This window comes from Manis pentadactyla, chromosome 2 (genome assembly GCF_030020395.1).
Source record: "Manis pentadactyla isolate mManPen7 chromosome 2, mManPen7.hap1, whole genome shotgun sequence".
Taxonomy (NCBI): domain Eukaryota; kingdom Metazoa; phylum Chordata; class Mammalia; order Pholidota; family Manidae; genus Manis; species Manis pentadactyla.
In genome coordinates, this window is record NC_080020.1 from 72,390,727 (window position 1) to 72,534,905 (window position 144,179).

The 144,179-nt window shown below is 37.5% G+C and overlaps 1 long non-coding RNA gene across 1 annotated transcript; it reads right to left on the reverse strand.

The window, feature by feature from the left end:
- Window positions 1-59,958: 59,958 nt before the first annotated feature.
- On the reverse strand, window positions 59,959-101,945 carry LOC118932347 (uncharacterized). Its single transcript, XR_005032726.2, has 3 exons — window positions 101,820-101,945; window positions 81,019-81,095; window positions 59,959-60,741 (listed from the first exon to the last, which is right to left on the reverse strand). It is a non-coding gene; the product is annotated as an uncharacterized LOC118932347 (long non-coding RNA).
- Window positions 101,946-144,179: the final 42,234 nt, after the last annotated feature.

Below are 144,179 nucleotides of genomic sequence, written 5' to 3' on the forward strand. Positions count from 1 at the left end.
GGCAGTGAAGGGACACTGAGGGGTTTTAGCAAAAGAGTTACCAACTAAAAGTGAGGTCCTTTTAGAGTGGTCCAAGTGTAGAGTGTAGAGTGTAGAGGGAGATTGACTTGCCAGTGAAGTCCAGAGCTGGATGGAGTGGAGAGAGACAGAAAAACTTCTTAGAATATCAACATCAATATCAAAAAATCCATCAGTAGTTTGGGTATAACTTGAGTGTGATGACAGTGAAAGGTTAAGAAGTGAGTTAGTATAAAAAATTAAAACTGATTGTACCTGCCAGCTGATCCAGCTGGAATACAAGGAAGTCAGAAAAGGAAGGAGGTTTGGATTTTCTTTTTTGGCGGGGGTTGCTGGTGAGAGGAGTGGGGGCAATGTGGATGCTATGGTACACTTAGTATAGAAAGATTACGTTTAATCTGCGAGGGCAACCAGATAGACTAGTCTTGTAGCCGACTAGGGCTGGAGTCTTGAAAGAAGAGTAGTTCTGTGAGAAAGTATGGGCTTGAATAACCCGGGTCTCATATACGGAGCTCAGGGAAACAGACTCGGCATGCCAGGTATTTTACATTGATACTGCAGTCCCATTGTACTGAAGGCTTTTCTCTAAGAGGCCCTTCTGTTCAAATTATCTGGTAAACTTCCTAGTTATAAGTCTTTTCAACCTTCACACTGTCAACCAACACACGTATATTCTTTTAAGTTGAACACCAAGAAAAGTTGTCGGTTTTCACATTTACTGTAATGGAATGTTCTTTGCAAAGCTTTAGCTATGGCCCCTTAAATGTCAACATTGTTAACAATACTGTCTCTAAATTAGATACGTACAGGAAAGCTCTTTCAGTTGGAAGACCTTGTATGTTCTAATGCCTTCTATATTTGAATGTTTTATTAACAAGAGGTAGCTTCCAAAGTATATGTGCTTCCAGCCCCATAAAGATTTTTCCATTATTCTGATCAGCTGGGTTTAAATTCAGCTTCGTACTTAAAAACCTTGACTTGTTAGAAAAATCACCCAAAAAGGTGAATAGATCTAAAAAAAAAATTTGAAGACCATTTTAGGCATTTAAAATGTCTTGCGTAGGGGTATGTTGGGGGGGACTTGATAATAGGGGGCGTCTAGAAACCATAATGTTCAAGTAATTATACATTAACGATATCAAAATAAAAATAAAATAAAATAAAATAAAATGTCTTTTGCCAATCTTGGAATCGATTTTAATAAAAACGCAAGTTGACACAATTCTTCATATTAAAAACACTCAGCTATTTCCAGCTGCTCTGTCAGTTTAGTAAGGGATCAAGATTTTGCCTTTGCCACCAACAAAATGTACCTCTAGGTTTGCGACTTTTCCCTGCTATGATCCTGCTGTGTCTCTCCCTTGTGGTATCCACTTTAGAAAGTTGTGTGTGAAGATCTTGGGGCCATGTGTCTCTGTGATGGAAGATGATTGAGCATATGAATTTCTTCCTTCTGCTTTACACAAGTCACACGCACAGCCCCGTTAGTCTCCCTTGTCTCTTCGCAGTGCCTCCTCAGGCACATTCTTGCATCACTGAGAGAGGGATCTCCATCATTTGGAGTGTTCCCCTTTCAGATGTCTAAAACCTACCTGAAAGTAGGCAGTTCTTCTATGATTGAATTTCTTCAAAAAACAAACAAATAAAAACCCCCAAACCCCGCTACCTTTCTTTGTCAAGGGAAAGTTGTCTGTGTCCCGTGATTCTTTGAAAGTATGATTCTTTAGAGTTATGGGCCTCCTTCATGGCAGCAAGTTCACACTTACAGTTCCTAGTATTATTGTTATCCCAATACTATATTACAACAAACGTGTGCACATTGAAAACCTAACATTTTTCAATTGTTCAGGCATTCGTTAGAATAGGATTTTTCACCAACACTCATGAAAACATGCACACCATGTAGCAGCTAATCCAAGTTCTAGGAACTTGGTAGGGTTTTATTTTCTAAGTAAAAATAATCAACACTTGCTCATTTTCTTAGTTTTGCATACTTGGACAGACTTTAAAATAGACCTTGAAACAGAATTACTAGTTATTTAAAGTTTACATATAACAAAATTTGTCTGCATCTCTACTATCTCATATCTGTTTCTACATATCTACATATAAATATACACACATCTATATCTGTATGAGTGAGTGTATCCACACAATTATGTTTAGTTTATCAGCACTGAATTTATTCTTCCAGTTTCCCCAATATTCAGGCAGCAACATATTTCAAAGATTGATTAATTATAGTTTTCTTAATATGAAAACTGAAAACTCAACTGAAGTTTAAAATTCAGGTTACAGCTGGAGTCTTCACTGATGTCTCTTTTTTAATTATGGTAAAATGTAAATTGCAAAATAACAAAATATTTCATCTGTCATGTTTCAGATTGCCTCAAGAGTGTGTGTGCCAAGTTGGTATAAGAATGCTGATAAATAAGTGCCAATGATTAGCCAATAGCTTGTGCAATTTGCTCATTGGCAAACCTCTACTTCCCCTAGGTAAAGTCACCCCTGTAGCTCAGGGAGTGGGGATTTCTGTAGTAGCAGCTCCTATCAAGCCCAGGTAGCAGAAGGGCTTTCTTTGCAGGAATTTTTGCTAACCCCCAAACGTTTGCAGTCTTTCAGTGCAATGCTGCAGAAAGTCTCCTCCCCTACCTCTAATAATTACTGTTATTTTCAAACTATTGTAAATTGAGCACAGCATCATTTATTCAGAAAAGCTCTCCTGGCTTGTGTCACTTTAGCCACATTGTTCTCTCTGGCAGGTAGGACTAATCCTATAGCTTTTGAACTTCAAACCTAAAAGAGGAAAAGAGCACAGCCAGGACACAAATGAAAATAGCTCATATAACTCAGAGGGCCATGTTGCCTTTAGTATGATCTGAGTCACGAATGCTACCTCGTGTTCCTAGTCTTCCCTTCTATTTAGAGTAACTTCTGTTTTCACACATTAACACTCTGTGCCCAAATCCAGCCTGTGACTGGCCCCTCTGCCAGAATTGTGGAAAAAGCTGTAATTATCGCTTAGTTAGGTGCTTGCTCCATTAGAAGTATGTGAGTCACATTTGTTCTTTCCTTCTTTTGTCACGAAGCTCCTATCCTTTTAGATTTCTTTTCTCTGTGTAAAAGGCAAAGTCTTCCCAGACCATTCCCACAGTGTCCTCAGTCCAATAGGTTACAAAGGTATTAACACACTACAAAGAAGTGGTACCCTTGGGAAACTCTATTTCTTCGGAGATTGTTCCTGTTCAAATGAATGAAGACTTATTTGAGATTACAAATATGTTTAGCAACATCTCCATACAAGTGATTACAGGTTGTTTCATTTAGACTCCAAGGAGAAAGCCCTCCTCTTCTGGATATGCATGAAGTGATGAATACTCTCTTTTGGAACAAGGAAGCTTTATTTAAAAGACTCTTTGTGTTCTGCTGAGTACCCTAATGAGCTGTCCGGGATGGTGCATCAATGTGGGAGCAATCAGAGAAGGCCCGTACCCTCTCTTCATTAGTCCTGCTCTTCTTTGTTGTTGACTGTGCTTGTTGTTGACTCACGGCACTCATCATTTCCCTGACTGAATAGAAGAAAAAACGTGACTTTCATTTTATGGTCCAAACCACCAAAACCATCAGCTTTCATACATGGCAAACACCAGACATAGGAGCCTGATCTCTTGCCTCTATGCCTGTAAGGCAGTCTCTCCTGGTAAGAATTTTGCTACTTCAAAGATGGATGCAGAAAATACCAATCTGAACACTTCAGGGATGTGCTTGTTTGTTAAACTGGCCATGTTTAATAATGCTCAAACCACTGGTGAATCAATTTGGATACAGTTAGGTTGGATCAGTATAAATAAAATGAATAATTAAGACACGTATCCAGATAACTCAGGCCCCAACACATATTTCCACAGTAACTATTTGGAGCTCACATTATTCAGGTAACACCCCAATCCTCCATTCCCTGTAACATTTGTAGATTTGGCCTTACTGGGAATGTTTTCTTATCCTAATAGTCATGGACATCAGTTCACACTGCAGTTCATTTGTTTGAGGCATAATTTATAACTACACATCCACAAATCATAATATTTTAGTAAGATAGAGCCTGTGGAGAAATAAAGTCCAAAATTAAATCAATTTCTAGATAAATGGGAAATTAGTTTCTTGCTTAAAATATGCAGATATTTAAGGCCAGATGTTTTTTTTCTCCCACATGATTTATGTTGATTGTTGCCTGCAGCCTCCATTTTCCTTTGTATGTGTAATAATAATCTGAAGTGTACACTGGCACCCTACTCAGAAACACTACTGTGTCTATAAAGATCCAAGAAATATATATCTCAGGCCATGAGAAGACAGATAATTTATTTTTGTAGACTGTCATTTGTGCCTAAATATCATGAAACACCTTGTGGTTGACTTGATTACAAGAAAAAGAAAAAAGCATGTCACACTATTTCGTTCAGCTGGAAGCTGCAGACAGATGTAGGGGGTTCAAGGCAGGGAGCATCCTCAGGCCTTGGACGTGATTTTACTCATGGAACTGAGAAGCTCAGTGACTGTACAGCATTTAACCATCCCTTCACTTTTTTTTGCTCGCCCTGCCTATAATACTTTTCCTTTTAAATGGCAGGCTGAAAACTATGGTCAGAGAGCACAACGGAATTAGAAAAGTTGTGTGCAGGTAAACTCCAAACTCCAAACACAATTCTCCTACTCCTTGAAAAAGAAAATGACAATTCTTACCTCAAAATTAGTGAGTCAGTGTAAATTGCAGGATGTTTATAATATATACCTGAAAGTTGTACCTTTTGAGGCAAGAAGATGAAAGCCTTGTTTCCTCTAGCCCATCAGCTGCCTTGTGGCACTGTGGTGCTCCATTCTATTCATTTTTAATTGAAACCTCAGTTATAATGAAACTGTTGTGAATAAGGGTGGAAGCCGCTACCTGAACCCAGATCAGTTTGCTAGAGTTCATGTGCAGGAGCATTAGGAGAGGTAAAAAATGCAGCTGACACATTCTGTATTAGTCCTGAATAACTATGTGTCCACTGTATACAATTTGAGTCAGTGATTTAAACCTATGTACTTAAAAAGGCAGCTCCCAAAGCAAATGAAAATGGAGCTTGAAGATGAAGTGACAGAAGGAATACCAAAACAGGCTACAAAAGTAAACTCCTGGTGTGTATTCCTGTGTTTGTGGCCAAGGTGCTAATTACACTACAGACAAGAATTAACGGGGAGAAAATAGAAGACCCAGGGCTCTAAGTGAGGCCTAATTGTATTTACATAAATGAGGAGAGATTAGATGGGAGAAGAAAAGAAACAATGGATAAAAAGTTCTCCATTTAGTCTTTATAATTAGTTAAGAAACATTTAAATTAATAACACAATCTGAGTAATGCAGCATGTGTGGCATCCCTCACATTTTAAATTAATTCTGGAAATAGTTACTGGTGTCCTACTTTACTTCAATTTTGATAGATTAGCTTACAGTCACTTTTTGATGGGTGTCCCATAAAGTAAAAATTAGTATCTCATCTGCCATTAACTACTCATCTTGTAGCAAAATAATGTTAACATATATAAGAGGGAAGAATTAAAATAGATATTGAAAGTTGATCCTATTAATTTACAGGTTTAACAATGGCACTGGAGGGGAATAAAGAGGGACAAGTTTTATTAGCTTTCTTGTATAGCCCTATAGCAGAAAAGCCACTTGATTGTCCATGTTTGATATAAAATTGGTCACTTGCATTCCTTATTCTTCATGATATGATATACTAGTTGCCATTGGTATTTTAGAGTTTGGAGAAAAGGGCTGAGATTATAGGACTGCCTTTAAATGGCCAGCTTTTGTACTAGAATCATGTAAAAATTTACAATCTGCTGATTATGCTATTAGGGAGCTGCAGCCTCATTTACCTCATGTCATAGTTACCTTTGGAATCAATATCTCAAGGCAGACTTCTACACAATCAAGGATTGTGCTTCTAAAAAGTCTCTAATTTGAGTTTGTCTGGACCTGGGTGTATTCACATATGTGCGTGTGCATGTGTGCATTTAATTGTGAGCATTAGGGGAAAAAAACTTTTGTATGACCCACTTTTAAAAGCTGTGATCTTTCAGCTTAGCAGTGAAGCCAGCTATTGTGTTTATTATTTTTTTATTTTGTGTGATTTCCCATCAAAAGAGGCAACTAAACTAAACATAGGTAACAATCATAGAGGACCAGGTATAAACTAGGTGGGGATCCTATGTAAAGCTCAGACAAATGATCTAGGCACAATAAAGTGAATTTAAAGACTAGCTGGGAGAATGGTCAGCTTTATTTCTAAGTTTTCTAATTTTTGTCCCTAAAGGAAAGTATTACAACTCAAAAGTATATAAACACATTTTTGTTAAATAAATGAAAAACAAATCAGCAGTGTTTCTTTTGACTTACAACTCTGTCATCAACACATGCATGTTCATAAGTACATTCTTTTAAAAACTGAAGGACTTGAAAGACTGGTTAATTATATCTCACTCTACCCTCTCCACCAGCCAACTCCCCACCCCACCATCTTTTTATTAATCTGTCTACCGTAGTGATACCTTTGTGTTTTAATCATATATATTTAACCTACTCAGTCTTTTTAAAGAACATATTTATATCTCAGAAATCCAAAATGATTCCACTTTGTTCTGACAGAAAAACTTACATTTCATTCAAGTGTCTCTTTTTAGATGATATTTTTAGCAATGGATTTTATTTACTCAGTGACATTTCTGTTAACCTGGAAAGGAAGATATCCATTCTTCAAAAACTGTCACTACCGAGCCTTAAAAAGACTTGATTGTACCATGTTAGGGAAACAGTGCCAGGTTTTCCATCAAACTTTTCTCTCACTGTAATAACTGAGCATAAAAATGAACTTTGAGTGATGAAACGACTACAAAGCAAATTAATGCAATCAGGTCTTTAGTAACAACTCTGTCCATATCTGTTAAATATTTTCAAACTATTCTAAAAAAACACACCCAGAAGGCAACTAACAGTGAATAGAAACAAAATGGTCAGCAGCGTGTGTCGCATGTTATTTGAATGGAAAGTAATTTATCGCGTCTGAAATAAAAGCTGTTTATTCTTGTGTTTCACTGTCTGTAACAATCTTTACCATTTATCTGTGAAAAAGTGAGAAACTGTACCATTATTAGCATATGAATACTTGACACATCAAATTGGCTGTACAATAACAGAAGGACATTTGCTATTGGTGTGTGCACACAGACAAAGCAGCCATTTTGAAAAAAAATGAAATGGTGTGGGTGGCTTAACCCTTTATTTATCTTTTTGGTTTTCCACTCCTGATTTTGACTGGAACAGTTTGGCAGTTAGAATCAGGATATTTTGATAACAAAAAAAGTAATCAGGGCCATTATACTGATGATAATTATATTGATACATTCGCTCTACTAGAAAAATAGAAGCAGAATGACAATAAAGGAGTTTGTAGGATGTGTGAGTGTGTGTGTGTGCATGCATGTGCAGGGCGGGGGAAGGGAGTGGAGTCCGGCAGCGTGTAGAGGATACAGGAACGAAACAATGCCTACGTACAGTTTTATTTTTTTATTTCATGGCCACAACATAGTGGTCCTTGGGTCAGATGTGTGAAACTATTTCTCAAAGAAGCTGCATACATAATTGAGGCCCTCCAAAGGGTTCCCAGTTGAAGTTGCCAGGCTGCACTCATTTCAAAAGCAGAGCCATTTGTTATCACATTTAAATTAACTCTCTGCACACTGAACTTGAATTTTAGAGCCCTGCTTCCAATTCTTAAAAATAGTTGAGAAAGGAGAAAACATGCCTGTGGAAAGTGGAAATAAGAGCACCCCCAGGGACTGCAGAGGTTCTCACGGAGGCCTGCGGTGTGACAGTCTTTTACAGATTCAGCTGAGAAAGATCTGTTAGGAATGACTAGAAAAAAAAATCTATATTTTCCAATGTGATTTTTGTAGGTCCAGATTTATTGCAAATCTTTCCGTTTGTCCATCTGTATTTCAGCTAGGTTTGCACCTTCTTCAGCATATACTACCTCCCTTCCCTCCCACACCTCCCAGATTAATTACTCTTTGCTGTGAAACATAAAGTAAGATAATTTATAAAGTTGTACGATATTCACACTATTTTAATCTAATGTGTCAATTTCAATTCTCCACTGTGGTGGAATACAGGTTTTTTTTTTCCCGCACCTGCATGGCATATGCATTATTTTAAACAAAATTTATGCAATTCACTAGATAAATGTTTCGGTAACTTTGCCAGTTGTTGCTACATTCATTCAAATAAACAAATGAACCTAGTGGAATGTGTAAAATATCTTGCATTGGGACCTTAATACAACTATAGAGGAGAAACTTTTCCAAGAAAGAATGGTGTGCATTATTATTCCCCACAGGATGCACAAACATAATTGCACATTATTCTGTGTCTGCTAAAAGTGTTTAAAGTTTAAGCTATCTTGATTATCAGAATTTTTCCCCCCACATATGAGTCAGAGCAGACTTTTATTCCTGCTAAGTTTAATGCATAGAACTAAGTAGGCTACTCTGAGTAATACATGTATTTTTCCTCCTTGTTGAAATACAAGTTTGAAGGTTTTAGTTGCTATTACTTTATCCTTATAGTTGATGCTGATTCACTATAACCAAGCAAAGCTGTTTTCGTTGTTGAAATGAAATTTTTACTTTTTAGTCTGAAATGCATAGTAAACTTTGAAGGAAATAACAAACACAATGCAAAACAAAACAAAGCAAAAAACCTTCACAAAAATGAAATACCATTAAAGGCTGTGATATAAATACAATGTTCCAAGTAGCTACTGAAAGACTCCCATATAACATAAAGAACATTTCTTGTTCTCTTCATACATAGTTAGTACTTCTGAAGTATCACTATAGCTATATAAAACAGGAACTGATAATTTTAATGGCAATTTCTGTTAATGATGTGAGGACAAATTGACATGCAATAAAAGTAGAAAAAAAAGTGAGTTATACCACTTTAAATTCCTCAAAAACTATTGAATGAACACATACAAAAAATGGCTATTAATCTTTTTTCTGCTGCTAATATGTGTTATTCTAAAACCACAAACCATTTGCTTGCATAAAGCTCTCTGCAGCCAATGCCCCAATACCACAAGGTTAGTATGCCCTACCAAGTGCTGTTTGAGAATCTTGTTTACCTACTGGTGGAAGTGATGTCCTGTATAGTACTTGTGTATCTATGACGACACGCAATATAGCAGAGCAGTACTCTATCTTTTTTCTTCCTTTCTTTTTTTTTTTTTGCAACTGCAACATGAGATTAAAAGTAAGAAGCTAAATCTTATTAAATAGCAAAAGCTTTCCAAAAGATAAAACATAAACTTTATGGGAACATAGAAGAGTTGCTCATAGTGACACAGTTACGCTATTTCAAAGCTTTACTCCACTCTACCCATTGACTGTAAATACTTCTCAGTGGGGGAAAAATTAGAATAAATAAAACTTTACAAATTCTCTTTGTTTTTTTTCCAGACTACTAGTAATGTGATTTGGCTGTGTCAAGATTGAATAATTAATAATATCAATTTTATATCCAACACTCATTAGACTTTTGTCCTTTTTGAATGTCTCAAAGTATTTTTCTTATGTAAAACTATTTTAAATAAAACTGTTATCTACTCCAGGGGATCATCAAGACATCTAGAAGCTGTTTACTACCAACAGTTTACCCCACCAATTTATTTTTATTGGAATATTTTAATGTGCATGACAGAAACTTTTAAAAAATGAAGTATAAATTTTCATTTTTCAAAGCCTTGTTTTTGTTTTTGCTTGCTAAAAGGCTAAGTTTTTATTATTCTGGAGAATTTTTTAAAAATTTGTAATTATTCCCATGAATCTAAGTACTATGTAAGTAACTCCTTTCCCCTTTGATGGCTTAAATCATTCATTGAGTGTAGCAAGATTATATTGCATTTGAGGTTCTATATTAGAACTTCTAAAAATTCTTGAACTTTTTCTAAGTTCAAATAATTAAAATTTAAACTCGAGTGGTTGTTAATGTTGATTTCATTTGATAATGTTTTCGCACATCATAGAAAAAACTTGGAGATGACTAGATAATCAAAATACGTGAGTCTTATGGTATCTACTTATTAGCCTTGTTATTCTGACACTCAGTGTATTTGGGAATTACCTAGGAGTAGAAATTTTCTCATCAATCTTCATTACAAGAGGAATTAAGTTTTAAAAGGACGATGAAAAATATTTCTCTTTCCCTTCCCTTCTCTTCTTTCTTTCTTGCTCTCGCCTCATCTTTTACTTCTTTCTCAATCTGCTTCCTGCTTGTATCTCTTTTTCTGAGTCTCTTAAACTAAGCCAATCAACTTGCCACATGCATCATGCTCCGGAGAAACTGTGGCACACATATGGCAGGGAACTGGTTTGGTAAACATATGTCTTCGCAGGCATTGGATGTCTTGCCAGGAATAAGATATGCCATTTTGGGGAATGAGGGTGGGAAACGCTTAACCACCTACAGATGTTTTGCAGCAAATGCTAAAGAATTGCAGTCAAAGAGCTGCAAAATGTGTAATTTGGAATTTTTCCAGGTTTCTTTTTTTAATAAGAAAAAAGTTAACAGCTTTCCTATTCATCTCTTTTGAGAAAATTTACAGTCGTTTCCCAGTTCTGCCCCATTCTGAAGTAAGGACAAAAGCCTGAAACCGAAGCTGTCCATCTGCTCCATAACAGTAATGTTATAATGGGTGCTGTCCATTTTCATGCTATTGCTCATGTGTGCCCAGGGAACTGGAACTATTTAATCCACTGATTTCACAGCTCTGTTGTGTGTCACAAAAGGTTAAAAAAAATCCAACACACTTTTTAGCACCCTGTTTACAGGCACTCCCTGTAAATCTAACTGAAGTAACAGATTCCCACCCTGCCCCCCATGCTAGCCCCACTATTTTTCCTTCTAATTTGGTGTATTCAGATAACAGGTAATAGGTAGAACTCACACCATTAACTTGTCCTTTACAAAAAAGTGGTATTTCAAATCTGCTGTGAATGTTACTTTCAAATGCTCACAGATTCCAGAAGTAGATTTGAAAAGAAAGATGTTTGCCTTTAAGATATGAGGATTAAATAACTGTTTTCCCAGAAGTCCAAGAATTAATGCTCTAGATTAGCAGAAAATTAATAAAAACCTGCAGAGGAAGATTGACGACTTCCCTTCCTCTCCACTGGGCAGCAGGCTGAGCAGTCCCACGGGCAGCTGCCATGTGCTGGTGTTTTGCCAAGGCTGTAATGAATCCTGTACACTCTGGGGCATTTTCCTGGAGATGCAGAGGTGGCCAGGCAATACCCACTTGGGTCCATGCTGTGGTCTTCTCAGAGCAGTGGTGTGGGCTGTGGAAGCTGGCATTCACATTTGCAAGGGAGAATGTAGATGTGGGGCCAAGGATGTTTCTATCTATTTCCACTGAAAATAGCCTCAGTGAGAATACTTCAGAATATCATCCCTTTCTGCTGCAACCCATTTGTTATGGCATATTCCTCTAGTACTTTGGATAGTTAAAATATTAGCCACAGAAAATGCACTATCTCGGGGCAGTTGTCTCTTTTGTTATATCATTAACCCACCTCACTTCCAACTATGGTGACAATGAAGGTACATATATATATTCCTGGGAAAACTAGTTTGCGACTGAACAAATATAAAAGGCAGTGGGCCACCATCATATGGCATTAAAAAATACTATTGCTGAAAAGCCAAATTTCTTCATTACTTTTTTCAGTAGCAATAGCAAATATTTATTTTGTGTCCACAGGTTACACAAAACTGTTGGATGCTGCAAGCATCTGAAACTTATCAATTAAAAATGCTCTCCGACCTTAGAGAAATTCCATAAAACACTATTTTTGTCTGTTAACACTCCTCAAACTCAGTTTGTTCATTTGTCCATTCACTCATTCACTCCTATATTCACCCACACATTTATTGAGAATGTGCTGCATGCTAAGCACTGATCCTGAGAGGTGTTAATAGGTATCTTACTAGATGTATCCCAGTAGATGGGTTCTTTTGTCAAATACATTTGGGAAACTGCCTACTATATTTTCTTCCTTGAGCTATAATAAATATCTTCATGTACCATCTGATTGGTGCCATACTGGTCTGAGAAATACTTTACTTCATTCATATTTTCCCATAATTATTGGAAACTTTGTTTCCCCTCTTTTGAAAACAAAACAAAACAAAGTAATTAAACCAGGAGTTGTAAAGTACTGAAAGATAACATTTGGTAATCTTCAGTGTAATGTGGACAGAAGAGTGGCAGTTAGGGCAATTCTTGTAGCGTTCATTTCTAACGCTACTTCTAATAGATTTGTTAACCAGAATAACACTAATAGGAAAGTGAGTGTATTATACTTCTTGAAAACGGATTCCATTAAGAATCAAAGTTCTGGATTCCCAAGTTAGAAGCCTAGAATCCTAGAGCTGCTGGGTGCATGAGAGAGACAACAGTGTAGATGACTGAACTGATTTTTACAGTTAAATAAATTTATCAATGATTCAACCAGGTAGACAAAGGTAGAATTTATTTATTGAAAAAATTATGTTTTCTGCTGAGACGTGTTCTTTCAACAACATGTTAAACCCCTCTTAAAAATGCAGAGATGTGTGAATTTTTGGAACTTGAGGTTTGGACAACAAATAAAAATATCCCTAAACTGGTCTAGCCAAGGTGTCAAGATATAGGCTAAGATAATAGTATATTTCCAATCTTTTATTTTTCAACTTGAAAGGTCTGCTTTTACTCTATAAGAGCTAATGTTACAATGAAATATGTCTTCTTTGTGGATAGCTACATTTTCTGGACCACACAAATTGGTGCTCAGGATAAATGACAGTTGGGGCTGTCAATCCAACTTGTGATGCTATGCTGAAAGGAAATTAAAATATGTACTTAATAGAATGTGAGAGTAACAATGCTATCCTAAAGATCTACGTCATTTATGAAGGAAGAAAGACCAAACTGGAGAGTTTATGAATCTCCAAAAAAAAAAGCATCTCATCACAGAACTATTCCTGCTATCTTTCTGATATTCTACTGAAAGTGAAACACATTCACCAATTCTCCAAAGGCAATTTCTCTTCACCTCAAATAAATCTTTCTCATAGGCAATTTAAATAGAAATAAACTAGTTAATAATGTTTCCATTTGTTTTCCTGCAGAATAAACTCATTATAGTTAGTCCATTAGAAAATTATATTAAAGGATTTAATTACCTGTGTATATTAAATATGCCTAAAATTTATGAAAATAAACATTTTGAAATTGAACAAACATTCTGCAATAGTAGAAATGTGAATGTGGATGTAATACAAACTTGTAAAGTGATGGGGATACACAGTCTACTATATATAGTGTGTGGAAATCTAGAAGCATATGGAAATCTAGAGTATAGAATCTAGACCAAACAAGGGCAAAAATCCACTCTGGGTTAGACATGTGGAATTGCTAATAGATTGCAAATGGAAATTTAGTTTATTTAGACAGTGTCTTTAGGTGAAATATCACATTTACGATAATGAGGAAAATTTTACAGCAATAGGCATGGTGTTCTGCTGTTCTGGGCATTCATCCCCGAGAGAACGTGCATTTGAACATGTGTCCTCACACTTTCAGAATAACATGTTTCAAACTTGCCTGACTGACAGTTGTCAATTATCAAAAGTTTCTGTGAAGTGAAGAATTGAGTTAACAATTTAACACTAATTAGGAGCATAAGCAAAACTAATGCTCAAGTAAACTTAATCAAATCTCGAAGTCCTGGAAGTGCTAAGGAACCTATCCTTGCTTTAGTTTCATTTTCTCCATTTCAAGAGCTGCTAGGAGGATCCTTTCAGATTTTAAATTTGATGCCCAGTCAATAATAAGATGGAAAACCTGAAACCATTTTCAAAGTCAGGTAAACACTTTTGTTCAAGCCTTGTGTTCATTCTCACATCTGTGTAAGACTGTCTCATACACCTGAGAGGACGGAACAAAATTGCCAATGGGTCCTTTTCTGAAATGAGTCCAATTCAGAAAAATAAATCCAGTCTTAACTTTGTAAGGTAATTTTTTTTTTTTCCAAAACACGTTTCTTCAGTTTGAGCAGGAAAATGAGTGATTAATTGAATTCCAATGTTCTCTGTGTTCTGTACTGGGGGAAAAAAAGTTGAAGGAAGAAATCTTGAAAAATATATACTTGGGGAAATTTTGGATTACTAAGACAAATAGGTAATTTTTTTTCTAGAAAAACATTAAACCACAGAGACATAAAACTTTGAAGATGGGGCTTTAAAAAAAAGCCATTATATTTTCTCTCTTCTGTAATTCTAAAAAGCCAAACAAAACAAACATCATGAAGTAAGATGGGCCAGTTCCTGTCATTCCTGTCTTCCTTTAACATCTAGTCTAACATATAAGGCAGAGGTTGCTGTTACATAAGAGGTGCTGGGTCTGGTGCTCCTTTGATTTACACGTTGCTGGATTGGTTTTTGTACTTCTTTATCCCATTTTTCCTCCATCCCATTTCCCTAACTAGAAAACCTTTTCTAGTTAAGGCTTCTTAAACAGAACTGCTTCAAAGATGCCCTTGTGCGATCTGCGGTGCTCCTCTTACTGCACTTCTGTAGAGGTGCAGCCACGGGATTTTAGAGGGGGCGTGCTCTTGGAGGATAGGAGGTAGGCCGTGCTCATTTCTGATTTCCCAATAACTCCTATGGCACATGGAACAGAAGAGATGCTCAGGAAGTGTTTTCTGAATAAATTAAACATTTAACAAAGCTTATAGAGTACTTCACTTAAACCTGGGCAAAAGGTTTCCAGGGCCCATGCTTTAGAGCAAGGCTGTCCGTTAGAAATTTCTGTGGTGACGGAAAGGCTCTATATCTCTACAGTGGCTACTACTGTAACCACTAGCCACATGTGGCTATTGAATATTTGAAATGTAACTAGTTTAACTGAGGAAATGAGTTATTAATTTCACTAAATTTTTACTAATTAAAATTTTAATGTAAGTAGCCACAAGTGATGTAGTGGCTAGGTAGCTTTAAAAGGTCCTGCTCTTTAGTCATACCACTGCATATACTAGAGGACATGTCCACTGCAGCGCTTGCTTTCCCTTCAGACTATTCCTCAGACACCCATAACTCCAGACTTCCCTGCCCAGCCGGTCTGTGTTCACTTCCAGGCCGAGGTGGCCTCCCAGCCCATCCTCCCCAAGGCAGACTTCCCTGCTGGCACGCACCCTCTACCAGAGGAGTTTCCACGGGATGGCAATTTGCCACAAGGGCTGGCTGGGCAGAGGCAGCGTGACCATGGCTTAGACATGCAGCGACTGTGCCATCCATATGCAAGAGGTCCACTGCAGGATGGGACAGGGGCTAGGGATGGGGCAGGAAAGGGAGCAGCTCTCCCTAAGACACTGCGTTCCGGTGTGTATACTTTGTAGTTTAACTGATTTTATTACAAAACATAAGCAAGAAATAAGGTAATTCTTTATACATCATAGGCAGTATGATACAATGAGCATTCATTCAGTCAGTCACCAAATAGTCCTTGAGCACCTACTGTGGTCCAGGCACTCTTATTATAGGCACAAGAGAGACAGCAGTAAACAAAACAAAGCTTTCCTTGGCTTTCATGGGGTTTATATTCTTATGAGGAAGACAAAAACAAATAAACAAAGCAAAGTATGTGTGTATAAAAAAACTAAGGCATCATGAAAGGGTAGAGGATGACAGAGGTGTTTTCTTAAATAGGTGGTTCAGAGAACACCTTTCTGAAGAAATTACCCTTGAAGAAAGATCTAAATGAAAGGAAGAAGTAATGAACTATCTGGGAAGAGAGTTTTCTAAGGTACAGCAAGTGCAAAGGCCCTGAGATGGGAACATCCCTGCCTTGCTCATGAAATAGCAAGGAGGGCAGTCAGCTTGGAGCACAGTGCAGTTGATTGAAATGGAAAAGGGGCAGTGGCTAAAGTTCAGGTCATGTAGGGTTGTATGATCTGTACTCAGGACTTAGAATTATTCTAAGTTTGATGTGACCACATTGGAAGGTTGCAATCAAGGTGGTATTTGCATTTTAAAAACTCACTCTGGCTGCTTTTTGGAGAACAGGTGGTAGGCGTGCCAGAGTGGAAGCCAGGAGACAGCTTCAGTGGCTCCCACAGTAATTCAGGTGGGAAATGCAGGGAGTTTGATTTGCGTTGTCAGCTGTGATGTCTCAGTGGCAAGGCACGAGTTTAAAATGACACAATGAACTCCTTTCAGTCTGTCAGTGTGACTCTGCAGCTTCCTGTGTGATCTCATTTGAAAATAATGTCAAAAGTCTAAATTTGAGATCTTTGTGCCTGGAAGTCCAGGGTTGGAAAGACCTTCTGCTTATTTCCCTGAAATCCCTGAAACTGGCCGTATTAGCTTCATGGAAGCAGTTGTACCTCTATCTACATACTGTGAGCATTTGGTACGTGTCAGGAGAGCCTGGACTCACTGCATTTCAACACCCAGTGACTCTATGCACAGCACTGCTATTTCCCATTCAAAGGCCCTGTAGATCTTTCCTGGGTTCATGGTGATATGAATCTCCTTTCATTTAGTGATGGGTGTAAATTGCTCTCAGCAACTTTCTGTGCCCATTGCCTCTTCCTCTGCCCATGCTTTCAGGCCAAGCTGAGCACTGTTGTCACACTTTGTGGGGGAAGGAGAAGATGAAACTTCTCCAGGCCCATGTCTTCCCATTATAAAGCCAGTCTCTTCCAAACAGCCTGCCTGCAGTAGATTAGAATCAGAAAGACTTCCCTCAGTCTTTTCAAAATCTCCTATAACAGACAAGTAAAATCCCCTTTTTAAAAATGGAAAAGGACAGCTTTGTACATACATTTCTTTGCCTTTCTAAAGGCTTTGTGATATTAATTTTTTGTATTTTTTGAGTCACTCACTGTGATGTGGAATTTTTTTCCATTCCCACTTTCCTCCAAGGACATAATATTATTGCAGGCTTTCTACTAAAAGATAAAATTACTGCCACAAGTAGTGTGAAGTCACAGAGAGATCATATTCTAGATTGAATAGTTTCTGAACAAAGAGGATGCTTTTTAAAGATTCTGCTAAATGTGACTTTTCAAGGCCAGTGTAGGCAGTCTAGACACTAAAATTACCTAGTCCATATATGGATGGGAGGGGCCATGGCTGTCCAGGAAGACCTCCAACTATGCAGGGCGGTGAGGAGGTGGAGGGGGTTGAGGGGGCATCTGCTGACAGCTGGACAAAGCTTACTGAGGGTCAAACTTCAGAAACACTATTTTTCTTTCTTGTTCTGTCACCTTGATTCTTGGTGACTTTCATATATGAAATTCTATCTGGAAAATAAAAAAAAGTGTTCTATTTATCTTGTAGTTTCAGTGTTTCAAAGTACTCTCACATTTATTGCAACAAAACAGATATGAAAACATCTTGTCAATTCTAAAGCACTATGCAAATGGAAGTTGTTAGGATTGTTACTGCCTCATTTTTTTTCTCATAAAGTCCTAGGAAAGGGAAGTGTTAGTACAACCCTTATCATATAAAGAATAAATTGGGACAAGATCAGATGTTAGCTTCTTGTCCTTCTAGTGCATGATTTTGGGATTACAGAGAGCCAGCTAAAAATTCTTTGTATCTATACAAACTAACTATAAAACAGGTTTGATGGTAGATTTATATGACCATGAAGGATGTTGCGGAGCCAGGAAGGAAGTGAGATGATCCCGTCTGCCTTCGCACAGACATGGAGAAGGCATCCAGAAGAAAGGAACTGCGGGGAGGCCCCCAGTCGGTGGCGGGGGGTAGGGTGCAGCAGGTCAGGAGAGAAAATGGTGGGCCCAGGTGAGGTTGGCAGACCCTGGGATGCAGAGAAATGGAAATCTTGAAACGACATTTTGAAGAGAGAATTCACAGTGCTTGTGATGGGTAGGGGAAGGGCAATGAGCGGAGAGGTTTCTGGCCGTGATGGGGTCAATGGTAGGGCTGGGATTTAAGAATCAAAACAAGGGAGGAGGAGGCCCTGTTTTACGGAAAAAAGATAAGTATTTTGGGCATGTTGGTCTTTAGGTGTCCCAGGGACATATAAGAGAAGTCCAGTGAGCTGTTGGATATATGAGTCTGGCACATAGGACTAACAGATCTTAGCTAAAAATGTAAATTTGGGAATTAGCATATTGGGGGTAAGAGGAGATGTTTATATTAATAAATTGTGTGGGGCAAAGGAGGGTGTTGTTTTTTTGTGAACAAGCTTAAATCATGTGCAAAACTTAGTTGTATAAGTATCTATGTTCATTTTTCTGGAGAGGAGTGCATAGCTTTTTTCAGATTCTCAAAGGTATCAGTGATTCAAAAAAAAAGAGGTTGAGAACTCCTGATATAATGACAAGATGGCCCGGGACCAAACACTGAAACACACACATTTTAAAGAAACCGTCTTAAAAAGATATTTTGAAGGAGTGGCCAAATAGATGAAAGGAAATCTGGATCATATAGTCAAGGAGGGGACAATGCTTCAAGAGTATGGGTACTGCCAATAATGTCAAATAGAGCCAAAAGCTTAAATAAAAGGGGGATGGAAGGGACCTCTGTGTTTATCTTCAAGGTAGCTATTGTGGCCTTGTCAAGAGAGATTTGAAATGAACTGGTGCAAGTAGAAATCTTTATGTTGAGGGGCAAATTAGAGGTGAGAAAGAGGACCCTCAAACTTTAAAATAGGAAAACACTATAGCTTAGCTAATTCCAAGATTAATAACCAGAATTCATTTCGTATTTTTCAAAATGTCTAAGTATATTGCCAACATTTCTTGTTCTCATTCTCCTTTCATTTTTTTGGAAACACTGCTTATTTCCCCCCTTTTTAGTAACATTTTAAAATGAAATTCTGTTTCTTTTCTAAAAGAAGTGAGAGAAGAAAAATCTGCAAGCAAAACCTCATCCTTAGGCCTACATAGAAACCAGCAGTAGAGTCTACATTGGGTCTTAAAACGCAAAACTTGCAGATGTATATTTTCATAGCTGCAAGTATCAAGTGATACTTGAATTGAATTGAATTATATTGAGGAAATCACCTGGCTGGAAAATGTCAAGAAGCTATAACTTCAGAGAGTTTGGGACTTCCAGCAAGGGGTCTAGACAATGTCTAAATTTTACCAAAACAAGTCATTATAATTATCAAATGATTTGAGGAGAGCATTCTGCTAAACCAAAGAATGGGTTGCTTTAATTTTTATTTCTCAAAAGATTGCTTTGGCATCATAGAGGCAAATTTTATTTAATAAAAGTGTTGAGTATTATGCTGAAAGTATGGTTTGTTTTCCTCAATAACCCAAACCTTTTAAAGTGCACTTTTTCTATCTATGAAGTTTATTACAGCAGAATTGAAAAATCTTCCCCCCCTCCATCCACATATTACCATCATAGTTCATGAAATTCTTTGGTATGCTAACGCTTTTATATGTCCACTTCTCTCTGCTACATCTTAAGCCTCTTGGGAACAGGGACTGTATCATATTCATCTTTATGTCCCCAATCAAGAGCACAGTAATTAGGACTTAGTAAATGCATTGAATGAATAAATGATTTTTTATTATTTACTCAAATACATCTATTTAGTCTCATTTTGAGTTTCCATTTATGCAAGAGGAATTAGAATTTTTCTGTTGTTTTGTAGAGATGACTATTTTCCCCACATTGCATTTGGAACATTATTAATAAGACAATGGAAAAGAAAATGCCACAATTCATTTGAAATGCAAAGAATAAATAAACAACAGTTAAATAACAGACATTAAATGTTGCACATATGTCAAGTAATAACAAGAATGCCTTTCCTAGATTTTGAAACACTGATGAGTGAGATTGTTATGGCATTAGAATTTTTTTAGGCTAAAAAGGAGCCTGATGCAGATTAATAATTATGTGCATTAAAAGAAAGGAGAGGACAGTGAATTGGTAGAATCAGTTCTACTCACAGAAGACTTCATCATTTCAAACCTTGGTATTTGGCATTTTACAGGAGTGATTGGAATGCTTATGGCTGGGAGAAAGAACAAGGACAGTCTTCTCTGGTTGCACTAGTTGTACTTTTCATAGCTCCTTACTACCCTGGGGATCACAAGCAGACCCACTCCGGAAGGACTTACTACTACTACACTAAAACAAGACATAATTCAACAAAGAACAACACACATACCTACTATTGGGTAAACTTACTGAATTGGATGTTTGCTTTTTATCCAACTCTAACTTCAATTATAATGAAAAGGACAATGAGAATTTTCAAAGTGATTCTAATCTAGTTATAATTAACAATGATGCATGGAAAGATGAAACCTCATTTTCACATTCTAAAAATCTTTAATATGGCAAGATGTACTTGGTTAACATTAAGAAAATTGTATAATATGCATACAAAATTTCTTGTGGAATTTTAAAATACAGAATGATTGTCTTCAGCATGATTGTATAGGATCATTAAGCTATACATCTCTGAGACTTTAATATAGTGACAATAAATGACAGTGGTCATTCATTTATTTATCACGTCATTCTACATCTGCTAGGTGCCAGGCCCTGGTATCAGTCCCCTGGTGAAAATAAGCAAAGAGGCAATTTTAAAGATATAAAATATGGTTTTTTTTCTAAAGAATATCATGCAAATATTTGTCTGCTTACTGGATTTTGTTCAAAATTTTCTATCTATAACTTCTTCCAGGACATCTTACAAGAATTTTGCTTGCGGAATATCTGACCCTTGTTCTTGGATGATATACTGATGTCAATAATATTTGTAAACAGCTTTTCCTACAGAGATTCTAAAGTCAGAATCTGAGAGTGAGGAGAAAGTTCTTTTTCCAGTGATCACCTAAGCACATCAAAATGAAATTGCCGTGATGAATTTTCCATCCTTAAAATAAACGTGCTTGGAAAAGAACTACCTCATGGGGATGGCTTTGTGAACACACCTTTACTTGCAGAACAAAATGATTAGACCTCCTTCCCAGCTCTCCCCACCCATAAAATAGATCATATTGAGTGCTATTTTAAAAATTGAAGCTTTGAATATATGTATCTTTTTATCAGATCTCATTTATCCTCCCATATTTATATTTCTAGCCCTGACCACACCTGACTTCTAGACTCAAAGACCAACTGCCTGCTTGCTATCTCCACTGGAGGTTTAATAGGCATCTCAAACTTTACATGTCCTGAACTTGGTGCTCGGCCCTTTTCTCTTCTTGCAGCTTCCCTTCCCACAGCCATCTCCCTTGCAGCAAGCAGCCCAGGCAAAAACTGAGGAATCACCCCTCTCTTCATAATTCCTTTACATGCAATCAGGCCTTCAGAAGTCTTATTAAAGTTACCTCCAAAATGTCCTGAATATGTCACCTTATCACCTCCACAGCTACTACCTCAATCCAAATCACCACCATCTCTCACCTGAGTGATGTCAAAGACCTGCTAAAACTGATCTCCCTGCTTTTACCTTCTTGGCTTTACAGTCCATTCTCCACCCAGCAAATTCTCTGTTAAAAAATGTAAGTTGAAGTGTGCATTCACTAAACAAAACCCTCTAGTAGCTTCACACTGCTGACTCCTTCCGCAGGCTGCAATGCTGTGTGCGATTTGGACCTCACCTCGCAGACCTCAATTCATTCTACCCTTCCCCTCGCTCATTGCATTTGAACCTGAGGGCCCACCTGTGACCACACCAAGCTCACAACTCCTTAAAACAGTCGGGTATCCTCTAAGTCCGATCCAGATCTTCACTTTGGCTGCTTTTGGTGGGAGATAACTTGGGGGTAAACTCCAATGTCACCTCCAGGGGTGTTTTCCATGACCACTTAAATCTTAATCTTAACCTGGACATTTTAAATCTATTACCTTATTGTTTTATTTTTTCTTCATAGCTCTTATCAGAATCTTTTTTTCCCCCTAGTTTATCAAACTCTCCCAACTAAAAATACATCCTCTATGAAATAGGCATTTGATCTGCTATGTTAACCACAGTATCCATAGAAGCTGAAACAATGTTGGCCCATAGTAAACACTCATTAATATTTGTTGAATGAATAAATAAATGAATGTAGCCCCAGTAGTTTTAGCTAAGTATATTTAGAAATTTAACAATTAATAGCAGTTTACCAAAAGTATCATCAGGCTGAGCCTCTGTGGAATGATTATCAATGTTGCAACTACAAAAGACCTAACAAGGCCAGGTCATAGTATTTCAGTTATCAAAATACATTTTACTAGCTCTGGGAAATGGGTTCTTGAAGTGCAATAATATAAAAAGTCAAACCTTTTGAGGTTATTGGTTGAGAAGAACTCTTGAAGAAATCTGGAGCTAGGGTAAAAAAAGGCTGACAAGGAAGCAAATATATAGAGTGAGTGGAGTGAGAGAGACACATTCAAAGTTCTGATGGTGAAGGATAACCAGGGAAGTGGGAAACACCAGGAGAGAGAAGAGCAGCCTGTAAGAGAACCTTTACTTAGGCTGACCTGCATTGAGTCAAGTTGAGATGATAATAAGGACTTAAGGGGGTGGTTAAGAATTATTCTTATGTAACAATGTCTTATACATACAGTAAACCTTAGACAGGTTTAAGGTGTTAAAGCTATTAGGCTACTATTGACCTTAGATAGAGTTCTCTCTTCCAAAGGATTTCTCACTTTCTATCACTGTGGGTGACACTCACTGAAGCAGACAAGGTACTGCTCATAGGGAGTACAGAACACAAAGTCTGCAAAAGCAATATGCACAGTGAAAATTTGCAGAATGAAGGGTGAAATCCTGACAAGGTCCAAAACATGAGTATAGAACAGTGGACGGGAACCTGTACTCTTAAGAGCTGATACCAAATTTAAAGACACATGCAATCAATCCTAATTAACCATGGCAACAAGGCAAATGCTTCTCCTCATCACCCAGCAGTCAGAATTCAATGAGTGAATTTGGAATAGAAACTCATTTCACTCTCACACAACATAATTATGAAGTAAATTTTCTGGAAAAACAATGCATGTAATAGATTCCAGAGTCAAGTGGAAGTGATTTTTAAATTATGTGCTATTTTGGGTCATTCAAAATAACCAAACATTGATTTTATAGCTACATCAGCACATATTTGAAATGAATGAATGAATAAATGAATTTCTATACAATGAAACATTAGATTGGGGTGGTAATTGGCTGCAAATAGAAAGGTGGGGCAGTTTGATAGGTAAGTCTCATTTCTAGTATGACTTTATGTTTTAAAACTTACACACACATATATAAAATCAAATGAATTTCATGCTAGAATGCACCTGATAGATGATCTAGTTCAATCTTTCATCATCATTGGGCTTAAATATTCTGTTTTACCATTAAACAGGTACTCAAACATGTGATCAAAATTACTGTGTGAAGTGTGACTAGGAACTTCTGTTCACAGTCACACTATTGGTTTATGGTGGAGTTAGCATGGCTCTTGACTCCTAGGGTAATAGCCTCCTAAAAAAAAGGTACAGTAGGCCCCCACCGTGTCCATGGGCATGCTATCCAAGACCCCCAGTGGATGCCTGAAAGCATGGATTGTACAGAACCCTACTATAATTCATTTTTTCCTATATACTCATACTTATGACAAAGGTTAATTTATAAATTAGGTACAGTAAGAGATAAACAATAATTAATAATAAAATAGATCAATTATAAGAATATATTGTAATACAAGTTACATGAATGTAATACAAGTTACAAGAGCCTCTTGCTCTCTCTCAAAATACTTTATTGTACTGCACTCACTCTTCTTCTCATTCTGATAAGGTGAGATGCTAAAATGCCTAGGTGATGAGAGGGAGTGAGGTGAATGACGTAGGGATTGTGAAGTAGCATTAAGCAGCTATTGACCTGACCACGCATCGGAAGCAGGTCATCTGCTTTCAGATGGCTGTTGACCATGAGTAACTCAAAGTGCAAATGAAACCTCGAATAAGGAGGGACTATGTACACTGCCATAGATAAATATCATTAGATAATTCAAATCAACTTAGTTAGAACTATTTGAATAGATTATTCCTCTATTGGGTGATTATTTTTATCATTTGAGTTACTTTCATTATCTTCTAAAAGCATTGGTAAGAAAAAAGAAGAAGTTTGGGCCATTTTTTCTAACACTCTACAATAATTTAGAAGAACTCTAATACTTGAAGGGTGTAATCTTAAATCCCAGATCGATCTTTATTCTCTGGCCCACATAACTATGGAAAAATTTGTATACTTAAAAAAAATTACACTATAAATTCAGCATCTTTAAATATGTTTTAAATATGGTATAAAATACATTTTAAGTATTCTATAAGAGTTTGTCACTTTTTCATAGTTTTTCTTAAACTGAAAGTATATGTCTTTATTTCTTTTAGGAACTCTGGCACATAGAAGCGACTGTTGACACCTGATTTCCCTTTGCCAGATGGCCAGATTGAATCAGCATTAACAATGTGCAGAAAATACCAAATGCAGGGGAAATGACAAATGTGCCAGATGATTTAATATTGAGTAAAGATAAAGGTTAACAGAAATGATCTTTTCCTCTTAGCTTGCAAAATAAGTTAAAAATGCTTTGCCTTTGAAAAATACTTTACAAAACATGGCTTTAAAATGAAGATAGTGGTTTTCATATATGTTCTATAAAAGCACTACTCTACATCTGGTAGCCACACAGCAATTTTGATCAGTATATGTTTAACAGGAAAAGGGGATCTTTAAGCCCAACATTTGAAGAAAAACTAAATAATGATAATCAGATAATTAATTTTTTCCATTAGATTGAGCAATCATAAACCTGAGAATGTTTCCTGTACAGGCTTATAACCAGTCCTCTTTGCTCTCACTTGTCATTAAGGGAGCTTAGTGGTAAAGAGGTTCGATAAGCTTGAACCCAGCATCATCCGGCTGGCAAAGTGTATTGACCATTGCTTCTGCACTCATTTAATAAAGCTATCTTAATAACTTTCTCCTACTTTCAAAAATAATAAACAGCCAATGCAGATGACTTCAAAATAAAGAAAAGTACAAATATTTAAAAGATAGACATCATCACCAATATAACTACCCCATATATAATCCCTGTTAAGATCTTGATATTATCATTGTCGTACTATAAATTCTGCTTTTACTTTTCTTATCAGTTATGTTTTAAGCAATTATTCATTTTAATAAATGCTCTTCAATAACGTCCCTTAAAATGCTGCATACTACTCCATTATAGGGATATATTATAACTTATGTAACCAGTCTCTAATAATTAGATAGCTAAATTTTTATTTTTTGCGATTTTTTATAACAGCACATTAATTTTTTTATTAAGGTATCATTGATATACAGTCTTATGAAGGCTTCACATGAGCAACGTTGTGGCTACTACATTCACCCATATTATCAAGTCCCCCCACACAACCTATTGTGCTCACTGTCCATCAGCATAGTAAGGTACAGCACATTAATTTTTACCCTTTGGTATTCTAACTTCCTCAAAAGAAAATAATTAAGAAAGGAGCACCTATTCTATTTTTATGAGTAAATACACTCATTAGAATAAAGGTTTTTTTTTTGTCAACTGGGCATAGTTTGAAGATATGACACTGAATTAATCATTAAATTAGCTCTAGTTTATTAAAAGATACTCATATGTATTTATTAGATTCTAACTTAAGGTTCAACCATGTAGTAATAATATTAGAAAAATCAACACACTTATTATTGCAAAAGTTTTTCTTGTCAGTGATAGCTGTAAAGTGTGTAAAAGAATCTTCTTTGGCAGTCTATTATAGACAGGCACTGAGGTTGGGCTTTGAATTAAAGTGAAACTGGCAAAAAGATATATATCCACATGATCTCCAATAACAAAGGAACTAATTGGAACTGTAGTTTGGTGCCATTCTTGTGTCAAACCGTATATTTTTTAATGTGACATTGCAATGTTTACTAAAAAGGAAGCACTTAGAAAATTTTAACAGGAAAGGGAATAGAGACTGCTCAGCTATAACAGCTGTTAGCAGTTGCTAAATACAATGATAGGGGAGAATTCTATTCAAATGTGGATTCAGGCAATCAGGATAAAACCCAAGTAAATATATTTTCTGAAATATAGTGACAACAGCAGTGAACTGCTTTTGACCATGAAATAGCTGAATTTGTTAGCAAATAAGATTCTAATAAGTTTATAGTATGTAAAACTATGTCCTTGCTTTTTTTAATCCTAAAAAATCAATACTTCTCATTTTGCTACCCAATTTGCAGGGACATTAAACTATATAAACTAAACACACAGTCACAGGATTTCTGTAAATCTTTAAAATCTTTACTACCTTGACAAGTTTCACTGTAGTCAATTATCTTTATAAACTAGAGCATTATGAATAGGGATGTTCCCATAGTAGAGTTATGAAATAGGTTAATAATCTCATATTAGATGCTGTTGCTCTTCCAGGCAAGTATATTTCATAGCCAATAACACAGAATCATGAAACACATCCAAACCAAGAATACATTTTGTTGCTATATTTTAAGAAGGGAAATATTATTTCTTTTCTCTGGAATTAATTTCTTGGCTCACAGTTGCAGTAACTTCCATTTTTCTTTCCCCAAACCTAATACAAATTCCACACATATTATAGATTAGAATATAAGCCTTTTGAAAAAATCTATATAAACCAGGTGTTTACAAGTTTCCTTTTTTGCTTTATTTGTTAGCTCCTAGTGGGTTTTTACATAGACCCGAAATGTAGAGAGAATTCTCCATGGCCATATCCAGCACATTGTGTGGCACGGTATTGTAAGAAATGCACGGCATATTGTTTTCAAGATCAGATTCTTTAAAACAGATGCACATTATGATAATCTGATAATAAATACCCAAGAAAAACTGTACATTATCACATCTTTGAACACTTTTAGCAATATACAATTCATACAAACATATTGGGCATTTTGAGATTAACACGACCAATGGATAATGATGTCAGAAGCACTATAATACTAAAAACGTGAAAAAATATTCCTGTTGCATTTCCTTTCAATTTGGAGATACAATGCTAGCAACAATTTTTAAATGCTATATTCTTTGTTACCAGAATACATCTCTACAAGCAACCACTGTTTAAGATACTGAAACACCAGATCAGTGTACACACACGCACACACATATATATGATAATATATGTATAATATATGTATGTAGGTATATATCATGATAAAATTTAAGCTCGTACTTACTGATTGCAAAAAGGATTTTTAAATTGTAATGACAATTTCTTAAATTTCATATACATACTCATTTTTCCCTCAGCCTGTTTCCAATTTTTTTATTTTTTTATTTTATATTTTATTAGTATTATTATTTTTGTAGATAATTATTTTTTATTGAAGGGTAGTTGACACACAGTATTATATTACATTAGTTTCAGGTGTACAACATAGTGATTCAACATTTATATACATGATAATTCTAGGTACCAGTTATCACCATACCAAGTTGTTACAATATTTTGACTATATTCCTTATGCTGTACATTACATCCCGGTTACTTATTTATTTTACAATTGGAAGTGTGTACTTTTTTTTGTTTGTTTGTTTCTTTGTGAGGGCATCTCTCATATTTATTGATCAAATGGTTGTTAACAACAATAAAATTCTGTATAGGGGAGTCAATGCTCAATGCACAATCATTACTCCACCCCAAGCCTAATTTTCATCAGTCTCCAATCTTCTGATGCATAACAAACAAGTTCTTACATGGAGAACAAATTCTTACATAGTGAATAAGTTACATGGTGAACAGTACAAGGGCAGTCATCACAGAAACTTCCGGTTTTGCTCATGCATTATGAACTATAAGCAGTCAGTTCAAATATGAATACTCATTTGATTTTCATACTTGATTTATATGTGGATACCACATTTCTCTCTTTATTATTATTATTTTTAATAAAATGCTGAAGTGGTAGGTAGATACAAGATAAAGGTAGAAAACATAGTTTAGTGTTGTAAGAGAGCAAATGTAGATGATCAGGTGTGTGTGCCTGTAGACTATGTGTTAATCCAAGCTAGACAAGGGCAATAAAACATCCACGTATGCAGAAGATTTCTCTCAGAACAGGGGGGAGTGAGGTTCTAAGCCTCACCTCTGTTGATCCCCAATTTCTCACCTGATGATACCCTGCGACTGTGCCTGTCTTAGGTTGTTCCTCCCTTGAGGAATCTTACCCGTCTCTGGCTAACCAGTCATCTTCTGGGGCCATACAGGGAAATGTAAAGTTGGTAAGTGAGAGAGAAGCCTTATTGTTTGAAATGGTTAGCTTTTTATTTCTTTGCATATTTATGCCCTGTAGCTTCTATGCCCAGCATTTGTCTTGAGGTATCTTTACCACTTGGAAGAATTATGATACTCGGTAAATTTGATATGAGGCTATTTAAGGGTTGTAATTAAGAAGGAAGAAGAAAAGCTATAGAAGTAGCAGGAGGCAAAAAGCATGGGAAGATTAATTATTTCTTTGACATATCTTCTTGTAGAGTAACTTCAGCATGTATAGGTTTTAAGTTACTACTTAAATTATGCACACACATTAACATAATAGGAGTATAGTTACATAACCAAAGCATACCTGTAATTACCAGCCATCTCCAGTGAAACCAAGAAAACCAGTTAGGCACCTTAGGCATTTGTGAAAACTTATCTATGATATGGTGGATATTGTCCAACTGAACTTGAGCAGTCTGAGAGAAATCAGACAAATTAAAACAACCCATTCCTGGGGAATGTTCACATCCCATATGTTCTTTTAACAGTAAATAGTCTGTAGTTGTAAGACTTTGGAGTGCTACAATTTGCACTTCTCCTAATTCTTGGTTGAGTTCCAACAGTATAGATCCAGTCAAACTTGTTGTTTTACTGTATGCACAGGCCAGCTTAGATATCTCTTTCTTCATTCCCATGGCAAGTCCAGGAGCTGGTGGGATGAGTGCATCTACAGCTGTAGCAGTGCGTGGATCTTTGTTGGGGTTTTTTGATGATCATCTTCTGGCATGAGTCTTCCAGAGAGTGCTGATGTTGGAAGTTCTTTTTCATATCGTATCTTAGTTCATTTTCGGGGTAGCCCAATTAGGCTTTGATCCTCTGTATAAACACAAACAAACCCTTTGCCTACACTTTCATATGCCCTTTATACCCTTGTGTAGAACTCATTGGAGGTCACCACACAGGAACTGCCTTTTTTTTTTGGTATCATTAATCTACACTTACATGACGAATATTATGTTTACTAGGCTCTCCCCTATAACAGGTCCCCCCTATAAACCCCTTCACAGTCACTCACTGTCCATCAGCATAGCAAAATGTTGTAGAATCACTACTTGCTTTCTCTGTGTTGTACAGCCCTCCCTTTTCTCCCACACCCCCATGCATGCTAATCTTAATACCCCCCTACTTCTCCCCCCCCTTATCCCTCCCTACCCACCCATCCTCCCCAGTCCCTTTCCCTTTGGTACCTGTTAGTCCATTCTTGGGTTCTGTGAGTCTGCTGCTGTTTTGTTCCTTCAGTTTTTCCTTTGTTCTTATATTTCACAGATAAGTGAAATCATTTGGTATTTCTCTTTCTCCGCTTGGCTTGTTTCACTGAGCATAATACCCTCCAGCTCCATCCATGTTGCTGCAAATGGTTAGATTTGCCCTTTTCTTATGGCTGAGTAGTATTCCATTGTGTATATGTACCACATCTTCTTTATCCATTCATCTATCGATGGACATTTAGGTTGCTTCCAATTCTTGGCTATTGTAAATAGTGCTGCGATAAACATAGGGGTGCATTGGTCTTTCTCATACTTGGTTGCTGCATTCTTAGGGTAAATTCCTAGGAGTGCAATTCCTGGGTCAAATGGTAAGTCTGTTTTGAGCATTTTGATGTACCTCCATACTGCTTTCCACAATGGTTGAACTAACTTACATTCCCACCAGCAGTGTAGGAGGGTTCCTCTTTCTCCACAGCCTCGCCAACATTTGTTGTTGTTTGTCTTTTGGATGGCAGCCATCCTTACTGGTGTGAGGTGATACCTCATTGTAGTTTTAATTTGCATTTCTCTGATAATTAGCGATGTGGAGCATCTTTTCATATGTCTGTTGGCCATCTCTATTTCTTTTTTGGAGAACTGTCTGTTCAGTTCCTCTGCCCATTTTTTAATTGGGTTATTTGTTTTTTGTTTGTTGAGGCGTGTGAGCTCTTTATATATTCTGGACGTCAAGCCTTTATCGGATCTGTCATTTTCAAATATATTCTCCCATACTGTAGGGATCATTTTTTTTCTATTGATGGTGTCTTTTGCTGTACAGAAGCTTTTCAGCTTCATATAGTCCCACTTATTCATTTTTGCTGTTGTTTTCCTTGCCCAGGGAGATATACTCAAGAAGAGGTCACTCATGTTTATGTCTAAGAGGTTGTTGCCTATGTTTTCTTCCAAGAGTTTAATGGTTTCATGACTTACATTCAGGTCTTTGATCCATTTTGAGTTTACTTTTGTATATGGGGTTAGCAATGGTCCAGTTTCATTCTCCTACATGTAGCTGTCCAGTTTTGCCAGCGCCATCTGTTGAAGAGACTGTCATTTCGCCATTGTATGTCCATGGCTCCTTTATCAAATATTAATTGACCATATATGTCTGGGTTAATGTCTGGATTCTCTAGTCTGTTCCATTGGTCTGTGGCTCTGCTCTTGTGCCAGTACCAAATTGTCTTGATTACTATGGCTTTATAGTAGAGCTTGAAGTTGGGGAGTGAGATCCCCCCTACTTTATTCTTCTTTCTCAGGATTGCTTTGGCTATTCGGGTTCTTTGGTGTTTCCATATGAATTTTTGAATTATTTGTTCCAGTTCATTGAAGAATGTTGCTGGTAGTTTCATAGGGATTGCATCAAATCTGTATATTGCTTTGGGCAGGATGGCCATTTTGACGATATTAATTCTTCCTAGCCACGAGCATGGGATGAGTTTCCATCTGTTAGTGTCCCCTTTAATTTCTCTTAAGAGTGACTTATAGTTTTCAGAGTATAAGTCTTTCACTTCTTTGGTTAGGTTTATTCCTAGGTATTTTATTTTTTTGATGCAATTGTGAATGGAGTTGTTTTTCTGATTTCTATTTCTGTTGGTTCGTTGTTAGTGTATAGGAAAGCCAAAGATTTCTGTGTATTGATTTTGTATCCTGCAACTTTGCTGTATTCTGATATCAGTTCTAGTAGTTTTGGGGTGGAGTCTTTAGGGTTTTTCATGTACAGTATCATGTCATCTGCAAATAGTGACAGTTTAAATTCTTCTTTAGCAATCTGGATTCCTTGTATTTCTTTGTTTTGTCTGATTGCCGTGGCTAGGACCTCCAGTACTATGTTAAATAACAGTGGGGAGAGTGAGCATCCCTGTCTAGTTCCCGATCTCAGAGGAAATGCTTTCAGCTTCTCGCTGTTCAATATAATGTTGGCTGTGGGTTTATCATAGATGGCCTTTATTATGTTGAGGTGCTTGCCCTCTATTCCCATTTTGCTGAGAGTTTTTATCATGAATGGATGTTGAACTTTGTCAAATGCTTTTTCAGCTTCTATGGAGATGATCATGTGGTTTTTGTCTTTCTTTTTGTTGATGTGGTGGATGATGTTGATGGACTTTCGAATGTTGTACCATCCTTGCATCCATGGGATGAATCTCACTTGGTCATGGTGTATGATCCTTTTGATGTATTCTTGAATTCGGTTTGCTAATATTTTATTGAGTATTTTTGCATCTACGTTCATCAGGGATATTGGTCTGTAGTTTTCTTTTTTGGTGGGGTCTTTGCCTGGTTTTGGTATTGGGGTGATGTTAGCTTCATAGAATGAGTTTGGGAGTATCCCATCCTCCTCTATTTTTTGGAAAACTTTAAGGAGAATGGGTATTATGTCTTCCCTGTATGTCTGATAAAATTCCGAGGTAAATCCATCTGGCCCAGGGGTTTTGTTCTTTGGTAGTTTTTTGATTACCGCTTCAATTTCGTTGTTGGTAATTGGTCTGTTTAGATTTTCTGTTTCTTTCTGGGTCAGTCTTGGAAGGTTGTATTTTTCTAGGAAGTTGTCCATTTCTCTTAGGTTTTCCAGCTTGTTAGCATATAGGTTTTCATAGTATTCTCTAATAATTCTTTGTATTTCTGTGGGGTCCGTTGTGATTTTTCCTTTCTCGTTTCTGATACTGTTGATTTGTGTTGACTCTCTTTTCTTCTTAATAAGTCTGGCTAGAGGCTTATCTATTTTGTTTATTTTCTCGAAGAGCCAGCTCTTGGTTTCATTGATTTTTGCTATTGTTTTATTCTTCTCAATTTCATTTATTTCTTCTCTGATCTTTATTATGTCCCTCCTTCTGCTGACCTTAGGCCTCATTTGTTCTTCTTTTTCCAATTTCGATAATTGTGACATTAGACCATTCATTTGGGATTGTTCTTCCTTTTTTAAATATGCTTGGATTGCTATATACTTTCCTCTTAAGACTGCTTTTGCTGTGTCCCACAGAAGTTGGGGCTTAGTGTTGTTGTCATTTGTTTTCATATATTGCTGGATCTCCATTTTGATTTGGTCATTGATCCATTGATTATTTAGGAGCGTGTTGTTAAGCCTCCATGTGTTTGTGAGCCTCTTTGCTTTCTTTGTACAGTTTATTTCTAGTTTTATGCCTTTGTGGTCTGAAAAGTTGGTTGGTAGGATTTCATTGTTTTGGAATTTTCTGAGGCTCTTTTTGTGGCCTAGTATGTGGTCTATTCTGGAGAATGTTCCATGTGCACTAGAGAAGAATGTATATCCTGTTGCTTTTGGATGTAGAGTTCTATAGATGTCTATTAGGTCCATCTGCTCTACTGTGTTGTTCAGTGCTTCCGTGTCCTTACTTATTTTCTGCTCAGTGGATCTATCCTTTGGGGTGAGTAGTGTGTTGAAGTCTCCTAGAATGAATGCATGGCAGTCTATTTCCCCCTTTAGTTCTGTTAGTATTTGTTTCACATATGCTGGTGGTCCTGTGTTGGGTGCATATATATTTATAATGGTTATATCCTCTTGTTGGACTGAGCCCTTTATCATTATGTAGTGTCCTTCTTTATCTCTTGTTACTTTCTTTGTTTTGAAGTCTATTTTGTCTGATATTAGTACTGCAACCCCTGCTTTCTTCTCGCTGTTGTTTGCCTGAAATATGTTTTTCCATCCCTTGACTTTTAGTCTGTATATGTCTTTGGGTTTGAGGTGAGTTTCTTGTAAGCAACATATAGATGGGTCTTGCTTTTTTACCCATTCTATTACTCTGTGTCTTTTGATTGGTGCATTCAGTCCATTAACATTTAGGGTGACTATTGAAATATATGTACTTATTGCCATTGCAGGCTTTAAATTCGTGGTTACCAAAGGTTCAAGGTTAGCCTCTTTAGTATCTTACTGCCTAACTTAGCTCGCTTATTGAGCTGTTATATACACTGTCTGGAGATTCTTTTCTTCTCTCCCTTCTTGTTCCTCCTCCTCGATTCTTCATATGTTGGGTGTTTTGTGCTGTGCTCTTTCTAGGAGTGCTCCCATCTAGAGCAGTCCCTGTAATATGTTCTGTAGAGGTGGTTTGTGGGAAGCAAATTCCCTCAGCTTTTGTTTGTCTGGGAATTGTTTAATCCCACCAACATATTTGAATGATAGTTGTGCTGGATACAGTATCCTTGGTTCAAGGCCCTTCTGTTTCATTGTATTAAATATATCCTGCCATTCTCTTCTGGCCTGTAGGGTTTCTGTCGAGAAGTCTGATGTTAGCCTGATGGGTTTTCCTTTATAGGTGACCTTTTTCTCTCTAGCTGCCTTTAAAACTCTTTCCCTGTCCTTGATTTTTGCCATTTTAATTATTATGTGTCTTGGTGTTGTCCTCCTTGGATCCTTTCTGTCGGGGGTTCTGTGTATTTCCGTGGTCTGTTCGATTATTTCCTCCCCCAGTTTGGGGAAATTTTCAGCAATATTTCTTCTAAGATACTTTCCATCTCTTTTCCTCTCTCTTCTTCTTCTGGAACCCCTATAATATGGATATTGTTGCTTTTGGATTGGTCACACAGTTCTCTTAATATTGTTTCATTCCTGGAGATCCTTTTATCTCTCTCTATGTCAGCTTCTATGCGTTCCTGTTCTCTTGTTTCAATTCCATCAATGGCCTCTTGCATCCTATCCATTCTGCTTATAAACCCTTCCAGAGTTTGTTTCTTTTCTGTAATCTCCTTTCTGGCATCTGTGATCTCCCTCTGGACTTCATCCCATTTCTCTTGCGTATTTCTCTGCATCTCTGTCAGCATGTTTATGATTCTTATTTTGAATTCTTTTTCAGGAAGACTGGTTAGGTCTGTCTCCTTCTCTGGTGTTGTCTCTGTGATCTTTGTCTGCCTGTAGCTTTGCCTTTTCATGGTGATAGGAATAGTTTGCAGAGCTGGGACGAGTGATGGCTGGAAGAACTTCCCTTCTTGTTGGTTTGTGGCCCTCCTCTCCTGGGAGAACAGCGACCTCTAGTGGCTTGTGCTGGGCAGCTGCGCGCAGACAGGGTTTCTGCTTCCTGCCCGTCTGCTATGGAGTTAATCTCCGCTGCTGCTGTGGGCGTGGCCTGGCTCGGGCAGCTACTCCAAAGTGGTGGAGTCGCGTTGGAGCAGGAGCTGCTGGGAGGCTATTTATCTCCATAAGGGGCCTCCCTGCACCCTGCAGCCCAGGGGTTAGGGTGCCCAGAGATCCCGGGATTCCCTACCTCTGGATTAAGTGTCCCGCCCTGCCCCTTTAAGACTTCCAAAAATCACCCGCCAAAACAAAACGACCAAAAAAAAAAAAACTTTTTTAATTAAAAAAAAAAAAAAGGTAGCCGCTCGTTTTTCTTTATTCTCCAGCGCCAGCCTCAGGCATCTGTTCACCGGTCTTGCTGCCCTGTTTCCCTAGTATTGGGGTCCCTATCCCTTTAAGACTTCCAAAAAGCGCTCGCCAAAACAAAACAGCAAAGAAAAAAAAATTGGTCGCTTGCTTTTCTTATGTCCTCCGGCGCCCGGCCTCCAGTACCCGCTCACTGTTCTTGCTGCCCTGTTTCCCTAGTATCCAGGGTCCCCTGTGCACGTACTGTGTCTGCGCTCTGGCCTGGATGGCGGGGGCTGGGTGTTCGGCAGTCCTGGGCTCCATCTCCCTCCCACTCTGCCTATTCTTCTCCTGCCGGGAGTTGGGGGGATGGGCGCTCGGCTCCCGCCGGGCCGGGGCTTGTATCTTACCCACTTCGCGAGGCACTGGGTGCTCTCAGGTGCGGATGTGGTCTGGATATTGTCCTGTGTCCTCTGGTCTTTATTCTAGGAAGAGTTGTCTTTGTTATATTTTCATAGATATATGTGGTTTTGGGAGGAGATTTCCGCTGCTCTACTCACGCCGCCATATTCTGATCTCTCCCTGTTTCCAATTTTTATGTTCTCTAGTCGTATAAGTAGAATTGCATATGATGCACAAAAAAAATTACTGATAAAATCTGAAACAGTTCTTACATCTTGATAATACTATAGTTTAACCCAAAAGCAATGCATTTTTTCCCTGAAAACCACAAAACTCTATAAGCCCTCTCAGCACATCTGCAAAAAGCAAGATTGCTAATTTTGAAGAAGTATTCCAAAATTATAATGATATAATTGGAGGGATTCTGTGAGGAAAATAGTAAGGAACTTAATTTCTACAAAGAAACTCCCTTGGATTCTCATTAAACCAAAGCTTACGTAGATTCTAAAATGAATAAATGAGTAAATGATCATAATAGCCATGTAGGTTATAACTACCAACCTGGATTCGGATAACCTGAATATGAATTTAAGGTGGAGAAGAGGGGCAAAAGGGAATTTATGGATGTTGATTGTCTCTGCTCTCTTTACCTAGGTGTTTGTACATCTCATCTCAGTACATCCTCACGTCTCTATAAGGTAAATATTATGTGTTCCATTTAGCAATTGTGCAAACAGAGGCTGAGTGGTTTTATTCAACTTGCTCCTAAGTGACAGCACTAGGTGGAGTGCCTGAATTCACAGGCAAGATCCATCCTTGGCCATTACAACATACTTTCTCTGGCTGCATTACTTACAACTGAACTTCTTGCATATTAGTTTTAGTTTCTTCATGTGTAGAAAAGGGATGAGAATGCTGAATTACATATCTCCTAGGGTGTTTTAAGTCTCAAATGCAATGTGAAACAAATTTGAAAAGTATATGGAGCTCTACAAACATAAGAATTAGTAGGTTAAACAGCTCAGTTTTATTAGCAATAAAAGCCACAGCCCATATTCCAGCAGAGTTGCTTCTCCTTTCCTATCTTCCATGTGTTGTTCTCATCCCTCTCTAGCAGTTTCAAGTTTTCCAATAGGAGTACTGAGCTTATCCTAGAATATACCCTCTCTCTCTCCTCCTGTTTAGTTTTCAACTCAGCGTACCAGGACTTCACCCCCTCCACTCCCCTGAAACCATCAGTTTCTTTGCAAGCACACTGGTGCCTGTGTCCCAATTAGGAAAAATACATCCCCTCCTTTCGGGGATGATTTCATCAGCAGAATGCAGGTCCGTGTCCTTGTTTAGTCAACAACTTGTATGACTATATTTGGTCAACAAACACTACTTCAGAAAGATCGTCAGTGATCTACGGCAAAAGCCAGTGGATCTGTTCTAAACTTTATCTTTAGTTCTTTGCGACATTCGTCACTGTTGAGAATTCCCTCCAAGAATCAATCTTCCTTCCAAGTGAAGTTGATCCCAAAGTCTCCTGATTCTGATCTGTAAGCTCCAGCAGTTTCTTTTAGTCTCTTTCATAGGCTCTTCTTCCTCTAGCTGCTCCTGGGTTCTGTCTGTCTTGAGCCTCTTTTTATTACTTCATGAAAATAATGAGCAACCTATAAAGTGGCACTGTATGGAGTTTGGGCTGAGTTCTGGGGCAGGCTGCAATCTCCGGATGCGGCAGCTAGCCCTGGGTGGAAGGGTCCGAGTGCTCGAGGAGCAAGGCGTGGGTGGGGCTCCCTCTTACAGGGCTGGCCCCACCTCCTGTCCATGACTCTGCCCACTGCACTCCTAGGAGGTCTTACGGCCATAGTAAGGGGGAGAGCTGGTGGTGACAGGGACATCTCATTCATCTCCCTAATTAATATTTGTCACAAAGCTCGGGACATATTCCTCCAATACATATTGGAGGAATGTGTCATTGAACTTAATGATTGTAGCCATACCACTTTGAGGTGCTGAGTGACTTAGGAAAAGTTGCTTCAAATTCTCTGGACTTCAGACTTCTCAGGTATAAAATGGAGAAAATAATAATAATAACACTTTGCCCCAGACGTGATTTTGAGACTGAACAAACATTTTTGAACTTTGCAATGTTTTACAAAATGTAAATGTTAAAAGACAAGGAAATTGCCTCTGTGCTATTTCTTAACAAATGTGCCTACAGTGTGATAATTTAATGACTAAAAGAAAAGTTTCAATTTTCTCACTATTTTTTATCCATAATATACAGAACCTAAGTAGTAGGGATTCATATTAATTTCTATGAAATTAATTTAAGCTACTTTCATCTTTACTCAAAAAAACCTTATCTTTTACTAATTCTGTTACGTGAATTCATCCTGAAGTTGAAAAATGTGTTCCCTCCTGCTCTGTTGTTTGCTGAGTGGTACATGGCGCTTGCGGCTGCCACTCTCACCACTGTGCTGCTGACTGACACCATCGCGAACTGGCTTTCGTTCCCACACATTGTCTGCATTGTTCTCCTGATGACAAAACTTCCTTTCCACTAAATCCAATAGACACTTTTAGCTCTTATCTTACTTGACCAACTTGGCAGCATTGGACACAGCTGACCATCCTTCTTCGTTGAAATGTTTGCCTAGCTTGGTGTCTGTGACATTGCATGCTCCTGATTTTCCTTTACATTTAAAGAAAATTTCCTTTCGGGTTCTCTTTCTGCATGAATTGTCTCTTGGGTTTATGTCCTTGGCTTTTTTTTTTTCCCACTCTACATGCATTATTCAGGCGATCTCATGCACTCTTAGACTTTTATTTATGATCTATATTGGTTATTCTCAAATGTCTTTTCCATTCAAGTCCAATCTTTAGAGTTTAACATCCAAATAGTTAACTCCTTCTTGACAAAACCATTTGAATATCCACAGAAGGTTAAATTCAACATATTCAAAATTGAACCCAAAGTCTTTCCCCCACTACTTTTTCTGTTTAGGCCCATGTAAAAATTGAAGTTTGATGTAGGAAAAAGACACCAATGTAGGTGTCTTAAGCAGAGGGTGCAATTCAGACCGTCTGCTCGTGTTGCTCCTCCCACCTGAAATCCTTCCCTGCCATGTTTGCTCAGTTAATTCCTGCTAATCCTAAAATTTCTAATTTAGATATAATGTAGTCCTGGAAAACTTCCCTTACCCACAAAGTCTGAGTAAAGTGTTTTTCTTAAGTGTTTTGTCAGAAATCAGTTTTAATTTTCTATCATAGATGCTTGTCATGTTTTGTTTTAATTTATAAGCATGCCTATTTCCCTCACTAGACTTTAAGGTCCACGAAGGCTATATCTGTTGTGCTTGTCTTTGCATTCACAACTTCTAACACAATGCCTGGCACAGGCCATGCATGCTGCTTCAACTACATCCCTTGTCTTCCCAGTGACACCCATTTTCTCAGCCCTCCTGACTCAGCTCTTGTGTTTTATGCACGATCAATTTTGCTTGCCCTCTCAGGTGGAATGTATTCCTTCCTTCTTTAAGATCTCTGCCTTTCTTAGGGATTATTTGTTTCTAAGTAATGGAAACTCATTCAACTATTTTCAGGGAAAAGTGAGGTTTTATTATGAGGGTATAATCAGCTATGCTCAGACACAGACACAGCATTGCCTAAAATCTTGACATATTTCCATAATAGTTGGTAAATAGCCACTGCCTGAGTCCTTACAATGGCCAGCCCAGCCACTGCAGCCAGCCCCGCCTGGACCCTCCATAAAAATGGGGACTAAGAATTCGTGCCTGACATACCAGGGCATCTCCAGGATCCAGGTCTAGCACCATGAGTAGTGGTTAACAGGAACTACAGCATGAAAAGGACTAACCAGACTGCATGGCCTCTGCCATCTCTCCTTGCATATAATTTTTGTTCTTTGCATACTGCCTTTTCAGCATCTGTAAGCACATGTGGGCAAACATGGTTCCTAAATCCATTCAGGCTTCTGTAACAAAGTATCACAGACTAGGAAGCTTATAAACATCAGAAATTTGTATTTCACAGTTCTGGAGGCTAAGAAGTCCAAGATCAAGATGTCACTGGGGTCACATTCTAGTGATGACTCTCCTGCTGGTTCATAGCTGGCACTTCTTGTTGTGTCCTCACATAACAGAAGGGGCAAGGGAGCTCTGTAGAGTTTCTTTTGTAAAGGCACTAATCCCACTCATGAGGACTCCATCCTCATACCTAATCACTCTCCACAGGTCCCTCTTCCTAATACCATCACCTTTGGGTGTTAGGATATCAACATACAAATTTTCCGGGGACACAAACATTCAGACCATTGCATGTGTCTATCTCAACTTTCTGTTCTTTCCCAGCACCAGCAGATACTTGACTAGCATCTGTGATTGCTAATGTAATTCCTGGGAGAAAAAGATCTGGCTCTGGGTTAAAATGAGTGTCTGTCCTAGCCCAATAACCCATGGCCATAGGACAGGGTCACACATTACAGAAATTACTACATTAGCCCAAAGGAGCATGGGCTAAGCACTCACACCAAAGGCTTCTATATGCCCCTAAACCCTATCCAGGCTATTATCACACAGCCTAAAGCACTATTTTGCACTTATTTTTGTATTCATCTTTGCAATGGACTATAAGCAGTTTAAGGACAGAAGCTATGTCTGATTCATATTTTTGTATCTCCAGAACCTAGAACAGCACCTAACACACATGGGTGTTCAGTAAATGTTCATTTAATGCATGAATAAAATGATTTGGGAAAAGGAACTAGAGTAATCATCTAGCCTGTTATTTCCTTATGTGGGTTCCCAGAAGCACTAATCTTATGACATTTTACATTAGAGATTAGCAAGTTTTTTCTGTAAAGAGCCAGATAATAAATATTTTAGGCATTTCAAGCTCCATATGGTCTTTGTTACATATTCTCCTTTGTGTTAGTTTGTACACAACCTTTTAAAAACATCAAAAACGTTTTTAGCTTGTCGATTGCATAAAAAAGGCAATGGGTTGGATCTGGCTCCTGGGCAGGTTTTCTGACTCCTGCTTTACATGATCAAATAAGTTCGGTATGGTGGACAGAACAATGGCCCCCAAAGATGTCCATGTCCTAAGCCCAGGAACCTGTGAAATGTGTTAGCTTTAATGGCAAAAGAGAGTTTGCCGATGTGATTAAGATACAGAGCTTGAGTTGGAGAGATTATCCAGATGGGCCCAGTGTAATCACAAGGGTCCTTACTGTGTAAGAGGGGAGCAGAAGGATTCGAGTCAGAAAGAGAGAGACTCAGAAGTTGCTACACTGCTGGCTTTAAAGATGGAGGAAGAATACACTGGCCAAGGAATGTGGGGAGCTTCTAGAACTGGAAAAAAGCAAGGAAACAGATTCTCCCCCAGAGCCTCCAGAAGGATTGCAGCCATGCCAACCCATTTTGGGCCAAAACTGTAAAACTGGTATTGTTTTAAGGCTAAATATGTGATTTGTTACAACAGCAATAGGAAGCTAATACATTTGGAAAACATGGAAGAGTATATTTCCCTTTTTGGACATTCATTTTGTATGTTACAAGCTCTAAGGAATCCTGGTAAACAAAAGTGTTTTACATTTAACAGGGAGCTTCCCAAACTGGTTTTTAATGCACACTTGTTTGGGCTGTCCAGCATTAATTCTGCTATCGGCCACCCTAGTTATTTAGAGTGGAGGTCAGCCCTCCCCTGTCTCACTGCACTTTTTGAAAGACTGACCCCAGTTGTGGGAATAGGCATGTGATTTTTGTCAGTTAGCAGATTCACCCCCAGACACAGTGACTACTCAAGGTCCACTTCCAGTGAGTGGAAATCAGGCCAAGAACCTTTGCAGTATTTCCTGAGACAGAGATCTTTTCTTTTTAGATTGTGTTGTTAAGACAAGGGGAAGGAGGTTGGAACTGCTGGAACCACCTACCTGGCTTGTGAAAGAAGCTAATAAGGAGGCCCAAGCCACAGGTGGAAAGTACTAAGTTGTATTAATTTTATGCTGCTGCTGTAACAAATTACCAGAAATGTAGTGGCTTAAAACAACATAAGTTTGTCTTCCAGTTCCGGAAGTCAGAGGTGTGATACCGGTTACTGGACTAAAACTGAGTCAGCGGGGCTGTGTTACTTTCTGGAAGCTCTAGGAAAGAATCTATTTTCTGCTCATTTGGATTGTCAGCAGAGTTCAGTTCCTTGTGGTCATAGGATGAAGATCCTCATTTTCTCCCCAGCTGTTTGGCTGTGGGGTGTTCTCGACTTCTAAAGGTCACCCTAGGTTTTGGCTCGTAGCCCCCTTTCTTCATCGTCAAAGCCGGCAGTAAGCCTGTCACCTTTTACCTCTTCCACTTTTAAGGACTTGTGCAATCAAATTGGGCCCAGGGTAATTTTCCCATCTCAAACCTTAATCACCTCTGTGAAGTCTCTTTTGCCATGTAAGGTGACATATTCACAGTTTCCAGGGACTAAGGCCTGGATGTCTTTGGGGACCATTATTCTGCCTGTGACAGAGGTCCCAACAGTTCATGAGAGCCAGGGAAGCCACCACACAAAGGCAGCCCTGCCCCTGCACTTCTCAGCTATTGGGAGAAGTCCCACTTTTCTATGAAGCCAGGTTCAGTCAGTTGTTTTGTCGCTTGCAACTTAAAAAGCTGTAACTAATACATGATTTGAGTATGAACTCCTTCTTTCTTATTGCATGTATGTATATCCCAAAGTGCTGCTGTTCCAAAGCATACTCTTTGGGGAATATTCACTTTTTCCAACTCCTTAATCTGATGAAGAAAACCAAAGAAGAAAAATAATTTTCCCAAGTCACAAGGCTTCATTTTAGAATCAGCAGTGAATCTCCAAATTCCAGATTCATACTACAATGTTTGTTTAGATGAAAACTTTTGCCTTTGTGACCTTTGTGACTGATGTCTAGCTTCCCCCACAATGGCCACCTCAACACCCTCTTCTGGGGAGACATGCCCAATGCCTATCTGTGCCTCAACAGGCCACCATTTGCAACTTTTTTATTTCCATTGCAATTGCTGTTCTATGTAGCTGAACGAAATCAATTAATTGCTTGAATTTTGGATTGACTATTTACTTACTCACTCTTTCTTTCTTTTAACAAATTATCTAGCAGGCACTAATAAGTCAAACTGCCATCACTTATTTGTTAAATAGTCAATAACTTTCCACATGTTACTATGTCTTTTCTTTTTAAAGAAATGTTAGAAATCTTTAATAGCAATATTGTCATCTTCCTGTAGACAAGTGTCTGTTACCATTTTAGTTCCTGACAGCCTGGGCCAAGGTGACCTTGTTCAGATGCTAGTGGGGAAATGTATCCATTTTCCTGGCAAGGATGTAAGAATGTACAATGGAAAAGGATGTCTAATTTCTGGGACTGAGGACAGCTTAGTCTCATACTCACTCACGACTTGTTCAAGAGGTGTCTGTGATATTTGATTCTGTTCCCAGCTATCAGCAATGGGTCATGGAAATGAAGTAATACATTAGCATTAGGTGACTTCAGGAATTTTCAGTTAAATTCTATGTACAGTGTCACACCTACAGATTTCACTGTATATGTTTTGTCACTTATTTTTTTAAAAGACAGGAGCAAATATGTGCCACTTGGTGTTTTTCTCTCTTCCTAACTCCTTTGCCCCCACACTGCCAGCCTCAATGTACCTTGATACCTGGCTCCCTCTCACCTGGCAGACTCAGAGCCTGAGAGCCCCCTTACCATGCTCTGCCTTGATGACTGAGGGCTGCTACAGGGTAAGGCCTCTGGAAACCAGACACTCCCCCGGAAAGAGAGGGGGAAGGGTCACTCCCTTCAGGTCTCTCCAACAAATTGTGATGTCCTCCACGTGCAGGTCAGAACTCCTTGTTAGAGCAGGTTTCTGTCTTTCCTTGACTACCCAGAGTTGCTGCCTCGGTTCCCCAAAGTCAGATTTTTTCCTTGAAATGGAGATGAGATGTACAAGTTATCACTGATCTGTGAAGTTCTGCTTCTCCAACTGCTGCTAAATTTTAAAAAGTAGGTGTGGTTTTACTTCCATCTGTTTTCAATATTAGTAGAGATAAAATTATGTGTGTGTCTCTATCATCTTTCTTCACATGGTAAATAAGAGATGGGATCTAGAGTCAAACTGCTTATGTTTAAATTCTCATCCTTTGTGCATGATTCTAAGTAAGCTATTCAATTTCTATACTCTTCAGTTAGCTTATCTCTAGAAAGGAGATAATAATAATGCCTGTCATCTAGGGACGTTGTGAGGATTATATGAGATAATGCACACAGAATGCTTAGACCGTCATCTTATTTTTAGTAGCACTTGTTAAGAGCTATTTATTATTGTTATTGTTATTATTATCATTTAAGAAGTAAGTTTTGTGTCTTGATTGTGAGCCAGGGAAGGAGATACCCTCTAAGCAGAAACAAAGAGAATAATAGTAGGAATAAAAGTAGATAAATCTAGGTCACTGGAAACAAAACAAAAAAGGAGGTTTAGACAATAATTTTTTTTCTCCAATCAAACTACAAGCAGCCACAGCACACGCTCCCACTAAGCCCCGTCATTGGGTGTTCTCATGTTAGGGCATTAGATTCCGCACTAAATTGAGGAATACTCTCTAGTTAAGAAGTCTTCTGAGAGCTAATCTGGTTACCTCACTACTATGCTTAACATTATTTCTATGGTGAAATACACTCCAGAATCAAACTAGTCAAATTAGAAAGGACTTTTGAAATGAGACCCATCAGTAAACTAGGACAGCCAATAGAATACATCTCTGGTTGAGAAGAAGAAGGAACGTAGGGGCCACTTAGATGGTTATGGTTTTGACACCATCATAGTAGATAAATCTCTGAGTTTTTCAGAAAAAAAGAAATCAACACAAATTTTTAAATGTTATTTAACTTCAAATAAGGGTAGAAGTAATGTCTTACTAAAAATTTATAAATGAAATATTCCATTACGTTTGTCTTTCTCAAAATAATAAAAACTTTAAATTTTCCTTCAAATGAGAATTCTTCAGATATAACAAATTTGGCATTATAATGAAAATCAAGAAATACGTCCAATTTTAAAGACATGAAAAAGGGAAGAAAATCAAGATGATGATTATCAATCATTGTAGAACAATATGAGGAAATAATTATTCTGAAAATGTGCAGTTGCAACTGGTAGCAAGTGCTATACAATGTAGGTTGTTCTTTTTTACTTTTTTTTAGATTTTACTTTTAGAAAAATTATAATTTAACTTTTCTTGGTGTAAGTCCAGGGAGAGGAAATCCCAGGTCAAAATACATCTAAAAACTGAAATCAGTCGAAGGGAGAAAAAAGTTTAAAATCCGTTTATTGCTCACAAACTGCAGTCCAGGACCTTCTCTCTTTCCTGCTCCAGCAGCAGCAAAACCGGCCCTCCCCTCCCCTCTCGGGCAGATAAGCCCTCCTCGCCCAGGTAATTACCCACTGATTGCAGATGAACTAACTTCTCTCCACCCCTGAGGAATGATGCAAATGTACTAAAGCCATACTTCTTTCCACCACTGAATGCCTATTAATATGCAGATGTACTAAAGTCAGGTGAGATATTCTAGAAATGTTAAAATTTTACCCACATTTAGTTAACATATCTACATATCTATATCTATATATAGAAAAATACTATGCTTAACAAAGAAAGACTTGAGATGCCAAAAGTTCAGCCTTTTGTTTTCAGTTTTACACAAGTAATAATAAAAAAAAACCAATATAGAATACTGTGGTAGAATATCTTTTTAAGCCAGTAGTAGCTCATGAGGAGTCTCAATCAATCATTTTTTGTGCTATTGAAATATGTTTACTCATTATGTCCTATTGGATACATGCAGATGAGATGGGATAGATTGTGTTTCTAGAATGGGAACGTGAAATCAACAAACAACAAGGCCATTATAGCAGATTCCATATCTTTTCTCTCTTGGTTTTTGATTCTTTGACTTGCTCTACTTTCTGAATTATTTTCTTAATTTTATCTTTACCTTTCTGTTGAATTTTTAATTGACTATAAATATATTTTTCATATGCAAAATTATATATTCTATTGTTCCTCTTTCATAACATGCTATTCTTATTTTTTGGACACTATTTTCTCTTGTATATCTGAAGATAAATGGACTATAAGAATTTTTGAATTTTTTTCCTCTGTTCTTTGAGTCATTATCTTTTCTCCTGTCTTTAGATTTTCGGTCTCTGCCTTTCATGTTGAAGACTTTCCTTATGTGTCTGTGCAATCACATTTTAAGAGTGTGGTATTATAAAGCTGAGTGAAAGCTCTGCAGGTAAGGTTAGAGATTACAGATGGTTAAATGGGGCTTGACTTGTAAGTCAGCATTTTCAAAGAAGAACCCTAAATTTCAGTTTCTACTGGCCTTTTCTTGGGGGTCATTCCCTTCCTCCAGAGAGTTATTTTGGAGTCTCCTATCTAGGAAGGGATATTCCTGGTTGCCAATATTTTGAGAGCAGAACCAAAGAAGGGTATGGAGGTTTTACAGTTTAGTCTTAAACATGGACTTATTTCAGTCCCGTGGCTTAGCCGCAGCCTCTGCTATGCCCAGGACCCTTGAAACCAGAGCCAGTATCATTCACTTTCTCTGGAAAATAACCTCCTCTCTCCTGCTTTGGAGAGGGTAAAGGAGACTGTATGTTTGTGTGTGTATCTGTGTGTGCATTATGTACTTATTGTGTGCATGTAGGGAGGGAGGTGATCTGGTAGCTCACCTTGTCTATATCCCAACTTACCGCCACTGCTCTTCTTCTCAGCCCAGAGCCTCACTCTCCCGTCTGCACTCAGTCTCTCTGGGCTTTTTGGCATACCGCCTGGCTGTGTCGCTCTGATCTGCTTAGACTTCCCTATCTACTTGCCTTCCAAATAGTTGTTGAAGCTCATGTTCACTATTTTTTTCTATCTCATTTTCTTTTCTTTAGTCAAATACCTTTGTTATTCTTTTGCTATCATTTTGGCAGAGGTTGTAGAAAGAGAAGAGTTAAGTGCATGTAATTAATTCACCATTTTAAACCAAGAACCCTTAGGTTTTTTCTCTGCAAACATCAAGGCAATCAGAGCTTTTCACAAGAGCACTTGATCCTTAAATTTTTTTCCCCCAACATTTTGCAAAGGAGAAAAACAAATTTACTCTTTGACCTAGTAAAGTGGATGAAAAAACCAAATAAATAATTGTCCATTATAAAATGTTTTTCTCTTCAGCTGTTTAATAGTACACCCTACGTATACTCTCCACAGTATTTTGTATTTTGAGATTTTTGAAATAAATATAAAATATTATCAAATAGGTTAAAATGCTATTAGCCTATGAAAAAAATGTCATACCATTTTAAACTAATTTTTAATGGGTCACCAAATGGTAAAAATAGAAAAGAATTTGGTAAGTAACTTATTTTTTCTCACAATTTTTTTCCAGTCTCTTTGGGACCATTTAAAACAATTAGTGTTTTAAGATCTCAAATTTCAGCATTTCTTCAACATATACATTTATGAAAATTTTAAATCTAATAGTTGCTCTAAGGTATCCTCTTAACCTGTCATCTTGCTTTATACCTAAGGTTAAAGCATCACATATATGGAAATACTGATTGCTTTACTACTTGTTTTGTTATAAAAAAGTATTTCAATGAAATGTTTAGAAATATTCCTAATATGTATGTAAATTTAGACTATTTTCTGATCATAACTGCCAGACTGACATCCTTTCAAAGTCAGTTATTTATCTATAATTTCACATTTCCCAATAGAAGTAGTCTTACAGCTTTCAGCAATTTATAGTTATTAATATCATTGCAAAATAGTTTTAGAACATATTCTAGGGTACAAGCAAGTTTTCATTTTGAGGAAATTATAATTTAAAGTATGATAAGACAAATAAACATAAGACAATATAAGGAATTGCCAAGATGAGGAAGGGCTATTCTCAGAAGAAAGAAATAATTGAAAGGTACCTAGTGAGTATGTGAAAAGGGGTTTAACCAAACTGGTTACCACTCCTCTTAGAGATGAGATTGTCATGTGAGAACTAAAGATGAAAAGCTGAATATCTCCCATTTCAATAGTTGATTATTTTTGTCTGACCCAGAAAAGCAAATTAAAGCAGACAGAAAATTAAGAGCGGTGGGTTCTAAAGGTCAGCCTGCTTTACTTGTGCAAGGCACCTAGGTAAACTATCACTCAGTTTTTTCCATCTTTTCTAACCTGAGGTTGGTGAATTGTATGATTTAACACTTTTAGCACATCAGTACCATAGTAATTAATGTTAAATGAGTCAAGTAAAAGAAAAACTCAGCCAAATGAAATTAAGCCATTTTGACATAGAAAATTCTTTCCATTTCCAATAAACCTAAGGCCCAATGACAGAAACAGATACCTTTATCAGCATACAATTAAATCACCTATTATTCTAGAATCTTGAATGAGCAAATCTATAAAGTCCCCAGGCTCTTAGATTCAGTTTGCTTGAGATTAAATAACAAATAAGATTTCCAAATTTCAAGATGCTAAAGAAACTGTGTGTGATAAAATAAATGACTGATTATAAGATTGGGAAAAGAAAAGATTTGTTTTTATTGGTAACTATTTCCATCCTTTGGATTTAATTTTTATCATAAAATGCTGATTTTTTAATAATATTTTACCTAATATTGTGTTTCCAAAGTTGTGATAAAGACCAAAAAGATAGAATCAGATAAGTATGTAAAAGGAAGAAAACTGAAGGTTGACCAAAAATAAAAATACAGTCAATTTGAAAGTCAGTGTCTTGTCTGTATATTAATAGTGCTTGATTGGGGTTGGGGGTGGAGAAAAAGATGGAGGAGTAAGAAGGCAAGGCAGAAACCTCCTAGCAAAAACATATAAAAGAAGAAAATACAGCAAATACAACTAAACCTGCAAATGACTTGAAGACTGCAGAACAGATTACCTACACCTGGCAAAGAAGAGAAGACCACACAGAGAAGGGTAAAGTGGCAGGTCTGCTGCACACCTGGCCCTGGAGATCTGCTCCAAGATTACGAGTCCATATTGCACTAGGTTCTGGTGATTAGGAGGGCTGGCCACCAGGGACAGCTGGAACTCTGGGAGGCTGAGACTGTAGCTGCTTATGAAAGATAGGTACACTGTACTGGTCCTCAGACCCAAAGCACAGGTGATAGTTTGAAAGACTTGCCAGCAGTGGGAGGGATGCCAAAGGGGAGAGGATTGGGCAGTGTTTTCTCAGGAGAAAAGGCAGGTGAAGATCTCTCTCTAGCCCTCCCTCTGTCCAATAGGTCAGGAACACTCAGAAGCCCCAGATGCTCTATTCCCCTTGCTGACAACTCAGCCCTGAGACTGCAGGCACTGTTGGGAGCCAACCCACTCAGCCCAGCAGCAGCATCAGACTTTGCTGCCTGGCAGACACAGGGAGACTCTCTCAGCTTTCTTGGCTCCATTTTGGCCCAACTATGGAGGTAACTGAAGGAGCCAGCCCTGAGAACTTCTTCCTCCCTGCAGGTGTCCAAGTGCAGTGCTGTGTGTCCTGCCATGCCCCAGAGCCGCACACTAGCCCCCCCCACCCCATTAATGCTACAGCCCGCCATTGCTGCAAGGCAGGCAGAAGGTGGCCTTCCCACAGTGATACTAGCAGAGGCTTCATCTCAGATCACAAAGGCAGCTGAGGCAAACTGCTGGCACTGCAGACTCAGACCACTACCAGTAGACAGATGGAAAGGTGGCCCTGCCCAGTGCAACCAGCAATAGCTGGGGCCCTACAAAGTAGAACCAGGCACTGGAGAGTCTGGAGATTTTGGATACCATAGGACACACTTCATAAAATTGTACTCTACAGGCCAGGAAGCTTAGCAGATCCGTCTAATATAATGGAAGAAACACAAACCATGACAAAATGAGGCGACAGAGGAGTATGTTCCAAACAAAACTGCAAGACCAGACAACAGAAAGAGGGCTAAATGAAACAGAGATCACCAATCTTCTTGATAAAGATTTCAAAGTAAAAGTCATAAACATGTTCACTGATTTACAGAAAAATATTCAAGATCTCAGGGAGGACTTCAGTAAAGAGATAGAAGAGCTGAAAAACACCCACTTAGAGTTGAAGAACAGAGTATCTGAGATGAAACTTACAATGGAGGGATTTAAAAGTAGAGTACTCCAAGTAGAGGAGATGGTTAATAAGATGGAAATTAGAGAACAGGAACACAATGAAGATGAGGAACAGAGAGAACTAAGGATCACTAGGAATGAATGATAAGAGAGTTATATGGCCAATCCAAATGAAACAACATTCATGTAATAGGGGTACCAGAAGGAGAAAAGAAAGACAAAGGGATAGAAAATCTCTTGGAGTAAATGATTGTTGGAAACTTCCTCAATCTAGGGAAGGAAATAGACACCCAGGTCCTGGAAGCACAGAGAGCCCCTAACAAAAGGAACCCCAGGAAGACAACACCAAGACATATAATAATTAAAATGGCAAAGATCAAGGATAAAGAGAGAGTATGGAAAGAAGCCAGAGAGAGAAAAAGTATTATAAAGGAAACCCTACCAGGATATCAGCAGACTTCTCAGCAGAAACTTTACAAGCCAGAAGGGAGTGGCATGAAATATTTAATGTACTGAAACAGAAGGACCTTCAACCAAGAATCCTCTACCCGGCAAGATTATCATTTAAATATGAATCGAGGATCAAACAATTTTCAGATAAACGAAAGTTGAAGGAATTCACCACAATTGAAGCAGCCTTACAGGATATGTTAAAGGGACTGCTGTGTACTGAAGTTTACCAGAGGCCGAATAGCTTTCACCAGTGGAAATAAATCCACAGTAGAGGTAGAAGACCAATTAATTATCAAGCAAGTATGAAATTAAAATAAAACAAAAGAAGCAAAATCAACTATATGCAAAATCAGTCAAGGGACACAAAAGTGCAGATTATGACACTTTATACTTAAAGTGGGGAGGAGGAAGCAGAAGAAGGAAAAAAGTACCTTTAGATTGTGTTTGAAACAGCAATTAGTAACTTAATATAGATCGTTATACAGAAAGGAAGCTATCCTTGAACCTCTGACAATCACAAAATTAAAGCCTACAATAGATTCACAAACAAATAAAGAGAAATCTAATGACAACACTAAAGAATATCATCAAACAACAAGAGAAGAGTATAAGAAAGGAAGAAAGGAACACAGAGAAGCTGTAAAAACAACCAGAAACACAATTAATAAAATGGTAATAATTACATGCCTACCAATAATTACCTTAAATGTAAATGGATTGAATGCATCGATCAAAAGACACAGAATGGAAGAATGGATAAAGAAACAAGTCCTTCTATATGCTGCCTATAGGAGACTCATTTCAGACCCAAAGACATACACAGACTAGAAGTGAAGGGATGGAAAAATATATTTCATGCAAATAAAAGGGAGAAAAAAGAAGGAGTAGCAGTACTCATATCAGACAAAATAGATTTCAAAACAAAGAATAACAAAATACAAAGAAGAACATTACATAATGATAGAGGGTATAATCATGCAACCAACATAGGAGCACCTAAATATGTAAAACAAATACTAACAGAATTAAAGGGGAAAATAGATTGCAACACATTCATTTTAGAAGGCTTTAGTACATTACTCACTTCAATACAGATCAACTAGACAGAAACAAATAAGCAAACAGAGTCACTGAACAATACATTAGATCAGATGGACTTAACATATTTACAGAACATTCTGTGCAAAAGCATCAGGATACACATTTTTCTCAAATGTACGGTGGAAAGCAATATGGAGGTTCCTAAAAAAACAAAAAATAGAAATACCATTCAATCCAGTTATTCCACTTCTAGGAATTTACCTGAAGAAAACAATATCCCTGATTTGAAAGAATATATATGCACCTCTATGTTTATCACTGCACTACTTGAAAACAGCCAAGATATGGAAGCAACCAAAGTGTCCATCAATAAATGAATGGCTAAAGAAGATGTGGTACATATACACAGTGGAATATTATTCAGCCATAAAACAAAAAGACATGCTGCCATTTGAAACAACATGGATGGAGCTAGAGGGTATTATACTCAGTGAAATAAGCCAGGTGGAGAAAGCAAATACCATATGATTTCACTTATTTGTGGCATATAAAAACAAAGCAAAACAGAAGGAAAAAACCAGCAGTAGACTCATAGACACTGAAATGTGACTAGTGTTTATGAAGGGGGAGAGGTTGGGGCAGTTGAGGGGTAGGGTGAGGGGGATTAAGGAGCACAATAATTCACAATCACAGTGTAAGTTGGTCACAGGGACAGTAGTACAGCATGGAGAATATAGTCAATGATTCTATAACATCTTTCTACATTAATAGTAACCACACTAGAGGGGGTGAGGATTTAATAATACAGGTAACTTTTGAACCACTGTGTTGTACATTTGAAACCAATATAAGATTGTATATCAATGACACTTCAATTAAAAAATAGTGCTGGGAGTTCAGAACTTTAAGAGAAAGATAACTACATTTTGAGATTCCACTCCAGAATATTTGTTACAATGAAGGATAGAACTGGGATTTGGATGCAGAGGATCTCAATCTTTTTCTCATTTAAGTATTAGGCAACTACCTGATCTAGAATCCCCTCTCCTGCTCCACTCACATGGATACACACAAAGGAGAAATTGAAACAGAGCAGGGCTGCCTGAATCCCATCAGTACAATGGCAGATTTCCCAAGAATTATACTTAGGGTTAGTGGAAACCAAGGATAGAGAATGCCTTAAAAAAGAAAATCCACAAAGAGATATGTAACCCTAAACTCAGTGATGGGAGCTAGAGTGAAGAGAAACAAAGACCTAGTTATACAGAGGACCTTAAAACAAACACATGTACAGCATTGATAAACATTTTGCTTAAAGGGAGAAAAGAACAGGAAGGGCTGAAAGTCTCCATACAGCCCAACCCGTTTGATGAAAACATATTTCCTTTCTTTCTTCTATTCCCCTCTTTAATTATACAAAGTGCTCATTTGTATTTTCTTTGTTTTCATAGCTAGAAGATCAAAGAGTTAAAAACTTCCTTGCTATAGGTCATTACAAAACTAAATCCAGCAATTCAGAGTGGAAAATAGAATGAATGCCAAGGATATGTTTAACGAAGTAACATTCTAGATGTATTCTTTGAAGAACATTTGCAGACTTGTTTGATTGCTTTAGAGCGCACAGGGCACAATGCGACCTGCGTGGAGCTACCTCTGAGTGATGGTTGCCGTTCTGTGGCACCGCCACCAGGCCCCATGGAATCACGAGTATATTTGGTAGACAATTACCAAATATGGTGAATATTCACAAATATTTTACATAGCAAAATGGTATTAAAAACTGCCACCTTTTGCCCCCTTAGGCTTAGTTAAATGTCCAAATAAAAGACATGAGTCTATTCATTTGAAAAATAATTTGAAGCACTATTTTTCCGGATGGCAAGATAAGGGATTAGTTAGATGTTTCCCGTTAGTTATTGAGATCCTGTTTCCTTTTCTTCCTTTTTTTTTTTGTCCTTCTTTAGCACTGACATCCTTAAAATGGGAGCAAATACAGAATATAGAGAAGTAGCCTGGGCAATTGTCAATATTGCTGTATTGATTTATTCAAAACAGGCTGGTACACTGGTCTTGCATTTTAATGTGACATCAGAATTTGACATTCACTGTAGTCCTTGAATCTCAGCAGTGGGACTCAGTAGGTTTCTTCTAGAAAAAAAGTAGAAGAACAGTCTAGATCATCGGAAGTGACCATCCTCCTGGTGGAGCCATGCCTATGTGACAACACGGAGGCCAATGATAGAAATTATTTAGAGTCTCTGACTGAGGTATAAGCAAACAATTTTTTTCGCTATTTGAAAACTTGGGAGATACAGGCTGTTTTCATTTTGCAGAAAAGGGGGTTCTCTCCTGGGATAATTTGGGTGGTGGATTGGAAATCTGGCGAAGCTAGGTGTTCAGATAATGATTCCACTCAGAAAAGGAGTGTAATTAAATAAGTACAGTGCAATGTAAAATATCTGAAATTAAGTTTAAGCAATTAACTTTTAAATTATTTGGGGCAAATAACTGACCAATTTCACTATAAAATGGACCTGTTTTGAAGTACCGTTAAATGCTGTGCTGATGATAGTAGTCTTTTTCTTCTCTTTTTGCATCAGTGGCGCATGTCACCTTCCTACGTGGCAACCAGTTTGCAGATCTGGCCGTGGGGGGGGGGAGGGGAATTACTGGGCAAAAAATGAAAAGGAGGCGTAAGTCAGCCCAGCTCTCTGAACCCTAGGAAAAGCAAAGTCCTTTCCGCTCATGAAAGAGGACGATTGTGCTCAGTACCACTTATCCAGTGCCAACAATCTGGTAAGCCCTCTATTCAGTGCTACACCAAGGCTACAGCAAGGTGACCCGGAGTTGGGGCCGAGGTCAGGGAAGGGTCACTGCCTGAAAAATGAAACGAGTCAAACGGAAAGAATCCTAGGAATGGGTGAGGTTAGTCACCCACAAAAGTAGCCCAATCCAGGAAGTGGCATAGAATTTTACGAAACTAAAGTACTAACTCTTTTAAATAATCTTGCTGGCCCTTGCAAGCTGCTAGGATGCTCTGAAGTATGGTCATAGGAATCAGCACTTTGTCACTAAAATTCCTGTAGACTTTCTCCGCTCCATATCTGCTTTTCAGATTCTTCAATCCCTTCCTCCCTTCTCTTTCCCTTCTTTGCTCCACCACCCTAACTTCAACTAAAGAACAGACGCTAGGTATGAAGATTTCAACACCCTGTCACTTGAAACCCTCTCTGAAAGCGGGTCAGCCCTCCCGTCCCCATCATCACCCTCAGGGTGCCTGCAGGGTGCCTCCCTGTGAAGGCAGAGTGCAGAGTACATGCCTACAGGATGAGTTAGGTGGCCATGGCAATGTCATGAGTACCCAGTTTAAATAAACTATTTTGAGGTGAAAGAAACGTCAATGCTTGGAATATTTATTTGCCCTTTCATAGCTTTCCTTATCTTATGTGATGGATATGTGATTCCCAGGGCCTCTTAGGAAGAGAGGCTACAGGATGAAGGAGTATGGGCTTGGGGTTACTTATTTTCAGACTTCAAAAATATAAAAAACAATGACATTTCTTTCCCTGGATGACAAAATGAAAACTTTTCACAAATAAAACTATATCACTTTAAAGATGTGAAAAGACTAGTGTATCTTGTAAAGGAGTTTTATTTTAAATAGGTAGCCAGAAGGTGATATGTGCAACTAAAATATTTACTATTCATCTGGCTTCTTTTTCTAAAAAACAAAAATCATAAAACTAGAAAGTACTTGATTACTTCTCTTCAATGTATAGGAGGATGGAGAGAGAGATTTCAAGTTTTTTGTTTTATATTTGTTGTCAAGAATTCATATAAGAAAGTCAATTTTACACAAAATAATTTCACAAAAAACACTTTTAAGAGAGTCAATTTCCATAGATCAGTTTCAGTGGGACATATAAGTCTTTTAATATGAGCTCCTTAGTTTTATTAGTGCATTATAAATTATTTATCTTGGAAAAATACATTAAAAACAGAATTACAATGACTTTGGTTTATATAGCTCATAGTATTAAGTTAAATAGTATAAAACATGTTATACAAAGAGAAATGTAAATGTGGCCTAAAAGTACATTTTTGAGTCAGTTTCACATTAAACATTGAATAGAAAAGTTGACTTATCTTAAAATTAAGCAAGTCACTACTTCACTCTGCTACAAGCATTTTGTTTGTAAATAAGGATGAACTGACAGTGCTTGAAAGTGTAGTTCATCAAAATCACAACAAGAAATCAAATACTATGAACGTGTAAAATTCCATGTTTATTTAATATCCATTACCTAGCCTGTTCATCAAAACCAGACTTTGTAACACAAATAACATTCCTAATGAACAACATCATATAGTTAAAATTCTTTCTGTATTTTCACATGAATAAAGATGTCATTAGGCAAGAATTTCAACAATAAGGACCTTGCCGCGAATTGGCATGACAGCTCCCAATGCTTCAAGGCGGCATCAGCCTCCATCAGCTTGAGAGGAGAGGTTAGCAGCTGTGCATCAAGGATCTCAGTGACCAGCATGCCCGCCCTCAGCTGTCATGAAAGCCTCCTCCTATCTCAGCTGGTGTCCCGTGTGGCCTGTGTCACAGTGCCTTCTCAGAAGACACATCCAAAGCTCAGCACCAGTATCCCTGGGGCCACAAAAAATAGGCAACAAAAACTAAAAGCAATATACAGATCATGGAAAAACGTCACTCTAGTCAAGGAGAACTTTGAGTGTTATACTTAACAATATTTTGATTATTTTTATAGTTGCTCATATTTATTTTAAAATTTACTATGTGCCAGGCACTATGTTAAGCACTTAACACCCACTATCTTATAAAATGGTCACATTAATACTTTAAAATAAGCACTATAATTATCTCTATTTTATAAATAGGGAAGCTAAGGCTGACAGAGGTCAAGAAACTGGAATGTGATTTCCTGGTAAGCAGGGTAACAAGAATGCCCTTGTGTCTTGATGCCCAGCCCAGGCAAGATCAGGAGCTTCCTATGCCCGACACTGTGGATGAGCTGATAGCTTCTTCAAAGCCATTCATAGCCCTTCTCTGCCTTGCTTTTCTCTATTATGGAGGCTGGAGAACTAAAATTCTTGACATTTTAAGAAGACCTCTTTCTGTTTCTTAGGTAATATTTTTCTTTTTCTTCCAATTTTTACATTCCAAACCACAGCACAGCTCTCTTCACCCCTAGGAGTGACCAACAGATGTAAGGTAAAGTTGCTAGCTTTGTAGAACATTTTTGAAGAGACAGACTCAGTTGCATAACAGATCTCTAGTTAAGAGGGTAGATCTAATGTTAAGGGTTCTAGCCATAAAGAAAAAAAAAGGAAAAGAAAGGAAAGAAAGACATGGATTCCTGATCTTCTTACCCCTCGACTCTTCTTCTTTACCTGCCCTCAGTTATCCATCCTCAGATTTGTTGTTACAGAAGGGGAAAAATATCCTTTCTGGTAAGCCATGCTAATTCGGTACATGTGACTGACTATACTAATTACACAAAATTGCTTTATAGTTTTGTGACTTATTGTGGTGGGGTACTAGAATCACTCATAATTGTTAAGTAAAATGATAAATGACTGAATTGTACAACGTAATTGTGGTATATTCTGTACCATATTTCTACAACTAAATTAATAATGGATGAGTTGCCTTTCATTTGAATACTAAACACTAGCACATCTGAAACAGCTCTCAGTTCTTCTTGCCATAAGTACTCAGGTTAAAAAATAAGCTCTCTGGGCTGTGTACACAGAAAGCATGTCTATAGCCCTGATCAGAGGGTTCCAAACTCTAGAATTGGACTCACTGTTGGGCCCAACACAGAAGAGAAGGAGAAAATCTAGGAGAGAAAATAAGTTTCTGGAAAAGGTGAGATACTTGGATTTTTTTAAAAAAATCAGTTTAACTGAACAAAACCCACTTTCTAACCCCATTTCACTTGTTAGTGATTGAAATCCCATCTCTGATGTTCATTGGGTGTATGATCTTAGACAAAGTTATTCCACCTCTCTGAGATTACCAATTGTTTTCAAGCATAAAGTCAACATTTTACAACGCACCATATAGGATTGTTTTTAGGATTAACTGAAACAATGAATGTGAATTGTTTACTAATCTGCTTAACACATCAAATACAGTTAACAGATTTTAATCCGTCTCCCTCCCAGTTCCCCATCACAGAAGGACAACTTCAAAAGACTTCTGTCTAATCTCTGAAAGCATTCTTTACTTTCTTACTTCACAGCCCAGTCACCATACACAGGCAACATTTCATTGGGCCCAGATACTAGTGAAAGAAATGCCTCCTACTAGGATGTAAGGTTCCTGATGGCAGTAATGTCTTATCAAACTTTACATTCTTCAAGACCTTGAGTTTCTAAAGAGTTTTCAGGTAGATCTCTGAAGAGAAAAGAGGTTTTGAGCCCACTGTAGTACCATGTAATGATTTATCATTCCAAATGCCTCATCTTTTTCAAGGTACAATCTTGTCAGCATTTACTATCCACTAAGCACAATGCTTGAAGACCTTATTGTGGGGAAGTTGGGGTTCCTATAGTCAGGATCCTCACTGAACATAAACCACCTGATGATGTAACTGGCCTGTTGCTAGGCTACTGCTTCCACACCTTTAGGCAATAAGCTATTATTGTGCTACATAGAGAGCTCAGCCCAGTGCTCTGAGAGGAGGCAGAGACGCTGGTGTTCGAGCTAGTGCTGGGAGAACAAACCGGGTAATAAATCTTTTCACCCCAGAGAACATTTTGCTGTCGATTTCTTTGGTCACATTGAATCTATAGTGAACTTGCCCGGGGCTGAAACCCATTGGCAAGACAATTGGCGAAAAGTTGGCAGGGTTCATTGTTGACCAAGGAATAAGACAGGCTGCCCTTATGGGAGGGGTGCTTCAGCAGGCTGCCCCTGTGAATGGGGAGACAGTGGATCATTCCCCAGTGGGTATGTGGTCTGAGGTGGCTTGCCTCCTAGAGGACTGGGCCCCACCCCAGGACTGGAGGCAAGTGGAGGTGACACCTGAGGCAGTAGGGGTGGCCCTTCATATAGTAAGCAGATCCTTTGAGAAAGAGTGCCTGTGAGGCAGTGGGGACTGTGGGCTGGCTGCTTCTCATGGTATTAAAAAGGTCTACAGAAGAGACCCAAGAAATGGCGGCATGAGAACACGAGCTATAAACTTCTGTGGATTCCCTGAGGAGGGAAGTGGCATTGATGCGAGAGGAGGTGGCACAAAAATGCGAGATGCAAACTTCTGTGGATTCCCTGAAGAAGGAGATGGCATTGATACGAGAGGAGGCAGCACAAGAGCACCGGCAGCAAGGTGCCATTGGAGATGAGACAGCAGTGCTGCCAGGTGTTCTGAAGGAGGAAGAGGCCATCAAGGAAAATGATGAACTCCTGAGGGAAGCACAGGTGGAGGTGGCAGGAGAACATCAGCTGCAAAGCATTGAGCTGAGGATAAGAGAGCTTCTGAAGACTGAGGTTAGCATTGCTGCGAGGCACAGTAGAAAAGGTAAAGGTTGTAGCTGAGGAGGCACTCGGGGGAGGGGAGAGAAAAATGCCATCAGCCTCAGAAATGGAGGAGCTGGAGCAGGATGAAGGGGTGGTGCCAGAGGCACTGGCCTCCTGTATTGAAAGCATGCCCAGTGGTTGTAAAGAAAATAAAGACCCAGCAGCTGAAAGTTCCCCAAGAAGAGGAACAGCCCCCTCCCCAGGTCATGGAGCACTCTATGCTCCGCCCCTATACTCAGGCTGAGCTGGTGGATTTGGGCTCCCGGTTTAAGCAGAAGCCCTCAGAGTCAATATCAGCTTGGCTCCAGCATCTGTGGGACTTAGGGGTGGATGGAATTTTCTATCGGGATCAGAGATGGGAAAGCTGGCTTCCCTGACAGTGCAGTCTGCCTTGAGGCAGCGATTACAAAATGCACATCAGACCCCAGGGAGTCATCCCCTTCTCCATTGGCTTATGGCTGCACTTCATGCTGTGTGGCCCAATCCGGATGATCTACCATCCTCTCCTGTTAGATGGCAGACATATGCTGAACTCCAACAGATGTTATTAGAGCTAGGCATAAGAAATGCCATCTATAGTCCAGAGAATAATGGCACAGATGAAGAGATTTTCACTACTGGGATGAGAAATATTGTGCTTCAAATGGCTCCTACATCCCTCTTTGGGTCTCGAGTGGCCATTCTTTCCCCTTACGTAGGGCATCCCATAAGCGAGGTGACACATACAGTAGCAGACTTAGGAGAGACTGAAGCCAAGGTTTGGCCACCAGAATGACATTTTGCTGCCAGCACCAACTGCACTTAACCCTGGAGACTCCATTGAATGGACGTGGCCTTGGACCTTTTGACACATGGACCAACGATGGCTGGCTCTCCTGGCACCTTGGGGACAAGGCCTGGAAGCTGGCCTCCTGTGTATTCCTGGAATAACAGCAGAGTGGCTGCCAAATGTCACAGTAGTATATCCTGAATGGCCAGAAGGTAAGAGCATCTTACCGGGGAGTTTTGTTTTATCATTATGACCAGTGCATGCCCCTCCAGTAGCACTATATATAGACCCTTCAGGGACCCCCACGGGGAAAGGAGTAAAAGTATGGTAAACTAGACCTGGAAGGGACCCCCTTCCTGCTACAGTCCTATCACAGGACCACTCTCTTTCATGCATCCTACCTGGTGGACAAGATTTACCTATGTTGGTGACATTAAAACATGTGTCTTATCACTCCTAAAGTCTTTGTGGACTGGAACCTTCTCTGGCTTGAGGATTATTATAATTTTTGTTACCTGTATCAAAATCTTGCTATATCTTAATTTTTATTATCTCTAAGTTGTTGTTATCTTCTGTTGCTATTGTGGAACCTGGTTACAGTGCTCCAGCTTTTTCGCACAGGGACCATTGTGGAAGATCAAAAGAGTGTAGATTATAAGGCAAGAATCCCGGAGGGGTGGACTATAGGGAAGTTGGGGTTCCTATGGCCAGGATCCTCACTGAACTTAAAGCACCTGATGATGTAACTGGATGTTCCTGGGCTGCCGCTTCCACACCTTTTAGGCAATAAGCTATTATTGCACTATATAGAGAGCTCAGCCCAGTGCTCTGGGCAGAGGCAGAGACGCTAGTGTTCGACCTACCGCTGGAGAACAAGCGGATAATAAACCCTTTCACCCCAAAGAACGTTTTGCTGTCAACTTCTTTGGTCACATTGAATCCATAGTGAACTTGCTCGGGGCTGAAACCCATTGGTAAGACACTTACACAGCAATTGTGAAGAGAGGCAACCCCTATTGTGGATAGTAATAAGAAAGCATGAAAAAGGGAGAAAAAACAAACAATAAGAAATATCCTATAATGATTGTTTGCTGGGAACTCTTCACTATTTGGGGCACTTTATACATGAGAACTAATCCTCTCCACAACCCTGTGAAATGAATGTCATTAGCTCGGTCCCATGAAAAGGAAAACCAAGGGTCAGAGACTTGGCTGGCATGAACTGGTAAGTGAATTCAGGGTTACATAACCAGAGTTTTGCTTCAGATCACTCATATTCCAATGTTGGAGCTCTCTGAATTCCATGTACCACATCTCAGAAAACACGCAGATTATGAATTTCTGGAAAAGAGAAAAAAAAGTCAAGGAAATCATACATCTAAATTCAATTATTCAGATCTATATCATCAAAATTACTTAATGCTAATAAAAACATAATAATGTCCAATATTACTATCATAACATACAAAGGTCTCATTTAACAACATTTCTGTGAGATGGATATTACTACCTGTTCATATGAATAGATGCTGAAATTCAGAAAGAGAATGGCCTTCTGAAGCGGCAGACCTCGGACCCACAGCCTGACTCTGTGGCCTAGTCCAAGATTCTGACCACCACGTTGCCACATTCTAGTCTTTGTGCTGCTTTGCTTGAATTTCAGTGAAAAAAGAACAAAGGAAGGGGTGAGGACATTGAATAGTCACCCTCTTTGGCCCTCTGCCTTCCATTATTGAAAATGCTTTTTGCTGAATAAGGATTTTTTTAACAGGATGTCTTCTGAGAAGGCATTGTGAAAACATGTGGGTTCAATAAAGCCCTTCTTGCCTGAGCAGGTTGGATGAGTATTAGAGTGATTGCCTGAAAGTCTTTAGATCATTCCTAGTTTTCAATGTGTCCCTTTTCTCCCCCTTAATGTCTGCTTTCAAACAAGCAGTGAGTAATCAGTTTAAAAGCTGGGATAGCTCTGGGTTATTTAACAGGTGCTGGCACTCGTCTAGATCACCAGTTCAGATTCAAAAGTACATGGTTCTCCCCTTCTAACCTATGACTTCAAGACGTAAGACCAGACCAATATCTTTAAACTAGTATATTGCACCATAAAACCTTTCCTTCCTACATGCTTTACAAGTGCTGCTAAGGAATCAACTAGGAATATTAAACTGAGAACTAGCAGAGCAGTAACCATCATTTACTCCAAAGACACCTGGTGTGTTTCTTGTGCTATTAGAAGCAGGGCAGCTGGATATGAGCAACCCAAAGACGCATGAATCAGGAAGACGTAATCATATTTATAGGTAATATTCTGGTTCCTGAAGTGGACCAAAAATGTAAAGGTGTCCTTCACAGCCTAGCACTTGCAAAGTCTTCTTTCTGTTTGGTTGAGGCAAACATTATGTATTTGTCATTATATTCCTTCTTGAACCCCTGTTTAAGACTGTGAAATGTGATATTAGCAAGAGTAAACATTTTTATTTCACTGTTTTTTCTAACAAATATTTACTAATTTAATCACAATAAACCTCTGAGATAGGATCTATTATTATCCCCGTTTTACAGATGAGGAAACTGACACAAAGAGGACCAGCAACTTCCCAAATTCATGCAGATAATTAGTGAAGCTAGGATTCAAACTCACAAGTCTTCTCCAAGACCTTGCTCTTTACTGCTATACAATAATGCCTTGCTTAAATATTTAATGCAGTAAAAATATTTTATAGTTATCTAAGAATAAAACTTTAGTACAAACAAAGCTATAGACATGTTTCTAATTATTTAGTGGGTCCATAACTGACCTGAAAAATAAATTTTTATTTCAGAAACTATAATTAGAATGTAAATTGGGCCAGCCACTGTAGAAAACAATATGGAGGTTCCTCAAAATTCTAAAAATAGAAATACCATACAACTCAGCAATTCCACTTCTAGGAATTGGCCCAAAGAAGAGAAAATCGCTGATTTGAAAGCTAAACACACACCTATGTTCACTGCAGCATTATTTGCAATAGCAAAGATATGGAGGCAACCCAAATGCCCATCAATAGAAGAATTGATAGAGAAGTGGTACATAATCACAATGGAGTATTAATCAGCCATAACAAACAAGGAAATCTTGTCATTTGGGACAACATGGATGGGCCTAAGGGTATTATGCTAAGTGAATAAGCCAGGCAGAGAAAGACAAATACCATATGATTTCACTTACATGTGGAATCTAAAAAACAAAACAAACAAAAAAAAGAAATAGACCCATAACTATGGACAACAGACTGTTGTTTACCATAGGAAGGGGAGTGGGAAAGGAGGGTGAAATAGGTGAAGGGGACAGAGGTATAGACTGCAAATTGTAAATTGTTAGTCATAGGAATGGAACTATAACATATAGAATACAACCAAAAATATTATAATATTGTGGTATGGTAACAGGGGAACTACACTTTCTGTGGCAAGCATCTAGTAATGGATATAATTATCAAGTCACTATGTTTTACATTGGAAACCAGTACAATATTGTATATCAACTCTATTCCAACTTAAAAAGCTATAATTTAATTCCTAATCTATTAGTTGTGCAAGTTGTATTTTTAGAAAAAAGATAATATTGTTTTATCTACAGAATGATAATAATTATTATAGAAAGAGGAAAATTTCATGAAGAACCTAAAAATAAAAAAATGTAATATTTTAAATGGCTTTGTCCAAAAAGCTAAGCTAGAGCTAATAGGGCACCTATTTGAGGTATGTTTAATTTACAAGTAACAAAAGGCTCCTATATTCCTCTCATCATTTCTGGGCACTGTAAACATTGTTTGTATTAATGAAAATGCTAGTTCGGTTGGTGGCATTTCAGACAAGGAAGCGGATGTCGTACTTTGGAGCTGAACATAAACATAATTGGAAAAGGTGATGATGAACTAAACCATATTTACACAAGCATTTGAAATAATGGCTCATGAGGCCTGTAGAATATTTTTCCCCTTTTAAAGCAATCACACACAGTCCCCTATTGGTTCATTCCTTGGTATCTTATTCATGCTATAAGTCTTCCTCCTAGATAGGAAATCTAGTCCATATTTCCACCATTTTTCAAATTAAGCTCCTCTCTCTAGCTGAGTGCTTGGATGAAGTAAAATCTAAGGATTCCTCAATTTGTTTCATTGCTTTTTGAAATCAGAATTTCAACCAGTGGCGATCAGAATGACAAACTCTTAAACTTCATGTCATGGCAGGGAGGATGTGCATGGAAGCAGGTGTGTGTGGTTTATTAATGTGCCCAACCAGACTATTGCCGTGATGACAAAAATTTTGGAGTAGAGACTGGTAAATATGCTCTCTCTGGAAAAAAATGCAAATTTAAAATGAGGTGGACTTTCCCTCTATTGCATATTTATTTACCAAAGTCATAGAAAGCCCAAACTCATTTCAGCCTTCTTGAAAAGTAAACCAAAAAATGATTAAGCATCTTTGATAAAAGTGTGGGTATATGGAATGCTGAATATCACAGAAAAAAAAAAGCAACTTCCTACACATTAAAAAAAAACCCTATTCTGATCATAAATCATTTCCAAGTAATCTACTGAATAAGTATGAATATGTTAACTTGAAGTTTTTCTGAAATTTTCCTGAAAGTTGCACACCTCAAGGTTTCCATTTCTGACCTTACTAGAAACATGGACTTTCCATTTTATACATCCTAGACACATACCATCCAAGAAGACACCAGCATAAACTGCAGTGGAGCAGTTGTACTCAAGCTGTGATCCAAGAGTCCCTGGAGGCCCATGAGAATCCTACATAGCCTATGGACGGTCCTTATATCATATAAGGCTAATCAAATATCAGTGGCAAGGGCCATCCTCTTTGTTCCAGCATGAACTAATAATTTACTTATGATATATAGTAAAATTAGATGTCAGCTCATTATTGCCTCATCAAAAAGAACACTAATTCTGATGAATTACTTTGATAGGTATGGCTGGAGAAGGAGGGGTAGGCAGCAGATTCTTTAGCTTTGTTCAAGGGAGCTGAGGATTGAAGTTTTGTTTTTTTTAGTCATGTTCTTGGACTCCTACTTCTATGGCATGCTGAGATTTCCAGACTATTGAAGATGTGATGATTTACTGATCCTGAATTCTATGAGAAAAAAGTTTATACATTCTAAAAGAGAGAGGTTTCAGATGACATATTGAGTGTAATTTCCAATGAAAGATTTCTCTTAATATTGAGCTTTAACCATTTCTGTTGCTATAGTACCTCTCAAACGTGAACATGGTTCATAAAGTCCTCAGACTGCCTTTTGTCACATTAACACATTCTTCCCAATCTCACAATGGAAAGGCAGTTATTATGGCCTTTTTTCTTTCTTTTCTCATTCCTCCCTCCCTCCCTCCCTCCTTCCCTCCTTCCATCCTTCCTTCCTTCCTTCCTTCCTTAGGAGGAGCACCTAAGAGTCTCCTCCATATAATCAGTTTGAATGAGTGCATAGAGATACCTCAAGTAGATGATATACTGTACAGTGATATTTGATCACCTAAAGGTAAGTTATCATAAGTAAAGTGAAAAACATAATTTTAATGCTTTTTAAAAATGTACAATGACCTCATACCATGCCAAAATGTCTCCTGGCATAAAGAGTCCTTCTGTGAAACCACACTACCCTGCATAATCATTTTCAAAAGAACATTGGCCTCCACTTTCATATCATTGCCTCCCTGCATCACATATATGATTCTTACAAATTTAAAAACCTACTCCCAGCCCCAAGGTTTAGATTCACTAGCCCTAGGTTTCACTAACTGATTCCACGCACTTTTGTATCAACATCTATACTGCAGTGCTCAACCATCTTACAACATGCTCTTTCAGGAGCATCTGTGTTTTGGAGAAAGTGACCAGTCTGTTCCCATTCAGGGCTCATAATGTCAGCTCACTTCTCCATTGGCACCTTTCTGGCTCACCAAAGATTGTGGAGGAAGGATATTGTGAAAAGACTTAGTCTGGTCATCGAAGCAACTAAACACTGAGTTAGATAAAATATCGCTATCTTAACAAATTAGACTTCTTAAAGGACTGGAGGAGAGAAAATCTTTATGAGGAACTTTGACTTCAAATTTGAGTTTTTGAGATATTTACCTTTTGAGCTTAAAATCTCCAACTTTTATACTTCTTCATTTCTGCATAATTGTTCCCTCTATATGGAATGTTCTTGCCTCCTCCAAGACAGGAACTCAGTCTTTGGGGACCATATCCAGTGTGATCTCCTTTATGAAATCTTTCCCAATTTCACTATTAAAACATGTGTTTGCAATAAATTTTTCTTGCATGACACTTCTCCTGGGTCAAACTCTAAGGCCTGTGTCTTATTCATCTACATGTCCACCTAACATTGTGTAGAATATCTGACTAGTACATGTTAGGTATTCAACAAACATTATGTTGAATGTAAATAATTAATAAGTGCAACCACTTTTCAGAGATTTCAACTCCTTCTCCCTAGAATGGAATGTAGAATTAAGCCATGAAGAAGAGGTCACCTTAAAATTTAATATTTTTTATTATTATTAAAGAAACCACTCTTCAAGGAGGTATGAAAGAAAGAAAAATTTCCCCTTTGGCCTTACTTGGGGAGGTCACATCCTTGTCCTTTCAGAGTGGGCAAAAAATCAAACACATTATTATTCAAGCTAATTTAACTTTCATGGTCCTGGACTATTTGATTATAATTAGCTGCTTGTACCACTGATGAAGAAGAGAAAAATGTATACAAAGTAAAGACATTTGTCTTGGCAAAACCAAGTTCAAAACAAGTCTAAGATCTTCACTCTTTTCTTAGGGATTATATATCTGAGGGGTCAACATTAGAACATATTTTAAGCTGCTGGTCATTTCCTCAAGCAAATATAATGAAACCAAAGGATCAAATAATGTTTTCAATTTATAATATCTCCCTACAAATTTTAAATTTTTTACAAGTGAATTATTTAAGTTGCAATTGATAGTGACTTCCTTTGAAGAATTATTCAAAGCTCCCTTTAAGCAGAGGATAATAGAAAATAAGAAAATTCTTCTGTGATTGGTTAAAGGACAAAGGTATATGTGCTCTTGGGGAAGGGATATGGCAAAAATCTGCCAGGTGACTTCAGTTCAGCTGAATAATGTGAGAATCAAATAATAGGCTAGTAAGGAAGATTGACAGGAAAGATGGGAGACCTGTGGGTTAGAAATTCCACAAGCAAAGCTAAGTGATTTTCTTTTTACCAGAAGGAATCAATACTTTACATAGCTAATGAAGCTGGCCACCCCTTCATCAGCTGAGGTGTATCCTTCACTCTCCTCGAGACTCAGTTCCCTCATCTGCAAATGGGATCCTTGTGACACCCTTCCTAAGTGATGAGGGTAAACAGACCTGAGATAACAATCCTTTCTGAACTCACTTGGGAAGGACGAAAGCTAAGCTAGAGAACACTGCTGGGAATTGCACCATAGGAGAAACAGCTGAATGGGAGGCTGAGTACTGGAATCTGTTCCAGTGATGACACAACTGTGGATGGCTTTGTATTGATAAACAAGTAAATAGCGCTTTGTGTTTGATTCCTCACTGATGAAACCCGAGATTTTCAGGACGTGTAAAACACTTGAGCCTCCTAAGCAAGAGCAGTCATAAATATCACTTGTGGGTCACATTAACGAAACTGACCGACACTGGCATGGATTGTGGAAGTATCGTGGAATCTTCACGCACGGAGCTGCTTCTGGCCTACTCCCTTTTTCATGGGAGATTACAGGAGAGAAGTTTATAAAGATTGGGCTCCTGCGATGGATTGCTGAGTGGTGTGGGGTGCATGACACGGTGCTCCTGGATGAATGGCAGTCTCATGAGTGAGTCAAGGAGCTGTAAGGATGAATTCCAGGCCCTTGTAAAAATGGTTCACAAGTGATCTCCAGTTGAAATGGCTGTCATTTGTGCTCTCCTGGGATATTCTGCCCCAGAAACAAGTCTGCTTATGAATTCTTCGAAGAAAATCTAAGAGGGTGCACCATAGTCTCCTTTCTCTGATGAGCCATGCCCAGCAGACCCCCTTCCATGGGGCCCATGGTGCGCATGGAATAAGCATCCCTGGAATCCCCCAGAGATTGAAACTTCTTAATGGCTTTTCAACCAGACTCTCACAATAGGGAATAAAAATGTCAGAGCCAAAGCGTAGGTCTGAAAATGGGAACCCTCAATATGGGAGAGTATTAGTTACTTGGAAATGTATAAATTTCCTCCATTCCTAGCTTACAACCTTGACTCTATTTAGACATTAGGAGAATCTGCCTAATTATTTTCCATTTCAGCCCTTGGGCTTTTACACATCATTAATAGCTGTGGTTATTTCTTTAGAGAACCCAATAGCACAGATGCTATTAGTCCCATTGTTTGAATAAAGGAAACTGAGGCAGAGCAAGGTTAAGGAATTAGTTCTCATCTGGCTGGAATTTTTAAATATATTAAATGCCTTACCCTGTTTCACTTCTTTCTATATACAGCATAAATCTTAATGCCCAGTCATCTGATTAACCAACTTGACTCTTCTGTCCTTTGCTTCTCCTCCTCCACTCCCCCAAAGAGAGCTAGGCTTCAGTTAATAGATAACAAGTGGAAAAGATGATAAGAGGAAAGCTTTTATTTATTTATTTTTTAAAAGCCAATAATCCAGTGACCATTGTGTCATATTTAAATTTGGTTCCTTGTCCTCCAGAATGTCTACTCGTCTGGAGTGGCCAGTACCTTTGGGGAACATGAGTGTCTGTCAGGAGAAGGATGTTCCTCCTACATGCCTCTCAGGCCTTGAAGAAACACTTTTTGTCAAGATCTTTGGAGTTCACGAAAATCTCTAGGCTTCTTTTCTCAGACTGCAAGTTTAATTATACTATTTTTAAGATTTGCAAGACACATAATTCCCCCTTAATTTAAACCTTTTTTCTAGTAGCATTTTAGATTTGTATTTCAGTGAACTCCTGTACATGTTTAAAAAAAAATTATTGGTTAGAAAATTAGTCTTGCTGTGTTTCCAAGTACTTAAGACTTGTAAACTTGAAACAAAATACATTTTGATTTACTTAGGCAAACCAGCCTCAAAAGAGAAAAAAACACCAGTAGTTTAGCTTTGAATTTAAACTTAATTTTTACACTGGAGAATTGTTTTCCACTTTCCTCCTTAACTAACTCATGTCTCACAAATCTGGTTTAATTTTCCTGAAATTCCTGGTTTAATTTTCCTTCAGTTCTGGGAATGAAGGAACAAGTTTTACTGTTTTTTAAGGTTGAACTTAAATGTATATGGTTCAAAAAGTGATGGGAAAAAGACCATTTTGAAGGAGATGATTGGAACTAGTCATTTTTAAAAAAGTGATTCAAATAGAAGATGTCAAGGCTTTGGGTTTCCCATCTGTCCAGTGAGGGCCTTAGTCTCAGGCTCCCTGTGCTGCAGTCATTCTCACAGCAGCTTCATGATTTTTACCGTATCAATAACTACAGCCTTTATGCCATATTTACACTGTGGTATTCATTGCACCAAGTTTTACTTAATTTTTTGTCTTTAAGTTAACTTAAAATTTTTTAAGTGAAATAAACATGTTTGAAAAGTAAGTTTTGGGCTGGGAGCCAAGATGGCAGCGTGAGTAGAGCAGCGGAAATCTCCTCCCAAAACCACATATATCTATGAAAATATAACAAAGACCACTCTTCCTAGAATAAAGACCAGAGAACACAGGAAAACATCCAGACCACATCCACACCTGCGAGAACCCAGTGCCTCATAAAGGGGGTAAGATACAAGCCCCGGCCCGGCGGGACCCGAGCGCCCCTCCCCCCAGCTCCCGGCGGGGGAAGAGTAGGCAGAGCGGGAGGGAGACGGAGCCCAGGACTGCCGAACACCCAGCCCCAGCCATCCGGGCCAGAGTGCAGACACAGTGCGTGTGCAGGGGGCCCTGGATACTAGGAAAACATGGCAGCAAGAACAGTGAGCGAGTACTGGGGGCATGGCACTGGAGTACATAAGAAAAGCGAGTGGCCATTTTTCTTTTTTTTGCTGTTTTGTTTTGGTGAGCGCTTTTTGGAAGTCTTAAAGAGATAGGGACCCCAATACTAGGGAAACAGGGCAGCAAGACTGGTGAGCAGATACCTGAGGCTTGTGCTGGAGAATAAAGAAAAATGAGCGGCCATTATTTATTTATTTATTTATTTATTTAATTTTTAAATTCTTTTTTTTTGTGTGTGAGTGGTCGTTTTGTTTTGGCGGGTGCTTTTTGGAAGTCTTAAAGGGGCAGGGCCGGACACTTAATCCAGAGGTAGGGAATCCCGGGATCTCTGTGCACCCTAATCCCCCAGGCTGCAGGGAGTAGGGAGGCCCCTTACGGAGATTAATAGCCTCCCAGCCCCTCCCCCTCCAACGCGACTCCACCACTTTGGAGCAGCACAGCACCAGCAGAGATAAACTCCATAGCAGCCGGGCAGGAAGCAGAAGCCCTGTCTGCACGCAGCTGCCCAGCACAAGCCACTAGAGGTCGCTGTTCTCCCAGGAGAGGAGGGCCACAAACCAACAAGAAGGGAAGTTCTTCCAGCCGTCACTTGTCCCAGCTCTGCAAACTATTCCTATCACCATGAAAAGGCAAAGCTACAGGCTGACAAAGATCACAGAGACAACACCAGAGAAGGAGACAGACCTAACCAGTCTTCCTGACAAAGAATTCAAAACAAAAATCATAAACATGCTGACAGAGATGCAGAGAAATACGCAAGAGATATGGGATGAAGTCCGGAGGGAGATCACAGATGCCACAAAGGAGATTACAGAAATGAAACTAGAAGGGTTTATAAGCAGAATGGATACGATGCAAGAGGCCATTGATGGAATTGAAACCAGAGAACAGGAACGCATAGAAGCTGACATAGAGAGAGATAAAAGGATCTCCAGGAATGAAACAATATTAAGAGAACTGTGTGACCAATCCAAAAGGAACAATATCTTTATTATAGGGGTACCAGAAGATGAAGAGAGAGGAAAAGGGATGGAAAGTGTCTTGGAAGAAATAATTGCTGTAAACTTCCCCAAACTGGGGGAGGAAATAATCGAACAGACCACTGAAATACACAGAACCCCCAACAGAAAGGATCCAAGGAGGACAACACCAAGACACATAATAATTAAAATGGCAAAGATCAAGGACAAGGAAGAGTTTTAAAGGCAGCTAGAGAGAAAAAGGTCACCTATAAAGGAAAACCCATCAGGCTAACATCAGACTTCTCGACAGAAACCCTACAGGCCAGAAGAGAATGGCAGGATATATTTAATGCAATGAAACAGAAGGGCCTTGAACCAAGGATACTGTATCCAGCACGACTATCATTCAAATATGATGGTGGGATTAAACAATTCCCAGACAAACAAAAGCTGAGGGAATTTGCTTCCCACAAACCACCTCTACAGAACATCTTACAGGGACTGCTGTAGATGGGAGCACTCCTAGAAAGAGCACAGCACAAAACAACCAACATATGAAGAATGGAGGAGGAGGAATAAGAAGGGAGAGAAGAAAAGAATCTCCAGACAGTGTATATAACAGCTCAATAGGCGAGCTAAGTTAGGCAGTAAGATACTAAAGAGGCTAACCTTGAACCTTTGGTAACCACGAATTTAAAGCCTGCAATGGCAATAAGTACATATCTTTCAATACTCACCCTAAATGTTAATAGACTGAATGCACCAATCAAAAGACACACAGTAATAGAATGGATGAAAAAGCAAGACCCATCTATATGCCGGTTACAAGAAACTCACCTCAAACCCAAAGACATGTACAGACTAAAAGTCAAGGGATGGAAAAACATCTTTCAGGCAAACAAGAGCGAGAAGAAAGCAGGGGTTGCAGTACTAATATCAGACAAAATAGACTTCAAAACAAAGAAAGTAACAAGAGATAAAGAAGGACACTACATAATGATAAAGGGCTCAGTCCAACAAGAGGATATAACCATTCTAAATATATATGCACCCAACACAGGACCACCAGCATATGTGAAACAAATACTAACAGAACTAAAGGGGGAAATAGACTGCAATGTATTCATTCTAGGAGACTTCAACACACTACTCACCCCAAAGGATAGATCCACTGGGCAGAAAATAAGTAAGGACACGGAAGCACTGAACAACACAGTAGAGCAGATGGACCTAATAGACATCTATAGAACTCTACATCCAAAAGCAACAGGATATACATTCTTCTCAAGCGCACATGGAACATTCTCCAGAATAGACCACATACTAGGCCACAAAAAGAGCCTCAGAAAATTCCAAAAGATTGAAATCCTACCAACCAACTTTTCAGACCACAAAGGCATAAAACTAGAAATAAACTGTACAAAGAAAGCAAAGAGGCTCACAAACACATGGAGGCTTAACAACACGCTCCTAAATAATCAATGGATCAATGACCAAATTAAAATGGAGATTCAGCAATATATGGAAACAAATGACAACAACACTAAACCCTAACTTCTGTGCGACACAGGAAAAGCACTCTTAAAAGGAAAGTATATAGCAATCCAAGCATATTTAAAAAAGGAAGAACAATCCCAAATGAATGGTCTAATGTCACAATTATCGAAATTGGAAAAAGAAGAACAAATGAGGCCTAAGGTCAGCAGAAGGAGGGACATAATAAAGATCAGAGAAGAAATAAATAAAATTGAGAAGAATAAAACAATAGCAAAAATCAATACAACCAAGAGCTGGTTCTTCGAGAAAATAAACAAAATAGATAAGCCTCTAGCCAGACTTATTAAGAGGAAAAGAGAGTCAACACAAATCAACAGTATCAGAAACGAGAAAGGAAAAATCATGACGGACCCCACAGAAATACAAAGAATTATTAGAGAATACTATGAAAACCTATATGCTAACAAGCTGGGAAACCTAGGAGAAATGGACAACTTCCTAGAAAAATACAACCTTCCAAGACTGACCCAGAAAGAAACAGAATATCTAAGCAGACCAATTACTAGCAATGAAATTGAACCAGTAATCAAAAAACAACCAAAGAACAAAACCCCTGGGCCAGATGGATTTACCTCGGAATTTTATCAGACATACAGGGAAGACATAATACCCATTCTCCTTAAAGTTTTCCAAAAAATAGAGGAGGATGGGATACTCCCAAACTCATTCTATAAAGCTAACATCACCCTAATACCAAAACCAGGCAAAGACCCCACCAAAAAAGAAAACTACAGACCAATATCCCTGATGAATGTAGATGCAAAAATACTCAACAAAATATTAGCAAACCGAATTCAAAAATACATCAAAAGGATCATACACCATGACCAAGTGGGATTCATCCCAGGGATGCAAGGATGGTACAACATTCGAAAGTCCATCAACATCATCCACCACAACAACAAAAAGAAAGACAAAAACCACATGATCATCTCCATAGATGCTGAAAAAGCATTTGACAAAGTTCAACGTCCATTCATGATAAAAACTCTCAGCAAAATGGGAATAGAAGGCAAGTACCTCAACATAATAAAGGCCATCTATGATAAACCCACAGCCAACATTATATTGAACAGCGAGAAGCTGAAAGCATTTCCTCTGAGTTCGGGAACTAGATAGGGATGCCCACTCTCCCCACTGTTATTTAACATAGTACTGGAGGTCCTAGCCACGGCAATCAGACAAAACAAAAAAATACAAGGACTCCAGATTGGTAAAGAAGAAGTTAAACTGTCACTATTTGCAGATGACATGATACTGTACATAAAAAACCCTAAAGACTCCACTCCAAAACTACTAGAACTGATATCGGAATACAGCAAAGTTGCAGGATACAAAATTAACACACAGAAATCTCTGGCTTTCCTATACACTAACAATGAACCAACAGAAAGAGAAATCAGGAGAACAACTCCATTCACAATTGCATCAAAAAAAAAATACCTAGGAATAAACCTAACCAAAGAAGTGAAAGACTTATACTCTGAAAACTACAAGTCACTCGTAAGAGAAATTAAAGGGGACACTAACAGATGGAAACTCATCCCATGCTCGTGGCTAGGAAGAATTAATATCGTCAAAATGGCCATCCTGCCCAAAGCAATATGCAGATTTGATGCTATCCCTATGAAACTACCAGCAACATTCTTCAATGAACTGGAACAAATAATTCAAAAATTCATATGGAAACACCAAAGACCCCGAATAGCCAAAGCAATCCTGAGAAAGAAGAATAAAGTAGGGGGGATCTCACTCCCCAACTTCAAGCTCTACTATAAAGCCATAGTAATCAAGACAATTTGGTACTGGCACAAGAACAGAGCCCCGAACCAATGGAACAGACTAGAGAATCCAGACATTAACCCAGACTTATATGGTCAACTAATATTTGATAAAGGAGCCATAGACATACAATGGCGAAATGACAGTCTCTTCAACAGATGGTGCCTGCAAAACTGGACAGCTACATGTAGGAGAATGAAACTGGACCATTGTCTAACCCCATATACAAAAGTAAACTCAAAATGGATCAAAGACCTGAATGTAAGTCATGACACCATTAAACTCTTGGAAGAATACATAGGCAAAAACCTCTTAGACATAAACATGAGTGACCTCTTCTTGAACATATCTCCCCGGGCAAGGAAAACAACAGCAAAAATGAACAAGTGGGACTATATTTAACTGACAAGCTTCTGTACAGCAAAAGACACCATCAATAGAACAAAAAGGAACCCTACTGTATGGGAGAATATATTTGAAAATGACACATCTGATAAAGGCTTGACGTCCAGAATATATAAAGAGCTAACACGCCTCAACAAACAAAGAACAAATAACCTAATTTAAAAATGGGCAGAGGAACTGAACAGACAGTTCTCCAAAACAGAAATACAGATGGCCAACAGACACATGAAAAGATGCTCCACATCACTAATTATCAGAGAAATGCAAATTAAAACTACAGTGAGATATTACCTCACACCAGTAAGGATGGCTGCCATCCAAAAGACAAACAACAACAAATGTTGGCGAGGCTGTGGAGAAAGGGGAACCCTCCTACACTGCTGGTGGGAATGTAAGTTAGTTCAACCATTGTGGAAAGCAGTATGGAGGTACATCAAAATGCTCAAAACAGACTTACCATTTGACCCAGGAATTGCACTCCTAGGAATTTACCCTAAGAATGCAGCAACCAAGTATGAGAAAGACCAATGCACCCTTATGTTTATCGCAGCACTATTTACAATAGCCAAGAATTGGAAGCAACCTAAATGTCCATCAATAGATGAATGGATAAAGAAGATGTGGTACATATACACAATGGAATACTACTCAGCCATAAGAAGAGGGCAAATCCTACCATTTGCAGCAACATGGATGGAGCTGAAGGGTATTATGCTCAGTGAAACAAGCCAAGTGGAGAAAGAGAAATACCAAATTATTTCACTCATCTCTGGAATATAAGAACAAAGGAAAAACTGAAGGAACAATAGCAGCAGAATCACAGAACTCAAGAATGGACTAACAGGTACCAAAGGGAAAGGGACTGGGGAGGGTGGGTGGGTAGGGAGGGATGTGGGGGTGGAAGAAGTAGGGGGGTATTAAGATTAGCATGCATGGGGGGTGGGAGAAAGGGGAGGGCTGTGCAACACAGAGAAGGCAAGTAGTGATTCTACAACATTTTGCTATGCTGATGGACAGTGACTGTGAAGGGGTTTATAGGGGGGACCTGTTATAGGGGAGAGCCTAGTAAACATAATATTCATCATGTAAGTGTAGATTAATGATACCAAAAAAAAAAAAAAAGGCAGTTCCTGTGTGGTGACCTCCAATGAGTTCTACACAAGGGTATAAAGGGCATATGAAAGTGTAGGCAAAGGGTTTGTTTGTGTTTATACAGAGGATCAAAGCCTAATTGGGCTACCCCGAAAATGAACTAAGATACGATATGAAAAAGAACTTCCAACATCAGCACTCTCTGGAAGACTCATGCCAGAAGATGATCATCAAAAAACCCCAACAAGGATCCACGTACTGCTACAGCTGTAGATGCACTCATCCCACCAGCTCCTGGACTTGCCATGGGAATGAAGAAAGAGATATCTAAGCTGGCCTGTGCATACAGTAAAACAACAAGTTTGACTGGATCTATACTGTTGGAACTCAACCAAGAATTAGGAGAAGTGCAAATTGTAGCACTCCAAAGTCTTACAACTACAGACTATTTACTGTTAAAAGAACATATGGGATGTGAACATTCCCCAGGAATGGGTTGTTTTAATTTGTCTGATTTCTCTCAGACTGTTCAAGTTCAGTTGGACAATATCCACCATATCATAGATAAGTTTTCACAAATGCCTAAGGTGCCTAACTGGTTTTCTTGGTTTCACTGGAGATGGCTGGTAATTACAGGTATGCTTTGGTTATGTAACTATACTCCTATTATGTTAATGTGTGTGCGTAATTTAAGTAGTAACTTAAAACCTATACATGCTGAAGTTACTCTACAAGAAGATATGTCAAAGAAATAATTAATCTTCCCATGCTTTTTGCCTCCTGCTACTTCTATAGCTTTTCTTCTTCCTTCTTAATTACAACCCTTAAATAGCCTCATATCAAATTTACCGAGTATCATAATTCTTCCAAGTGGTAAAGATACCTCAAGACAAATGCTGGGCATAGAAGCTACAGGGCATAAATATGCAAAGAAATAAAAAGCTAACCATTTCAAACAATAAGGCTTCTCTCTCACTTACCAACTTTACATTTCCCTGTATGGCCCCGGAAGATGACTGGTTAGCCAGAGACGGGTAAGATTCCTCAAGGGAGGAACAACCTAAGACAGGCACAGTCGCAGGGGGGTCATCAGGTGAGAAATTGGGGATCAACAGAGGTGAGGCTTAGAACCTCACCCCCCCTGTTCTGAGAGAAATCTTCTGCATATGTGGATGTTTTATTGCCCTTGTCTAGCTTGGATTAACACATAGTCTACAGGCACACACCTGATCATCTACATTTGCTCTCTTACAACACTAAACTCTGTTTTCTACCTTTATCTTGTATCTACCTACCACTTCAGCATTTTATTAAAAATAATAATAATAAAGAGAGAAATGTGGTATCCACATATAAATCAAGTATAAAAATCAAATGAGTATTCATATTTGAACTGACTGTTTATAGTTCATAATGCATGAGCAAAACCGAAAGTTTCTGTGATGACTGCCCTTGTACTGTTCACCATGTAACTTATTCACTATGTAAGAATTTGTTCTCCATGTAAGAACTTGTTTGTTATGCCTCAGAAGATTGGAGACTGATGAAAATTAGGCTTGGGGTGGATTAATGACTGTGCATTGAGCATTGACTCCCCTATACAGAATTTTATTGTTGTTAACAACCATTTGATCAATAAATATGAGAGATGCCCTCACAACAAAAAAGAAAAAAAAAAAAAGGTACACACTTCCAATTGTAAAATAAATAAGTAACCGGGATGTAATGTATAGCATAAGGAATATAGTCAAAATATTGTAACAACTTGGTATGGTGATAGCTGGTACCTAGAATTATCATGTATATAAATGTTGAATCACTGTGTTGTACACCTGAAACTAATGTAATGCAATACTGTGTGTCAACTACCCTTCAATAAAAAAAAAAAGAAAAAAAAAACGAAAAGGGAGTTTGATGTTTCTGCCATAAACAGATCACAATTTGAAAGAAATTAATGAAAACCATACAGTACTATTAAATTCTAGCTCCATATAGTTGTCTGCTGAAGACTTTGAGCCTGAGTCTTGCATTCTAGTTCTCAAAAGTGAAAAGTGTTAGAGGGTTCTTTGTCAGCACCAGTCTGAGACTTTCTTCTTGCTATAATCAGAAGCCTAAAAACCCGAAATGAAGACAATTTTCTCATTGTGTCTTTCAACATTGATATACCTCTTAAATTATCTCAAACACACTAATGGTACACATCCCTCAGCCCAGGAAACACTGGGTTGAATGTTGTCCAAGGTGTCTGCCATCTCTAATAGTTCATTATGCTGCAAATCAGTAATTTCAGTTTACAGACATACATAAGGCACAAGATACATTCCTTTTCTGGTGCTTTGAAAAGCTGAGACACAACCATCTTGTGGGAAGAGCTGACTATTCTCTCTACTCCATTACTCTGGGTAACTTGTTCAGACATGAAAAGGTAATGAGGAAGTGTGAATAAGAGCAGGAATGAGGATTCAACCGGTCAGCTTGATTTGGTTGTTGCAAAAGACCTTTATCTAACAATCAAATTGAAAAATAGCATTAAATCAGTCAACCTATTTTTGGCAGAGCTGAAAGGCTGGAATCAGTCTAACAAAGTAGCTGTATTTTGACAGAGAATTGATGCAGTTTTGGTAATATTGCCAAACTCACACAAGTATCTGTAACCTGTTCTAATTATCCAGTGACTGTTTACATAATGAAAGTGAATGTTTTAAAAACACAAATGAATAGCTATTTCTGTTTGTAATTTTGTTAGTGTTTGCTTTTTGCCATAAGCTTGTACAATTAGACACAGCCATTTCTTGCCTTAGCATTCTATGATTCTACTTCCTACAGTGTTACAGTGATATCTAGCATTAAAAATAATGTTCAGTAACCTGAAACTTTAAAGTAGCAACTCAGTCTGGCAAAAGGTTTTAAAAAGAATAGGCAGCATCTACTTTCATCAAGTAATGCACTTTATTAAGGAATTAATAATAGACCCACAATGAGACAGATATTGTGTTTCTGATTTGCTGGTTAACTCATTGACTCTGCTTATATAATGACCTTCAATGAACTAGAGAATGATAGATACAGACCTAACCATCCTCAAACATACCTGCATTAATATTTTATTGATTGCATTTCATTTTAATTATAGTACAGCTAATATTCCAGTAAGATAAATATCTTCCTTTATGTGAGAACCCCAGAGAACAGCAGCTTTGAAAGATTTATCACAAAAATAAACACTGATTATTATCCAACAATTATGCATAAAAGTATCTGTGAGTGACTAGACTAATACAAGCCTTCATGTAAAACCAATGATTTATATCAAGTTTCACAGGAAGAGCTTGTTTCCACAGATACACAGTATATTCCCAACCTAGAGGGCTAGCTGAGAAAATGCACCCAAACTATTATTCACTTAAAGTCTTTATTTTTCCACAACTCTATCCTAGAGCCTGAAACTGAAAACCAAAGATGACCTTTTCCAAAACATTTTGTCAAAACCAAAGGAATTGTGTTTATTTATTTTAGATTTGAGTGAAAATGTGATAATTTGTGATCACATGATTTTTAACACAAATATTCTCTTTTCCAAGAGCAGTAGTCTGACTTTATGAAAGGTAGAAAAGTAATAGTAATTTCAGTCCACCGACGTCTGTTGAAATTTAGTCATTCTATGTACATAAGTGGGAAACTTCAGGAGCAGTCTGGGTCAGCTTATTAAAGTTACTCCAGAGAAAGAATCTCCAATTTGGTGGAGTTCCCATCCTCTGATCACTATTCTGCAAATTATTGGGGGCCTACTGTGTGCTAAGCACATAGTAATCTTCTCAAGCACACTCCTTATCACACTGTATTTTTCCAATGGAGTAAAGTATAAAACATCCAGTGGCTCAAGCTTGGGGCCACATTTCAGAGGCCAAATATCAACCCAATTCTGCAAAGGAAAGAAAGTCTGGTTATCCATTTTTAATAAACTGGTGCTCTAGTTAAAAAAAGAAAGAAAGAAAGAAAAAAGGAAATCTGAAGCTAGAAACTGTGTGTATTCTATCTCATTGATCCCAAGATCTTGTATAGCTCAGCTCTGAGTCACTTTCCTGAATAATGTACTTTTCCACGCCTGATTTTCTGCAGTCAGAGGAGGCAGCATAGCAAAGAGTAAGAACACTGCCTCCGTGGCCAGACAAATTTGCTTTTGAATCCTCACTTCCTCACTGACTAGATATGGAACTTGGCAAGTTTCTAAAACCTCTTTGAGCCTGTCTCTCCTTTAAGTTGGAAATAATAATATCCTACTCAAGGTTGCTGCAGGGATAAAATGAGATAATGTGAGTAAAGCTCTTAGTACTGCATCTGCAAATGATATGCACTCAGGAAAGTATAGCTTCAATTTAATCTCGTCATTAGCTGAGCATAGAGATGACAAATGGCCTAAGATTTATTAAGTTCCTAGTACTCCTTGGGCAAAAAAGAGGTTCTAGAAATTATCCTCTCCCCATCCCCCCTCCATCCAAATTTCTTCTTTATGAATTTCAGAGCTAATTCTCTAGCTTATGCACCATCTATGAATTTCAGAGCTAATTCTCTAGCTTATGCACCATCTTTCCCTTTATCTCCTCTTTCTAATTCTTCATGATTAGTTGTAGAAATATCATTGCACATCAGCAAAACCATCAGCAGAGAAAAAGTGAAAAAGAAAAACAGTAAACATTCAAATCATTACCTAAAATTATTTAATAGATATTTCCAAGTGGTGGAATTAATGATGATTATTATCCTCTTGACTTAGGCTTTTTTATATCTTTGAAGCCCCTACATGTATTACTTTCATAAAAAGGAAAAAATGTATTTTAAGAAATATGCATGTGTGCTTATAGCTAGGGGCAGTTACTTACTAAGCTTAGTAAAGATGTGGTTGCAGGGGGTTGTCTGAAATAACTGGAACATGCACAAGTACTAAAAGAAAACTATTTTAGCAAAAAGTGCAGAACGTAGAATTAAAAGACATTGGTTTAAATCCGAGCACAATGATTTAGTAGCTGTGTTACCTTGGTTACTTAACCTTTCTAAACCTCATTTCTCTCATCCTTAAAATGGGCTAGTAATATTCTCCAGTAACTCCTTGAAGATTAAGGGAGACTGCATGTGAAAAATGTATGACACATGGCACAGAGTTAGAGCTCAGAAGTGTTAGTTGATTTAAAACCTGAAGAGTATCAAAATGCTTTTTATAAAAGAACTAAGCAGAAAACTGAGAGAAAAACTCCTACACTAATTAAAATTACCTCATGGAATTGGATATTCCATCCATACCTAAAGTGTAACATGGTGAAAGCTGAAATGAATATTTTTCCTTCTAGTCCCCTCTCAAAGTAACTCATTTTCTTATATTTGTTAATACTGTTGATGAAAAGATCCACTTTAAAGTTCCCCAAGCTAATAACAGCAATTCAGTCCAACTTCTGATTTTGCAGTAGTCAATCTATTCCTTATTCCAATTGAGGTCTCCTCCGAAATACTGGTTTGATTCCATTCTTTTTATCTCCTTCAGTGTTTCTCAACCTGGGCACTATTGACATTGGGCACTGGATTATTCTCTGTCTTGGAGGCCTGTTTTGTACATTGTGGGATATTTAGCACCATCTCTGACCCATATTTGGTGGCAACCAAACATTTTAGGTTATTGCCAAATGTCCCCTGGGAGGCCGAAGTATTCCTGATAGAGAACCACTGCTCTACTTCACACCTGCCCTGTATCGATAGCACTCTTGAGTTACCCCAGTGGCCATATGACTCTTAGTGTAATACTGACCTTTGAAAACATTTATGCCAAATTCAGTGTGTGAATCCAAAATTCTTATCATGAATCTCCATGTAACTTCCAGAAAGCTGTAAAAGAGGATGAAGAATAGGTTGCATTCATATCTCAGATATTCTCCCCAAAACAGTGCTTTGTGCTTGCCCTGTTTGAAGGTGTTATGCATTGCTTAATGAAAAGGTCTCCCTCAGGGCTACATGTCATTCTAAAAGCAAGCATTAAAAAAAAAATGACCTCATCTGTTTATTTTATATTATGTTAACTGCATTCAATATGTGTTTTTTTTACATACTATCTTCTTGTTTATTTACATTAGAACACATATCCATTGCAGTATTAGAAGGAAAATGCAATCTGTTTCTGATACTACTATAATCCATACCAACATATCACTGTGTTCATTAAATGTTAAATAATCAAGTATTATGTTTTATATAATGCATAAATCCTTAGTAGATATTATATAGATGTTTAAGAGTGTTTTAATGATCTTAAAGGAATTTATTGGTGTTTTTGCAAGTACGAAGAATGCATTATTATGTTTCCCATTTAAAATTAAATACTTGCTCTTGCTACCCAAAAATTTGCCTTCTCACATGTCTTTAGAAGTGGATTAGATTTAGATCATTAGGAATGCCTGTAGTTGTATTACCTGAGCATTTGCTATGTTAGACTTCGTGCTAAACATTCTATATACATTATCTCTTTAAAGTAAACTACCTCAGCAGAGATGCCTAAAAGAAAAAAATAGATGCTAAGAGATAGAATACTTCATTTAAAAAATTTTTTAGAAAATATTTAAGTAATTCCGTTTCTTAACTTTGGGATGAGATAAAAGTCTGGCTGTCCTCAGTGTAAGGATAGAGCATCTTATTCCCTTACTTGCCATTTACTCTTCCATCCTCACTATTCTGGCTTATGCACCACCATTTCATTAAAACTGTACCGGTCATATTCATCAATAGCCACTTGTATTGAACCCAGTGGGTGTCAGTCCTTATCCCATGTGACTTCTTGACTTTTTTTGTAATGCCTTTGCCCATTTGGTCTTTTTAAAAGACTCTATTCTCAAATATATATTCCAAACCTAGATTTCTTGCCTCATCTGCAGCCCTACATCCTAGACATCACAACTTAACTGTCTTACAGACACACCTATGATTCAATTACGCAAAGCTGAATTTAATCACATCTTCCTCACCTAAAATCTGCTTGTCCTCCTGTGTTTCCCATTTCAGTAAATGGCTTCATGATGACCTCCATTTCTTTTGCCAGAATTAAGGCATTTTGCATGACATTTCCCTCTCCGTTCTCTCTATTACCCAGTCAGTCATCAAATCCTGTTCTATCTTTTTAATAACTCTTAAATACATCATGTTTCCATTTAAATGCCACCATCTTAGTTTTGATTTTCATAGTCTTTTGCCTATTTTGCACAGCAATTCCCTAACTGGTCTTCCAGGTAGTGTACAAAGTATTAAAATAAACTGCTTATTTTCCTGAATTGGCTGAATACATATGGTACCATAGATAAAAGGAACACCCGATATAACTGTCAGACCATGCACAGGATGGGACTGGTACAGCAAGACTGCCAAGAGGCAGTGGGAGGACAGGCTTTCGGTTTGGGTGGATCATGGAAGGGAGCTAAAGGTAATTACCGAGTCCTACAGGAAATGCCAAAGACTGAGGTCAGAACAAGAACCAAGGAGCAGTGGCTTTTGAATCCAGCCAAGGTAACTGACAGACATAAACTAGGAACAGCAGTGGAGGGATTTCTAGGATTCTGCAGAATATCCCGTTTCTTATCTATATCATTTTTAATGGACCGGGTGCATACTTGCTGATTATGACACAGTGACATCTTAAAAGATGTCACGTAATACCTTTCTTGAGATACATGGTCTGAAGAAGTGGGGCAACAACTGTGTATCAAAGTAGGAGATTCTTGGGTTGAGGCATAAATAGTCTATAGAAGGGAATAAACTGAGTTATTTTGGGAAAACGTAAAATTTATGTCTAATTATATGTGTTTTGTATCTCTTCTAATTCAAATTCATTCTAGAATCTCTTAAGACAAAGAACTTTGCCTTTACCCCAGACTGAACTATCTGTCTCTGCTTATAATATCTGCTTAGGTAGGCACAGCAGGCTTCCTTCCCCATAGTAAAATTTTGCTTACTTTGAAACAGGATTCTCTATAATTTATTCTTGCCACTTGCCATTATCTTAAAGCAAGTGTCAATATGATATGTTGGTCTTTGGATAGAAGAGTAAACAACCTATAAAATAATTAGTTACAGATAAATAAGGTGGTTAGCAAAGGATGTCATTTTAGGTAAAGTAAATACATAGAACTTGGAATATTTTTAAATACTGCAATAACTTATTTGGACAGAGAGTGAAATAATAATTTGTTTTCCAATTAACATCAATTTCTTGGAAATAGTTCCCACGCTCTGGTTAAAAACTACCTTCTCTTAATTTTCTATTTTACAAAAATCTCAATGAAAACAGATAAAACTGTTTATTATCTATCCAATGTTATAGATCTATATAAATAAAAATTTGAACTCATCTTATTCCTTGGACTGGTGATGAATAAAAACAATGCAGAAAGTAGAATTTGGAGATTGTATTGATATTTCCAATTTTAAGAAGTTTAATCTTATGAAGGCAAAATAAACATGGGGAGCTCTATTTAGTTCTTCATTTCGAAGTGCTAAATACTTTTATTTCTTTGTTCAAACTACAGTCCCTAACTGATTTTGTGGGTTCTATTGTCCTCAGGTATAACCCTGAATTTTATCTTTCTGAAGATAAAGAGTTATGGAACAGATTATACGAAATACTGTGTAGTTTAGAGTAATTAATAATGATTATAATAGCCGTGAATTAATAAATCCATTCTAATTGTAATTACATATATAATAGTGAATTAGAAAATGACTTTATGTTAATGGATCAATGAGAGAAAAAAGAGGGTCTTTAAGTTTGCAGGAGAGTGGAAAGTTAATAGAGGATAAGGCTTTTAAAGATATAATTTAAATGACTTGTCCATAAACATTTTTCACATATCTTCTGAGCAGACAAGATTTTTTTTTTTCTACGACTCATCATGAAATGGTTCCATGCTGATAAACTCTCCCAATTTTTCCTCCAGATTACATGGTAAAACATCACAAGGAACAGCTGTGGACCTGCCTAATGATATGATTTCCTGTGAGTAAAAAAGTGTACCTGCATAAATAAGGTGGCTTGTGTCAGAAGCTAAAAAAATAGAGGGTCTGAACTGACCTATATGTACATGGCTAATATATTTCTACCATATCAGTTTCTAGCGTTCTTTGTTTCCAGTAAAACCACTTGCATTTTTATCATACTTTACAGTTAGCAAAGTGATTTCACATACATTATCACATTGGGCCCTAAAGAAAATCCAGTGAGGTGGGTAGGACAGATTTTTGTCAGTGTATACTGATAAAACACACAGACATCTGGAAGATGGCCACAAAGGACCATGGCCACTTTAAATCTCTCTCCAGGTAAGTAGGGTGGGGTGGATATCAAGTTGACTGAGCAACTCAACAATAGGAAGCCACAGCTGAGCTCCCGAGATGATTCCACAGAGAGAAGACATCCACTTTTTCAGTGATCTCGACCTCAATACCAAAAGGTCCTTTGTGTTTTTCTACAAATAGTCTCCGATTCCAGGAACCTAACTACAGGGTTTACCCTCTGTGTACCTGCTTCCAAACAGCTTGATTTGGACCCTTCCCAAACAGTCTGAAGGGGAAGGAGGTGCATTCATCTAGTTAGATTATGTGGAATATCAGAAATCAGGTGTAGTGGGGTGGTGGTGGGACCTCTTCAAACCTCTTGAATTCCTTTACTACCAAATTTGGTTAAAGCTGAAATCCTATTTGGAGAGGTAACAAAAGAAAACAGTCTCACAGACATGTAGAAAGAGAGATAGTGAAAGTTGTATCTGAAGAACTCTTTTAGCCCTCTAAGCACAGTTAAGAAATAGTGAGGGGACTTGCCTAAAACAATTGGATCTTTAGGATTAAGACAATAATGTCAGACACAGACATTAACAATAGCAGAAAAAAATCATTGGCTAAATAATGAAGTGATAGGAGGAAAGGAAGAAGGGAGGAAAGAAGACATGAAAAAGAAAACCAGGAGACAGGGACAAAGTACAAAGTTGAACTTCTCTTTTGTTTTTTCTCATTTCAGAAAAATATCCAGAAAAAAAAGCCATAATCATAGCTATTTGTATATAGGTTTAAAATCAGGAATTAGCTATACACCAACGTAAGTTATAAGTTGATGTCCAAGATCAATGACATATTTTTACTTTTGCAAATCTTAATTTGAAAGTCTGTGAGCTATGGCATTGACCCTGGCAAAAAGATGAACATTTTACAGCAGTAAATGTCTCTAAGTCTATAAATAGAAATGTTTTCATTAACACACTTTTAATATTATGTCTCTAAAATAAACCATGATATGACAAAGTGGAAAACCTTTGCATTTCAGTTAATGCAAAACATGTGTATTTCTGCATTCAGAAATACATTCTATTTGCTGAATAGATTTCAGTTTCAATTTCATTGACATATGTTCGATAAATGCAAAGTTTTAAGCATGTTCTTAGTAAAATGTCAATTTGCACATATATTTGCTTCTAGTATTTGTTCCCATATGTTTCTTGACTTTCAGTTTAGTTCCTGAAGTTCTTAAAAACTATGTAGCATTCTTTTTTCTCCATCCCTGAGATGGGCACTGATCTAACTCAAGTTACGCATCTAAAGATTTAATTGTAAGTAAATAAACACAACATTCACTCACTGTAATAAAAATAGAGCAATAAAAATAATAACTGGAGTTATCTCAATCCTTTTTTCTGTCCTGCACAAGACATTTGGTAGGTAATTCAGTTGTCCTCCATTCTAGAGCAGAGTTGCAAATGGCAATTTTGCATTTTATTGTGGATTTTAATAAATTTTTGCTGTATCAAATTGAAATTGATCAGCTCACATAGTAATCTACCTGAGACAAATATAACCAGGTAATTTCTATTATTTTGCTAACAATATCCCCCATTCACCTCCCCACTCCATTTTTATCACACAAGACAGTAAAGATGAGAAAGAGAAAACATTTGGAGATGTTATGACAATTGTTAGATTGAAATGTTTGCTGGATGGATGCTATTTTCTCTGAAGAAAGTATCTTTCAGTTTACCTCTACCTTGAACAATTGTCTAGTAATATTCTGATACTGGTTTAGTCCCCTGTCTTGAATAGCACAGGTTGTAGCACTGTTGGTGATAGAATCTAAAATTTGTGATGCTCACCTTATTCAGGACCATATCGATTTTTAACAGGAAAAAGTGGAAAATGGTCTTGTATTAATCCAGGGATCATAAAGATCAGCAAGGGGAGGAAGAGGGCACTCACAATCCCCAAATTCTTTATGATCAACTACACATGGTCCCAATTACACAGATAATTCTGAAATCTACTGTCTAATTTCTTGTTGTTGTTAATGGCTAGCATCCATTCTAATTGGTGGCTATATCCATTCTAATTGATCCAGTTATTTTTAACAGCTATAATTGAGGTAAAATTAACATACAACAAACTGTTGGAATTTAACTGTATACAATTTTAGGTTTTCCCATGTGTACCCCTGTGAAACCATCACCACAGTCAAGATAATGAACATATCCATCACCCCCAAATTTTCCTTGTGCCTTTTGTCATTCCTGCCTGCTGATCCTTCCCCCAGACAACTACTGATCTGCTGTCTGTCACTATCCATTAGTTTGAATTTCCTAGACTATTATATAAATGATTTGTATTCTTTTTTTTTTCTGTCTAGCTTCTTTCACTCAGCATGCTTATATTGAGATTGTTCCATGTTGTAAATGGGTTGGGTTTGGGGTGTTTTTTCTTTTTGTATTGCTGAGTAGTATTCCATTGTTTGAATATAGTAGAGTTTATCTATTCACCTATTGATGGACTATTGTCTAAATGTTTAGGGTTAGTAGAGCCATGCAGGGCTGGGCTTTAGATAGATATGCTATTATGATTACATTTTGCCTACTTTTCTAGCCTAGTTAGTAGTTTACAATAAGGTAACACTTAAAAGAAGTATTTCTGTTTCATAAATGGCATAACATTTACATCTCAGAATTGGTAAGTTACTACTCCTTTTTCCTCTAATTTAGGCTGAGTCTATATATTGAAACAATTTGTCACCTCAGTCAGTCAACAAGGTGTTTGAGTGCCCTGAATAGTCAAGTTAGGAAAAATAGCTGATCTGAAGGCCTTGAGAATAAATATTGCTTTCCCCGAGTTTCATTGATTCTTTCCTTACTTACTCCTTTGTTTCTATTGTTTGAGGAAATTATCTAAAACTTAAGCATTGTTAACATTTTAACTTAAAAAAAAATAAAATAATTACAGCCTTATTTCTATAACTAAGTCAAGGGTAAAAGGTATAGTTCATTAGGGGGAAAAAACTTCCTTTTGTATTTCATAATTTTAAGAGGTATTTAAAAGATTCAAGAATGAATTTCTTTTTTTAATTTCCAAAATCTGTTGATGTTTTTCTTTTAATTGGCTGATGGGTATAGGACCACAATGGGGCAGATTTCTAATTTTATTGAGTGGCATTATAGGAAAATGCTCATATTTCACAGGTATACCATCATTAACGCCCAGTCCAGTAGTCCTTTTTCATGCGGAACTCCCACTGGGAGTACCACGTGAGAAAGAAATGTAGGATGAGACTGGATTATTATAATTCACAAGACTAATTATGACTTTGAGTTTTCCTGGATAAGCTAACTCTTTCTGCACCCTGGGATCAGTAAGCACGAAAGTAGTCTCACAAGGATTTCATTACATTTAACATTACATATATTTATAAACAAATCCAGAGACATTAAATAGCGCTTCAGTTCTCTATTTTCTTGTGTTTTGTTTTTTTTTAATTATTTGAAAAAAATTTTTAAAGGCAGTGCCACAGGTTGTAGTTTCACTAAAAAATCAAAACAAAAAGTAATACACACCATTCACGTATTGTTAGGTGTTGATACATTTGTTTTAAATGGACTATTTTTATTGGCATCACTGATGAGTAAGACTAAAGGGCACATGGAAAAGCAAGCATTAACGAGAACTTGAAAGAAAGGAGAACCAAACTACACTGAAGAGTTGGAAGGGAAAGAGGCAGAGAAGGACTGCTGGGAGATAAAAGCAGACTGGCAGGAGGGGCTCTGCTTAATTTTCATTTGTATTTGCAGAGGGCTTTGTGAGTGACATAAAATGACTAGATATTCTTCAACGATTTGAAATCTGTGTTTGATTTCTTGGTGTGACAAATCTCACAAACACTGATTCCAGAGTTTTCTATGATGCCACTATCAACAAATCCCTCCAACAGCCTTTTTTATTCAGTCACCCATTGTGCATCTATCTGAGAGGGAGTTTCTTTGTGTACTGAGTAATTTCCATGTTGTGAGGCTTCTTGTCTTCAGTTACCTCCAGTTTGATGCTTTAGTCACAAAACTCACATAGCATTCAAAAAAGGAAACTCAGAGCAATATAGACTTTTGTGCCTTTTACAAAGAATTAGAGCTGTGTGCCCCTACCAATATGGCCATATATTATATAAGGTCAGTACTCCTTTTCACATGCCTCTAGTACAGATGCATTTTATGAGGTAGAACAGCAAACACTGAATCACTCTAGGAGAGATACACAAAACAAGTAATTATCACTAGTTGCAGAAAAATAATTATGCAGTTGTGTGAGGAAAACCAGTTTTTAACTGGGAGGAGAAACTCTACCAAAAAAAGCATGTGAAAAAGCTGAATGTTGTGCTCTGGAAAATAAACTATTCTATAAAATGTCCTAATGCAGCTGTATCATCCAGAAGAGGTACCATACTTTTTTATAATAGCACATTGCACACAGTATGCTGATACACCAGTCACATATAATTACTGCTATTTTCTGTTGACTTTTCTGTCAAAGTGACCATTTTTTCTATTATTGATTTGTCTAATATTTTAGCAAGAATACCTTTATTGTCACTTAATGCTTACCAGGAAGTCCTTGATTATGATTCAATAGACACCTAGGATCACCAGCAGTTCCTATTTGCAGTCAGCTAATCCTATCATAAATGTTACTGTATATTCTCTGTGTCCAAGATACATAAAATAGCATTTCCTGTAGGGAAAAAAACTAACAGAGCTTTATTTGTAATATAGCATATTTTTCTTTACATTATATAGGCCACCAGTGAAATGTGTACGTCTCAACAGAAGGTATTTATCTCAAATATCTATAGTGAGTTCCCTCTGCTCTGACATACCTAGCCCCACTGAACCAAGAGGATTTTGTTTCCTTCCTGTTAAGCATGGCTATTCTGGGCCCTTTAACTAAATCCACCACCATGAATGAACTTCGAGCAGAAACAGCAAGTACAGCTACATTTAGGCTTATATCAGCATTTCCGTTGAGCACATTTTAAAACTGCATTTAAGTAATGTGGAGGTTATGACATGAAGTGACAAACCCCAAGCGTGTGAGCTGGATGGAACTCTTTAGCCAGACTTCCTGGGCCAGTGTACTCAAGTATATGGGCTTAAGAATGAGGCCTGGCTTTGAATCTGAATTTTCAGGAGTGTGAAGGCTCTTTTTTAAGTCTTAATATTAAACATATCTTATCTATATGCCATAATGGCATCTGCGGCCAGCAAACAAGCTTGGGAAGCTTGAGGTAGTTTCCATCTTAATTCTTTTGATTGCTTCTTGCTGCGACCTCCTCCCTCCCCTGCCCACAGTTGCTTACTGGACTCCACACCCTACAAAATGAAAAGAACAAACAAGCAAGACTTCCTCTGGGGCAATTTCTATGGTTGGATTCAAGTGAAATATAACTTTCCTGAGCAAAGCTCTGAAATTGGTTTAGCAATTTGAGGCTAGAAAAGAATTGGTCAAGATAGAATCTTTAAAAATCCATTTTGTATTATGATGACCAGTGCAAACAAATGACCAATATATCTACTTCTAGCAAGTCTGTACATACATCTATATACTCTTGTAAAATACAGAAACCTTGGTGCACATACCAAGGGCTCTATATTCATTTTAGCTTTGTTATTATTGTTAATATCTTTGGGACACTTATCAATTATAAATCTATTCTTATCTCCTAATCATTTCTAGAGCTTGAGAGTAAATATGCATGTTGGTGTGATATTAATAGCATTGCTGTTAATAATGTTATTGTATACCATATTCTAAATGTTTTGGTAGACTAATATTTTCCTTCAACAATTTTAATGATGCAGTATAACCCAATATAAATTCTCAAGTTATATATACATATATATATACATACACACATATAGGGGTTTTAACAGACATTAAATATTACTAAATATTTTCCTATTTTACAAGTTATTTTATTTTTAAAAGAAGTAAAGTTTTTTTTTAACTTGGGAAAACAAATATTTGCTGTTAATCTCATATACTTATTTGGCTTAAAGCATATTAATGATTATTTTGGTTATTTAATAATCATTCTATTTAAAAAGTAGATCTCATTTTGGGGATTGAATTTTAAATATAATGTTAAGATTAGTGTGATTAAGTACTTTGAATTCTTAAATGTTCATTTTAACCACTTCTAACAAATTTAAGTTGAATGCTTTTAAAGTTCTTCTAAAACCATTGTCGGTTTTATTTTGTAAAAGCTGCTTCAAAACTTAGTCTACCACTGTGAATGAATTGCTTTTAATAGAGAGATAGAAGAAAAAGAGGAGGGTAGATCCAGAAAGAGAAAAATGTCAAGTGAATCAATATGATTAATTAAATTAAATGTGGATTTATAAAACTCATATTCATAGATTTACACAATATATTCTCAGTGACATTTCAAATGTTTGAAAATCCCTAAATAAAACCCCATATACATGAAGACATTTTCAGTCTCTAAGAAAATTTGTAAAAACTTAACTACTTAATAGAATCTTGGAACTTTACTGTCAATTACTATACATTTCAGTAGTTGTTTGACAAAAAAAAAAAACAGGAAAAATTTTAATACATAAAAGTTTTAAAGGAAATAGTATCTGCTTTTGCAACTTTCTGAGATGTTTATGCATAAGTTAATAGATAATCTTGACTACTAATGTGACATAAGTAGTTTTTCTTGCTTTAAGATCATGTTGGTATTAATCCATTAAGTTTACAACTCTCAATGCTGTTTTTCCACTGGATAACTAAATTGTTAAACTTGGCAAGTCAAATACTTATTAAAATAAAAGTTAATTTTTACCAGTTGTGAAAAATGATGTAAGGGAAAGGAACTGGTTCTCAGTTTTCTTAAAACAACTCAGGTAATACAAAAATAAAAGTGGTACCTTAAACCTACTCACAGAATTAACATCTATGAATGACAAAAATGACAACAGGGTCTTTAACATGACACAACACCTAAAATAAGGGATTTGGAGAAAGTGTTCAAGTTCAGATAGTACTTAATGGTGTGATTTGTAGGTAAGTCAATTTAACTTAAGAAAATTAATAGTTTTCAGGTATTAATTCTGAGTTGTTTATGATTACTTCCTCCCAAAAGTCTATTAATGTTAGTGGGTTTCTCCCCTCAATCTTTTGCATTTCACATTGTATAAAGTCTTTTATTCCAGCCTCATGAGGAGTATATTACATTGCTTTCAACAAAATTCAGTCGTAGCTATTTAACAAAAGACAATTTTTCTCCCTGTAAAGAAGGTTCCAAGATAAAGATTTTACATCACAGAGAAAATAGAGGAAAATTGAGAGAATCCTTTATTTCCTTTAGTAGCCTGCTATTGATGATGAAAAACAAGGAAACAAATGTAATTGGTAAAACAAACCCCAAAGGAAGTTTCAAGTATCGCAAATAGGGGAATATTCTTAGTCGTAAATGGCTCAATTTTATTTCTAGAACCTAAAGTATGTATTCCTGCCCACTCCCCATCCCAATCTTGCTTCCAATTTCAATACTTCAGCTTTATCAAAGTAAACAAGCTATTGTTAGAATAGAAAATCCAGCTAGATTGGAGGCCTGCTGCCACTTCCCTCTCTTCCCAGCACAATTCGGTGCCAATAGCTTTTGGAAGCAGGAAGAAAGAAAGGTCTGCTACTGTGCTGTGTGGAAGTAAAGGGGCAGAGGGGCATCTCTTCAATCTCTTGGCTCTGGTCCTCTCGCACTCTCGCATCTCCAGAGAAAAGAGATGCTCTTCATTCACAAAACAAAACAAGAAAATCTCTATAATTATTTTTGGCTCAGCTCCATTGAAATTCATTCTCCTGGAAGCATCTCTGTTTTAGATTAAAACAAAGCATAGAATATTCATTCTCTGCTCTTTCTTTCTCACTCACTACCCCTGTATGCCACCCACACCCAACCACTGCTGCCCACAACCCTCCATTTTTCACTTGCTTTCTTGTTTCTCAGTCTTCTGCTCTCTGCCTGTGCCTGTGGTTGTATTTTCTCAATCATACCAAAGTTAGGCCTCAGAGATTATTAACATCAGTGCCTAGAAGTGCCTACCCAAGGTCTCCATGTTCAATGTCACTTGTTTAAGTTTCATACCCACTTCCAACTGGGAAATTTCCCCAATCCTATGTCACTGATTATATCTTATGATTGTCGATTTCTGATCTGATGTTTCAAACCGAAAAATAGATGACTTGTAGTCCTATCCTGTTCAGTAAAATTGGGAATAAAATTTACTTTCTCTTTCTTCTAGGCTTCTCTTCTATACCCAATCTTCAAAAGATGGATAAAAATCACTGTCCTTGGTAGGTGATAGTTATTGAATTCCAGGGGTACAGTATAAAAAATTATTATTTAAAAAATATAAATCCCATTAGTTAGTCATTAACAAAATTTAGTGCATGAAACCAGAATATAATGATATAAAAGTGCTTTTTTTTTCTATCACCAACTTCACCTTTGATTTTTTTTTTCCTTAAAGGCGAAAGCTTCTACCATTTTCCTTTTTGTTAAAGGAAAGAAATCTCAGCAAATGGAATTTAGAATTCCTGCTCCAGATATTTTGTGTGTACATATTAATAAAAGTTATGTGATATGAAACATGGGATTCTCTTTACTAAATAGCAGATTCACTTGAGCTTCTACTACAAGGCAAGAATTTTATTTATAATGATGTACATTTTGTGGAATTCCAATTTCTTACACCTTTCAGTTCTTTGATTGTAGACAAAGTTGCTGATAAACCTTTTGTGGAAAGAGATAAATCTGATGCCTACTTTCATTAGTATTAATGTGTCTTTCTATTTCTTTCTTTCTAATTGAAATAATTAATTTGTGCTTATTTCAAATTCTTGGTTGTTAGCACAGGCACCTAACCTTAGTACCTAAACCCATGTAGTGTACATCCTGTTTAGGGTGCATTACTGCTTCTTTGAACAATGACTGTTTTGTATGGATACATTAATCAATATAAGTAAGTCTTAGCCTTCCTGCACTATCTTGACAAACAAAACAAAATTCTGACAGTTGCCCAGATGTGAAATGTCTCTGGGATTTCCTATCTATAGGAATAACACTAAATAACACTAAAGCAACCTTGTAATACATGTGAGCATGTATTTAAAAGAGTTTGTGAATCTATTTCTAAGACCTCACAAGAACCCTGATTACTGAACTCTATTTGATTTACCAAATAAAAAGAGGGAAAGGAAAAAAAAAGAAGGAAAACCACACACACTGCCATTAGTTACACTGTAAACATTTAATAAATATTCTTTCTTTCTATCCTTTGCCCTTTTCAAAAGGAAAGGTGGTAATTTGCATGTACTGTGCCTCTTTCTTTTCATTGTTTTATTTCTTTTCTTTCTGGCTTTCTTTTACTTCTATAGCAAAGAGGTGGACAAGTTTGAGAAGATAGAAATGTTTACCTAGTACATTTTTTTCCATATGAAAAAACAGCCTAGGCACCTTCTAATTTATCAGCTTGGTTAAACCACTATTTCTGGAGGCTGCATTTTAATCACAAAATATTGTAAAGGGAATGCAGTAGGAATACACAACCCTTGATTCTTAGCCAAATGAGAGGAAGTTTAATAGCAATGTATGGTTGCAGAAATGGTTGTTTGGGATCCATATGCATGCTCAACTCACACATTCAGGCAGTGCAATAAAGCAGGGAAAAAGCAGCTGATACACAAAAGGGACCGTCTAGACAGTACCCCATCAGTCTGGCTAAATTTGGTGCTGGCTTTCCCAGTGGGATTGTAATATAATTGTTCTGGTGTCTGCGTTCATTCCCCCTGTCAAACACCATTCCCCATATACATCCTTCTCCCCCCAACCCGTATTCTTCCATAAATGTGAAGTCCAAATTGTGCCATGCTAGAAAGGGTGTTAGATGACCCAACCCCAAGGAAACATAATTCAGCAACATCACATTGTTTAATTCCTTAAAAAAAAAATCTCCATTACTTCCTAACTCCAAATAGAATTAATTTCAGTCAAATCTCAGTAATTTACAATAGAACATGGAAAAAGTTAAATGCAAATACAAATAACTTTGAAATATCGAGCACTTTAGATGAAAGCAAATAAGTCTTTTACCCCTTCATATTTATTAACCTCTGTTAGAAAATTTAACAGAAATCAGACATGTGAAAGTGTAATGATGGACATGGATCATAAATTCTAATGAAGAAAAGGCTAATGAAAAAAAATGTTAAGCAAAAGCACTGAAAAAAATGCAAATCATGTATTTTTTCTTTCTTGGATTTAGAAACCATATATATTTTTTCTCTCTAAACATCTTTTGAAAGTTAAACTTCTGTTAATTTATATATGAATGATTTCATATTTTTCACTTCTTAAAAGAGAAACCAGAAATATTTATTCATTGATTTGTAGTAACTATCAATTAATATTTTTTAAATATTCTGGTTTAAGACATCAAGAAAATGAAAATCTCTACTTACAGAATGGAAGAAACTAAAAAGCTCATCCTTAAAGTGAATAATGCACAGATTATTGTCAAAAACAGTTATAATCTAAAAACTTCCACAACACTGAATTTAGCTGTCAGATTCCTTGTTTTTTTTTTTTTAAGGAAAATGCAGATTTTAGGATTGCCATATAATGTAACAGCCAGATACACTTATTTTATTTTCTGTTCCAAAGTATCTCCTCGGGGCACTGTTTAGATATTAAAACTGACAGGAAACCTTTCTTGTAAATCTTTTTGTTCTTAACTCCAAAAAAAATTATCTTGGGAAAGAGGTTAGGCTTTTTGTTTTGTTTTGTTTTACTAATTTTGGTGTACATTTGTACTTCCTATTTTGGAGGTTAATAATCCTCTCCCTGATCCTCTAAACAGAATTTGTCTCCCATCTCTCAGCAGTTTTGAGATGCTAGATAGATTAGTATCCCGAGTGAGTGAAGAAAGTCTCCCCACCCCCATCAGGGACCACTCTAACTAGAGCAAATTCAAAGAAAATACTTCAGGCAGTAGATCCTGGCTTTATCCAGCTTCCGGAGGCTGAGAGACAAGCACACCAGCCAAGTCAGGGCACACTCGAGAAATGGCTGTTCCAGGAAGAAGCTTGAAGCAGGGCCTCAACTCGCACAAAGACAGAGCACAATTGCAAGGAAAATCGCCACCAAAGCGATCAGGAAATATTCAGATACTTTCAGAGCTATCTTAAAATTCTCACGTGGAAACATGGAAATGAAAGTTAAAGTGACAGATGTCTTGAAATTCTCATGGAGAAAAATAAGACTAGGAGATTGTATCCTTCCTTTTTTTATTTTAAAAAATGATAATTTCATATTTTTCTTTGTATGGAATTGCTCTTCTGACTTTGCACAGGGGTACGAGAAATACAGTCATTAAAAAAGACAACGTAATATTTGCATAGCATCTGCCTGAAGTTGAGTGGTTTGCTTGTGATTGTGTTTTATTCACTTTATTTTTTTACAAGATGCAGCAGTAGAAAGTGAAAGACAGATACACTATGGGCTTCTCTGAGATGAAACCGAGTAGCAAAATCTGAGTTTTATACTTGATTTTGAAACTATTGAGTAATATCCTATGAGACCTCTTAGGTCTTAACTGGATTAAAATGAATATATTTGTGCTCTGGCTCTTTTCAGTTCACTAATGTGCATGGGAATTGATAGTGTGCAAGGGAGCTGGTGAGAGCAAGTGTATGTAACACTGCGAGAGGCTGAGGGTGGCTGTGTGGAGTGTGCAGGACTCTGTGGGCTGCCTCCAAAGAGGGAGAGACATGAAAATCAACCGGCCTTGGGGTGTGCTGCACTTTGTCAGGAGCCAGGAGGGAAGCCTAGTTGGGAGATGAGGAGGGAGGAGAAAGGAGGCGGTGAAGGGAGGGTGGAGAAGGGGGTGTGGCATGTGTGTATGTGGAAGGGGGGCAGGGTTGGCTCTGAGGTTTCAGTTATGGCTCAGCCTTGGGTTTTGTTTTGTCGGTTCCTGGCGTAAACAGGCTGGAATTTCAGGTTCAGGTTGGAGTGCATGCAAAGAGGTCGACGTTGGAGTTTCTTTCTCTGGCCCTTCACTGTGGTTGCTGCTCAGAACGTTGCTGCTGCTACAGAGGGGGAGTTGGGGGGAGCAGCAAGGGATGGGGGTCTGTCTGCAGCTGCCCCTCTCACACTTGAATAAAAGAACTTTTTTTCAGGGGTAGGGAAGCTGTGAATACCTTTCCCAATAAGAGATGAGGCATATTGAAAACTATATTAAATTACCCTGATTAACAATTTAGCCACGAACAGGGGAGCTTTGGGAGATCTCTATAGGCAGAACTGGGGGCTATTCATGCCAGCAGCTAAGAGGTCGAAAGGTTTCTGAAGTTCACAGGCTCAGAGCCTTTGTTATGCTAACAGACAATCTCAAATCAGCTGCCTAGTGGAGTGTGAAATATAAATGATTCCTTGAGAACTTCCAATAAGTTGTCACTCCTGCTCTCCAAATACCAGGACAGGCTGCTAATTTCTAGCAGGCCCTTTTGCAACATCGCTAGCCCTAAATGAATGCCTTTGTAGTTCAAATAATCTTTTCAAGGGAGCTGTCCTATCATCATAGCCCAAATGCATCTTGGTTTTGACTATTAAACGAAAATCAGGCCTCAGCAGTGCTTGACTTTTTCAAGTTGCCCGATGTTTGGGAAGGGTGGTGGCAACTCTCAGGCACAACAAGTTAGCACCCACTGCAGGAGGGCCAGGGCATTAATAACAGCCTGAGGCCCCAGGAGCTACCCTAACTGTCACCCCCACTCTCTACCAGGAACAATGCTCCGCGAGAGATTTACGTGGCTTCCCTCAGGCTGGACTACCTTCCTCTTTCAGCTACACCAACATCCTTCTGATTTATGTCCAAAAGGACAGCCAGCTGACCTGCTAGCATCTGACTGGTCACTTCGAAGCATCAGCTCTGGAGATGGATGTATTCATTCTTCGGAGCAGGCGAGGCCAAGGGGAAGAGGGCAAGGTGTGTGTCCAGGCCAGGCCCCTAGTATCAGGTGCCGGTGTATATTATTTTATCATTTTCCCATAAGAAGGATATGAACATGGCTTATGATCTTGGGTATGACCTTTGAGCTTGTCCAGATGGGTAACAAAGGGGCTTGGCTCTCTGAGTCTGAAATATAAAGCTTTTTAAATAAGGAAAACTGCTCCCCACTCCAAAACCCTGACAAGTTGAGGGGAGCAAGAATGAGAATCTATCTGGGAGAGTGTGCCCAAATTAAACATTTCAGTAAGAAAGGACAAAGCTAATTTATACAAATAAAGAAAACATGCAAAAGAGAGGACAGAGGCCAACGGAAATTAGAAATCCAACTGTATCAGTCTTTACAAAGGAAGGGATAAAACCTTAATAGTAATAACTTGGGGCCTAAAGATGTTAATATTTCTGACTCCATATCCTCACCTTCTTTGCACAAATAAAAAAAGGTCCATGATATCACAGAAGTCTCTGGTTTTTCCAAACAGAGCAGCAGGCTGGGTTTTGGGCAGGGAATGGGAAAAAATCAAATGTACTATATTTCTTAATATATCCTTAGGGTAAGTTTATAAACATACAAAAACAATGTATTTTAATAAACCCTTAGGTCACTTTACAAAGTTTGATGTTGCACCTATGCAGAAAAACCAAGGGCTTCCATATCCCCTCATCTTCCTCCTCTAACTACAGTTTTGAAATATTACATAAAAAATGTTTGAGGGAGCTCATTTTGATTGCTATAGAAACTGGTTATGTAGCCACTTTTTTTTTCCTGCCTGAAGTATACTGAGACTTACAACTATATATTAACATATTAAATATAAATAAGAGTGGTGGTGTAACTTATACCAGTTTTGAAATCATCTAGCTTACATGTTTAAATCTTGTTTTTTTAAAAGCCAGGATACCAAGTACGATTGTAACAGGCTCTGGGATTCACCTGACAGAATTTGGCCATCAGAACAGGAGACTGCCTAGGAATCAGGTCATTATTTGTCTTTCAAATCCTTATTTGTTTCACTCGGTAAAACAATCTGCAAATAACGTAGGTGAGAAAAATTAATTCAGATTACTGACGTTAAAAGAGTAAAAGTTTGTGGTTTCTTCTACCAAATACCAGAATCAGAAGATCATTTGTTATTGATCCCCTCACACCCTTTTCAGAGGGACTTAGGATCCTGGTTATTCTTATTTCAGAGATAGCAGAATGATTGACTTCAGATGCACTTCTGATTACACAAAAAAGAAGGCAACACTGATAACTAAAAGTTTGGAGGATGTGACACAACTTACTTAAATTTAACTTTTCCTCCTTTTTCTGTTCTGAAAATTTTAATTAACATTAAACTGTAAGTATCTACATATTATTGACACACGCTGGATATTCAAAGGAGAAACACCTTCCCTGTGCTTCCAAATACTCATTTTACCACTTCCAAGTGTCCTCTCTCTTTCCTGTCTTTAACACATCAAAACAGGGAAGAAAGCGCTTTTGTGTTATAACTACAGAGAAAACATTTGAGAATGTGTCAATGCTGTGAATACCAGCACCAGTCTGGGGGGTGGTTTGTTTTTCCCCCTGCCGTGGTTATTTCTTTTCTCTTTGCCTTTGCAGTCTTTAAACTCTGACCACTTTGAGAAAAGCAATGGTTGAAATGAAAAGTTAAGACAAATTGCATTAAACCTGGGTGTTGCCAGAATATGAGCATGATGAAAGCAGTGTTGGGACATTATGGAGCCAGAGGAGTTCTCCCCACACAGAAAATTAGAATAAAATAAAATAAAAAAGATAAAAGCTGGTCTTTTTTTTTTTTTTTTTTTTTACTTTTTCTTAAATACGTAAGATCTAAGAGAAAGGGAATTCCCGCTTCAAAAAAGCAAGTTTCCAGGGTTGCCATTTCTCCATAGTGGGGTGTGTGAAAGCGTGTGTTTGTGTGTGTGCGTGTGAGTGTGTGTTTGGGGAGAAAGGAAAGAATGGGGGAGGAGGAAGGGCAGATAACTTTACTGACATATTAATTCTTTAGATAGCAGTAAATGAATGGTCCAAATAGACATTTGTTTCCCTTAATAGGTTTTGTGCAGGTCTCTTACAAGCTGTGGCATATGCTTCATTTATATGTATATTTATTTAGAAGGATGGAGAATAATAGGTGTAGTTTGTCTACAGTTGCAGTTATTTTTTAAAGCCCAAAGAGGTTACAACTAATTTCTACTCCAAACATGGATACAAAGGTCTCTGCATATGCCTCCTGCATTACATCAAAGGCCAATTAAAAATAAAGATAATATTCTAACTCTCCAGCCTTAAGAGAAGAAGGAGACTAAAAGGCAAAATGACTCCAAGATGGCTGCCTCTTCCTTCTTCCCTCCTTACTGCCTGTTTTCCACATAGAAATTAATGTAATATTTTGTTTAGAAATCACACTGTAGGTCATTTGCAAATGAGGCAGCCTCTGAGGCACGGATATCTGCCTAGAATACTCTCATGATGCCATGGAGGTTTGGAGAGAGATTAAAATGCAAACATTCAAATGTATTTAGATTTGTACATAGTGACTGAACTCACACACATACACACTTAAATGTGTGAACACACAGCTGCAAATGGAATATAAGGCCAAAATCCTTCTGAATTCTTAGGACAGAAGGGCAAAGGAAAGTTCTAGGTCACTACCTTCCTCCCCAAAGATTGGGAAATGCCCTGTTCATGGTCAGGATTCAGTTTTTAAAAAAGATGTATCTTACTGATGACTCATTAGGCAGATTTCTCAAGTCTGGGGAGGCCAGATTTCCATAAATTATCTCTCTAATTCATCTCATGCTGGTGCAAAATGCAAAGTTAAAATTGTTTTTGTATTTTTTGCATTATTTTAAAAAAAAGAGAGAATACTAAGCTAACTAGCTTCCTGACTAACATGTTAAAGGATTAAGATCACTAGTAATTATGGCTCTTATCTATAATAAATAAATATTCTCAATCATAAAATCCCACCCATAAAGTTAAACTAAAATAATGTTGAGAATAAATAAAAGTATATTTGGGGCTTTATAACAGATTTATAGCAGGTTACTGTCTAGACTGGAGTGCCCTAGGTATAGAACAAAGCAAGTGGTTTAGTTCCTATAGGAAATATATTAAAAAGAAAAAAAAAAAAACCACAACCCTTTATCTAAAAGCCATCAGGGACAAGCACTCAATACAAGTTAACAAGCAGGAACTGATAAGATAACATTTATATGAGGTCAGAAGTCAAATGCCAGTCAAAGGCTTTTAACCTCTTGGGTCATAAACAGGAATAGTTAAAAGTGAGAGGTAGTTATTTATCGGATTTTAAGGGTACCTGATCATTGCCAGAGAATCACTGATGATAAAACTAATTAGGATTTATAGGAAAAGAACTTTGCAGCTGTTCAAAGAAAATTAACCTACAAACCCATAATTCTTCAATTGATAGGAAGAAAAACAAACAAAAAACACTCCGCTTTTTTGGGGGAAAATTGATCTAGCAATTTAAGCAGATCTAGTAACAAAATCTCTAAGAAACAATAATTTATAGCTAATGTACACATTGATTAATATATGATAAATGATAGTCCTATAAATTCTGTATGAACAATTTAACAACAAAAATAAGCATTATATTATTTCCAATTTTTGTTCTTTTTCTTTTACTCCTCAGACCTACTACATTAGACAGAATATAACTCTGACATCACTATAGTTCTTGCCCACAGAATGCCATCATTTATAAATTAAAAAATATATATATGTATTCTAATAGCAATTATTTTAAAACATCAGAATATCACAAATGCTTAATTAAATTTTCATCTTAATCTACCCTGAGAAATAGATGTCTCTTCCTTTATTTGCTGTCAGACTATTTTCCTTTGTTTTGATTTTTGTCCTTTTTGTCTTTTTTAAAAAGGTTTACATTTCAAACTCCCAAATAGTTCCTGATCCCAGAGTCTGTGCTGGCTTATATTTTCAAAGCATACCACCCCCCTTTTTTCTCTTTTGCAATAAAAGAAAGATCTAGATATTTCTTTCTAGAGAGAGATGGAGGGATTGTTGTCAGGCCTGCTAAGGCCCACTGTTTCTTTAAACAGAGTCCACAATACACTAGGCAAACATTGTGGATTTAAAATGCTTTTAAATATTTATCACAAGTATTTTATCATCATATTCAAATGACACCTGGAGTGCACTCACCTTTATTGACAATCTCTGTTCTGAAAGTCCATTTGCTTCCTTAAAGCCCCCCAAGCAGAACAAGGACTACCCGTTTTCATTCAGTTAATGTTTAGTAAAAAACCAAGCAACCTTAATCAGCATGCTGATTGCATCGTCAACTAACAAATAATTTACTACTCTGAGCATTGCATTCCATTAAAAGCTCATTAAATTTTCTGTTCTCCAATGGGAGGTTTAGCTTTTGAACTGCATGCTTTTGCTTCGAATGATCATTTATTCAATTTTTGCAAAATGTTGTGGTAATTTTTTTTTCCTAAAGTATAGGTGAGCATTTCAATACCTATAGACTGCAGACATATGGAAACACAGCCCAGCATTTGGGAATGTTCCATTTGCTTTATAAACTCTGTGTAATAAAAATTCAACATAATATCTTGAACTTTTAGGAAATCCTGAAATCACTGAATGTATCTGTTGTCATGTGTGACCCAGACACAGCCTCAGAAATATTAATACATATGCTAAACATCAAATTCCCTTTTTAAAGCTCAAATTTTCCTTCCCACATATTAGAGCTTTTGTTATTTTTAGTATTTTAATCCTTGTAAAAAGCTGTTTTCTACCATTTCAAAAAGGAGCATGACACCACAAAGCCCTTACCATATTTGACACCAAACTTAACTACCTCGAGTGTGTGTGTTTTGGGGGGTTGGCTAGGTATCAAAAACCCACATTTTCTGGGGCTTACAGATTTTTTTGACAAACTCATTTTTTTGTCAGTCCCCTGAATTATTTTCATGCCCAGACTTGTCTGGGAAAGAGTATATTTACTATTTTTAATTTAGGGAAATGAAGGAAAATATCGGCCCCCAGATTAACATGAATCTTTGGATTGCTAATTGTGCTCATTACAAATTTGGGTCATTTTGCATGAGTGACTCTAATGTAGGGCTGAGATCACCGTGCAGCGCAGTAGATTCCTGCTTCCCCGCGCTAATCCTGAGCTCAGTGATTGCGTCAGGTGGAGGTCTGTGTGCTCTAGCAGCTGGCTCATCCTCATCAATGCAAATAAGGCAACTCCTACAATCAGAGCCTCGCGAGTGTGAGGCCTGATTGCTGAGGGCAGGCTAAAGCACTACACAGACTCTCACTTTCAAATCACGCTAAGTGACAAGACAACTGCAATGTCCCTCCAGTTCAAAATCAACCTTTCGAAAACAAAACAAGAAGAGGATGGCTGCAAAGAAGAGGAAAACCCCAGTGTCTGGGAAATGGTCTTGTTCAGATGGGGTTTATTTAGATACAGAGATAATGTAAAGTGCATTTCAACAAATAATTCTTTAGCTCCTATTCTGTGCAAGATACTTTGTTTTAAGGGCTGCAGAGGATGCAAAGTGAGGGAGATAGAGTCCCTGTCTTCAAGGAACCCTACCATTTGCAGAAAATTGTAAAGATTAGGATAAAAACAGAATTATTATTAAGGCGTAGTCACCAAAATCTCAAGTGAATACCATAAAACATATTGCCATGGGAACTATTTAGAGATGGCATTATGGCCCAGATATCAAGAGCAAGACTCTGGAAGCTTTGGGTTCAAATCCCAGTTTTGCCACCGACTTGCTCATGACAAGTCAGTGGCAAAACTGGAATGCCACCTTTCCACAACCTTAATGTCACCCTCTGCAAAGTGGTGATGACACAAGTACCCACCACCCAGGGATCTAAGAAGAAAGAGGTGAGGTTATAGACTTGCCACCGTGCTTGGCACATAGTAAATGCTCAGTAATGTCAGCGGTGGTTATCATTTTTCCTCCTTAACATACAAAGAAGCAGGGAGGAGGTGTCCAGAAATAACAATGTGCCACAGTTTGAAAGGCATTTATTTGATCTGTCTCTAAATTCCCATTTTACATGTAGCACTTACCCTGTGGAAGTGAAAATACTGTGAATGTGAAAAAGCCCCGCATCTCTCAGTGGTGTCTGGACAGCCCTGGCAACTCGGAACATGAAGGAGAGAACAAGAAATCCCTGTGCTTTTCCTTTTCTTCTTTTCCAAACCTGTGTGCAGACTTCCCCTGCATTTCAGCCCCACCCTCTTTATTTTACTGCCTAATCTATAAAGGAGGATTAACAGTAGCACGCTGCTTTGGCATAGAGCAGATTCTGGGTGAGGACCTGTAGGTAGAGTTTAATGAATACAATTTCCTAGGACTCTGAGTGCATATTTTTAGCTACATGCTGGACTCCAGCATAGGCTCTTGAGACAGAAGAACAGACCCTTTGATCAGACTTGGGTGTTGCTCCAAAAAGAACCTTTTTCAGAAAGTAGCTGGGGGAAAAATGTCCTCTGTTTCCCTTATTCCTAATTTGCATTCTATAGATTCAGATGTCGGTTAACTGGTCCCAATAAGTCGCATTGCAACATTGAGATACACCATTGTGGGAAGTAAACCTACTTCTGAGCAGGAACAGATCTGCTTTCTCACTGAAAGCTGGTGCTTAAGGGTGTGGTTGCCATCCTTCCCCCTTGGAGAGTAAACTAGAGGTAGTTAACCTTCCCGGGGGAGGCCTGGCCTAGACAACATCATAGACACCATATCCCCCCTGGAGTTACCAAACAATAAAACTGCTTCCTTTGCCAAACACAAAGAATGGTCTGGAGTTGGATATTAGCAAACAGCAAACCACATAAAGAAAAAGGGAGGGAGGGAGGGTGAGAGGAAGAAAAGGAGAATGACGGGAAGGATGGAAGAAAAGAGGGAAAATTACACTAAAAGAAAGCATAAAACAAAATCTCTTCTCTGTTTTAGTTTGGCAAGGAGAGGGCAGCCATCCAGTCTTGTCTTGGTTTTAGCCAGTCAGTGCCATGACAAGGATGGGGAGGTGGAGAAGGTGTTTTGACATAATGCCCAGCAGAGCAAGGATGAGGCGCCAGGGCTTGTGGAAACAGGTGAGACTTTAAGACCTGGGCATTGGGAGAGTGTGAGCAAGATGGTAAGTGATTTGATCTTTTACATTCCTGCTCAGGACGCTCTTCTTCTCTTTCTAATAGGATTAACAGATATTTTCCTAAGAAGAAATCAAAATGTGTCAAATCATCTGAGACAGTCAATTTGTTCACAATGCCCACATTCTTGCAGTAGGATGCAGCACTATTCAAAAACAGTTTCATTTCAAGAGATACAATGCAGCAGAGAGGTAAACATTTATCTTCATAATCTTACACTCCTTTCAGACTGTTTAATTTTTCCGGTGATTTTCCCCTCCTCTTTCACTCCACCCCCAAGCTCAGCTTCAAAACATTTAGTACAAAAAAGACATGACTTCCCCAGAGGATTCAGGTCTCAGTGATCCTGATGATGCAACGTGTGCTCTCCATTATTCCTGGAGCTCCCTGGATATATTCCCGCATCCTGCCTCACAGCATCCATTGCCCCCAGGTTTGCATCACTTAACAAATCCTCCTCGAACACCTGCAGAGGTTTCCACCACCTCCTCTTCCCACCTCATCCCAAGTTATCAGGACTCTTTTTCCCGCCTCACCCCACCCCACCCCCACACCTTTTTTTTTTTTTACTGTTATTATTGCTATTACCATTCTGTGCACCAGCACATCCCTCTGCGGCTTCTCCTTAGGGAGGCATTAAGTTGCCTTCCTTTGTGCTACCTTAAAACTGCTTGTCCTTCTCCAGCTCCCTTGGAACACAAGGACCAGTGTCATCTTTGGAACAATAAATGAAACTAGTTAGAGTGGGATTCCAACTTCACATTGTTGGCATTCCTGGAAATCTCATGCATTTTCATTCCCCCCTCCTCCCTACTTCTCATTGAGACCCCATAAGATAGCAGCAATTAGAAGCTCTGAAATGAATAGGAACAATAGCTACTGGTATGTTTTATTCTTAAGATTTGAACGGTAGACATTTAGCAAGCAGAATACATCTCACTTTTTTTTTCCTTTTGCTTACCATTTGTATATTCAGTATACATGTATAGATAGCATTTTTCAAGTGGACTTCCTGCCAGTATTTTCTGTAATAACATATTTTCCATTGATATATTTTAGTGTCTATTTAACCAAAATGCTCTATGTGATCATGGTGTCAGAATACAGTGAAATGGCCCATTCTCCCTAGAAAAGCCCTCTGTCTCCACCATTTTCCTTTCCCACCTGTTAAAAGCCTGCCCATTCTGCAGGACCCAGCTCATACTATACCTCCTCCAGGAAATTGTCGCAGATCCTCTCAGGAGGATTCTCCTCCCTCCCTCATGGCTCCTACTGTGGGTGTTTTTAGCTCTGCTTTGACTGGAGCCTATTCTGTAATCCAGCTATTGTTGATGTCTGTCTGCATAGCTAGACTATGAGGCCAGGAGGAAAAGAACTTCTGGCCTCCTTTCTGGACTCTGCCACTCCTAGGAGAGTGCCTGGCACAGTAGAAGGGCTCTGTTACCTGAAGATGAAGTGCAGATGACCACCCAGCCTTCTGAGCCTGAGAAAAGCATGCCAGTTCCAGTTTGGGGTCCCTCTGGATTAGGGACATCAAGCCACTCCTGACCCACTTCTCTCACCCCACTTCCACTTGTATTTGACAATGATGTTGAGACTCCCTCCATTAGAATTTTTAATATTTTTTTCATCTAAATGTTCATCTTTAGAAATATGTAAATAGATGGCTTGTGAAGTGAGAGAATTAAAAAGCGCTATCTTCTATCTGAATGAATAAATCATTTATATTAGCTCTCCTGTTTATAAGCTGGTCTGGAACTGGCAACAAATGCCAAGGCATCAGTACTCTTTGACATGGTGTATTCATTCATTTATTTATTTTTTAAGCGCTCTGACAGGTTGTTTACTGTAAGTCAAGTGTCAGCACTGGCCCCATCAGGAGCTGCTGTGCTACATGTGCTTGTATTTAGCCTTTGAGTCATCCTGATTATTTTGGCTATTAATCGCACAAGATAGTTATCTAAAAAGATTCATACCACACCCCCCCCCCACTCCTACTTAGAATTTTAACATTTTCTTAAAACCATACCTTGTTGGCAACCCCATCATTTCAGTATTGCATTTTTTTCTCCTGATAAGGTAAATGACACTTTAGCCTTAGTTAATGTAAAACAGGAAGGTGTTAATCTCATTTTCAACATGTCAGCTCTTCCAGGTAGGGTATTAATATGCAAGATCCCCTGCTGGCAGACTCAACAGAATCTTTCTGGCTGTGAAGTGAAGTCCAAACCTGGTAATTTTTGCTTTCCTTTATTGTGTATGCTCAGGTCTGTTTCATTCATGGAAAAGGATACATCAGTAGCTAAATGCATGTAAAGAAACAAAGGGACGTTTGCAAACTATCGACTTAACTCTGTACTCAGACCCTATGATAGGTTTGTTTTAAAATATTCACACAGTACAAACATTTGGGTATATTTGATGATAAATAGCAACTAGGTAAGGCGTATTTAAAAGATGTCTGAGATCTATAATTTTGCATCAGAGAACTCCAGTCCAATGTCACCATTTGCTTTAATTTGCTTTCTGTAAAACCATAATTATAAAGAATTAAACAAGGAAAAGTATAGACTATGTAGCAGGAGATGTCACAGAATTCCATATCCCACAAGAAAAATTTATATTCTTGAGTAAAGTGGTAACTGAGATTTTTATTTTTCTCTTTTCTTCAGGGTGTAGAGATGAAGGTAAACAAGGTTTTTGTTAGTATTTAACTGGTATAGACAGTGTCAAGAAAATGTGTTTCCTACAAAAATTGTTAGGAGTCTTTGGGATTTATCCTACTTCCTCTATTCCTAACAAACTCTAATGGCAGTTTTTAAGGACAGTTTCAAAAAAGGTCAGAGAGAGCAAAAAACAAATCAGTAACTATAATGAACATAAAAGAATATTAAAATTAGCCTTCTTATTTGTAAATATGATTAATAGGTGTTTTTTTTTATGTCACATGGTTCTAATTTAAGAAAGAATTAGAATTGGCATTTTAATCTCACATAGGAATGGGATTTTATGTGGTTTTAAAAAATTGTAGATAAATAGATTGTAGATATTAATGAGCTATATCAATTTCATTTGAACTAAAAATATGAGAGAAGCAGAAGAAATAAAATGGAATTCCAGAATAGGCAAATAAGATTTATGGGGGTGGCAAATAGGAGCTGTGGCTGTGGAAACATGAAAAAGCAGACGGCCCAGCAAGGTTTCTATTGGATTGAGGGGAGGTTTGTGAGGAGAAATGATAACACTTGAGAGGTCAATTTTTGCACATGTCTTCCCACTGGCAAGCCACATGTTCCTGTTTCATGGCTGCTGCAAGTATTATTATCCCACTTTCTAGATAAAGAAACACAGATGTAGAGAAACGGACACTCTTCCACATCATGGAGGTAGTACGTGCAAGTCGCAGACTGTGATTCGCCTTCCCTTTTTTTTTAGTTTGAGATGGGGTAAACCATGAAAGGAAGAGGAGAAAGAACCAAAAAGATGAGAAACGAGGAAGGGAAAATCACCGAGGAATTCTGAGCTGTCAAATCTATCCAGAAAAATAAGGCAGAGAAAAAGTGAAATGATAAGATTCTTTTCTTTTATTCCCATCCAAGCTAATAACATGCACAGTGACTCTTCTTATTCATCTCCTGTCTGTACATATTTTCCCACACACTATTCTATAGTCATATAATTCATTTCCTTGCCCACTGGGTCAATACCTTATCACTTTACCAGTTTCTTTTTGTAATAGCTTTTTGTACTCCTTGCCAGTGAAAGTGTACCCCCAGAAGAAGAGGATGACAAAAGGAAAGAGAAGGTGGCCAGGAGAGGCCTGGTAAGTAGGAACACTGTTAGAGTTACATCTCGATTGTTCCATTTCCCCAGTGGGCATTATTATACATTTCCCCTTAAGCATGAGACCATGTTATTTTCTGTGTTTAACTTTTACCTGGAACATGGATGAACTCACTTAAAAGTATAAAAGGATTAAACTCTATCATTGTTCATTGCAACCATGTAACTGATATTTTATATATTGCACCTCAAAGTCCTTCTGGAAATGTAATACAGTTATAACCTGTATAATTTGTATCATTGTTGACATTTTATTTTCTTTGAAAACAATTTAGTATAGTAATCCCCCCCTTATCCACAGTTTCAGTTACATATGGTCAGCTGTGGTCCAGAAACAGATAATCCTCAAAACAATTTGTCAGAAGGTCAACAGCAGCCTAATGCTGTGTGGCAATGCCTATAGTCATTCATCTCACTACATCTCATCATGTAGGCATTTTATCATGACAGGAAGGGTGAGTACAGTACAGTAAGATATTTTGAGAGATCACATAACTTTTATTACAGTATATTGTTCCATTTTATTTTTATTATTGATGTTAATTTCTTACTGCACATAATTGACAAATTAAAATTTATCATAAATGTGTATGTATAGGAGAAAACATAGTATACATAGAGTTTGGTACTATCTCTGGTTTCAGGAATCCACTGAAGGTCCTGGAATGTATTGCCAGCAAATAAGGGAAGACTACTATACAATGTTCACTGAATACCTTAAGCCTCACAAGTGAGCAGGTTTGAGGTAAAATGTGGAAATAGCAGTAGAAAAGAACTCATCAAAGCAGTTAAATGACTTGCATGGGTTCACACAACTGTCTGAGTCTGAATTAGAAACCTGGATGTTTATTCCAGGCTCTGCATCCTACCTATTACCTCCCAGAATCCATTCAGTCAGGGCTACGTATGGAGAAGATTACATTGGAATTCCCTGCTCATGGGCTTATTATATTATTAGGGTATGCTCCCAAACAGTTCTAGAACGAAATTTTAAAAAACATCTTTTGGAGGAAAAGAAATTCTAAGTCAAAAAACCCCCAAAACCTCAAACAAGCCTACCACATACTTGTTATTATGCAATAACATGAATGAGACTCAAGCAAATCTTTAGCTCTAAGTAGTGAAAGGAAAAACAAAAGCAAAAACACTGGCCTGATTTTTCTACCTGTCAAAGTAAATAAGGATGCAGGCAGTCAAATAAGATGGTTTCCTTACTCAAAGCTGCCATCTCCAAATGGTCTCCCAGTCAATGCATATTGAGCAATCATTTCCTGTCAGGCACTGTCTTTGAGTCTTGAGAGTGAACAGTACAGACATAATCCCTGCCCTGTTGAACGAACTAATTTGAATAACTGTTCTACTTTCTAAATATAAGCACTTACCAGCCATTCATATTTTAGTATTAATTACTTTAGTTAAATAGTTTTCTTGATTCTTTGATTTAGGAGGATATTAATTAGCAATAGCTCAGTTTTACTGTTTATGGTGAGGACTCAGAGTGGTAAACAGAGGAAGAACAATAAAAAGTGAGAGGTAATTATACAAAATAGAGAATCTGCGGAGGGCACACTGTAATACGATGTCACAGTAGAAAGTTTGTGGTTCCCTTAGAGAAAAGTAGGTAGGAAGATGACCAAGGAAAGCTTTGTCTCCTTTTTGCTCCTTTTGGTAGGAATTTCTTGAGCCAGGAATCTGTGACCTTATAAACTTTATTAGAGAATTCTGGATTTTATCGACCTTGAGTAATATCAGAAAAATACCAAATTTTAGTCATTTTTATGGATGGTAGTTCTAGCCCTAGAAAGGTAAAAAGGAAGAATGTTGTGTTTTATACAGATTGTATCAAAAGCCAGATAATTGATATTTGAGGTGGGTTTAGAGCAGTTTTCTTGACATTTTCCACCAAAGTATCCCCTAAATGGTATGAAGGAGGAAGTTTGGATGGCAAAATTTCATCAACAGAGTTACACCAGTGGTGGCAGGGAACAGAATGACTGTTCAGGGTAACCGCAAGCAGCAAGTTTGAAATGTCTTTAAAATATTGTGGTTGTTATCCTTGAAAATTTAAGAAACTATTATAGACTACCTCATAATAGGCCCATGTTTGTTTTATAAGAAACCAGAATTTTAAACCAGTGCATGTTATTAGTAAAATTATCTCTCTGGGAAGTAATGTCATGATTACTGTGCAGGGCTCAGTCTGTCTGTACATGAATGGGTATGTCTAGAGGATTTCACTGAGGAGGATACTAAATGCAGTTGTCTTAGTAGTCACAATGCCATGATTAGTTTACGTGAGTGGACTTTGAATTTGTCATATCTTAGGATTTCCATCAGTTTCTGGGACCCCAAGTTTCCAAGGATTTTTCTATGATCTATATCTGACTAGCATGGTGCAAATATGAGACCCAGCCTTCCAAGAAAGGAAATAAAGGAAGGGAGGGAGGGAGGAAGGAAAGAAGGAAGGGAGGGAGGGAGGGAGGGAGGAAGGAAGGAGTGTGGGAGGGAGGGAGGGAGGGAGGTAGGAAGGACAGCACGAAGGACAGCATGATGCACTGGGCAGGTGTGGAAATGAGTCTGTGTGGAGCATCCTTGCTGGTCAGTTTTCTTATGGGCTGTTGGTAGAGTTTTGCCATCTAAAACTTTTTCCTCTACTAGGAAGCAGGCTGGGTGTGAGATTGTAGGGAACACAGGGAATTTGATCCAGCTCTGCGTTTATGTAGGTTCCTTCACTCTGTCAATATTTATTGAGTATGTGGAGACATTGTTTAAGACTCTGGGGATGTCACGCAGCGACATAGTGGTAAGCAGAATACTGGCCCCCAAAGATATCTAAACCCTGCTTTCCTAGAACCAGAACCACTATTACCTTACATGACAAAAAGGGATTTTACAGATATAATTAAGTGTATGAGAAGTGAGAATAATCTGGATTATACAGGTGGGCCTAATCTAATCACATAGATTGTTAATAAGTCTTTCCAAGCTGGGAGAAAGATGAGACAGAAGGACAGATTCAAAACATAGGAAGTATTCAACTGCTGTTAGTGGCTTTGGAAATGGAGAGAGAGGCTGTGAGCCAATGAATGCAATGGCATCTAGAAGCTGGAAAAGGAAAATAAGAAAAGATTGTCTTTCAGAGCCTCCGGAAAGAACATAGCCCTGCTGACACCTTGATTTTAGACCAGTGAAACCTGTCAGATTTCTGATCTCTAGAATGTCAAGATAGTAAGTTTTGTGTTGTTTTAAGCCAGTAAATCTATTTGTCATCACACCAATAGGAAAGAATACAATCTCCATCCTCTGTAAGCTTATATTCTAGTAATACAATAAAATACAATGAAACTAAATACATACTACAGGCCATTTACATATTCTAATAAGGCTGTACTATAAATTAAATAATGTGATGGAGACTATCATGAACACATCTGAAAATTTTTCAATGCTTTGAGAATGCTCCACTGTATGAGTTTTGGTGTTAGATATGGACGAGTTCCGCCACAGGAGACTTGTACCTGTCTCCTTTGCATCTACGCTAGAGCACAGGCATGTGACTTGGGTTCCACTAATTAGGCACACCCATGACAGAATTTGAATCAGGTGATAGCTATGCAAAAAAAGATAGTAGGCATAATTTCTCTTTCTCCTTTTTCTTCCCTCTCTCTCCCTCCTGTAATGGTATCTGGGGCCACAAGGTAGTACATGGCATACAAGAGCCAATTTGTCCTTAGCAGCTAGAGTTACTGCTTTATCAAATCAGTTCTGTAACATAGTTTTGGGTGTTAGTCTGGAAGCTTAACTCAAACCTAGCTTTCCAGCTCTTTCAACAATTCAGTAAACCACAAAATATCCTTTTATTAAACTCCTTTTCTGCTTACCTAACTGGAGTCACCTTTGATGGCTTGCAACTGAAGGCCCTGATGGAAACAGTAATTAGAAGAGACCAACTTTAGATGTAGAGGTCAGAGAGGTCTCTTGGAGAAGGTGCTATATGAACTGGGAGAGGAAGAATGAGAAGAAGCAAGTAATATGAATAGCTGGGGGAAGGTAGAGCTGAGGGAGGAAGTGCAAGGGCTCTTGTATGAGCAGGAGGCCCAGCAGAGAGCAAGACAAACAAGGCCTCTGCCTTGGCAGTGTTTACCTCTGCTGGGGGTGTTTAGACAGTTAAAGGTAGGCAATAATAAGTAACATGATATCAGATGGTGATAAAGTGTTATAAAGAAAGGGAAATAGGCTGCTGGCAAAGGACTATTTTGGATGTGGGGGCAGGAAAGGCTTCTCTTAGGAAGTGACATTACTTAGAGACATAGGCCAATTATGACTTAGAGAAAGATTCCCTGAGTACACTATTGAGATACTTTGCTCAGGGATGTGAATTTCATAAGGGTTCTTAAAAACAAATTTTGCAGGGCCATCTTTAGGTTAGGGATATCAGGAGAATCTGAAAGAAGCTAAAATGTCCCTAGAGACAGAGATTTTAAAATGCTAGTTGTGATCATCTTTGTGATTATGTTCTCAGCCATAAACTTGCCAAGTACATATGACTATATTTTAAGGGGATAATTCCTTATATTATGAACATTGTTTTACAACTACAAACTGGCTTAAAGTTTGTTTTGGATAGTTGCTATGTGAACAAATTCTAAAAACAAAATAAAGACAAGGCAATGTGGGTTCTTCACTACTTTGTTAGAAGCTCTGGTTTGATGGATTAGGCTGTCAGCAAAGGAATAGAGCCAGTGTTAACAGAAAGAAACCTCAGCTTCAAGCAACAGTATTCCAAAATAATCTGTCTGCAGTTGGAAGTTACTGGTTTCATGTGAGCATGAAAAATTAATTATCAATGAAAAGGCATTTACTTCTTTCAGAGTCCATGTATTTATTGACAAGTAAATGTTCTTTATCTCCCCAGAGGAAAGAACCATTCTCTAAAATTGTTTAATCAATTTATTGACTTGATTCAAAGCTTTGGGGGTGGCAGTGGGGGAATGAAAGTGCTCTCAAATACATCCAAGAAAAGATGAGCAAGTGGGTGTTTGGTATGTTTGTTTACCAGTAGGGCAGTTACCTGGAATATGTGTTCCCCACAAAACCATAACATTTCTCCAGTAAAATGTAAACAGACTTACTGGTAAATGTGGCAAATCAAATACATACAGCTACTTCTGCTTTCTTCCCTCACCCCAGATATGGCAGTAGCATTTCGGGAAAGTACAAAACAACAAGGACAGACTGAACATAAGAGCAAAATACAACAAATAAACAAGCAAACAAACAAACTAGAGGCTAGAAAACAAGTGAATGAGTGGTAAAGAGAACTTAATGGGCTTGAGAATACAGATTCCAAAGTTAGCAAAGTGGAAAGCTGTGCACTAACTCAATTTTACAGCAGAGACTGGTAGCACTAACTTTCTCTAGAAATGAGGCTGAAAGGGTGAGGGTAAAATAATAGAAGGATCTTCGCAAGTCTAAAAAGCAATCAGATCCAAAAACATCAGCACCCATTATCCAGGCAATCATTTCCATCCTCTCCTTCCCCTACCCAAACCTGGCAGAGGATTGGTGATCTAGTCCCTGGGGAAGGTGAGACATGGAGTCTCTTGGCTGGATGGGGATTGAAGGTGAGGATAGGGTGCTAAAAGCAGAGAAAATAAGTAAAAATATGCATGCTAAATGCTGAAACCCTAACCCCCTTTACCTACCTACCTTGCAAAATAGTAGTCACCAGGCTTTTACCCTCAGTCAAGACATTGGAAGATCCTTCTCCACACAGTCTGAAAAAGCTCAAAAGAAAAGGTTTAAAAACAGTGACATTCTAGGCTCCCCAACTAAATAGCCAAGCTATATCACCCTAAAGTAAAACTGTTGGATAAGCCAATTGCCCACTTCTAGCCCAGCACCCCTACACAAACACACATTACCAGATGTTTATTGTCTTTATCATCTGAAAGAAATCTTTAATTTGGAAGATAAAGAGACCAAAATAAAGCAATAGGTAAAAGCAACTTGGAGGAAACACATGCCCTACACAGAGAAGAATACTCCAAAAACAAAATAAAATATAAATCACACCATTAATATACTCAGAATGGTAAAACAGAGAAAAGATATTAAAACCATGAAACAAGAACAGGATATTATAACAAATTAGAACATTCAGAGAACAAAACAAGCTATTGGAATTTTTTAAATATATGTGATAGCAGAAATGAAAAACAGATTAGAAGAATTGGAAGATAAAAATTGCTGAAAAAGTTTCCCAGAAAGTAAAATAGAAAAAAGACAGAAAAAAAGAAAAGATGACTAGCCCAGATCTGAAGTCCAAATAAATCATAGAACAGAAAAAAACAATTGGGGGTGGGGGAATGGGAAGATGTGTTAGTCTTCTATTGCTTCAACAAATTACCACAAACATAGCACCTTAAAACAGCATATACTTCTTATCCCCCAGTTTCTATGGGCCAGGAATCCTGGTACCCTTAGCAGGGTCCTTTGCTCAGGCTCTTACAGGCTATAATAAAGGAATTGGCTAGGGCTAGGATCTATTTAGAGACTCAGTGTCTTCTTCTAAACCATGTGCCTTTTGGAAGAATTCATTTATTTATAGCTTTAGAACTCATGATAGCTTGCTTTTTCAAGACTAGCAAGAGAGAGACAGAGGCTTTTAACTTGTAGACCCTCTTTTAAAAGGCTTACCTTCCAGGTTAGGCCAACCCAGGATAATCTCTCTTTAAAAGTCAACTGATTAAGGATCTACATTACAATTGTAAAACCTCTTTTACCTTTGCCATGTAACATTATATAATCATGGGGGTCCTGTTTCATTCCCTTTGCCATATTCTATTGGTTAGAAGCAAGTTAAAAGCCCTATCTACACTCAAGGGGAGGAGATTCTATAAAGGCCAACTTAGTATTCTGCCTATTGCAGGAGGAGAGGGAATCACTAATGATATAATACAAGACAGTTATTCAGACCCAAAACACATGATTTCCCAGATTGAAAAAAAATCACTGAATGCCAGAATAATGATGAAGATATACCTATAACAGACTTTCAGAAAACTGGTCCAGAAAAAAAGACCACAGAAAAATCTGATAAGCTTCCAGAGGAGCATGTCACAAAGATCAGAGGTGAGAATGGCATCAGATTTCTAAATGGTATTATTTAAATCTCCAAGGTAATGGAAGAATGCCTAAAAAATTATGAAGCAAAATGATTTCTACACTTGAATTCTATACTTAGAAAAACTCTCAGTTTATGTTCAGGATAGAAAAAAGATATTTTCAACATGTAAAATCTCAGTTACTTGCCACGTACCCTTTCTCAGAAGATTGCCTGAGGAAGTGCTCCATCAAAAGGGGGAGAAAATCAAAAAACGAAATAGAGGAGAATTAGCAGAAGAATAAGGCAAAGGGAATCCCAAGATCATTGTAAAGGAAGATCCCAAACAATCATAATACTGGGTTGAGAAAGCAACAAATCCAGAATAGGGGAAGTTGAAAGGCTTCAAGGAAGGTTTCTTCTATAAAATGAAATTGAGATTTGGGAATGAAATTGATAGACACTGGATATTAATGTACTTGAGAGAAATTTAGACAATTGACTTAGAGTCTGGGCTTGAATTAGTGGTAAATAACTCAGAGAAAACTAAGGAAACAGCAATATAAAATGATTAATTCAAAAAGTTGTGAAGGAAAGGGAAAGAAATCCTGATTTACTGCATGGCACAGCTATGAATAATGTTTACACAGCAATAATAGTGTCAACACAAATATATATATATGGAGAATGAGGGAATGGGAAGGTTGTGCATGTGTTATAGGGGCAGGAGGAGGGAAATGAACTCAATCTTCAACTTCTATTGCAATAGATCTATAGACAATACCTAAAACTGTGAAAACAGGAAAAGGTTATGCAGCATGCTATTTGGAGACATGGAGGTAAATATCAAAAGGTTAGCCAAAATTGGTGAAGTACTTCTGAGAAAGAGGAAAGAGAGAAAGAGAAGGCCAGAGAGTGCCATTTCTCTCTAAGAAGGTTATAAATCTATTTTACGTTTTAAACTGTGCATATATAATGCTGATGAAAATACAAAATAAATAAGCACAGACAGACATGATTAGATAATGCAACTATTTATGTAGGTGCATTGCTTTCCATACTTGATAAAATGACCACTTAATTCTTTATTTAAATTCACTATAATGTTCATTTGTTGTTGTGTTTTAAAAATCAAGTTTATCAGAACTTAAATATCACATGGATATTTTTTTTCTAAGCTTTCCCCTTAAGAAGTCAGACACTTAGTCCAAAGTTGTTGCAACTATCTGAAATATTTTGGAAATTGTTTTAAGAATTTCAAAGCCTGTGGCAAACTTCTTTAAATAAGCTCAAAGGTGTCAGTTCATGGATTTAATATTTTGAAGGAACTAGGAATCATTTGAAATCCACTGATTTGAAATACACTGGATTTGAGTAGTCAAGCAAACTAAAGTTATTTTGGATAAAAATCAAGGTATGAAAATTAATACAACTGATTTTTTGGATGGCTCATAAATTAGTTATAAAGGTGATTTTAAAAAGGGAAAGGATTCCCAAAGCATTTTGTCTTTGAAGCATAATTATTATGATATGTGTATGAGGCTACTTTTCTTAGGAAGTTCCTCCCATAAAAAAGTTAAGGAACAAACAAAAAGCAAATAATCCAATTAAAAAATGGACAGAGGAGCTGAAGATAGTTTTCTAAAGAAGAAATTCAGATGGCCAACAGACACATGAAAAGATGCTCCACATTGCTTGTCATCAGAGAAATGCAAATTAAAAGCACAATGAGATATCACCTCACACCAGTAAGGATTGCCACCATCCAAAAGACAAACAACAATAAATGTTGGTGAGGTTGTGGAGAAAGGGAAACCCTCCTACATTGTTGGTGGGAATGTAAATTAGTTCAACCATTGTGGAAAGCATTATGGAGGTTCCTCAAAATGCTCAAAATAGAAATTCCATTTGACCCAGGAATTCCACTTCTAGGAATTTACCCCAAGAATGCAGGAGCCCAGTTTGGAAAAGACAGATGCACCCCTATGTTTATCACAGCACTATTTACAATAGCCAAGAAATGGAAGCAACCTAAATGTCCATCAGTAGATGAATGGATAAAGAAGAGGTGGTACATATACACAATGGAATATTATTCAGCCATAAGAAGAAAACAAATCCTACAATTTGCAACAGCATGGATGGAACTAGAGGGTATTATGCTCAGTGAAATAAGCCAGGTGGAGAAAGACAAGTACCAAATGATTCCACTCATGTATGGAGTATAAGAACAAAGAAAAACTGAAGGAACAAAACAGGCAGCAGAATCACAGAACCCACGAATGGACTCACAGTTACCAAAGGGAAAGGGAATGTGGAGGATGGGTGGGAAGGGAGGGACAAGGGTGGGGAAAAGAAAGGGGGCATTACAATTAGCATGTATAATGTGGGGGGGGTACAGGGCAGGCTCTACAACACAGAGAAGACAAGTAGTGATTTTACAGCATCTTACTACACTGATGGATAGTGACTGTAAAGGGGTATGTAGGCGGGACTTGGTGAAGGGGGAGCCTAGTAAACATAATGTTCTTCATGTAATTGTAGATTAATGATACCAAAATAAATAAAAAAATAAAAAAATTAAGTTAAGGTTATTCTTCATGAAGCACACAAACAAAAATCTACATTAGAAATCTGAAGGAACGATTTTAGGGGGAAAAATGCCAAATTAGAAAATATTACCTTCATGTAATAGTTGCTCCTTTCCAAAACCCAAGTAGGATTGACTCATCCACTAAAATGAGCAAACCACCTTACATGACTTGAATTTTTTCTTCTCTCAATGGAACAGATATGACCAGAAGTAAACCTAAGCCTTTGAGTTGACTTGTACTTGCTCCTAGGTAAGTTATATAAGATAATTGGAACAATTACTGCTTCATGAAGTCTGGTATTTCTGCATTGATGAAGCAATTTTTCCTTTCTTCCATAATGAATGGCATGTCTAATGTGGCATGAAAGTTTCCCATCTTTCTCAGAAATCCTTAACTGGAACTCACCGACAGAAGACCTCTATTACCCCCGGTTGATTTTTTTTTTTTGGTATCATTAATATAAAATCACATGAGCAACATTGTGGATACTAGATTACCCCCATTCCTAAGTCCCCACGACATATGCCATTACAGTCACTGTCCATCAGCATAATAAGATGGTATAGAGTCACTACTTGTCTTCTCTGTGCTATACTGCCTTCCCAGTGCCCTGCTCCCTACATTATGTGTCCTAATTGTAATGCCCCTTTTCCCTCCCTTCCCCCCCATCCTCCCCAGTGACTTTCCTTTTGGCAACTATTAGTCCATTCTTAGGTTCTGTGAGTCTGCTGCTGCTTGGTTCCTTTAGTTTTTGCTTTGTTTTTTGCTCCACAAATGAGTGAAATCATTTGGTACTTGTCTTTCTCTGCCTGGCTTATTTCGTTGAGCATAATACCCTCTAGTTCCATCCATGTTGTTGCAAATGGTAGGATTTATTTTCTTCTTATGACTGAATAATATTCCATTGTGTATATGTACCACCTCTTCTTTATCCATTCATCTACTGATGGACACTTAGGTTGCTTCCATTTCTTGGCTATTGTAAATAGTGCTGTGATAAACATAGGGGTGCATCTGTCTTTTTAAAACTGGGATCTTCCACTCCTAGGGTAAATTCCTAAGAGTGAAATTCCTGGGTCAAATGGTATTTCCATTTTGAGGAACCTCCATACTGCTTTCCACAATGGTTGAACTAATTTACATTCCCACCAGCAGTGTAGGAGGGTTCCCCTTTCTCCACAACCTCGCCAACATTTGTTGTTATTTGTCTTTTGGATGGTAGCCATCCTTACTGGTGTGAGGTGATATCTCATTGTGGTTTTAATTTGCATTTCTCTGTTAACTAGCGATGTGCAGCATCTTTTCATGTGTCTGTTGGCCATCTGAATTTCTTCTTTGGAGAACTGTCTGTTCAGCTCCTCTGCCCATTTTTTAATTGGATTATTTGCTTTTTGCTTGTTGAGGTGCATGAGCTCTTTATATATTTGGGATGTCAAGCCTTTATTGGATCTGTCATTTACAAATATATTCTCCCATAATGTAGGGTACCTTTTTGTTCTATTGATGGTGTCCTTTGCTGTACAAAAGCTTTTCAGCTTGATGTAGTACCACTTGTTCATTTTTGCTTTTGTTTCCCTTGCCCAGGGACATATGTTCATGAAGAAGTCACTCATGTTTAAGTCTCATAGATTTTTGCCTATGTTTTTTCTAAGAGTTTTATGGTTTCATGACTTACATTCAGGTCTTTGATCAATTTTGAATTTACTTTTGTGTATGGGGTTAGACAGTGATCCAGTTTCATTCTCTTACATGTAGCTGTCCAGATCTGCCAGCACCATCTGTTGAAGAGACTGTCATTTCCCCATTGTATGTCCATGGCTCCTTTATCGAATATTAATTGACCATATATGTTTGGGTTAATGTCTGGAGTCTCTAATCTGTTCCACTGGTCTGTGGCTCTGTTCTTGTGCCAGTACCAAATTGTCTTGATTACTATGGCTTTGTAGTAGAGCTTGAAGTTGGGGAGAGAGATCCCCTCCCCCCTCCACATTATTCTTCCTTCTCAGGACTGCTTTGGCTATTCTGGGTCTTTGGTGTTTCCATATGAATTTTTGAATTATTTGTTCCAGTTCGTTGAAGAACGTTGTTGATAATTTGATAGGGATTGCATCAAATCTGTATATTGCTTTGGGCAGGATGGCCATTTTGATTATATGAATTCTTCCTAGCCAAGAGCATGGGATGAGTTCCCATTTGTTAGTGTCCTCTTTAATTTCTCCTTAGGGTGTCTTACAGTTTTCTGGATATAGGTCTTTCACTTCATTGGTTAGGTTTATTCCTAGGTATTTTATTATTTTTGATGCAATTGTGAATGGAATTGTTTTACTGATTTCTCTTTCTATTGGTACATTGTTAGTGTATAGGGAAGCCACAGATTTGTGTGTGTTAATTTTGTATCCTGCAACTTTGCTGTATTCCAATATCAGTTCTAGTAGTTTTGGAGTGGAGTCTTTAGGGATTTTTATGTGCAATATCATGTCATCTGCAAATAGTGACAGTTTAACTTCTTCTTTACCAATCTGGATTCCTTGTATTTCTTTGTTTTGTCTGATTGCTGTGGCTAGGACCTCCAGTATTATGTTAAATAACAGTGGGGAGAGTGGGCATCCCTGTCTTGATCCCAATCTCAGAGGAAAAGCTACCAGCCTCTCGCTGTTCAGTATGATGTTGGCTGTGGGTTTATCATATATGGCCTTTATTATGTTGAGGTACGTGCCCTCTATACCCATTTTGCTGAGAGTTTTTATCATGAATGGATGTTGAATTTTGTCGAATGCTTTTTCAGCATCTATGGAGATGATCATGTGGTTTTTGTCTTTCTTTTTGTTTATGTGGTGGATGATGTTGATGGATTTTCGAATGTTGTACCATCCTTGCATCCCTGGGATGAATCCCGCTTGGTCATGGTGTATGATCCTTTTAATATATTTTTGAATTTGGTTTGCTAATATTTTATTGAGTATTTTTGCATCTCCATTCGTCAGGGATATTGGTCTGTAATTTTCTTTTTTGTTGGGGTCTTTGCCTGGTTTTGGTATTAGGGTGATGTTGGCTTCATAGAATGAGTTTGGGAGTATTCCCTCCTCTTCTATTTTTTGGAAATCTATAAGGAGAATGGGTATTATATCTTCTCTCTATGTCTGATAAAATTCTGAGGTAAATCCATCTGGGCTGGGTTTTTTTTTCTTGGGTAGTTTTTTGATTACCGCTCCAATTTCTTTGCTGGTAATTGTTTTGTTTTGATTTTGTGTTTCTTCCTTGGTCAGTCTTCGAAGGTTGTATTTTTTTAGGAAGTTGTCCATTTCTTCTAGGTTTTCCAGCTTCTTAGCATATAAGTTTTCATAGTAATCTCTAATAATTATTTGTATTTCTGTTGGGTCCGTCATGATGTTTCCTTTATGGTTTCTGATTCTGTTGTTGTGTGTTGATTTTCTTTTTCTCTTAATAAGTCTGGCTAGAGGCTTATCTATTTTGTTTATTTTTCTAAAGAACCATCTCTTGGTTTCATTGATTTTTTTCTATTGTTTTATTCTTCTCAATTTTGTTTATGTCTTCTCTGATCTTTATTATGTCCCTCCTTTTGCTGACCTTAGGCCTCATTTGTTCTTCTTTTTTCTAATTTTGATAATTGTGTCATTAGACTATTCAGTTGGGTTTGTTCTTCCTTCTTTAAATATGCCTGGATTGCTATATACTTTCCTCATAAGACTGCTTTTGCTGTGTCCCACAGAAGTTGCGGCTTTGTGTTTTTGTCATTTATTTTCATATATTGCTGGATCTCCATTTTCATTTGCTCATTGATCCATTGCCTATTTAGAAGCGTGTTGTTAAGCCTCCATGTGTTTGTGAGCCTTTTTGCTTTCTTTGTACAATTTATTTCTAGTTTTATACCTTTGTGGTCTGAAAAGTTGGTTGGTCGAATTTCAATCTTTTTGAATTTACTGAGGCTCTTTTTGTGGCCTAGTATGTGGTCTATTCTGGAGAATGTTCCATGTGCACTTGAGAAGAATGTGTATCCTGTTGTTTTTGGGTGCAGAGTTCTATAGATGTCTATTAGGTCCATCTGTTCTAGTGGGTTGTTCAGTGCCTCTGTGTCCTTACTTATTTTCTGTCTGGTGGATCTGTCCTTTGGAGTGAGTGGTGTGTTGAAGTCCCCTAAAATGAATGCATTGCAGTCTATTTCCTCCTTTAGTTCTGTTAGTGTTTGTCTCACATATGCTGGTGCTCCTGTGTTGGGTGCATATATATTTATAATGGTTATATCCTCTTGTTGGACTGAACCCTTTATCATTATGTAATGTCCTTCTTTATCTCTTGTTACTTTCTTTGTTTTGAAGTCTATTTTGTCTGATACTAGTACTGCAACTCCTGCTTTTTTCTCCTTATTGTTTGCATGAAATATCTTTTTCCATCCCTTGAGTTTTAGTCTGTGCATGTCTTTGGGTTTGAGATGAGACTCTTGTAAGCAGAAAAAAGATGGGTCTTGTTTTTTTATCCATTCAGTGACTCTATGTCTTTTGATTGGTACATTCAGTCCATTTACATTAAGGGTGATTATCTATAGGTATGTACTTATTGCCATTTCAGGCTTTAGATTCGTGTTTACCAAAGGTTCCATGTTACTTTCCTTACTATCTAAGAGTCTAACTTAACTCACTTAGTATGCTGTTACAAACACAATCTGAAGGTTCTTTTCTATTTCTTTCCTTTTTCTTCCTCCTCCATTCTTTATATATTAGGTATCAAATTCTGTACTTTTTGTCTGTCCCTTTTTTGACTTTGGGGATAGTCAATTTAATTTTGCATTTGCCTCGTAATCAGCTCCTCCACCCTTCCTACCATGGTATTACTATCTCTGGTGACAGCTATCCAACCCTAGGAACACTTCCATCTATAGCAGTCCCTCCAAAATAGACTGCAGAGATGGTTTGTGGGAGGTAAACTCTCTCAGCTTTTGCTTATCTGGAAATTGTTTAATGCCTCCTTCAATTTAAATGATAATCTTGTCAGATAAAGTAATCTTGGTTCCAGGCCCTTCTGCTTCATGGCATTAAATACATCATGCCACTCCCTTCTGGCCTGTAAGGTTTCTGCCGAGATGTCTGATGTTAGTCTGATGGGCTTTCCTTTGTATGTGATCTTATTTCTGCCTCTGGCTGCTTTTAGCAGTTTGTCCTTATCCTTCATCTTTCCCATTTTAATTACTATGTGTCTTGGTGTTGTCTTCCTTGGTTCCCTTGTGTTGGGAGGCCTGTGGAGCTCCATGGCCTGAGAGACTATCTCCTTCCCCAGATTGGGAAAGTTTTCAGCAACTACCTCCTCAAAGCACTTTCTATCCTTTTCTCTCTCTCTTCTTCTTCTGGTATCCCTATAATGCCAATATTGTTCCGCTTGGATTGGTCACACAATTCTCTCAATATTCTTTCACTTATAGAGATCGTTTTTTCTCTCTGTGCCCCAGCTTCTTTGTATTCCTCTTCTCTAGTTTCTATTTCATTTATTGTCTCCTCCACCATATCCAACCTGCTTTTAATACCCTCCATTGTGCTCTTCAACGATTGGATCTCCGACTTGAATTAATTTCTGAGTTCTTGGATGTCGTTCCATACCTCCATTAGAATGTTGATGAGTTTTATTTTGAACTCCCTTCAGGAAGAATCACAAGGTCCATATCATTTAAATCTTTCTCGGGAGTTGTATTAATAATTTTGCTCTGGACAAGGTTCCTTTGGCGTTTCATGTTTGTATATGGCGCCCTCTAGTGTCCAGAAGCTCTATTCTGGAGCTGCTCAGCCCCTGAAGCAATGTCGGGGGTCGCAGGGGAGTGGTACTGGTACCTGGGGGGAGGAAAGAGCTGTTCCCTGCCTCCTGGCTGCTGAACCAGTGGGCCGGTCACACAGGTATATTTTTGTACCAGAGCAGCCAGATATGGATTCCTGCTTTCCACAAGCAGCTATAATCCCAGTCTCTCCAGGAACTCTGCCTGTATTAACTTTCCAACCTGGTAGTCATGCGAGTCTCATGAAAGCACCATGAAATGAAGGTTTGTGCTCCCAGAGCAGATCTCTGGAACTAGGTATTCAGCAGTCCCAAGCCTTCCACTCCCTCCCTGCTCCGTTTCTCTTCCTCCCGCCAGTGATGTGGGGTGGGGGAGGGGCTCGGGTCCCACGGAGCCACAGCTCTGGTACCTTACCCCATTCGGTGATATCTGCTCTTTTCTCCAGGTGTGGCAGTCTGACTCCGTCCTCTTTCCTGTTGCTCTCTCAGGATTAGTTGCACCAATTAAATTTTCTAATTTTCGGAAGAAGCCTCTGTCTCTCCTCTCATGCTGCCATCTTTAATCCACACATTTACTAATTATTGTTGTTGAGTATTTTTGCATCTATGTTCATCAAGGATATTGGTTTGTAATTTTCTTTTTCTGTGGTGTTTTTGCCTGGTTTTGGTATTAGAGTAATGCTGGCCTCATAGAATGAGTTTGAGAGTATTCCCTCCTCTTCTACTTTGTGGGAAACTTTAAGGAGGATGGGTATTAGGTCTTCACTAAATGTTTGATAAAATTCAGCAGTGAAGCCATCTGGTCCAGGAGTTGTGGTCTTAGGTAGTTTTTTGATTACCTATTCAATTTCCTTTCTGGTATTTGGTGTATTCAGATTTTCTGTTTCTTTCTGGGTCAGCCTTGGAAGGTTGTATTTTTCTAGAAAGTTGTCCATTTCTTCTAGGTTATCCAGTTTGTTTGCATATAATTTTTCATAGTATTCTCTCATAATTCTTTGTATTCTATGTTGTCCATAGTGATTTTTCCTTTCTCATTTCTGATTCTGTTTATGTGTGTTGACTCTGTTTTTTTCTTGATAAGTTTGGCTAGGGGTTGATCTATTTTGTTTATTTTCTCAAAGAACCTGCTCCTGTTTTCATTGATTCTTTCTATTGTTTTATTCTTCTCAATTTTATTTATTTCTGCTCTAATCTTTATTATGTCCCTCCTTCTACTGTCTTAGGGCCTCATTTGTTCTTCTTTTTCTAGTTTCATTAATTGTGAGTTTAGACTGTTCATTTGGGATTGTTCTTCTTTCCTGAGGTAGGCCTGTATTGCAATATACTTCCCTTTTAGCACAGCCATTTCTGCATCCCACAGATTTTGCGGTGTTGAATTATTATTGTCATTTGTCTCCATATATTACTTAATCTCTGTTTTTATTTGGTCATTGATCCATTGATTACTTAGGAACTGTTATTAAGCCTCCATGTCTTTGTGGGCTTTTTCTTTTTCTTTGTGTAATTTATTTCTTGTTTCATACCTTTGTGATCTGAGAATCTTGTTGGTACAATTTCAATCTTTTTGAATTTACTGAGGCTCTTTTTGTGGCCTAGTATATGATCTTTTCTTGAAAATGTTCTTGTCCACTTGAGAAGAATGTGTATCCTGTTGCTTTTGGATGTAGAGTTCTATAGATGTCTATTAGGTCCATCTGTTCTAGTGTGTTGTTCAGTGCCTCTGTTTCCTTACTTATTTTCTGTCTGGTTGATCTGTCCTTTGGAGTGAGTGGTGTGTTGAAGTCTCCTAAAATGAATGCATTGCATTCTATTTCCCCTTTTAATTCTGTCAGTATTTGTTTCACATATGTAGGTGGTCCTGTGTTGGGTGCATAGATATTTATGATAGTTATATCCTCTTGTTGGACTGACCCCTTTATCATTATGTAATGTCCTTCTTTGTCTCATTCTTTTCTTTGTTTTGAGGTCTATTTTGTCTGATACAAGTACTGCAACTCATGATTTTTTCTCCCTATTAGTTTCCATCCCTTTACTTTCAATCTGTGTATGTCTTTGGGTTTGAAGTGAATTTTCTTGTAGGCAGCATATTGACAGGTCTTGTTTTTTTATCCATTCAATGACTCTATGTCTTTTGATTGGTACATTTAGACCATTTACATTTAGAGTGATTATTGATCATTAAGTACTTATTGCCATTGCAGGCTTTAGAGGCATGGTTACCAAAGGTTCAAGGGTAATTCCCTTATAATCTAACAGTCTAATTTAACTCACTTAGTATACTATTACAAACACATTCTAAAGGTTCTTTTTTTTCCTTCTTTTTCTTCCTCCTTCATTCTTTATACATTAGGTATCATATCCTTTACTATTTGTCTATCCCTTGATTGTCTTTGGGGGCAGTTCATTTGATTTTGCTTTGGCTTCATAATTAATTGTTCTACTTTCTTTGCTGTGGTTTCATTTCCCCTCATGACAGCTATTTAGCCTTAGGAATACTTCCATCTATAGCAATCCCTCAAAAATGCACTGCAGAGGTGGTTTGTGGGAGGTAAATTCTCTCAGCTTTTGCCTATCTGAAAATTGTTTAATGCTTCCTTCAAATTTAAATGATAATCTTTCTGGGTAGAGTTTTCTTGGTTCAAGGCCCTTCTGCTTTATTGCACTAAATATATCATGCCACTCCCTTCTGTCCTGTAAAGTTTTTGTTAGGAAGTCTGATGATAGCCGGATGGGTTTTCCTTTGTATGTGATCTTCTTTCTCTCTCTAACTGCTTTTAAAAGTCTGTCCTTATCCTTGATCTTTGCCATTTTCATTATTATATGTCTTGGTGTTGTCTTCCTTGGGACCCTTGTGTTGGGAGATATGTGCACCTCCATGGCCTGAGAGACTATTTCCTTCCCCAGATTGGGAAAGTTTTCAGCAATTACCTCCTCAAAGACACTTTCTACCCATTTCTCTCTCTCTTCTTCTGTTACCCCTATAATGCAAATATTGTTCCATTTGGATTGGTCATACAGTTTTCTCAATATTCTTTCATTCTTATAGATCCTTTTTTCTCTCTTTGCCTCACCTTCTTTGTATTCCTCTTCTCTAATTTCTATTCTGCTTACTGTCTCTTCTACTACATCTAATCTGCTTTTAAATCCCTCCATTGTATGTTTCATCTCAGATACAGAATTTCTTAATGATTGAATCTCCTTTCTAAATTTATCCCTGTGTTCTTGAATATTTCTCTGTACCTCCATGAGCATGTTTATGATTTTTATTTTGGACTCTCTTTCAGGAAGATTGGTGAGTTCAGTTTCATTTGGCCCTTTTTCTGGGGTTTGTGAGATTTTTGTTTAAACCAGGTTCCTTTGAAGTTTCATATTTGTATGTGGCAACCTCTAGTGTCAAAAAGTAGTCTCTGGAGCTGCTCAGCCACTGGAGTGATGTCAGGGGTCTCAGGGGTGTGGCACTGGTGCCTAGGGGGAGGATAGAGCTGTTTCCTTCTTCCCAGCTGCTGTGCCTGTCTCCACTCTCAGAACCAGTGGGCCAAGCACACAGGTATAAGCCTCTGTGCTTTGCATCTGTAGCTGCCATACATGGGGCCTCCCTCTGGCTGGCCTGATGCCAGGGCGATGGCTGCCAGTTTGCGAGCCAGTGCTGGCAGGCCAGGAGGAAGGTGCAGCCAGCTGCGTATCACAGTGGGGGGCCTTGGAGCTGAGTAGCCAGCCAGGGGATGGAGCGCCTGAAATTCCTGAAAGTTCCCAAACTGTTGGGCGAGCATGCCCAAACTTGTCCACCTATCCTTTCTCCTGCCTAGCAAGTTCTGTGCAAACCCCACCCCTGCAGCAGCTGTCTAGCTGCTAAGAAGCCTCTCAGACCATCTGCCTTTCCTTTTGTCCCAGAGCAGCCAGATGTGGGTCCCTATCCTCCACAAACAGCTGGAATCTCAGTCTCTCCAAGTATTCCACCTCTCTTAACTTTCCAACCCCACTAATATCCAGAGCACCATGCAATGTAGGTTTGTGTTCCCAAAGCAGATCTCCCGGGCTGTGTGTTCAGCAGTCCTAGGCTTCCACACCCTCCCTGCTCCATTTCTCTTCCTCCCACAGGTGAGCTAGAGTGGGGAAGGGGCTTGCATTCTGCCTGATCAAGGCTTTGGTACCTTACCCTGTTTCATGAGGTCTGATCTGTTCTCCAGTTGTATGCAGTCTGGTGCAGCCTTCTTTTCTGTTCCTCTTTTAGGATTAGTTGTATTAACTATATTTTCATATTATGTGTGGTTTGGGGAGTAGTTCTCTGTCTCACCTCTCATGCCGCCATCTTGAATCTTTCCCCCCTTGTTGATTTTTATCACATTCTCAACTATGGGGGCCTTGTGGGCATCCACTCTGGTTTTTAATGAGTAAACTTTTCCAAGTTTAAGAAAATATTGCCTGAGTATCGAGGGGACTCTAGCTGTCCATTATTCTGTTTTCATCTCAGACAAAAAGAAAGACATTTTCTATCTCATCAAGCAGATAGGTTAGCCAATGGAATAGTGGAGGAAATATGTACCACTCCCAGGTCTGGCCCATGCTTTATCACATGCATTCTCTTCTGCTATCTGGACACAGATGATGAGGAGGCACTAGAGGATAATGGAACCAGAAGTCGGAAGGAACCCAAGGTCCTGGATAACAACATGCAGTACAGCTGCCCCTGCCAACCTGAGCAGCAGACTTGGACTGTTATAAAAACAAAATATTTTCCTTAAGCAAATTTGACTGTATTTCTTAAGAAAATTTGAGTCTCTTTATTACTGTAACATAGCCTGCACTAGCTAATAAACTAGCTTTTCACCTGGCGTAAGGGCCTAATTTCTGACTTTGAGAGTATATATAGGGAAGAACCCCTCTTAAGCCAGAGCTTCCTACTTGAAATATGCAAAATGGAAGTAACTGCTTGTTTCAGGTTTAGTTAATACAGCTCCTGTAACTGGTGAATTATTTCAAAATGAAAGACATACTACTTAGAAGTAATTTTTTTAATGCACTAACAGAAAACAAATGATTCAGTGTATTGCTACCCAAAAAAGAAATGTAGGCTATAATCTCAAGAAGACATGATAGAAATATAATTAATATAAGAAAAATGTGTAAATTAATGTATTAAAGAATACCAGAGGAAATAGTACATTTATGTAGGAGGTTGGTTGCCCTGGCCAGTGTAGTGTCTATTTAAGAGGTAAGTGAGATCCTGAGATCAGAGACTCACAGGCAACAAGGACTAAAACTGTATGTATGCTTAAATGCCTCTGCCTTAGAAAGGAACAAGAATTTGTGGATGGAGAGAGAGTAGAGAAGAAAGTAGGGGTGAAAGAGATGTCCGATCAGTAGGGCAGAGTAGAATGTGAAAATTCAGTTTGAGGTTATATGCACTGTTCAGTCCTTAGGATCCACATACTTTCAGTAAAAGGCCGTGTGATTGGGATCTTATTGTTATTTGATTTTTTTCTTTCAGAATTCACACTTTTTCTTAATACATAAACTTATTTTGGAGTAGTTTTAGATTTACAAAAGGTTTTGAAAATAGTATAGAGATTTCCCCCAAATTCCACACTCAATTTTATCTATTACTTATGTTTTATGTCAGTATGCTACATTCCATACAATTAATGAACAAACACCCATACAATATTATTAACCAATCCATACTTTATTAAGATTTCCTTAGTTTTAATCTCATGTCCTTTTTCTGTTCCAGGATCCCATCTAGGATGCCACATTACATTTAGTCATCATGTCTTCTTAGGTATCTGTTGACTATGACAGTTTTTCAGACTTTCATTGGTTTTGAAGACATTGACAATTTTCTGGAGTCAGGTTTCATAGATCTTGTCAGGTATTTTGTAGAATGTCCCTCAACTGTAATTTGTATGCTATTTTCTCATGATTAGACTGGGTTTATGGGTTTTGGAAAGGACTACCACAGAGTTAAAGTGTCATTTTCATTATATCATGTCAAGGGTGCATACTATCAATGTGACTTATCCCTGTTGATGGTAACCTTGATCATCTAGCAGTTGTGATATTTGTCAGGTTTCTACTTTTTAGAGTTACTGCCCCCACCTTTCTTTACTGCATTCTTTATAAGGAAGTCACTATACATGGCTCATACTTGAAGAGTGGAGTGCTACGTTCCACCTCCTTGAAGGATGAGTATTTACATAAATTATTTTGACTTCATCTACACAGAAGATTTAGCTATTTCCTACTATTTATTTATTTGTTTGTTTATTTAATATATATGTCCGTATGGACTCATGGCTATTTATTTTATACTTTCAGTTAAAACCCAATACTATTATATTTATTTAGTTGCTTAAATATTTCTAGTTTGGCTATTGGGAATTCTTTCAGTTAGCTCCTGTGTCCTATTGACATATGCCCATTATAGGTTTATCATTTTACCTTTGTTTTTTCAGCATTCCTTATTTTTGGCACTCAGAGGTGCTGCAGACTCATCTTTGATACTTCTTGCCCCAGTCCTAAAATTGGAAATTTCTCCAAAAAGCCTTGGTTCCTTTTACTGGAATGGTATTAAAAATCAAGATCTAGGCACTAGGTGTGCCCATTTCTGCTGGGGTGGCCTTGCTTCTAGGTTCTCTCAGCTAACAGAGCAAGGACCGATATGTGTATACTAACCCACGTATATATACATATCTGTAAATATCTTTATATAAATCTGTATCTATATTAAGCTAAATATGAGTTTCACTGTGTCTATAGTTTTGCCTTTTCTGGAGTATTATATAAATGGAATCATATATTATATAGCTTTTTCAGAATGACTTCTTCCATTTAGCAATATGTATTTAAGAGTAATTTTTGTCTTTGGATTGTTTGACAGCTCATTTTTCTTTATTGCTAAATAGTATTCCATTGTATAGATGTACAATTTTGATTTTCCATTTACCTATCAAAGGACACCTTGGTTGCTTCCAGTTTTTTATGATTATGAATAAACATTCATGTACAGGTTTTGTGTGGATGTAAGTTTTCAAATCAGTTGCATAAATACTTAGGAGCATCGTTTGCTGGGTTGTATGGCAAGACTATGTTCCAGTTTGTAATAAACCAAATTGTTTTCCAAAGTGGCTATATATTTTGCATTGAGAATTCCTGTTGTTCTACATACTTGTTAACAATTGATATTGTCAGGTTTTTGGATTTTAGCCATTCTAATAGATGTGTAGTGGTATGTGATTGCTGTTTTAGTTTGCATTTCCATAATGATAAATGATGTTGAACATCTTTTTATATGTCTATTTCCCATCTGAATATCTTTAGTCCATGCTTCTTTTTAACATAGCCTCTCCTTAAAAGAAGTGAAATATAGTTGACTAGATTTCATGCTTTTTAATTACAGTCATATTCAAATTTGTCCAGATTGTTGTTTTCAGAATGTTCCAAATCTGTCTCAAGATACTTTTGACATAATATCTTGGATTACTTCTAATGGCATAATCTCATTCTTTAACTGCAAATTTGTATTAGTTCAAATCTCAGAGGGCAATCTAATTTCCAGTTTCTTAAAGTGAGAAAAAGACAACTTCACTGTTGCTTCATGAAAGTTCTATACTTCTCTCTTCTCTTTCTTTAAAAATATTATTCTATTTAACTAAAGCTATACTTCAAATTTGATTTTAGAACTGGTTGGTCTATATCATAGGTTTCTTTTTAGTATCCTAAAAGTCTTTTCTTTTCAGCTTTTGTTTAGTTCAGTGATTCCCAAACTTTGGTGTGTATCAGAATCTGAGAGACCCAACAAAGAACACAGTGGTGGAAGCTCACTCAATTAAAATAGGGCCTGGGCTTTTGTATTTTTATCAATATCCCCAGGTATTTTTGATACTGTCCCAAGTTAGAGAATCACTGGTTTGGCATTTGGAGCTCAGGGCCAATCTAACACTAAAAAGAAAACATATCATCAGCCTGTCTAGACAGCTTCAGAGACCAATGCTGCTATCTTGCTACATCCCATGCCTAATACTTCACGAAGTCTGTGTGAAAGATTTTTGTCTAGGGATGAAATTAAACATCAGTAGGATATTTTTACAGTACAAGATACTATGAAAAACTAGTTTATTTTGCAGGGCTCACCAAAGGAACATTTTAAAACCATCTGGATATATTATATCTAGTTAAATTAAAACTGTTAAAAGATGTGCCCATAATTTGCATTTTAAGAAGTGCACTATAACATATAGTGTAGACAGTCCATAAATCTTTTCATATTACTGGTACACTACTCTCCTATACAATGAAAAGTAAATGGCAGTTTTTATTTTTTTTACAACAAGGCATTAACCTAAACAGAGAAAACCAGGTTCAACAATATAGCATTTTAATACCAGAAAGCAACTATTTCTCAGATATTTTTTCTTTAAAAACTCAAGTCTTCATGTGCATTGTGTCCTTCTAAGCTATGGCTAATATTCAATACAACTTAAGAGGGCACAGTTCCATTCCAAAGAAAAACTTCATCACGTCAAAACATTATTTGCATATTCATAAGATTCCACCTTCAGGCAGAGACATGAGCTCTTTTTCTTGCAAACTATTATATCAATAGAAATATACAAATAAGCATCAAGAAAAATGTTTATAAGGATATTAATGAAAAGATGTTCCCTCACCAGTGCATATGGTTTAATATTAGGTAAAGAGTATGCTTGCTTGATTGCAAAGTAAATTTTAAAGGGAAATAATTGTACTTGTTGTTCATATAATATTTAATTGCCATTATTACTAATAATTGCTAATATTGATGAGTATACTTCTGAGCAATTGTTTGAATTTGCTGGAAATATACTAACGTGACTTTTTTAACAATATGTTTAAATTTTACCTGAGGGGCTATTTTTTAAATCAAAATAACACACCAAGGCATGGTTGAAAGCGCTTTGTTTTTTCAAAGGTCTCTCCAAACTCAATTGTAACCCAGAAATGAGCATTTTCTCATGAAAATATCAACTGCTTGAGCCTCCTTTGCCAGAAACTACATTAGGCATTTCATTTTACTACTAACTAGCAGTTATTCTTATGAAATATTATATTTCCTTAAATTTTTGCTGTGAAGATAATTTTATAATCACTACCAAGCAAATATAACTTTTTCATTATTTTAAGAAATTTAAGAAATTTCTCCTCTTGATCTTATTTTCAACATATTTTAATGTATGTCCCTAGCCAGTCAATCTATATCAGATAATTTCAGTCTTTCCTCCAGATTAAAAGGGATCTTATTCCTTCTATTTAATACTAAACCTGGAAACCAAAAAATATGTGAAAACAACCAAAATCTTTAGTGGGTATGATTTGTTAATAACTGAAAATTTTCAAATATTTCTATTTGACCCTACTGAAGGACTAACTGTTACTGTGTGGTATAGGCAAAGCATTTTGAACATCTATTAGCAAGGAAGGATCTTTCTAGATCACTTTTTGTATATAACACTTATAATTATTAATTTACTAATTAGGAACAAAAGAGGTCCCCCATTGTTAAGCAAAACCTTGACCTCCTTTAACATAATCATGCTATCCCATTTCAAAAATTCTAAAAAGTCAGTTTGAGGTGAGGTCATCACATTTCCATAAACTAAGGCTTCCTGAAGTGTAGCTGGCTTAAGAAACCAAAGACAACCTGCTGTAGTTTGCAGGAATGTTGGCTTGTGAAGCCCAGGTCATTATTTACTGGTGTCTAGACTTACTCTTTAACCTTACACGTTAACCTCAGAGCCCCCCAAAGAAACCAGTTTCAGGAGCAACAAAGTCCTTTGTTGTATTTTCATCAGAATTGAGGTGCAGTAGGCGGGGATACCATGCCCTACCTTACAATACATTAGAGAACAGACTGAGAGCACTTCTGTACAGCTTTTGAAGGTAGTTGCCATCAGGTTGTTAACTTGCTCCCTAGCCTCAGCACACTGTACTGATTTTATTCTTTATACAGGCTCCTTGTGAAGAAGTGGAGTGGCTTTAAAATTCCATTTCTGATTCATATGACCTTTAGTGATCCTGTTCCTGTACGTTACACAAGCTGCTTTCCCTATTCATGTACTGCAGATATGAGTCTATTGTTCACACCCATTAACTGGATATTGAAAAGGACTTTAAATTTTCTTCAGTACACATTTAGAACAGTTCTTTCATTTTTAAGTTCTCATATTTGTGGTACAACTTTTATATATGCAGGACACAAGTTTGAAAGCAGACTATATTTCACTCAATTAAATTCTTATTGTCATTTTCAAACACCAATTTTAAAGGATTTAAATGTAAGTGAACTGTAAATATTTTTTAGTTAAAATAACCAACTCAAATGATATATGAAGAAAATACCCAAAGCTCTCATTTGTATTTCATAAAAAATAAAAGCCTCCAGTTATTGTCAAAACTGTGTTAATAGTTAGTTGTTAAACCATATCATAATATACTGTAAGTCTTTCCTGTACATCCTACGTTTCTCAGCAAGAATCCACTTTTTGCTCAACAGCTTTATTCTTAATTCAGAAAAGAAAAATGGGTTCACCACTGATAAGTAAATTAAAAGTTAGCTTTAGAGACACTAGCCACTGCATTAATGAAATGGAGAGAGTAATTTTCATCCTTGGGTGTCAAAAGATAAGTCCCAAGTCTGACATTTGTATGCTTAAATTGCATTAGGTTACTTTACGAATATTTATATATGAGGCTTTATTACAAGTCTAAAAATTGTGTTCTTTATCCACAAAATTTGGAAAACAACTTGTTAGGGCCTAAACACCATATAAAAAGGTTTTTTTCTACTAGGAAAAAAATGGTTGAAGAGAGAGATGATTTCTGAAACAAATTAGAAGTGTTTATGTGTATGTGTGCGTATAGGAGTGTACATATATAGTTATGTTACATTAAAAGACTATATTGTTGACATTGATTAGTATCCTCATATGTAAATGTGGCTAAAAAGGCTATTTCATTATCAAAAATATATTTAGAAGTATGGATGAGTAAAGTCTAGTCCGTAGATGCAGCTTTTTTGTAGGTCTTACTGCTGTTTGTGTCTGCCTCTTAAACTTTGTCTAAACCTAACCAAGTATTTTGACCACCAACACCAACATTCACACACCATCTCCAGGATGGCTAGATGGCAGAGACCCAGGCATTATTCTTCATTTTGATTAATCTGCTATATAGACAAACTGAGCTAATTTTTAACTTTACAAAAAATAGTATCACACTATATGTGCCCACCTTTACTTTCCATATAAATTGCATTAGGCAGTAAGTCTCTTCTTTTATGCCTTTTGCGAGGTTAAAGAGTGTTCAAAATATCCTCACATGTTGGAGCTTCAATAGTACTTCAGATGTCCCTTCATTCACAGTGATCTTTCCTAGCACAGTCAGCACCTGTGTGTAAGGGGAACCACACCCATACAAAAATGAAGGCAATTAGGGAAGACATGTGAAACATGGATTGGGTTTACCTAGTCTGCCACAGGCCATTTGCAGAATCTTGATTGCAGCAGTCAGGTAAAATCCACTTGATCTGGATGACCATCCATAACAATATTTGATAGGAACACTGAAGAGAATGACACAACTCTATGGTTATATTAAATATAATTATCACATCATTTATCACTCTTCATGTCAATAAAAATCCAACTGAACTAGCTTCGACAGCAAAGAGGATTTAATGGCTCACCTCACTGTAAAGTAATATAGATAGAGGGGGCTTCAGGACTGGTTTGATTCAATGACTCAACAATATTGAAACAGAGTTTGTTCTGTTTTGTTGGTCTTTCTTCTCTGTCTTCTACATCGTCATCTTCATCCTAAAGTTATTCTCTCTTGTGATGGAAAAATGACAGTAGAAAGAGAGCGCTGACTTGTGGGAGCTACTGCAGAAAAGTGAAGAGCCCAGAAAACCCAATCTCATTTCTCATTGGTTTGAATTAGTAAACTATGACAGTTTACTTCTCTAACATTCTCTTCAAAGTGCATATTAATTACTTATGAGGCCCAAATAGCTTCTCTTTTGATTTACATGACTTGAACTTGTCTCTAAAAACTACACTCAGTAATATATCAATATTAGTTCAACAATTGTAACACATGTACCACACCAATGAAAGATACTAATTGGGGAAGCAGTGGGGGGATGGGGATTATACTTTCTGTACAATTCTTCTGTAAACATAAAAATGCCCCAAAAAATGAAGTCTATTTTTAAAAAGTGTACTCAGAATACTCTGGCCAGATGCCTTTGTGTTCTACACACAGATGTTAAAGAATTATGTTTTCCACTGTCTCCTTTGGCATGAACTTCCAAATCTATTCCTAGCTAAACCTCCCCTCCCCCACTTTGGAAAGCAATATGAGTATCATGATATTTCCTGTGCAGCAATATTAAATACCTTCCCAAGCTATGCCAGTACAGGGTTACAACATGTTAGTCCTTCATTCCTAACCATCAACATTATCTAAGTTTATTTTTCAATGAAATTGGCAAATATATACAATCTAATAAAGGATGTGCTTGAGTTACATCTCTTCTGATATTTTTCTGAAATTTATGATTGGTCAAAAATAAAGGCCGTGGAAAGAATGAAGTAAGAATACATCCAAAATGCGTGAAAACAATTCTTTGATTTTTCCTTTGTTTAGTCTTTTCATAGTCAAAGAATATAGCATTTATATTTATTTTTAGCTGTAATACTTTTTGATTAACTAGAAGAGTATCAATATCCTGGGGTATAAATAGCTCTAGCTGAGAGCAAACAAAGGCTTCTGGGTGCTATGTAGTGCAGAACCAATACAGTTATCATAAATTTCACTTCTAACAAAAAGACATCATGGTTAACAAAATTGTTTAATTTGCTTAGGCAGAATGAACCTTGTGCCTCTGCAAATTATTTCATGAGCTTTATGCTGAATAATGCTCTACAGAGAGTCTTTTTTCTCCAGTTATACCCAAGTAGGAGTTAGCTTCTAGTTTGTTTCAAGTACGTAATATATGTGAAAAAGTACTTCCAAATTAGAGGAATTATAGTAACACAAGTCTGCCTTAAGACATACAGGCTCTCAAGTTAAACAGGAATTACATTCTTTAGCTAACAGATTCATGGAATGTAATGAAATTTTGCTACTGGGTAGTAAGACTATACTGTGTAGTCTATTTCAATGGAGAACAGAAAAAGTAAGTAGGGGACAATGTTGAGAAAAAACAATGAAGTAGGAGTCAGAAGCTCTGTATGACCTTGAGCATTTTGACTTTTCTAAACCTTTATTTTTTTATCTGTAAAAAAACTAATTATTTTAGGATCAAATTATGTAATAGAGTGAATGTGTTTTCTGCTTTTCAAAGAGCTATATTAATTTACAGTGTTAGTATATAAGAGGTAGAGAGCTATCTTACTAAAGTTTGTGAAATAAGGTGAAATGAATATTCTATGATATATAAGGTAAGCTGTGTTAATGAAGAAAGTCCTGAGTCTCTATAAATCCAAGTAAGTGTTCTGGGAACTGTCTTGAATAAAGTGTGTAGAGCAAAACTTTTAAATTATAGTGTACATGAGAATCACCTAATTCTGGTAAAAATACAATTCCAGGATCCCATCCAGCTTGTGTATTTAAAATTACAAATAAAAATAATAACAACAACAACAAAAAATAAGAATGAAATAACACACACAAAAAGTTCACAAGTAATTCTGAGGAAAACCCTCATTTAAGAATCACTAGTCTAGAGTAGAAGTCAGCAAACCACTCTGTAAGATCAAGATAGTAAATATTTTAGCCCTTACAGGCACAGAAGGTATCTGCCTTATCTTCTTGTTTTGTTTGGTTTTTACAAACTTCTAAAAATACAAAGAACATTCTTAATTCCCCAACCATACAAAAACAATCCAGGGACAGAATGAGATTTTAGAGATTGAAAGATCTCACAGCTTAGTTTGGAAATTAGTACATGATATATATATATATATATATATATATATATATATATATAATATTGTAGCTATACGGATGCTTATCTTTTTCATTGTTATGAACCCTTGAATATATCCTTGTCTTACTCATTTTTGTACTCCTGGAACCCAGCACATTTCCCAGCATATGGGAATCACTCAGTAATTGCTGAATGGATGAATGGAAGAGAGAGGGTCTATTAACAAAGATTAATATTAGAGACTATAGCATTTGCAAAATTTATACAATAAGAGGGTTGACTGTTTTCCAATTAGTTTCACCACTACAAACAGTAAAAAGAAAAACAAAAACAAATCCCCAAGCCCTCAAAATCTCTACCAGCTTGAAATTAGTATTTGTTGACATTGACTATGTTAAGCTAACATTGGCAAGTAATCCATTATTTGTTCAGAAAAAACATGGTCTTCATTTTGAAGTACTTTTAGGAAGATGGAGTTTCATTTCTTGGGTGCGATATTTAGGGAAATTGCTCTGGGGATGGGAATGGGAATATATCTTTGAAACCTTTGATCTCTAGCATAAGTGGTGTACTTAAGGCTCTGGATTAGTACTGGCTGTACTAATTTAGTTAAGTCTTTCAGTGTGGCTGGTCACATGAATGTGTTTCTTAATTCAAAGTCATTGATACTGAATATATGAAAATGGTGGTAAGTACGACACATTACAGTGGGTTCACAGTTATCCAACTGGCTTAAAATTGGTCTTTTAAAAAAAATTTATCTTTTAGCTTTATAGAGGTATAATTGATAAAAATTATATATACTTACAGTGTACAATATACTTTGATATACATATACATTGTGAAGTGATTACCACAATCAAGCTAATCAATAGATCCATCACTTCATATAATTGTTCTTATTACTTTTTGTGGTGGGATCATTTAAAATCTCAGCAAATTTCCAGTATACAATAAAGTATCTCCAGAACTTCATCCTGACATAACTGAACCTTTTTACCCTTTGGCTAACATCTCCCCTTTTCCTCCCACCCTCTGCCCCTAGGCAAGCACCACTCTACTCTCTGCTTCCCTAAGTTCAATTTTTTTATTTTCCACATATATGTGAGATCATATAGTATTAGTCTTTCTGTGTCTGGCTTATTTCACCTTTTTATATCCATGTTCTTTATATCCAAGTTCATCCATGTTGTCACAAATGACAGGATTTCATTTTTTAAGGCTGAATAATATTCCATATTATGTATGTACCACATTTTCTTTATTCATCTGTGGACAGACATTTATATGGTTTCCATATCATGGTTATTGTTAATAATGCTACAGTGAGCACAGGAGTGCAGCTATCTCTTCTAGATACTGATTGCACTTCCCTTGGATATATACCCAGAACTGGGACTGCTGGATCATATGGTAGTTATATTTTTAATTTTTCGACGAATCTCCATACTGTTTAACATAATGTCTGTACTAATTTACATTCCCATCAACAGTGAACAAGGGTTCCCATTTCTTCACATCCTCACCAACGTTTGTTCATCTTCTTGATGGTAGCCATTCTAATGGGTATGAGGTGATAGATCATCGTGGTTTTGATTCTCATTTCCCTGATAATTAGTGATGTTGAGCAATTTTTCACATACATGTTGACCATTTGTATGTTTTAAGAAATGTCTGTTCAGGTCTTCAGACCATTTTTTAATCAGGTTGTTAGGTTTTTTTGCTACTGAGTTTAAGGTGTTCCTTATATAGTTTGGACATTAACCTCTTATCAGATGTATAGTTTGCAAATATTTGCTCCCATTCCATAGGTTGCCTCTTCACTCTGATTGTTTCTTTTGCTGTGTAGAAGCTTTTAACCATTTTCTATTTTTTATTTTTTGCCTCTTTTGGGATCATCTCTAAAGAACCAATGCCCAGAAAATAAGTATGTTTTATATAGTTCCACTTTTTCACCTTCTGGATATAAAGGTCTTATATCTTATTTCAAAACAAACTCAGTACACAGCCTCTTGATTTGATTATATCTTTGTTTTTTCAGCTGAGATGCACTGTTTTCCTTGGTAAATCACTTTAGTAATTTTATGGCTCACATTGCCTAGATTGCTCTATGACAGCTATGATCCATCTCATAGGCCAACATTTATCTGGGCATTTGACAACCACTGCTTAGTCAAGTGACTGTTTCTTCCTAAATTGTTGCAATAGACTTCAAATCATCTTCTGCTTCCAAAATCAACTTCACCCATTCCTCATGTTTCTTGAATATATCATGTTTATCCTGCCTCCTGGCTGTTCCCCTATCTCAAATGTCCCCTTGATTTGCTTAATGATACCAGTTTAGATATTGATAATATTGAACTTTTCCTGAGCCCTGTGCTCCTGGAAAAGCTCCAATTAATAAATCCCCCAACTCTGACTCTTGTGCTTCAGAAAAAGGCTTACTGCCAAGAATAAGTCTACCTCTTCTTCAGTAAGACTCAATGATGTCCTTCCTCCTTGTTTACCTATGACAAGGCTAGACATAGACCTTCATATTCCCATTGTCTCTCAAATGATTAGCTGAACTGTTTGTCCCCACTGACTAATCTGGACAAAATGCTTGACTTGACCAAACTTTAGTCAGGCTCCCCTCTACCCTCATGTCTGTTACTTTGCCTCATCCTTGGAGCAAATGAACACAGGAGTGCAGCTATCTCTTCTAGATACTGGAAAGCCCTCCTTAACAGCCTCCCAAGATGATCAGCTGACTGCAAGAAAAGACAGTCTCTAATTAACTGTCTGATCACACCACTTGCTCACCCACACACCAATACCTAATTCCTTCTAGCCTTTCCTTCCCTTCCTATAAAAAGATAATTCCTTTTTGCATGACCTTTCATAGTTTTACAGATCTTACAGTCTGAGCATTCTCTCTATTGCAACTTTCCCCTTCCCCTGATTGCCATAACCCTTTTGAATAGGCTTTTATTCAAGATTGAGTTAATACTTCTCAGGGGGAATTCCATAACATTATGTCCTTATCCTAATCAGAGCACTCATTACACTAGGGAACAGGGCTGTATTACTGCCTTGATACCTCACTATAATGCGAGGTTTTTGAGGGCAGTCTCTGTGTCCTGTTTACTTCGTAGCCATGGCCCCTTGTAGAGTTCTAGAACATCTTAGAGGTGTAATTAAGACTTAAGCTCTTTCTTGTTTAATTAAATTAACAGACAGAATTTTTTGCTTGGGATGATGGACAACTGGTCTGAGAACCTATTTCTGACTACTTACTTCCATGGATGAATGAACTAGGGGTGAAGGAAGGGAGGTTACAATGGAGACTATTCTTCTACTTCAGCCTAAGAATAACATTCACGCCCAAAAGGGAGAATTTAGTTTAGACAAAGGTTTGCCACCTTCCACTGTCCCTTATAAAACTATGTGGGAAAGCAATTTTGATTATTGTTGTAGAGGTCATCAGTTCTAGAAAAATATCCCAGAAGAAAATGGGGTTTTTTATTCCTTCTGGCTCAGAATAGTGACTTATACAGTTCTGGAGATGGAAGAAATACCAGCTTCAATTTATCAAACACATAAAATGTTAACTGTGCCATTTTATTGAACCTTTATGACATACATCCCCAAGATATGATTTATATTATACCAGAAATGCTGCTTCCTTTTTCCCCACTCCAGTCAAGAGATCCGACCTAGCTTCAAGGACTCCAGCTGAAAGCCTCAAGGTAGATTATAAAGGAGACTGGTTCTATTTAGAAATAGCCCCTGACCTGAATTAAAATGTCTTTAGGATGTCAAATTTTATTTTGTTTGCTTGTTTTTCTCAAGGGTGCTCTGTTCCTGTTGTTCAGATTCCTTGCCTAAGGTCCTGATCCACTATTAATCTTAATTAGATCCTGGCTTTCTTATACTCAAACCATTTGCCTGGGAACCTGTCTGATCCACCTCAGTGGTTCATGGCAACTTAGTCTACATCAATTCTAATCCATCCATGCCCCTGCAATCCTTTCTAGTCCTGAACCTGATGGTGGTCTTGCTCCATCTCATACTGACATACCACAGGCCACTCAACTTATGCATGTGTAAAGGCCCCTCCATGCTCACTATGGCTCTTCATTGGCTACTTACCCTGCACTGTCTCATGCTGCTACCCAAACAGTCCCAGCAATGTGCCACGTGGCTCAGAAATGAAACATCTACATATTTTAATTAACTTACTGCAATCAAAGTAGTAAGTACACATAGTTTAAAAAGTCATTGGTGAGTACAGTATGGAAGGAAGAGAGGGAGAGTAGCTTCACAATAAAGAAACATGACAAATACTACCTGAGCCAGGTGATCAAGTGATAAGTCATGTTGACAGTACATACCCTTGATATGACATGATGATAATGGCACTTTACCTCTGAGGTCTTCTTTTCCAAAACCTATAACCCCAAAATAATTATGAGAAAAGCATCAAATTCCAATAGAGAGGCATCCTAGAAAATACTTGACCAGCATCCCTCAGAACTGTCAAGATTATTAAAAATAAATAGTCTGAGCAACTGTTCCAGCCATGAGAGCCAAAGGAGACATGACAAACACAGGTGGTATCCTAGATGGCACCCTGGGACACAAAAAGGACATTGTGTCAAAACATAAAGAAATCCAAATGAAGTATGGACTTCAGTTAATAAAAATGTACCAATATTTGTCCATTAATTGAAAGCAATGTATCATACTAAAGTAAGATGTTATTAGAAAGGGAAACTGGATGTGGACTCTGTGAGAACTCTGTATTATCCTCTCAATTTTTCTGTAGATCTAAACTGTTCTAAAAAATAAAGTCTATCTTTAAAAAAGGTAAATGGCAATTAAATGATTTCACTCATCTGTGGAGTATAACAACAAAGAAAAACTGAAGGAACAAAACAGCAGCAGACTCACAGAACCCAAGAATGGACTAACAGGTACCAAAGGGAAAAGGACTGGGGAGGGTGGGTGGGAAGGGAAGGGATAATGGGGAAAACAGGGCATTATGATAAGCACACATAATGTAGGGGGGTGGGGACACGGGGAAGACAGTATATACAGAGAAGACAAGTAATGATTCTATAGCATCTAAGTATGCTGATGGACAGTGACTGTAATGGGGTGTACGGGGGGGACTTGATAATGGGGGGAGTCTAGTAACCATAATGTTGTTGAAGTAATTGTACATACATGATATTAAAAAAAAAAAAGCAAAAGCAGAAAAAAAGAAAAGGTAAATGGCAGAACTAACTTAGATGAATCAAACAAAGAAAGAAAGAAAAGAAAAGCAGTATTTCCTGTTAATCACTCTTGAGTACTTTGTCCCAGAGGCAACCATTTTCAATTCATTGCATTATTTCTTGTGGTTTTACTATATTTCTAAATAATATGATTTTCTAGAAATTTTTTTTCATTTATCTATTTTGGACATTATCCACAGATTTCCTGTGTTGATGAGGACTTCACTCTCTTCCACCATGTCCCTTCTTTACATTATATTTATGTCAGAACTTTTGGTTAATCCATATTAGTGCTCACATTTCTATAATTATATAATCATCACTGTTGAGCTAAATGGTGTTCTGATTACTTTCCTTAATGAGGCATGTCTTGCTTCTTCTAAAATCAATAATTGCTTTTTAAAAATTTGTTTGATTCTCTGTGTATATATTGTGAATTCTCCTCAAACGCTCCAAAAAGCTACATGGTTACACCATCTCTATATTACTTACCAGAGTTACAGACATCAGAAAACCTATTAGTTTCATTTTTGTCCTGACACCTCCTTCCTAACAGACCTCCATTTTCTTGCTCTACTCTAGATTCATGCCTCAGTTATCATTTGAGGACTTTTCTTTTTCAATCTTCTAATGAATCCCATATTTTAGGGATCAAATATCATCTTACTTTACCTTCTATAGATGCAGCACATTCTCTAGTATCTTTCTCTTCTTTCCATCTTTTTTTCTTCAAGACTATGATTCTATTTTCATCAATATTATATATTGCACCCAGTCTAAAAAGAAAAATAATTTTATAGGTATTTTAAGAAGAACCATAATCTCCT